At 46.1% G+C, this 121,896-nt stretch overlaps 1 protein-coding gene across 9 annotated transcripts; it reads left to right on the top strand.

Annotated features, from left to right (window-relative positions):
• Positions 1-7,343: 7,343 nt before the first annotated feature.
• Positions 7,344-116,816, top strand: SGPP2 (sphingosine-1-phosphate phosphatase 2). 9 transcript variants are annotated; one of them, XM_042995446.1, is made up of 7 exons: positions 7,559-7,590; positions 15,854-15,993; positions 53,954-54,112; positions 88,999-89,178; positions 92,293-92,382; positions 112,019-112,262; positions 116,171-116,816. In XM_042995446.1, exons 4-7 carry the CDS (start codon positions 89,005-89,007, stop codon positions 116,776-116,778), a joined length of 1,116 nt encoding a protein of 371 aa, XP_042851380.1. In that variant the 5' UTR covers positions 7,559-7,590; positions 15,854-15,993; positions 53,954-54,112; positions 88,999-89,004; the 3' UTR covers positions 116,779-116,816. The 9 variants fall into 9 exon arrangements, with proteins under 9 accessions (XP_042851372.1, XP_042851376.1, XP_042851380.1 ...); XM_042995440.1 differs by lacking the exons at positions 7,559-7,590; positions 112,019-112,262 and adding exons at positions 7,732-7,846; positions 107,027-107,078; XM_042995437.1 differs by lacking the exon at positions 7,559-7,590 and adding an exon at positions 7,732-7,846.
• Positions 116,817-121,896: the final 5,080 nt, after the last annotated feature.

The raw sequence follows: 121,896 nt of genomic DNA on the forward strand, positions 1-121,896 counted from the left end.
ACTACGTATTTACTTGATAGTTATTGGCTGTGTCCCCCCCCTAAAATATAAGTTCCATGATCCAAGGGCACTGGGGTGTTTTCGAACTTCTGTGACCCCAAGCCTAGAACAGTACCTGATATTAGTAAATGGACATACTGTCACACAGGGAGAGCCCCATGTGACAACAGAGGAAGAAGAGACTGGAGTGACACTCCTACAAGCCAAGGGCCATGGAGGAAAACCTCCTTTACTGAGAGGATTTTCTACCGCTCTGAGAACACCTCCCCCCCCCCCCCCCCGACCCTGCCCCAGTTCACCTTGGTTCACCTTGGGTTGGATGGGTTTTCCAGACTGGGTTTGGTCTCTTTACCTACCTCCAAGGTAGTCCTGTGGCTTCCAAAGGTACTCTAGGACCAGAATCAGCTGCCTGACACCTTGAACCCTGGACCAGAGCTGCCTGAACATAACATTCAAATCAGGAATAGCATTGTTTGGAAGCACCCCAAATGTTCTGCAGTAGATGACCGGTAAGATAAATTGTAGTGTCTCTTCCAATGATACGGAACACTCTCCAATTATATCATAAGTGAGAAAAGCAAGACAGAGAACATTATGTAAAGAATGTTACCATTTGTATATAAAAAAAAAACCCAAACAATAGATTCACCTTTGCTTGTCTATGCAATTAAGTAAAATTCCACTTGAAAAAGTCTTTAAAAATGAGTATTATTGGGGCGCCTGGGTGGCTCAGTCATGACTTGGGCTCAGGTCATGATCTCACGGGTCGTGAGTTCGAGCCCCACGTTGGGCTCACTGCTATCAGCACAGAGCCTGCTTCGGATTCTCTCTCTCTCTCTCTCTCTCTCTCTCTCTCTCTCTGCCCCTCCCCTGCTTGTGCTCTCTCAAAAAATAAACACTTTTTTAAAATCAGAATTATCGAAATGGCGCTGAAATGAATCTCCACATCCCTAGCTGCTTCTCCCTGCCTCCGCGTACCATTCATCCGATAGCCAGCCTCCCGAGTCATTGTCTGGAAACACTGCTTTCCTCAGGTTCCTCATTTGCTTTTCGGTGACTTCTCATTACCTCAAACATACACCACCAACTTTATAATCTGCCATTCAGGGCCCCCTGCGTACAGACTCAATTCATCTCTCCCGTGTGACTCCACCACACAATCCGGGGACTCTCCCTTCCACCCAAAACCAAGGGCTCACTGACCCCGGACACGGCAGCCATTTCTATGTGACTGAGGGGTTTTGACACGAATGAGTGCTGAATTTTGTCACGTGACTCTTCTGCATGTGTCGAAATGAGCCTAAGTTGGTTTCTCAGGGCTGCTGGGACAAAGTGCCCCAAACTGGGTGGCTTAAAGGCGTAGGCTTTGTTAATTCACGGTTGTGGAGGCTGGATGCCTGAGATCTGGGTGTCAGCAGGACCACGCCCCTCCTGAAACCCCTTTGGGGAGGCCTTCCTTGCCTCTCACTAGTTTCTGGTGGGTTGTCAGTGATCTTCCGTCTTCCTTCCAGCCGCGTAGCCCCAAGTTTCTGCTTTCATCAGCAATGGCGGTCTCCCTGTGTGTCTGTCAGCAGGCAGTGGTCTTCTCAGAAGCACACGAGTCCGATGGATCGGGACCCACCTACTCCAGTAGGACCTCGTCTTAACTAACTACACCTGCAGTGACTCTGTTTCCCAAATAAGGTCACATTCTGAGGTACGGGTGTTAGGACTTCAACATAGCTTTTGGGGGAGACACAATTCAACCCACATAAGAAATCACATGGCTTTTCTCCTTAGCGCTATTAATAGGATGGACAATACTGATGGATTTTTGTTGTTGTTGTTATTTAATTATACCTGTTAATGTTACAACCGGAACAAATGGCCCTTGGCCGCAATACATTCTATTTTAAATGGACTGCTAGATTTTAGCTGTTGACATCTTAAGGTTTTGAACCCTATTGGCAAGTGAGAATATTCTGTTGTTTTCCTTTTAATGCTCTTTCAGTTTTGAGATCAATATCATAATGGCTTTATAAAAGGAATATTGAAAACTTCTCTCTTCTGGAATAAGTAGTATTGAGATTATCCATTCTTGAAAGGTGGGGGTAGAATTTCCCTGTGAAGTTATCTAGGGTAAAGTGCTTTTTATGCGGGAGAATTTGAACCCCTTTATCTAGTTCTGTGATGATTGCTCTTTTAGACGTTGTTTACCGGGATCAATTTTTAGTGAGTTGTTTCTTTCTAAAAAAATTGTCTGTTTCAGGGGCGCCTGGGTGGCTCAGTCGGTTAAGTGTCTGACTTCGGCTCAGGTCATGATCTCACGGTTCGTGAGTTTGAGCCCTGCATTGGGTTCTGTGCTGACAGCTCAGAGCCTGGGGCCTGCTTTGGATTCTGTGTCTCCCTTTCTCTTTGCCCCTCCCCCACTCATGTTCTGTCTCTCTCTGTCAAAATAGATAAATAAAAACATCAAAAAATTGTCTATTTCGCCTACATTTTCAGATTTGTTTGCATTGGGCCATGTGAAGTACCTTCTAAGGACTTTCCAAATTTCCTCTGCTTTTAATGATTATTTTTCCTTAGCATTTCTAATTTTGAGCTTTCATGTTTTTTCCTTTTATTCTTTCTTTGTTATGCTAATGGTGTTTCAATTTTGTTGATTTTTTTCCAAAGATTCAATTTTTGGATTTATCAGTTTCATTGTTTTTCTGTTTTCTAACTTAATAATTTCTGCTTTCAATTGTCTTTTAAAAATTTTTTTTTACCATTTGTTTATTTCTGAGAGAGAGACAGAGAGCATAAGTGGGGGAGGGGCAGAGAGCGGGAGACACAGAATCCAAAGCAGGTTCCAGGCTCTGAGCTGTCAGCACAGAGCCCAACATGGGGCTCAAACCCACAAACCGTGAGATCATGACCCAAGCAGGTGTCAGATGCTTAACTGACTGAGCCACACAGGCGCTCCTCAGTTGTCTTTTTTTTTTTTTTTTATTGTTTTTGTTTGTTTACTTACTTAGAGAGAGAGTGAACAGGGCTGGGGCAGAGAATGGGAGAGAGAGAGAGAGAGAGTTCCCCCCACAATGTGGGGCTCGAACTCACAAACTATGAGATCATGACCTGAGCTGAAATCCAGAGTCAGATGCTTAACTGACTGAGCCACCCAGGCACCCCTCTGCTTTCAATTGTTTTAAGGCATCTGTAACTTTGGCACATTTGTGAGGTAATTCTAATCCCAGATTCGAGAATTACAGCTGTGGTATATGTAGTTTTTCACTAGTAATCGGTCTTCGGATAGCCTATGTTTTTCACTACACCAGTTTCCTATCATTGCACATTTTTTTGTGTATGTGTATCTTATTTCTGCAACAGATGGACGCCGTTTGAGGCCAAGGCTATGTATCATATTTGTTAGGGATGATAAAGACTGATATTGCAGGTATGAAGTTAGAAAATTAACGTAGATGTGAAGAACCTATAGTGGGAAGCTTCCAAAATGGAGGTCCTGGTAATCCCTACACCCTACCATTCACACTTTTGTCTTATCCTCTCTCTCCTTGAATGTGGGCTGGACCTAGTGACTTGCATCTAGTAAGTAGAATATGATAGAATATCGGTGTACGACCTCCAATATCTGATTATAGAAGATGGATACTTTGTCTTCTCTGAGTCTCTCAGAAGGAAGGAAGGGAGCTGGTGGGTGGGCTGTGAGCTGTCCCATGGAGAGACCCGTATGGCAAGGAAGAGAGGGTGGCCCCTGGCCAATAGCCCACAAAGAATGGAAATCTACCAGCCAGCACTTCAGTGATTTTGGAAGCTGATCTACCTTCGGTTGAGCCTTGAGGTGACTGCAACCTTGTGAGAAACCCTGAGCCAGAAGACCCAGTTAAGATGTTCCTTGGATTCCTGACCCACAGAAACTTCATGATAATAAATGTTGTTGTTTGAAGCCACTATTTGTGGGACAATTTGTTATGCAGCTGTGGATAACCAATACATAATCCCAACCCTGGCCACCTGTCTTGATCTAAGAAATACTGCCAAGTTGAAAAGTGAATGGTCTAGTTGCCATTTGGAAGTGACCTGCTCTGTAGAGAGAGAACTCTAAAAGAATTTAAAATGCAATAATGCAATCATTACTAAAGTTTTTCATTTAAAAGGCATTTTAACACCATGTTCTTCTAATTTTTTTTTTTTTAATGTTTATTATGTTTTAGAGCAAGAGAGAGACAGCAGGGAAGGGGCAGAGAGAGAGGGAGACACAGAATCTGAAACAGGCTCCAGGCTCTGAGCTGTCAGCACAGAGCCCGACGCGGGGCTCGAACTCACAGACCAAGAGATCATGACCTGAGCTGTAGTCGGACACTTAACCAACTGAGCCACCCAGGCGCCCCACTTGTTTTGATTCAATAAAGATATGACAGTTTTCTCTTCGAATTTACTTATTTTTAGTGCTTTCTTTTTTTAAAAAAAATTTGTTATCTGCCCATGCGTATTTAGAATGTGTCAAATCAAAGACAGACTGCCCAGATAAAATCGAGCAGGTCATGGGTTGAATTATAACATAGATTTATATTGCGCAACATTTAAATCAACATTGGTTCGATTTCCAACCACCAAACAAATCTGTCCTCTCCTCTTTCACAGAAATATAGTCTAAGCGGGATATAAGCTGCCCTCTAAAGATGACATTTCCAAGCCTGTCTTGGGCCATGTACCGATGTTCTTACTGATGCAACATAGACTGCTGTTTAGGACATTCACTGGATTTCAGACGTGCCCATAACCTAGCTGCAATCACGCAGAGGAGGACAGCGACCTTCGGCTTGGTCCCACGGGGTAGTGAAGCAATAAGATGAAAAGAACCTGAGTTACTGTGTAGCATCATGAAGCAGAACTTCCTACACCCAGACCTCTCACCTGGGAACTGTTACATGAAAGGGAAATCAAACAGCTGTGCTCTTTAAGCCACTGGATTTTGGGGTCTCTTTTTTACGGCAGTTTAACCTTCGCTCTAATGAATACATCCATCGTCGTTCCTTTACAATATGTCACTTGGCAATTATTATATACACAACGAAGCAAAGTACAAATACCTTGACTTCTGCCCTGGGCCAGGGGTGGGGCGGGGAGAAACAGCAAAATTTTTTCTCCCAGGCATGACTAGTGCTAAACTGTCCAAAAAGCTACAGGTTATTTTTCCTGCATCCAATTTATTTATTTATACGCATGACTTCAGGCTACCCTGTAACTTCTCCACTAGATGTTATGTTGGCACAGTCCTTCAGTTTACCGCTTCGCTTCTCGAAGACGGTGATTTTTGTTAGATTGGTTGGGAAATTTATTGTCAGGACATCAGCCTGTGCTTAGAAGACAGGATCTGGGGAAGCATACGGATCCCTGCCAGAGGGCACCAGCTTTTCAGTGTCACTCGAGACATGCGGGGCCAGATCCTCCTGAAGATTCCTGCCTAAATTGAATGTTTCTGGCACATGCAATGCTATGTCACCCGGTCGCCTTCTAAAGCTTTTTCACAATAGCCTTGTAAGACAGGAGGCGCGGGTTATTCTTCTATCACAGGAAAAGACTGAGGCACACGGTGACATCACAAGTCACTGGAAGGCAGAGTCAGCACATGGCCCTCCAAGGAGGTAAAGTAGACTGTGTGAACATACAATTCTTTGGCTTTATGTTACATGGGTTGAGCTTGCCTGGCTTCTTTTTAATACGTGAGAGGAAAGGAAAACTGAAGCATTAAATTGCAGAGATCCATCACTCCAGTGTCTTCATGGGAAAACCTGTTTCTTTAAACACATAAAAACAACAGGTCACGGACGACTCCAGCTTCAGCCTTTAAAACTAAACTATAGGCTTTGGGCCCGGTGGCTGTAAATGACAGCAACGTTGGGGAGAGGGGCCTTCTGCTTCCGGGACCGGACGTCTCCACCTGCTTGTGACAGCAGCCCTGTGCGCCTTCTGTAAGTTAAGTATCTCCCAAATTTCACTGCTTTCTCTGCCACCTTGATCTTGCTCTCCATCAGGATGGGGAAGGAGAGCAGAAACTAAGGCATGAGGGAGACCAAATCATCCTTGGACGCTACGTCCCAAAGGCTTCCTGATCTAAAAGGACAGTTGGAGGAATGGGAAAGTGGCAGGTGTTTGTTCATAGTCATTTGTGCAACTAAATACTCAGAAGCCTTTGCATGGCTACCAGGGGGCACGGGGCCTGAGGCTGTAAACGGAACGCAGGACTAGGATTGTAGTTTTGTTGCAGACTGAGCTGCTAGGCCTAACTGACCTCACTCCATGTGAGGAAGTGCAGAGGCCCGGGCCGCGGGGGTGGGGTAGGGGGGGAGAATCTCTGAGCTTCTAGGAGATTCTAGCAAGAGGAAGACTAACCAAGGCCACCTGCAGGACATTTCCTTTGCTTCTCTCCTGCTGGGATCCTTAAAGCAGGCCTGGCTTCAGCTGCAGGGAGATGTCAAATCCTCCTCCCAGCCCTACACCTTGATCCCCCAGGGTCTAAAGGTCACGAAAGATCTCCTTCCGTCTCTCCAGCGCCCTTGCCTAAAGTAATTAGAGGCAGAGCAGAAAAAAGTAGAAGGGAGAGGCAGCAGCATCTTTCTCAATGCAGAAAACCGAGAAAGAACAGCGTTTCCTCCACACCCCTCTGAAGGTGTTCATGAACCGACTGCCAAATCACAAGAGCAGGGGCAAGGACTCGGAGGATGATTCAGGGTGTGCTTTCAACTCCCTCCGTTCTTGAGCAAGGTCGAGGAGGTCGGGCTTCGGGGAGACGTTGCATCAGTTTGGGAAGAACTTGGGCACCTTCCCGAGGGGGCCCATTCTTGCGCGAAGCAGGCAAAGAAAGGCAGGAGTAGACGGCTGGGTGAGGGAGCTGGAAGGCAGTCCGACCTCACCTTGGGCTCAATAGTGAAAGTGGGGTCACTACGGGATCAGCCCGCGCATGGCAGGAAGGACCCGCTCAGGTCCGCGCTGTGCTCGGCCGCTCCCATTAGGTGGCACGTCTGCACCGGCCCAAAGGGATTGCGGGTGCGGGGGCGCGAAGAGGGGTGCGGTTGAGACACCTGTGCGCCTCCGCCCAGTAGCGACCGGGCCGGACGCCGGGGACTGCCCGAGCCCGCCCGAGCCCGCCGGGAGGGACAGGAGGGCGGGACGCGCCCCGCGCAAGGTGGAGGCAGCCACCTGGGCGCCCGCGCGCGGGGCGGCGCTAGGACCCGAGCGGCGCACCTGTTGGCCGGCGCCCCGGGCCCCGCCCGCCCTCCGCCCGGAGTGCCCGGCCCGGCTGGAGCGAGAGCGGCGGGGACAGTGCGAGCCGAGGGCATCGGCGTGGCGGCGGCGGCGGCGGCGGCGGCGCGCGGCCCCGGGCTCACCATGGCCGAGCTGCTGCGGAGCCTGCAGGATTCCCAGCTCGTCGCTCGCTTCCAGCGCCGCTGCGGGCTCTTCCCGGCGCCGGAGGAAGGCCCCCCGGAGAACGGCGCGGACCCCGCGGACGACGCGGCGCGGGCGCTGGGGCTCGGGCATCTGTCTGACGCCAACGGCAAGGGCGGCGGGGGGCCGGCCAACGGGCTGCGGAGAGTCTCGGCCCCGCAGGTAACCGCTGCCAGGTGTTCTCCGCGGTGGGGGAGGGGGCAGCCTGCGGACGTGCTGGGCCTGCAGACTCCGCGACGCGGGGACCCGCGAGCGCCATCCCAGGCGGCGACCCGGCTCCCGGCGCCGGGTATGGGGGGGGGAGGGGGGGCTCCGGTCACCAGGATGCCACCTCTGAGGCGGCCAGGTCGCAGCCAGGTCTGTTCCGACATCAGATGCACCAGGAGCTTTAGATGCGGTCTAAAGACTTTCTGCCTTCGTAAGTGAAATGTATGTTCGCGAATATCCTCCCAAACGTGTAAGAGTTACGTAATTGGAAAGAGGAGGGGAGATGTCCTTGACATTTTCACGAGAGGCTTCTCCGGAGAGAAATTCTGCGAACCCCCCAGCCCCCACCCCAGGGATTCATGAGTTTCCTCCCATCCCCCCTTCCCTGGTCCACACCCAAGGGGCTCCGTGTGCCCTTCACTGCCCTGCATTTCCAGCTCGAAGGACAGAAGTTCAGGTTTAAATACCGCTCCTGGAGAGGTCCACAACCCCCACCCCCTACCAACAGGGGGTCCGAGACGCCACCCCTGCCCTGCCGAGTGGGTCTCTTATTAACTGGCACCAGGGACTTTTGACAGATGCTGTCAAGAAAAAAAGGCTCCCCGCGCTCCCCTCCAGGCTTTCGGAGAGTGTGGTTATACAACCCACTGCGGCTTCGGGGAGCCAGCGCAGTGCACAGAGACTCCGGGCGGGAGGGACCACAGAAGCTGCAAATGCGGGGGCGGTGGGGGGCTCTCTGCTGCCGTGACCTGCCCTGGGCACCCACAGAAGCTGCCCTTTCCCTGGGAGAGGTACAAGGTGCCAAGGAAAGAAGCAATGTATTTACAATTGCAACTACTTTTGGGGGCGGGGAGCCGGTTTGGTGACCGGAAGGTGGCATTTATTTATGAGTAGATTTCTAGATCTAGTAACTGAAGAAGAACCTGGCTTCGATGTGGGATGGGATATTGTGAGCATCGAATTACAGAATTTATTGGAGAGGGTGGGGGTGTATTCCATTCTAGAAAAACCCTGTATAATTTTCTTTTTCTTTTTAATTGTTTCTTCTGGGTCCCACATGACATCTAGTAACTTTTAATTTTTTTTAAGCTTATTTGAGAGAGACAGAGACAGAGTGGAAGGGGGAACAGAGGGAGAGAGAAAGGATCCCAGGTAGGCTCTGTGCTGCCGGTACAGAGCCCAATGCAGGGCTAGAACTCACGACACCGTGAGATCATGACCTGAGCTGAAACCAAGAGTCAGACATTTAACCGACTGAGCCACCCAGGCGCCCCAACGTCTAGTAACTTTTAGATAAATTTGAGACCCACCCACCTTTCCTTTTGCCTTGTCTTAAAAACGGGACAGAGTCAGGAGAGAAGAACCGTCACGTACTGGAAATGTGGCACAGCTTTTTCTATTCACACACACACACGCTTGCACGCCATTTACACACACAGGTGGATGCACAGACTGCTTTTTGTTGCTCTCTCCCCACACGCTTCCCCTGTTTCTCCAATTCAGGAAGCTGAAGAAGTGTGCATTTTCCCACTAGTGCTTTTCAAACTGTTTGAAACATTACCTTTGGTGAGGAAACTAAATTCTGGACGAGGATCCCCTTGTGCTTTAAAAGCACTCAGATAAGCAGGGTGCCTGGGTGGCTCTGTCGGTTGAGGGTCCAATTTCAGCTCAGGTCATGATCTCACAGTTCATGAGTTCGAGCCCCACGTCGGGCTCTGTGCCGGCAGCTCAGAGCCTGGAGCCTGCTTCAGATTCTGTCTTCCTCTCTCTCTCTGCCCCTCCCCTGCTCAAGCTCTGTTCTGTCTCTCAAAGAATGAATACACGTTAAAAAAAAATTTTTTTTTAAGTGCAACAAGCAGATTTCTTACAGAGAATTGTCTTCTACCTGCTTAGAAAGCCGGGACACTCAGCCACATAGTAGGGGTGTCCCCCTTCCCGTCCAACACATGACTTCACTTACTATAGATCATGAAATACTAAGGGGAAGCTAAAAGTTCATGGTAAGAGGTCATTGCGTTGAGGGGAAAAATACCCCACAGGAGCATTTGATACATTTGAGCATTTGAGAAGTTAATGAACGTTTTTAAAGATGAGTCTGTTTCAGGTGACTTGGGAAGAGTAGTATTTTGCAAATCCAGGGAGAGTTCCCAAAGGAAAATGATTGACACCTGCCCTGGGCAATTAATAGGACCTTAAGGGGGTGGTTGGAAAACTTCTCTCCAGCAGCTCTCCCCCCTCCCCCCCCCCGGGGCTTTTGGCCTCGGCCCAGCCCGTGGTCTGCCTCAGCTGCCTGTCCTTTTTCCAAACAGTCCCACTCACCCCTCAGCTTCAAAGGTCAGTTCAAGAGACACCTTTGCTCACCTTCCAATCTCACTCCCCCTCTTATAGGCTCTCTTTGTTTCCTGTGATTCTTCATTATAGCATGTATCACATTGTGCAAACATGCCTTTGTGTGGCTGATTATTGCCAGTCTCCAGCGCATAAGCTCTCAGAATGCAGGAAACTTGCCTGGTGTGCTCATTATTTTCTTCACATGGGAGATCAGTGAATTTTGTGAATACGTGAGTGCAGACTGCAAAATTAAACCTGCCTTTTAAAAGCAAGATAAGCAGATTTCTTGCAAAGACCTCTCTTCTTGCTTCGGCGAACAGAATGGTAGGGGTTGTCCCCGTCCCATCCCAAACACGACTGCACTCACGATAGATGATGAAAAAGGAAGAGAGAGATAAAAATTCAAGATAAGATATGAAAGATTTTTTTAGTTGAAGACTAAATATTGAAAATCAGTTTTTTCCCCACCAAGCCTAGAAGGCAGGCAGCTCTTGGACGCCGATTTAGGTCCTTCAAACAGTAGAGAAGTGTTTTCATTTGGGTGACTTTAGAATGCAACAAATCGAATTTTTCTCACCTCCCACATTTGCTGAATTTATTTTAATTCTTAAAACAGGACAAATGTGGAAATGATTAAGGGCCTCCTTTACAAATTCTCCTGTAACACCATAGCACTGGTTAGTTAAAGATTAACTACATCTTTTACAAACCGGGGCTGGGCCGGGTTTGTACAAAGCTGTCATTGACTAAGTCAGAGTGGACCTTAGAGATTTCCTGGTAGTCATGACTTTCACAGGCAGGTTCCGACTCCTAGAAGGTTAAATGCTTTATGGAGGACTTCCCTGGTGTCCACACAGTGAGACCTTTTGACTCCCGAGTCTAAACTTCTCTCCACCATGCACCTTCCAGGGAAAAACTCCAGGGTTTCATTTTATCTGTCTCATTGAGCAGGTGTGAGGTGTTGGGGCTGGTTGGGAGCAGGGCGGAGGCTGGGTGGAAAGAGAACGCGTTGCTCTCAGTGTGCAAGGGTAACTGTAAGAGAACCTCCTTGGTAGTAGCCAAGATCAAGAGGCAGGGATCCTGGGACTGAGTAGAAGGGCAAACGCCTGGTTACAATTGTGGTGGTTTTTTGGTTTTGGGTTTTTGGTGGGTTTTTTTTTCCTGCGATAAAGCCAGCGTGGATATAACGGTATTTTGATTTTTTTTTTTTTTTTATCATCGCTGCTTACTCAACTCAGTTGCCTTCAGATAGACGGTGCAGTGCCGTTCCGCGTCACCCTGTTAGACCGGAGTGGTCTTTCCAAATTGTACCGTGCTCAATAAATACTTTTTGATAACTATTTGCGCAGACATCGTCTTACAGTTGGGTTGAGGCAGGGATCGAAGATCCGTTGTTTACGGAAGTCTTTGTACTCCTATTTCCTTCTTGAAACCTTCGGGGCCCTCCAGGTGCGTCAATCCACGAAAACCCACCCTTGATTTTACTGGCTTGCGAACGTGCAAAGAACCATCTTAGGAATCAGGACACCTAGATCTGGCTCCGCCTCTGTGATTCAGGGAACTTCCCTGGGCCGCATCTGCAAATGGGCACAATGGAACAGAACCGTGGGTTTCCACCTGTGGCTGGCCATTAGCGCCAATTAGAGGAGCTTTAAAAACAAGCAAAAAAAGCCCATGTCCGGGGGCCAGGTCAGAGGTGGAGGCTGAAGAAACTGGCAAACAGAGACGGGAGGCTCCAACTTCTCTCCTCCCGGGGCCCACCACCCTTAATGTGCTCAGGACGCGGATAGTGATGCTGGAGGCAGTGGTCGAAGTTGCTGCCGCCTTTTGGCTGGGTTAAAACTCAACTGGCCAACAGGTCGAACTTCACCTTTTGATGATCTTTGATGTTCCAGTTTGAAATGGTAAAAGCCCCTTTGAAAAGGAACCTTCGACCATTTTTTCCTAGTTACAGACATGGTTCAGATGAGAAACTTGGAAAAATACCAAGAAGTTAAATCCAAGCCCATTATACCACTGCCCGAAGATAATCACTCGGTAAATGTTCAACTTCATTTTTCGTTCTGTGTTACTCCATAGCATGGTCAAAGTATAATTTAGTTAGCCTGTTGCTGGGCTTTTAGGCTGTGTCTGGTTTTTGCATTAAAAATAACATCTTTGTACGAGTACCTTTCCACATACCTTGACTGTCTTTTTTATTTAATTTTATTTTTTTATTTTTAGAGAGCAAAGGAGGGAGAAGGGCAATGGGAGAGGAGAGAGAGAGAGAGAGAGAGATAGTGAGTTTGATCCCAAGACCCTGGGAACATGACCTGAGCCAAAATTAAGAGTCAGATGCTCAACCAATTGAGCTGCCCCAGTGCCTCTGTTTGATTGTCTTTTTAAATTGAGATGTCATTGACACATAATGTTATATTAGTTACAGGTGCGCAACAGAATGACTCAATATTTGTGAATATTGTGAAATGATCACAGTAGGTCTAGTTAATATCCATCATCACGCGTAATTGCAGTTTTTCTTCTTGTGATGAGAACTTTTAAGATCTACTCTCTTAGCAACTTTCAGATATACATTATTAACTATAGTCACCGAGCCATTACATCCCCATGATTTATTTATTTTGTGACTTCAAGTTTGTATTTTGTGACCACCTTCGCCCATTTCACCCACCCCACCCCCACTGCCTCTGGCAACCATCAATCTGTTCTCTTTTCTATAAATTCAAGTTTTTTGTTTCATATTTCATGTGTAAATGAGATCATATGGTGTTTGTTTTTCTCTGACTTATTTTACTAAGATGATGCCCTCAAATTCCATCCATATTCTCTAAAATGGCAAGATTTCCTTCTTTTTTATGGCCAAATATTTTAGTGTGTGTGTGTGGCACATTTTCTTTATCCATTCATCCATCAACGGACACTCAAGTTATTTCCAAATCTCAGCTGTTATAAATAATGCTGAAATCTTTTGGAGTTAGTGTTTTCTTTTTTTTTTTTAATTTCTTTAATGTTCATTTATTTTTGAGAAAGACAGCATGCGGCAGGGGATGAGCAGAGAGAGAGGGAGACACAGAATCTGCAGCAGGCTCCAGGCTCTGAGCTGTCAGCACAGAGCCTGACGTGGGGCTCGAACTCACAGACCGTGAGATCATGACCTGAGCCAAAGTTGGATGCTTAACTGACTGAGTCACCCGGGTGCCCCTGGAGTGAGTGTTTTTTTTTTTTCCTCAGATAAATACTTAGAAATAGAACTGCTAGATCATGTTGTATTTTGTTTTTAATTCTTTTTAAAGATTTTATTTTTAAGAGTCTCTACACCCAGCGAAGGGCTCCCGAACTCATAACCCTGAGATCAAGAGTTGTATGCTCTACTGACTGAGCCAGCCAGGCGCCCCTATTTTTAATTTTTTGAGGAACACCCGTGTTGCTTCTGTAGTGGCTGCCCCAGTTTACATTCCTACCAGCAGTGCTCAAGGGTTCCCTTTGCTCCACATCCCTTCCAATGCATTTCCAATGCAAAGTGTCTTTTCAGTACCCTTCGATAGCTCAGCTGCTACAGCAGAGGACTGTAGAGGAAGATCTTTCAGATCTTCTGCCCAGTATTTGAAAAACAATCGTTATTGAGTTGTATGAGGTCTTTGTATATTTTGGATATTAATTCCCCTTCTCAGATACGTGATTTGCAAATGTTTTCTCCCATTTGATAGGTTGCCTTTTCATTTTGTTAATGGTTTCCTTTGCTATGCAGAAGTTTTTTTTTAATTTTATTTTGTTTTTTTAGTTTATATATTTTGAGGGCAGGGGAGGGAGAGCAGGGTAGGGGAAGACAGAGAATCTCAAGCAGGCTCCACACTGGAGCATGGGGCCCAGTGCAGGGCTCGATCTCACAAACTTGAGATCATGACCTGAGCTGAAACCAAGAGTTAGACACTTAACCCACGAGCCACCCAGGCGCCCCTGTGCAGAAGCTTTTTAATTTGATGTAGTGCCACTAGTTTATTTTTGCTTTGGTTGCTTTTGTTTTTGGTGTCAAATCCAAAAACGAAAGAAACCAAAAAAACATCACTGCCAAGACTGAGTTCAGTCTTTGATTATTTCCTTAATTTAAATTTCTGCATGTGGAACTGCCGGGTGGAAATACATATATAATGCCTTTCAACACCAACTTGTCTCACAGAACAGGTGTTCTAAGATATGTAACGGTGAGTGTGGATTTTCTCACCCCCTCACCACTGTCAGGTATAAACACCCTCTTTAATCTTTGGAGAAAATAGGCCACCTTCTGCTTCTATCCCATCTTTTCTTCCTTTATTTCTTGAGCAGCTACTGTGTCTCTGGGGTGGTCCTCAGCCTTAAAGATACAAAGATAAATGAGATCTAGTTCCTGCCCTGGGAAAGCCACAAAGAAAACGGTGCGATGCAAAAAAAAAAAACAAAAAAAAAACAGAATAGAATATGTAGGCTAATAATAATAATTGGGTACAAGTTGATAATAATAATAATAATAGGCTGATGATAACATAATAATAGGATACATATGTGGCCAGGGAGACCCTAGCAGGAGTGGCTCACCATCCCTGGGGAGGCCCATGAAGTCTTGATAGGGGCTAAAAGTGCAGTAGGAATCAAACAGCTGAAAAGGTGAGAATTTCTTTTCTTCACCTGGAAATCTCAAATGATAAAACACTCAGACACGTTGTCATTCTTGGTGAAGAGCGACACGTTCAGCCTGGGTTCCCAGCAGGCAAGAGATTAAAGGGTGATTAAAACCCCAGGGGTGCCTGGGTGGCTCGGTCGGTTAAGCAGCCGACTTTGGCTCAGGTCATGATCTCATGGTCCGTGAGTTCGAGCCCCGCGTCGGGCTCTGTGCTGACTGCTCAGAGCCTGGAGCCTGTTTCCGATTCTGTGTCTCCCTCTCTCTCTGCCCCTCCCCTGTTCATGCTCTCTCTCTCTGTCTCAAAAATAAATAAATGTTAAAAAAAAAAAAAAGAAACCCTTAAAAATGGTTAAAATGGCAAATTTTATGTTATGTATATTTGACCTTAAAAAAAAGAAAACAGCCCACCACAAGTCCAACTTCACCTTCAAGGAGGAAAAACGTAACTTCCCTTAAGTGTGAGTTGCACAGGGTACAACGGGGGAAAAAGAAGGGGGGAAAGGAGTAATTTTCCAGAGTGGAAACCTGACAGACACCACGTGGGCCAGTAATCAGTGTTAACGTCAACAGCGGTCAAGTCCTGTTGACAGAATGTGGTTTTGATGCATGTAGGTAAATGAAACACTCTTGATACATGTCGGAAGCGGCACTCCACATGTGTGTTCTTCTTTCCGTGTAATCATGAGAAAGACACCAGGCAAACCCTAGCTGAGGGGCATTCTGCAAAATCGCTGGCCTGCACTCTTCGAAATTGCCAAGGTCGTAGATAACAAGGAAAGCGTGACCAATGTCCTAGCCAGGAGAACACATGAAAACTAAATGTAATTGTGGTATCCTGGATGGAACCCTGGAATAGAAACAAAGGATGTTAGGTAAAAACTAAGGAAGTCTGAATAGAGTATGGAATTTAGTTAATAAAAAGGCATCTGGGGCTCCTGGGTGGCTTCGTTGGTTAAGTGTCCACTTCGCCTCAGGTCATGATCTTGCGGTTTGTGGGTCCGAGCCCCGCAGTGGGGTCTGTGCTAACAGCTCAGAGCCTGGGGCCTGCTTTGGATTCTGTGTTTCCGTCTCTCTCTGCGCCTCCCTCACTCTCTCTCTCTCTCTCTCTCTCTCTCTCTCTCAAAAATAAGTAAACATTAAAAAAAATTTTTTTTAATGCATCAGTGAAACCTTCTGCAAATTGAAAACTGCTCTAAAAACTAAAGTCTATTTAAATTTTTTCAAAAACAGGGAAGGCAATTGAAGGGAGTTCAAAGACGGGATCATTTACAAAAGGTGTAGGCAGTGTGGGAAAAAACCGACAGGGGAGGACAGCATCTCGGAGCAAATGCCTTCAGCCTCAAAAAGCAAGAGGAGAAGACAAGGTCCTGGTAAGCTCAGACCCGGTGAGAGCTTAGCTGCCAGAGAGAGAGACTCCTGACAGGAGCCAAGACCGTTAGTAGAGAAACATAGCCACAGGCTGGCAGGAGGAGTGGGGGAGATCTGTTACCAACTCGCTCTCCATGTGCCCTCTCGTATGTTGCCAGTGTCTCCCTTGGACCAAATGCAGTCAGAAGCCGGGGAGATCGGGAGGCTGCCTGATGCAGTCGACCTAGGTCAGCCTCGCTGGAGAGAGGCGGAGAGCGGACCCGGAAAGACAGATGGAGAACGTCGAGCCCAGGTTGCATGAAGACATTGGTATGGTGTTTCGAGCTGGTGTCTGGGGCCAGAGCCAGAGTTTCAGGCTGAAGCCTGAGTGTGGCTTCCTGCAGAATGTGGTCTTCATCCTGTAGACGAGGGGGATGGGAAATCGATTTCATGCCATGTGCCCAATCAGAACTGGGGACTGGGACCTGGTGATAAGAAAGGCTCTTGGGGTGTCGCTGTGCCTAATGGGAAGGAGTGGGGGATTGAATGGTGATGTCTGTGGGGGTTATCGAGGGGGCCTGGTGCCGAAGCATTTAAAAAATGGGGAACAGCGGGGCACCTGGGTGGCTCAGTCGGTTAAGTGTCTGACTTCAGCTCAGGTCACGATCTCGCGGTTTGTGAGTTCGAGCCCCTGCCAGACAGCTCAGAGCCTGGAGCCTGCTTTGGACTCTGTGTCTCTCTCTCTTTCTGCCCTTCTCCCACTCACACTCCGTCTCTCTCACTCTTTCTCTCAAAAATACACATTAAAAAAATTTTTTTTTAAGTAAAAAAAATGGTAACGGGGGACATGGCACTAACATGAAATCAAGCCTTGGTATCTGTGTGGGGTTCTTCATGAAACTCGAGTATCACCTTCACCCACAACCTCCTCGGGAGGAAAGAGACCACTAATGGTTTCTTAAGACCTAGGTTGCTGTTGGGAACCTTAAAAATAAAACCGTCAGTCATTTTGTAACAAAAATGGGTTTATTCAGGATTAGCAAAGAATTGCAATTCAGGACAAGCAAACTACAGCAAAACCAAGGCAAGTCCTGGGAACAGAGGAGAGGAACGCTCTTTTGTAGAGGGAAGGGGGAAGTTGGGAGGGCTGTTACAAACAAAAAGTCCATTGGAATAAATGGGGGGTTTGTCGGATAATGGCTTTTCATTGGCTGAGTTGTGACAGCCTCTCACTGGCTGGGCTGTTGCTGGGCAAGGAGAAAACCTTTCTTCCTGTGCCTGGGGTAGACTTCTTTCTCTTCCTGTTGGGTCTGCGATTGGCTGAGGAGTGGTGGGGTGTGAGGGCTCCCCCTGCTGGCCGCTGGGTTTCTTTCCAAAGGAGGTTTCCTTTTACTAATTTTCATACCACAGTTTTAATCCTGGAACCCCATCATTATGGCCACAAACTGATTGGATCGGGGAGCAGCCCTCCAATCAGTGGCAGCTTTCTATAGGCTGGTCAGCATCTGATGACACGATCTGGTGCGAGAACCTCACCCAGTTGGGACACTGCACCCTGGAGAGTGACTGATGGGGCCAATCTCATTGCTCCCTGAGGGAGTCTGAATGCAAGACCCAGAGACAGGGACAGAAATGGTGGAGTGGTCCTGGACGTCAGAGAGAAAGAGGAGGCCATTGGCAGAAGGCTCGAGACAGAGAAAGCAGTGGAAAAGCAGAAGTTCAGGGTCGCAAGGAGGGCAGAAAGCCCACAGCAAGTGTTGAAGCAGAAGAGAAAACTCCAAGTGGAGCAGGAAGCTGAGGCTTGAGGGTGATGGGTGCCACTTCTGAGGGCAGGTGCTGGAGGGACTGTTGACCTTCAGGATGGCAGGGCTCAGGGGGGGCCTCAGGGACAGAGACTGGCTGTGTGGCTGCCAGAAGCCTTTCCTTCCTTCCTGAGGAATCACGTAACAAACTCCTCTCACTGGAGGGGGCCGGTGTGGGTCTTCCCTTGCAAGCAGAATGTGCTGGTCCCTACTGCTTTGCCAACTTGCCCATAACTGCGATTAGATCATTAGTTTTATCCTTTTTGTGTAGTTGGGTGTGGGGGGGTGGTGGCAAGGGGCAGATCCCTCTTTCTCCTGTGCACCCCCAGGGCCTCACATGGGCCTGGAACATGGCGGGTGCTTTCGTACTTCCTGTCGAACGAAGCACGTAGGTAAGGGTGTGCTACACTCAACCTCTTTCTCGGCAGAAACGAGGTAGCCTGCTCTCTCCTGTGACAACTGGGTTCGTTTTATCCCTGACTACCTGGCTGTGTCTTCTTTTAGCATAATGGGTTTTTTTGTTTGGTTTGGTTTTGTTTTGTTTTTTCAGTGCCAGGTCCTTCCTTTTTATCCAGGAAACTGATAAAGGGTTTTGATTAATGAACAACTTTTTAATTGGTCTACTTTCTTTGTTTGGACACCGCGAGGGGAGTTTAGGTATTGCGTGACGTTGGTTATGGTAAAAATACTTGTCAGCTTAAAAAACTGTGATTACATTACTATGTTTTGGAACGCTGTTGACAGCAGGCCTTGTCTAATTCTAATTTTCTTGACTTATAATGAAGATGTCAACATGTTTAAGTTTTTTAACAAAAGCACTGTCACTTCCGTTGTTCCAGTTTTTTGTCAATTATTAAACCCTCTGCTGTCCTGATAAGAATTCCGTCTTGAGCAAAGGCACTTTTGCATTTTATTTGGCACAGAATTTTCTTGGGAGAAAATACTGTCACAGTTTCCTGGCAACACAAGTAGAGTGCTTCTTTCTGTGTTAGGAATCTAGGAAAATGCTAAAATCGGGGGCCTCCGCTGGTCTTTATTATTCTCCTCGCCTGGTGGGATACATTCCACATAGGAAGAAAATGAGATACTGAAAAATCCAGTGACGACTATGAGACACATTCTCTTCTCACTCCTGCTTCGAACTCGGTATGGACTCCTCAGCAAAGTGTTTTAAGAATCGAAGAAAACAACTCCTCACGCGCAGGGCAGGATGGATGGATGGGGAAGGAAATAACCACCTGGGATCTTGAGAGGGGGCGGAAAAGGGAGTAACGGTTTCCTTGAACCATTTTGAATATTGCCCCAAAGTCCCCAGATGCTCACTGGCATTTTTACACTCATTCGTTTAATACAACAAAACTACCCGTCAGATTCATTCTTGCTTTTGTTAATGCCATCTATTTTGGTGATCGTGTCGGCAGGAGAAATAAATGCACTCTCTGTAATCTTCAGGTATGTTTTGATTTTTCCACGTGGCAAAAATCTTCGTTGCCATAGAATTGTATGGGAAACAGCCCACAAAGCAAGGACTCCTGTGGCTGAGAGGAAGACCGGGTTATGGTGAATAGAAGTCCCCCTGGGGTAGAACGTTGGGAACAGAGAGTCCAGGACCTCATTGGTGGAGAACACATTTCTTGGCAGTTAAAAAAAAAAAAAATCACCCTCTCTTACAAGGTGACTTAAAAGGTGGCCGTGAAATAGACATCAGAGATTTTGTTAAAATCATGACAAGTGAAAAGAGGCTTTGTTAGAAGTTGGGTTTTTTTTCCCCCCTTCTTTCTGAATTTTGATCTTTTGATGATTTTCGGCTAGGAAGATATCAAATATCTTGAAATTGATCTTTATAATTGTCAACTCTTAAAGCAATTCGCGTTTATGTTAGCAATAGCGGAAGATACCAAAAAGTAAAAAGAAGAAAACAAAAATCCTGCATGAATTTTGCAACCTGGGGAAAAAAATGTTAATGCCTTAGAATTTTGCTTCCTTTTATTTCTATGCAAATATAGAATGTGTAAGTTATGGATATGCATACGCATACGATTTTGGAATTAGCTTTTTTTACTACCATCATGAACATTTCCCCACATTACTGAACATACTTCAATTATGCGATTTTTCAGAGTTGTGTTATAATTCAATAGGTGATAGGAATTTAAATTTTTTTCCAGTGGTCAAAAAAATTCCTGACGTACATATCCGGATTGTTTCAGCGTTTGTCTTTGTACTTCACCTGGAGTCTAAATAGCGAATTGTTTCCTGAGAACCACAGAAGAAGCTGAATTCAGTTGTCACACTTACTGCCAAATGGCCTTCTGGAAAATGTATCTCAATGATCGCTCCAAACAGCAATCCAAACCAGTTAGCCCATGGTCAGCATTTAGTATTACCTTCCTTTTGTTTTTGTTTTCCTTGTTTTTTATTATAAGCTTGGGATAGTAAGTACACGGATCGTAAATGTGTGACTTGATGCGTCTGACTATGTGTCTCCCTCCCTGTGACTACTGCCCAGAGGAGGGTAGAGAACAATTCCAGAAAGTCAGAAGGCTCCCTCAGGCTCCCACCGAGCAATAACACCCTCTCCCAGGGAACCACTCTTTGGCCTCCATCAACCAGGACTTAGTTTCATCTGCTCTCGAACGTCACATAAATGGAATCATACAGGATGCGTACCAGTGGTGGTTACATTTTTTATGCCACAGAGCATCCGTTGCACAAACATACGACAATGGATCCTCGTTACAGACCGTTTATGGACATTTGGGTTTTTATGAAGCATCAAGTATTACTTTAAATATCTCTTACTCTTAACGTTTTGGTTTGATGTAATTTCAGATTTTTGAAAATTTGCAAAAATAGTACAGAAACATCCCTATGCGCCCTTGACCGCTGTTTTCCTAACGTTAGCATCATGCGTAACCACAGCGCAGTTATCAGGGTAACGGTATGCAAGCCGTGGAGCTGTTCAGTTTTCACGAATTGCTCTCCTAATGTAATTGGCTATCCAAGGATCTAATGCAGAAGCATAAACCGCACTTAGCTGATATGTCTCTTTAGTCCAACCAGTCCAATCCGGAAGTTCTTCAGTCTTTCTTCCTGAGCCGCAATCAAGAGTCAGGCGCTCAACTGACTGAGCCGCCCAGGTGCTCTGAGAACAGCTAATTTTAAATTAAAAAAAAAAAAAAAATGAACATTTATTCATTTTTGAGAGACAGAGACAGAGGGCCAGCAGGGGAGGCACAGAGAGAGAGGACGACACAGAATCCGAAGCAGGCTCCAGGCTCCGAGCCGTCAGCACAGAGCCCGACACGGGGCTCGAACCCACGAACCATGAGATCATGACCTGAGCCGAAGTCGGACGCTTCACTGCCTGAGCCACCCAGGTGCCCTGAGAACAGCTAATTTTAAATTAAAAACTGTAAAAGAGAATTCCCTACACGTTAAAAGTAAAGTAGCTTCCCCTTTCTTTCAACTGGACTGCCAATGACAATGGCTGAAGTTACGGCCAGGGAAGCTGCAGGAGGCACAAACTCAGAGTTGAATGGCGGCCTTTTCCGGTTTCAACGTCAACAATAACAGTTCCCCCGAATGGCAAACCCACTGCATCTGTTTAGTAGATGGATGCCCTTCTCCCACTGGTGGTTTTCGTCACCAGAAAGCGTTTATCAAATATCTCATTGTAAAAGGTTTCTTCAACTATATTCTACAAAGGGAGAAACTTAATCATGACATCCAAAGGAGATCTTGAAAGTAATTAAAATTCCATATACTTCCGGACATGGAAATACTCACCAAAAAAAAACCAATTTTAAAAATGAAAAATATCCATAATATAATCCAAATTTCAAAAACTACACAAGCATACATTGAATATATATTCTTCAAGGATCTGGAATGATGAACCAAATGCTGCCAGTGGTTCTTTCTGAATATCTTTAAATATTTCTTTATTTGTGCTTCTATTTTTTTTCACACTTTTATTTTCTGCATTTTTTTTATTTTTACAATAAAAGGGTAGTGGTTTTATGTTTAGAGAACATTAAGCCATTTTCATGTGACTGAACAAAATTTCCCCTGAGGATGTCTTATACTTTTGAGGAATATTAGTTACTAAGATTACTACACTCATGAGAATTCCTTAATGCACCGAGAAGAGTTTGCTCTCAAAAAGATCTCGCCTCTACTTGGCCAAAACTATTATTACAGAGTTCAGGAAAGTCTTAAGAAAAAAAGATGTTGGGTGTTATCACCCAACCCTTCGGTCGATTTTCGGCAAGTAGTGTTTGCTGTTTCTTTAAAGGTTGTTTTGGAAGATCTCTTCCCCGGCCCCCCTCCCCCACGGTAGACCCCTTCCTTTCTTTAGACATTTTCTTTTTTTTAAATAATATTTTTGAGTTTTGATTACAGTCTTACACATGTGATGCGAGATTTTCCCCCCCTAGGTATTTGATGTTTTTGACGCTATTGTAAAAATCATTCTTAATATAATTCTGTGCTCTTGGTTTTGGGGGTAGATGCCCATGATTCATCGCTTACATCCAAGGAAGATTTCTTTTTATTGCTGTAGATCCAAACAGTTGTGACCGGGTTTTAGTTCTTGGGTCACCTTCAGGCAGTATCTGTGCATGCTTTGTGTTGGAACTCAGTTTCGCCTAATGTGATGACAGTGTTGGAAGTAAAGGTACCCTGAAGGAGGATGCCGCGTACGGGCATCACAGCCACCTTTGTCTATTGTTTGGTGTGGTTCTTATTTGAATAATATAAGAATTGGTCCATTTTTATGGTAAGATAAAGCGTAATTACTAATTTCAAAGACCAAATGGATATTTTCTTTTAAAAACATGAATATTTCTTACTTCCCTAAAGAAATGTAAAATAATGTTTGCATATTATTCATTTTCACGCAATGTCAATTGGAGTTGTATTAAGTCTATGGGTTAATTTGGAGATAACTCACATCTTTATGATACAGAATCTTCTTATCCCCGAACATGTCAGGACTTGCCGTTTATTTAACTCTTTTTAAGTATCTTCCAGTAGAGTTTTATAGTTTTGTCCATAAAATCTTGCATCGCTTTTGCTAGATTGATTTCTTGACACCTTATGTTTTTGTTATTATTAAAACAATATTTTGAAATTGGTTTCCTGCTGGACTGTTGGCATGTAATTGAATTGTGTGTATTGATTTGGCCATCTTGCCAAACTTTGATTAATTCTAACAAACTGGCTCTCATTTCTTTGTGTTTGCTATGAAAAACAGTCAAAAAGAAGATTTTTGTTTTCCTTTTCAATTCCTTTACCTTTCATTTATTTATTTCTTTCTACCTCACTGCATAAATAGGGCCTCCAGTATCATATGGAGTAGAAGGAGGGATGGCCCGCTTTCTTGCCGTGTCCTCGATTGTAAAGGAATGGTTTTTACATTTCCCTCCCTTTTAAAGCTTGTTTTCCAAGAGATGTACTCATGAATTTCGGCTTAATTATATTGGCTATTTTTTCTGTATTTAGTGAAAGGACCATATGCGGGTTTTTTAAAAGCTCCTTTAATCTTATAGAAGGTGAGTTAAAAAAGATTTTCTTTGTTGAATCCACATTCCATTTATGGAATTTACTCAGTCTGTGTCATGATAGAGTCAATAGCAATGTTTACTCCTTATAGCAGACATGACAAAAATATTACTTAGTAGACTTTTTGGAGTAATATACTTTATTATATATATTTTTTTGATTTAATTTTAATTTTAATTTTTTTTATTTTTTATTTTTTTAAATGTTTATTTACTTTTTGACAGAGAGAGAGACAGACAGAGCATGAGCAGGGGAGGGGCAGAGAGAGAGGGAGACACAGAATCCTAAGCAGGCTCCAGGTTCTGAGCTGTCAGCACAGAGCCCGACGCGGGGCTCGAACTCACAGACTGTGAGATCATGACCTGAGCCGAAGTTGGATGCTCAACCAACTGAGCCACCCAGGCGCCCCTTATTTCTTTAATATTAGACAGAGAGAGCATGAGCAAGGGAGAGGGGCAGAAGGAGAGAGAGAGAGAGAGAGAGAGAGAGAGAGGCAGAGAGAATCTTAAGCAGGCTCCATCCTCAGCACAGAGCCTGAAGCGGGGCTCGATCCCACGGCCCTGGGATCATGACCTGAGCTGAAATCAAGAGTCAGACGCTCAACCAACCGAGCCACCCAGGCGTCCCTGAAGTAGTGTATTTTAGAAGTATCTTCCTCCAGCCCCTTCTCCCACCCTTCTTGGCTTTCTTAGGTGATGTGACCCATAAGCATTGGACAACATAACTGTGCAGGCCATCTTCATGGGTCTATGAATATTGCGTATGTATCGTAAAATTTGCTTAATTACATAAATATCCTTGAACGTGAAAAACAAGTTTCTCTTGGCTGAATATCCAGAATGTCTTTTTAAAAAGTGGTTTCTTAGGGCGCCTGGGTGGCTCAGTCGGCTCAGTCGGTTGAGCGTCCGACTTCGGCTCAGGTCATGATCTCGGGGTCTGTGAGTTCGAGCCCCACGTCGGGCCGAGTGCTGACAGCTCGGAGCCTGGAGCCTGTTTCGGATTCTGTGTCTCCCTCTCTCTCTGCCCCTCCCCCGCTCATGCTCTGTCTGTCTCTCTCTCTGTCAAAGATAAAATACACATTAAAAAATTTTTTTCTTTTTTAGATAAAAAGTGGTTTTTTTTTTGCAATGTGTTCCTGAACTTCTATTTGAACTCTGAAGTGTGTAGCACTTTATGGATCCACTATAATATAATAAGGTAGCATTGGAAAGGGTTGGCTCGGGGCCCTTAGCTTCCTCCAGAGCAGGACTGTTTTATGGGGCTCAGTACTGCAAAGACTCCACCCACAAGCACAGCAAGGTCAGTCAGAGTGGGGCTTGAGTGAACAAACCTGAACTCAGAGTAACCAAATATTCAATCACAGTATTACACCAAGGAACGCCTCAGAAGGAATCGGCACATTTGAGCGCGGTGACCTTTAGAAAACACCCACACTTCAAAAGAAAATGACATTGTCAGTGCCTTCTCCCCTAAAAATAGTCACAATATTAAAATTGACAATATATCATGCGAATGGTGACTGCGTCGTGAAGTCGAAGGTATCGCGTCCTGAAACCCAGGTATCCCCGGCTTTCCTCTGTGAATCTTTTCTTTAATTTCAGCTTATTACCGAAGGGAAGGATTTACGAGGGGCCAGCCTAGAGGGAGGGAAGGAGTGGTGCTTTTCTTCTTAAACTTCCGAACCACATCACCTTGGGCATATCACATGAGCTTGACTGCCTTGCTTTTCTCATCTGTGAAATGGGGGAAATGATCGTCTAAACCTCCCAGGGTTCTGAGATGTGAGTAAGATCACTGGGGGTGCCAATGAGTGCCATATCGTGTCTGGCATGAAGTGAGCCCTCAAACGCCGTCTACCCCACTGTCTCTGCTGTCCGCCCACCACCCTTGCTTTAGCTCCTACTGGTCCTAATGCCCCTACTGCAGATTTTTCCCAACAGGTCTTTCACCTCTTTATGGTGGGGCATGAGCGGTGGGGCAGGAGGAGTGTTGGACCATCCGGGTCGTACAGATCTTCCTGTAGCATTTCAGAATGGCTTCCACCCTAAAACTGGGGCCAAATACGTTTGAAATTGTATTGAAGTATATTCAGGTTTGTATTCCTTCCTTCTGATAGTTTGGAGTATCCAGTCACTTGCCATAAAAATGCTTGCCCAAGTCCTGCTTCCCCTCGTCTGAGCTTACTGAGTTATGGAACGTGTATTATAGAATGTTTTTTTGCTCTGAGATAATATTACCAATGGTCAGCCAAATATACGAAGCACCTAACAGTATGCCGGCTCCTGAATTACACTCTGAGTGCTCAGCAATGAATCTGCCCTGCTTACCATGCTGTTGAAGGCCTGTCAGTCCATCAGGGAGACAGGTAAACACAGATGAACATAACATAGTGGGGAGAAAGGACAGATTCTGAGAGATCATCAAGGTTCAGTTGAACGAGACCCTCCTTTCTCAGATCCTCCCTCATTCCCCGTAAGAAAACTCTAAGTGAACATTTTGGAAGAAGTTGCTTCTAAGATTTCTGATGGAGCCATTCAGAGGAGGTGAAACTTACCAAATATCCAGTTCAGACAGCTGACGTTCTCCGATTTTAGAAAACAAGGAATGTGATGTCATGTGGAAAAATATTCGTGGAGATTCTGTTTTATTATTGTAGATGACGTGTATATTTCATGCTTAAGACTAGAGTATTGTAAGTGAAGAGAATTCAAAAATGGGAAAAGACATTGTATGCATGAGGAAGACGATAATGCTTTGAGCATGTAGGTGCCAAGACCCCTGCCCTCCGACCCAGGAGAGCATTAACTATGCAGTGACTGGGAAAAGGGGCCCTTTATGTTTACCCTTTTCCTTTGACTGTGTGCAGAGTTTTGAGAATAAGGCCACACCTCCAGGTCCCCACATGGGTATGGTAATGGTCGTCCCATGTGGGGTGAAGGTGGTAACTAACTATCGCAGCCAGGAGGTAACCTTGCCTAGGGTGGTGTCTCCCTCTTAACCACAAAGCAGGGCCTTGGCAGTCCAAATGTTGGCCACATACGTGCTTTGTTCCCATGTGGTTTTACCTTTCTAGAGGTAGTGAGACCTTTCTAGAATTTGTGGCTTCCGTGGTTTTTTTTTAACTTTTATTTTATTTTGAGATAGAGGTAGGGGGGAGAGAGAGAGAGAGAGCGAGCGAGCAAGCAAGTGCAAGTCGGGGAGGGGGCAGGGAGAGAGAGAGAGAGAATCCCAAGTAGGCTCCGTGCTGTCAGCACAGAGCCCGACGCAGGGCTCGAACCCACGAATCACGAGATCATGACCTGAGCCAAAACCAAGAGTCTGAGACGAAATCAAGAGTGAGACACTCAACCAACTGAGCCGCTCAGGTGCCCTGATCCTTGTTCACTTTAAACAGGGCAACGGGATGAAGAATGCGGATGATGAGACGGTTAATTTGGGGACACAGTACAGTTGGGGTTGAAATGGTGAGAGACAGGAGGTGGGGGAATGGCCAGCGTCAGTGACCGAAGTGTTTTCCCTCGATTCTGGTATTGATGGGAGTAGGGAGACAGTGGGATGAATCAGAGGCACCAAAACCAAATGACAGAACTTTTTTTTTTTTTTTTAATTACATGAGCAGTAAGTATTTACTATAGGAGCTGTAAATAACCAAAAGTTTGAAATGAAATGCTCAGTCTCAGCACCCAGGTCATCCATAGATACTCCCTGTTACTATTTTGGGGTATAACTTTCTAGACACTTTTCCTGTGCATGTATTATATGCATCTTTAATAAAAATACTGTTTTCCAACCTGAGTTTCCAGTTGACCTACCTAGAGCTTTGTCCCACATCTACAAATATTTATTTACAGTATTTTAATGACTACATAATATCCCATTTTCTATCCATTGTTTTTTGCCAGTCAATTAAAATCATTTCCATTTTTCCTGATAGTGTAAACTCTACAATGGATGCCTGTGTGCGCGTCCTTATCGATTTGACTGAGGCATTTTGAATGGATTCGCAGGACTTAGAGATAGATCCCTTCTTGGCCTCTTGTATCCAAAGATAGCTCAGCATTCTGAGCCTGAAGAATTTGGAGTTATTGACAGAAATGAGAAAATATGGAAAGAGGAAGAATTACAATTATAAAGAAGGGCACAGTTGATCCGTTAAGGTTTTTTTGTTGTTGCTTTTGGTTTTGTTTTGTTTTTGTTTTTTTGCTATGGGTAACAGTAAGCCCTATTAAGAGTTGGCTTGAAATTTTTGTTTTTCTCATGTAACAAGTCTAGGGTTGGGGAATGCTGACATTTGTTCAGCCGCTTCACAATATCATCGAGGACTCACGGTGCTGCTTTTTGCTTCTCCATCCTTAGTTTGTTGGCTTGTTGTCTCGTGATGTGAAGATGGCTGCCGTTGCTCCTGGCATCATAGCCATGTTCAAGTTAGGAAGGAGGTGGGAGTAGTGACAGCTGTCTCTGTCCTTTTTACAAAGAAAACCGAAGCTTATCCGGAAGCTCCTCCCTACCTCCTTACTTCTCACTGTCTGGAGCGGGTGGGGTGACACGGCCGCCCCCCAACTGCAAGTACGTTAGAGAAAGGAGGCCGTACAATTGTCCAGATTGACTTGCCCCGTTGCCCGAGGCTCGACCTGAGTTTGGGCTCTGCTAACAAGCCAGAGGGGGCCGTGGGGCGGCATCTAGTAAGCGGTTCACGATGTCTCTGATCGCTATGCTTTGAAAAGCTGAGTTCCCGGGACATTTCGGAGGTATTGCTGGGGGCAGCAGGGAACCTGGAAGAGGAACGGAAGGGCCATCACATGCCCATAGAAGGAACCACGGTAGATAAGTCAGGCACACGGGACAAAGTTGAATGGCAGATTATTCAGTTTGACGGAGCAAACTGTGACAGGTGGGAAGAACAGTACATTTATGTATTTATTTCCCCCGCCCCTTTATTACACGGTATACCGGTGCTCTTATCTCCTCCTCCTAACGAGAACCTCTACTTCTCCAAATATTACCGAGGGTCTTTCCCTGTGCCGAGCTGGGCGCTGGGGATCCAGGGGTGAATCAGGCGCGCAGAAGCCCGTGCACTGTTGGGTTTACAGACCAGCGAACGTGGCAGAACAGCAACCGGAGAAGCAGCTGCCGTCGGGTGGCAATAGCGCCACGAGGACACACGCAGCTGGACAAAGGGGCGCGGCGTGCCTCTGCCACCCGCAGCAAGCCGGCTGCTGTCACCGCCTTACCGCTGAGGACACTGAGGCAGGCAGGCCGGTGTCCACGGCGGTCGGTATTCGGCAGCGCCTGGCCTCCGATCCAGATCGGGTTCCAGGGCACGTACTTGGGAACCTGCTTTTTGCCGTGACTTCTCGGCCGCCGCCGGCCAAGCACGGTGGTCGAAACCGCTGTCTTCCGTGCCGTGAGCTGCCTGGACCCACCGGGACCAGGTTTGGAAGAAGGATGAAGACACGGCTCAGAGATCCCGATCTGTGAACCCCCCCCTCCCCCCCGCTTGGGTTTGAACAAATACTGACAGGTGCATAAACTTGGGCAAGTTAGCCTCGGCGCAGCTGAATCGAGTGCCTGCCTAGGAAGAGCGTCCGAAGACAGTCCAGGTGATGGGAACACGGCAAGTGCTTCGTAAGCACTTAATAAGTGTGCATTGTTACCTTTGCTGGCTTTTAGAGGCTCTTGGCGTCCTTCGATGTTCTGCTCACAATGCAGAGCCAGTCTCGGGAAGACCTCATTTCTTTTTTTTTTTTTTTTCCTGTGCAGACGCCTCGCATTCACAAATGTATAAACTGCAGACAGCCTGGTGGCCCGGGGAGGGAGCGTGTTCTCCCGATGGCACATTTCTAAAGCACAGCATGCTCAAAATTTTATCCTCCCATTCGACATGCTTTTGCAGACAGCACAATATGGAACTGGTCAGACCCCTAATTATGACAGTGCTCCAGAGCCAGAATCCAATCATCCAGTTGACAAAGAACTTGGGACAGAGGAGGGTGGCCAGCTGTTCCCCATCTCCAGTGAGTAGAGAGTAGGAGGCAATGGCTTTAAGCTGCGTGAAGGATTTGGGTTATTTATGGCGGAATTTCCTGACGGCGAAGGTTGCCGAACATTAGGGCTGGATGAGAGAGCAGGGTTGTGGAATTCCCGTCTGTGGAGATTGTGCAGCACGTTCTTGTGTGTGTGATTCCTGCAGGTGGGGTCTTCCAGCCACACCCTCTGTCTCGTGTCTCCCTTTCTACCCATGTGGTGCTCGTGACCAAGTGACCCTTCTCGGAAAGGCTAGGGAGGCGGAGGCTGGTCGGCAGAGAAGGGAAGGAGCCATCTTGGTGAGGACACATGAGCACGAACTGGGTTAGTGATCCTTGCACCGACAAGCCCACCCAGGCCAGGTGAGAAGCAGAGATGGTCCAGTTGAGCGCTTGGCTGGACGCGGAGAACATAGGACAGCCCCGTAGGAGGATCCCGGATTCTCCTCACAAGGCCCGTGGGCACTGTTGCTGGCCTTCAGTCCTTAAAAGAAGGACAGAATCTAGGGAGTCTGAACATTCTGGCAACGAATGTTTCAAAAGCCAGTTACGTGTAGGCTAAAGTGAGTGGATCCCTCGGCCGTAATTCAGAGCACGGGGTGCTCTTCTGTGGCCCCTTCGATGCCAGGCCCTGTTGGCAAAGAGGAGGAAAATGAGCACGTCTCCAACTTCAAACAGGGCCTCAAGGCAGCAGGATCCCGCCTCCAAGTGAGAACCTCCGTAGTCATGGCTTAGGACCCTACGAACTGCTGTCTTGTAGCTCAAAACTTATCAAATGTTGTCAATCAAGAATCTCAGCCTCCCCTGAGACTAGAACATTCACCAACTGCTCCAGAGCCCCACGTTATTTCCTAGCGAACCATGCCTGGTGGACGAGGACAACATCAGCAGTCACGTGGTCAGCGTCCAAGTCCCATTAAGCCCGCCCTTCCCAAGACACTGTGGAAGCTCTCTTATCTGTCATAAAGGCATTTGTGGAAACTTCTCAGAGACCATCCTTCTCCTCTCTTCCCATCTTCCACATAGTTATAGGCTGCCATTTTCTACAAATACAGTTTATTATTTTTTTAAGTTTATTTATTTTTGAGAGATTGCGCGTGCAAATGAATGAGAGGCAGAGGGAGAGAGAGAGGGAGGGAGGGAGGGAGGGAGAGAGAGAGAGAGAGAGAGAGAGAGAGAGAGAGAGAGAGAGAATCCCATGCAGGCTCCACACTGGCAGCAAGGAGCCCCAAGCAGGGCTCGGGCTCACCCCGATGCGAGGCTCGAACTCCCAAACTGTGAGATCATGACCTGAGCCAAAGTCGGAGGCTGAACCCACTGAGCCACCCAGGCGCCCCACATACGATCCGTTTAAGACTAAAGGGACATCGCTGAGGATAGACCAATTGTTATCCACAGGCAGGCAGAGAGATTGCCTCTCCAAAGCAGAAAGAGTTCAGCTGTGGTCAGGATCCCAGATTCCACAAGGATTCTGGCGGAGATCATCTTGCTTACTGATGGGCCGGTTGCCTTAAAAGGTGTACTGGTGGGAGAGCGGCTGGCAGACCTCGTCACGGGACCCAGAAGGGGCCCACCTCCGACACCATGTCTCCCCTGAAGTCCCAGCTGGACTCCTGGAGGTGGGGACCATGTGTGTGGAGCCTTGGTCATGTGAGAGTAGAAAGAGAGACATGAGAACACCCTGCTTTTCTGTCTCCTGCCTTCCTGTGTGTCCTAAAACTCAAACTCAAACCAGTCCTCTGGGTAAATAGGGTAACAGATCCCCTCTTTTTTTTTTTTTTTAACCATTGAAGGTTTACCCTATCCTGAGTTATAAATATCAACCTCTTTGTGTATCTCCTTCATAGCATAAAAAACTGTATTCTGACCAAATGGATGACACTTTCTTGTTCTCATAATTAAATGGAATTCTCCCTCCCACCCCCGCCGTTTCTTCACTCCGAGTAAGAAACAGAAAATGAATAGAAACCATACTGAAGAGAAGAGAGGGAGGAAAAGCTGGAGTCAGAGACTTAAAAAAAACACAACTCCGCTCTAAACTTTCCAGAAGCAATTTTTCAGAGTGCCAATGAAATCAGTCATCTGGGGGACGTTTTGAAGGGAGAAAAGTGCTCTATAAAATGACTAGTGTATTTTCTTCGTGTGATCTAAAAAAAAAAAAAAAAGTATAATCCGTTTCTCACCCCATTGATGGCAAATACTTTGACAGTCATATTAATATTTAGAAGATACCTGTGACGAATGTATGGCATTCTCCAGCTGCCTCTTTATCTAGTCTAATACGTGTATAAAAAATTATTTTGATGTGCCAAGAGCCTAAATCCTCTGCATTATCCGTGGCTGGCTTGGAAAGTGTGGAACAGATGTCTGAGGGGCTGAAGTGCTCAGCCCTGAGCTGTTCTGGGAACCACAGCCACCTCCGATACAAATGCCCCTTCTCTTATCTGAGGGGAAAGAATTCAGGGCTTGCCATGGTTTCCCGTTGACTGTAGTCTCTTAGCAGCTCTGAGGTTCAGGTTTCAGACTGATAACGTGACAAAGGCACGAAAACCAAAAGAAGATAGATATCCAACGTCTTAAGTGAATGAAAGGAAGGAAGAGAAGGAAAAGAATAGTGATACGTTGATTTAAAACTGAGTCTTCATCCGGATGGCCAACAGGCACATGAAAAGATGCTCAACGTCGCTCCTTATCAGGGAAATACAAATCAAAACCACACTCAGATACCACCTCACGCCAGTCAGAGTGGCCAAAATGAAGAAATCAGGAGACTATAGATGCTGGAGAGGATGTGGAGAAACAGGAACCCTCTTGCACTGTTGGTGGGAATGCAAATTGGTGCAGCCGCTCTGGAAAGCAGTGTGGAGGTTCCTCAGAAAATTAAAAATAGACCTACCCCATGACCCAGCAATAGCACTGCTAGGAATTTACCCAAGGGATACAGGAGTACTGATGCATAGGGGCACCTGTACCCCAATGTTTATAGCGGCACTCTCAACAATAGCCAAATTATGGAAAGAGCCTAAATGTCCATCAACTGATGAATGGATAAAGAAATTGTGGTTTATATACACAATGGAGTACTACGTGGCAATGAGAAAGAATGAAATATGGCCTTTTGTAGCAACATGGATGGAACTGGAGAGTGTGATGCTAAGTGAAATAAGCCATACAGAGAAAGACAGATACCATATGGTTTCACTCTTATGTGGATCCTGAGAAACATAACAGAAACCCATGGGGGAGGGGAAGGAAAGAAAAAAAAAAAGAAAAAAAGAGGTTAGAGTGGGAGAGAGCCAAAGCATAAGAGACTGTTAAAAACTGAGAACAAACTGAGGGTTGATGGGGGGTGGGAGGGAGGGCAGGGTGGGTGATGGGTATTGAGGAGGGCACCTTTTGGGATGAGCACTGGGTGTTGTATGGAAACCAATTTGACAGTAAATTTCATATATTAAAAAAAAAATAAAAAAATAAATAAATAAAGTGTGAAGCATGGGAGGTGTTCTCCATGGCAGAGGCTGCAGAATCATGGTTGAGCTTGACCATTCAGATCAGGAATTATCTCTTCAGCAAATTCTGAATTCCAGGGAAATTGTCTTTACCTGTTTCATTAGCTTTTCTCCTTTTTTTTTTTTTTCTTTTGTAGTGTAACAGGGAGGAAATTGTTGATATCTGGTCTTTACTCCACCCTACATGTGACAATCCTGTTACATATTCTGCTCACAGTGACTAAATAATGATCTCAGAGGAATGTAACAGAAGCCAAATCAAAGCTCTCCTCCACATATACATGGAGCCCATTACAGTAAATTACAATTGGCTTTATCACTCCAGGAATTCCTCACAATATGTTAGTTTTTCACATCAATAAAAATTGCACCAACAATTCGAATATCATGTTTGATGAAGTTTCCAAAGGATATTTTCAAAAATTTGACAATGTTTACCTCCTGAATAATTGCGTTTTTCTGCCCACTTCGTCTCCATAAATGGCATTCTCTTTTCGTTCATTTGCTTTTAGTCCCTTCGAGTTGCTTTTGAGTTTTCTTTGTAAATTTCTCTTCCTACCAAGTGTTGAATTTATTGATACGCTACCTAAAATATTCTGTCTTACAAAATCTTTATAGTAGTGTAGTAATGCAAACCTCCATTTATTTAAAAAAAAAATAAAAAACAAAAAGACTCTTTCTCTATTGATTTGCAGTGGCACATCTGTTATGCATCAAATTACCGTACATACATAGGTTTATTTAGGGGCTCTTTTTTTCTCTTTCAGACATTTATTTATCTTTGCCTGTGACTAAACAAAAGTATTACTCATTTTGCTTTGTAGTAAATCTCTGTATCTGGTAGAGTAACTTCTTTCATAATGTTCTTTAGCCTTCAAGAATGTCTTGGCTCTTTCTTGGGTTTTCTCATAAATTTTAGCTTATCTGTTTCCATTAAAAAATTGTTGAAATTTTACTTAAAAAAAAAAACAAAAACAAAAACTGAGTCTTCGTGGGGGCACCTGGGTGGCTCGGTTGGTTGAGTGCGGGACTTTGGCTCAAGTCATGATCTCACTGTTTGGAAGTTCGAGCCCCGTGTCGGGCTCTATGCTGACAGCTCAGAGGCTGGAGCCTGCTTCGGATTCTGTGTCCCCTTCTCTCTCTCTACTCCTCCCCCACTTGTGTTGTCTCTCTGTCTCAAAAATAAACTTAAAAAAAAATGTATCCCCATAATCAGTGAGTGTGGTAGCAGGGTACATGGGAACCTATTGCCTAGTGGTGGTTGTTGGGTGCCTGGTGGGGTGATGGGTCATTACCACGGTCAACAGCTTCCGTTCACTCGGCACTTTCTATATGCCAGGCGCTGTTCTAAATACTTCATGCGCATTGATGCATTTAATTTTCACAGCTCTGGAAGGCTGACGCTTTCGTCAGGGAGCCAGGGCCACACAGCTAGTGGATGGCAGAGCGAGGATCGAAACCCAAGTGTTCAGCCAGGGGGCCGAACTGCCTCTTTTGATTAGGCTGCCAGAGGCCATCTGGTAAATTTCCAAGACAGTGCAGGCATTTTTGTGAACATTTTGACTCTATCACGTCACTTTCTTCTGTAAAGGTCCCTTTGGGACCTCCAGGAATGAGACCTCTTCTGCTTTGTGTCTTTTTTTTTTTTTGCCAATGCAAATCGGGGACTTTTCTCTTAAACCTGCCAATAGTCTGAAGGTAGAGGGAGGAGAAGCAGGGGCGTTTTTGTCTTTCTAACAGAGATAAGGGAAGATGTATCCCCACTGGCTCAGTGGATACTGTTCCTCTTGCCACGGTTCCGCGTTTTATATCCTTCTCTGGGCGTCAGACTCTGGAGAAAGGCAGCCAAGGTGAACTTGGCTACGGCTGTCTGCCACGGTGGAAGCCTTGATCCCGGAGAACCTCGGAGAGAAAGGAAGGAGTTCAGGGCTAATATGACTCTACTTTGTGATAAACTTTGAAGTGGCCTGTTATGCAAGGTCCTCACCTTGATGCAAATTACATTTCTCCTAACCATGAACCACAGAGGTTTCATAGGTAAGGGGGACCCAAAATACATGTGGATTTGTTCCTGGATAGTTGTGCTTCTTAGAGTCGATCCCTAGGCTTTTTTGCTTGATTAGCTAGAAACTCGGCCGAGTCTGAGCCTCAGTTAGCGCTTCTGAAAATAAGGCAATTGGACCAAACAGTGGAGCTTTAAAAAAAATAAATAAATAAACCAGTTTGGGCCCCGCTCCTGATCTGATAGATCAGACTGACTCTAGTGAGGTCAGGCATGTGTGTTTTCCACAACTCCCTGGGTGACCATTAAGAACTTCTAGGGGCACCTGGGCAGCTCAGTCGGTTAAGCGTCCAAATCTTGGTTTCCGCTCAGGTCATGATGTCGTGGTTCATAAGTGTGAGTTCCAAATCAGACTCTGTGCTGACAGTGTGGATCCTGCTTGAGATTCTCTCTCTCTCTCTCTCTCTCTCTCTCTCTCTCTCTGCCCCTCTCTGCCCCTCTCTGCCCCTCTCTGCCCCTTCCCCACTTATGCTCTCTCTTCTCTCTCTCCTTCTCAAAATAGATAAATAAACTTAAAAAAAAAAAGAACTTCTAGATCGTTCTAAGACCCCTTCTATCCAAACTGCATGCTGACAGCAGGCTCACCCTTTGTTGCTCTGTTTGTTCGTTCAACAAGTGTTTATCGGATGCCTGCTATGTGGGAGCAGAACAGCAGCCACTGTGCTGGATGCTGGGGATTCCACAGGAAGGCGTTGGTCAGGCTCACTGCCTTCAACGAGCTTGCTGCCCAGTGTAGACAAACAGGTAAAAGAGTGAGAAACTCCCAGGTGGGAGCCATGAAGAGAACCGTGAAGAGAATAGAATAGGGTTGTGCAGTGGGAGCCACTGAGAGGGTGGCCAGAAAAGGCATCTCCAAGGGGAGGCTTTGAGGGGCTGGTATCTCAGAATTGAGAAGGAGGAGCCAGCCAGTGAGGCGGGAACATGCTTAAGGAGCGAGTATTAAAAGAAGGCCAGAGGGACTGTTGTTCAACATAGTATTGGAAGGTCCTCGCCTCAGCCATCAGACAGCAGAAAGGAATAAAAGGCATCCAAATCGGCCAGGAGAAGGTCAAACTTTCACCCTTTACAGATGACATGATACTCTACATGGAAAACCCAAAAGATTCCACCAAAAAACTGCTGGAACTGATCCATGAGTTCAGCAAAGTCACAGGATGTAAAATCGATGCACAGAAATCAGTTGCATTCCTATACACCAATAACGAAGCAACAGAAAGAGAAATCAAGGAATCGATCCCATTTACAGTTGCACCAAAAACCATAAAATACCTAGGAATACACATAACCAAAGAGGTGAAAAATCTATACACTGAAAACTATAGAAAGCTTATCAAAGAAATTGAAGAAGACATAAAGAAAAAGGAAAAATATCCCATGCTCCTGGATAGGAAGAACAAACATTGTTAAAATGTCAATACGACCCAAAGCAATCTACATATTCAATGCAATCCCTACCAAAATAACACCAGCATTCTTCACAGAGCTTGAACAAACAGTCTTACAATTTGTATGGAACCAGAAGAGACCCCGAATAGCCAAAGCAATCTTGAAAAAGAAAATCGAAGCTGGAGGCATCACAATCCCAGACTGTAAGATGTATTACAAAGCTGTAATCATCAAGACAGTATGGTACTGGCACAAAAACAGACACTCAGGTCAATGGAACAGAACAGAAACCCCAGAAATGGACCCACAAACGTATGGCCAACTGATCTTTGACAAAGCAGGAAAGGATATCCAATAGAATAAAGACAGTCTCTTCAGTAAGTGGTGCTGGGGAAACTGGACAGCAACATGAAGAAAAATGAACTTTTCTTACACCAGACACAAAAATAAACTCAAAATTGATGAAAAACCTCAATGTAAGACAGGAAGCCATCAAAATCCTCGAGGAGAAAGCAGGCAAAAACCTCTTTGACCTTGGCCACAGAAATCTCGTACTCAACACGTCTCCAGAGGCAAGGGAAACAAAAGCAAAAATGAACTATTGGAACCTCATCAAAATAAAAAGCTTCTGCACAGTGAAGGAAACATTCAGCAAAACTAAAAGGTAATCGATGGGATGGGAAAAGATATTTGCAAACGACATATCAGATAAGTGTTAGTATCCAAAATCTATAAAGAACTTATCAAACTCAACACCCAAAAAACAAAGAATCCAGTGAAGAAATGGGCAAAAGACATGAATAGACAATTTTCCAAAGAAGACCTCCAGACGGTGAATAGATACATGAAAAAATGCTCAACCTCGCTCATCATCAGGGAAATACGAATCAAAAACACAATGAGCTACCACCTCACACCTGTCAGAATGGCTAACATTAACAACTCAGGCAACGACAGATGTTGGCGAGGATGTGGAGAAAGAGGATCTCTTTTGCACTGCTGGTGGGAAGGCAAACTGGTGCAGCCACTCTGGAAAACAGTATGGAGGTTCCTCAAAAAACTAAAAATAGAACTACCCCACGACCCAGCAATTGCACTACTAGGTATTTACCCTAGGGGTACAGGTGTGCTGTCTTGAAGGGGCACATGCACCCCAATGTTTATAGCAGCGCTATCGACAATAGCCAAAGTATGGAAAGAGCCCAAACGTCCATGGACAGATGAATGGATAAAGAAGATGTGGTACACATGTGATACACACACACACAATGGAGTATTACTCGGCAATCAAAAAGAATGAAATCTTGCCATTTGCAACTACATGTATGGAACGGGAGGGCATTATGCTAAGGGAAATTAGTCAGAGAAAGACAAGTATCATACGACTTCACTCATACGAGGAATTTAAGATAGTAAACAGATGAACATAAGGGAAGGGAAGCAAGAAGAATATGAAAACAGGGAGGGGGACAAAACATAAGAGACTCTTCAATTTAGAGAACAAACAGAGGGTTGCTGGAGGGGCTGTGGGAGGGGACATGGGCTAAATGGGGAAGGGACATTAAGGAATCTGCCCCTGGAATCATTGTTGCCCTATACGCTAACTAACTTGGATGTAAATTAAACAATAAATACATTTAAAACAAATAAAAGAAGGCCAGAGGGGTTGCAGCATAAAAAAGGAGGTGGGCCCCTAGAGAGAAAGGAAAGATGTGCAGTGGTCAGACCTCCAGCCCTGAACATGCATTTGGACTCCCAAGTGCAAGGGAGAGTCGTTCGTTGGAGGGTGGAGCCACTGTTTGTTTTGTTTGTTTTTAGAAATGAATTGGTTCTCTCTGCTTTACATTTTTTTAAATGTTTGTTTTTGAGAGAGAGAGAAAGAGTACAAGTGGGGGAGGGGCAGAGAGAGAGGGAGACACAGACTCTGAAGCAGGCTCCAGGCTCCGAGCTGTCAGCACTGAGCCCGATGGGGGTCAAACTCACCAACCATGAGATCATGACCTCAGCTGAAGTTGGACGCTTAGCCTACTGAGCCACCCAGACCCTCCTCTGCTTTACATTTGAATAAGGTCATTTTGGCTGCTCTATGATACTTGACGAGGAGGATTTATGAAATTACCACTTGATATTTGACCAGTTGGGCCTTTTTAAACCGAGAATAACTCACAAAGCACCCAATTCAGCCTTTTAGAATGTCTAACTCCGTGGTTTTTAGTACATTAGCCAAGCTGTGAAGTATCTGTGCAGCCATGTAGATAATGTATCACCACGCTCTACTTTTAGAATTTAAGAATAAATTGCGTTAAGTTGCAGAAATGTGACCGCATAAGAAATCATAGTAGCAACAACAGAGTTAAAGCAGGCTTGACTGGGACTATAGAAGAAAACATGAAAACTCTCTTCCCATTCAGCACATGCATTGGAACTTTCTGTGCTGTCCAAATTGGTAGCCATTAGTCACATGGGGCTGTTGAGCGCTGGAAATGTGACTAGTACAACTAACTGGATTTTTTAATCTAATTACATTTAAATGTAAATGGCCACATATGGCTACCATATTGGATGGAGCAGCCGTATGGCAACTTACGAATTCATTCTTATCTGAGATCATCTTTCCCATGTCCCCTAGCTCCCCGGTTTCCAAAATGATTGAAATTTCGAAACATGTGCTATACAAATTGTTGTATTTAAATTTAAGCCTCACTACAAAGAAAGAGCTACAGAGTTCCCACAAGGAATCCAGATGATGGGGTGGGGAGCGGGGGGGGGAGGCAGAAGGGATAGGGGAGCCTGTTCTGCAAATACATCTGAGTGGGAGGCAGTTTGCTTGGCATCAGGCATGGGTGACATCTGTACCCTCACGGGAGGGCAGAGGAAGGTTGTGAGCTTGGCCTTGGCTTCATAGCTCAGCAGGAAAGAAAGTAATTCCAGAACCAGAATAGTTTGGAGGGCGCAAAAGTGAGGTTACTTCTCCTGCTCAGATGTTGGGTTGTGTGTGCCAAGAACAAAATCGCCCCCTTCTAGAATCCTGTTACCAAACCATCAGTTACAAAGAATTGGACAGCCAGGAGAGACTGTCCAAACTCTCATGCTTAAACTCATTAAGTTTCTTCTTTCCCCCCAAAGTTCTAGTTAAGCTGTTTCTGTTATTCAAAAAAAAAAACAAAAAACAAACAAAAACAAAAACAAAAACAAAAAAACCAGTTTCCAGCGGCTTGCTTTTTTTCCCCAACGATGTCCTTTTCCATCTTTTAGAAGAAGAAAAGTAGCTCAGGAGTGCCTTTTCTCATTGCTTTTTAATTCCTGGGAGTTCCCCCAAAAAACAACCCCCTTTTGTTTTAATCACCTTTTGTTTTGCAAATATGAGGCAAACATGAAAACTAACACATTTAAGATGATTCTTATCCTAAAGCTTCCTGTACTGTTTTGGAGCAAAAATAAATCCTTGGTATTTATTATGTATGAAGTAATGAAAAGATAAGATGGCCTTTAATGAATAATTAACGTTTACCTATAAAATCTGACATACTGGGGAGATCAGAAATACTCACTGCTTGATAAACTTAGAAGAAAAAATGATCGACCTCTAAACCTGCAGGGTTTTAGGACAAGCGCACAACGGCACACAGAGATCCCATAGGTCAACGTATTTTAAAGTCGTTCATTTAGCTGACGGAGCATTAAGTATGACACGTTGTGACCTCCTACTTTGACATCTGTATCTTCCCGCGACCTGGTAAGCCGGGTTCGTGTTTAGAATTCTCAGGCTTCCAGAGTTCCACACTGGAACGTTGCAAAGACAGGGAGCCAGCCTGTCACCCACTCAGCCAGGACTGCATGATGGACTGGCCATGTGCCTGGGCTCTGTCTGCGTCCCCCACCAATGGCTAGCCCTCGGGTCTGGGGAGTGCACACTGGTGTTCGGGTCCAGACTAGGGAGGACAGACTTGTAGGGAGAGAAGGTGCAAGCCTTGTATGCAGGCTTAGGCATTTGAGCAAAGAATGCTGGGATCCCAAGAGCCTGGAGAACAATCTAGAAGACTGAACACCTTCCCTTGTTCTGTGAGAAAGGACGTGGTTCAAGGATGGTCAATGTGGGGCGCGAATCACAGAGTCCAGGGCATAGGTCCTGGTAGCCTGGCTCTAAGGGCAGCACTGAATCCTGTAAGAGCCAGTGGACCATTTCAATGCCTCTGCGTTGAAAGAAACTCCCCTCCCTAACTGACCCCTTCAGCCTCAGCCAACTGGGACCGCCTGTTAGCTGAGCTTCCCTTCAAGATCCGGTTCCCCACGTGGTCTCTGTTACAGAAATCGGAAGTTTTCAGTTTGGGATTCCCAAGCTTCTCCAGGGCTTTTTATGTCTACTTTGAAGCTTTGTTGAGGTACAATTCACATACCGTGCAGTTCGCCGCTTGCTTTGGTTTTCAGTCCACTCCCAGAGTTAGGCGGCCGTCACCGCGATCAGTTTGCAAGCATCTCCATCGTCCTAAAAAGAAATCCCTCCCCATTAGCGGTCTCTCCCCGCGGTGCCGACCCTCGGCGACCCCCAGTCTACTTTCCGTTGCAACGCACTTGCTTGTGCTTCCCGGAATGATTTCGTACCTTTCCAGTCGTTTCCCCTTGCGTGCTGTGCAGGCCTGGGGAGAACTGTATGGTTTCAGTACGTTCACACACGGTGTTTGTCTTCTCAGTATAGACAAACTATAGATTGTCTATATAGATTTGCTAATATAGATTAGCGCTTCTCAAACATCAATATTCTCAACTTTTCATATGCATGCAAATCACCTAGGAGAGCTGCTTAAAATTCCCAGTGATCCTGCAGGTCTGAGATGAGACCTGAAATTCTGAATTTCAAACAAGTGGTCCCCATGCCGCCGGCGTGGGCGGCGAACAAGGACACACGTGACCCTGAAGTCATGATTTGCAGCAGAGCAGCCTCCATCTCAGACAGTGTGTCGAGGACTGTCTTAGCGGGGACGGTCGCCGTCGCGGCCTGGAGAGCTGCAGGAAGGGAGCCCGGGCGCATGTGCGCGAGCCAGTGGACAGGGCTTTGCATACATGGGCCTCCGTCCACCCTTCTGAAATTGGGGTGGGAGGACCCCCAACCCTTTTCTTTTTCTCTCCTCCGCCTGCCCATCCGCGCCCTCCCTGATTCACCCTTGTCCCTCTCAGCAGCAGAATGCCGCCGCCTGTTGAACTTGGTCTGGTTCCCTTGCTCATCGAGGCTGCAACCCCACGTTTCTCTGACCATCTCTGACGCGTCAGGGTCATCGGTTCTAGTCACACGGCACTTTCTGGAAATCGTGTTTTGTGAAAAGAAATGAGAACCACATTTTCCGCACGTTGGTATTTCCAGTGACTTCTGTGTCCTTAGGTCTAGGAACTGTGGTCCCCTGTGTGGCATCTGAATGAAGCATGTGGCAGCCGGTGACAGAGCTGAGCTGACACCTGGAGCCTACGGGTTTGTTCAGGGTGGGTCGTCGCGTGGCCCTGTGGCGTTCAGTCACCGTCCGCGGAAGAACTCGCCTTCTCTGGGTTTCATCAACTTGTTTTTGTTTCTGTGGTTTCTTGCTAAATAACTGTATCATCAGATCCCACATGACTCGGCCGAGGCCAAAAACAGAAAGGAAGCTTTCTTCGTCTTCCAGCGTGGCCGGTGGAGACTCTCGGAGTCGCCCAGCTTTTATCTCGGGGGCGAAATGGGAGCGGAGAGAGGCTCGCGTTGGTTTGAGGGACTGTGGGCGGCAGGGGCCGACTGGCTGTCACACCCTCCATGAGCACAGTGTGGGAAGCGGTTGGGGGCACCTGTGGTAGCTTGTCTGTGCCCAGCCCTTGGACGCTCTGCATCTGAAAGACGTGGGAGCTCACTGAGAAAGGACAGACTGGGAGCACGGTGGCCATTTAGAGCACATCTCTGACCAGGTCATTCCTGGCTCACACTCAGTGCCCACCCCCCCCCCCCCACCATCACCCACGGTTCTCAGTACTCCTCTGTCTGCCTCCGGTCCCCTTCCGGCCCTGCCACCAGCAGACCTCCTTGTAAATACCTTACACTCTAGCTTACAGGACGTGGCCCAAGTCCGGGACACCGGCTTGCTGCCTCCGTGGCTCCGCACTCACTGTCCCTTCGGCTGAATGCCCCCCCCTGCCCTTTGCCTTCTGTCACAGTTCCCCAGCCTCCTTGCCTCCTCTATGATGTCTTTGTTTTTCAAATCCTCTGACTCCTTTCCCTCTTCGTGTTCCACTATAAGTGGCTACTTCTGATGTTTTCTTATTATTTAGACTATTAATAAAAACAATGCAAATACAACTACTATTTATTGAGCCACATACCGAGTGTCTGATGTGGCACAATGTGGTTCACATACGTGACTTCATTTCCTCTTCCACGCATCCTTGCCAGGGAGCTGGTGTTATACCCACTGTGTGCGTGAAGATACACATATGCGCTTCACAAATGAGAAAGTTCAGGGCACCTGGGTGGCTCAGTCTCTTAAGCACCTGACTCTTGATTTCAGCTCAGGTGGTGATCTCACAGTTCGTGGGTTCGGGTCCCGCATCAGACTCTGTGCTGACAGCTCAGAGCCTGGAGCCTGCTTTGGATTCTCTGTCTCCCTCTCTCTCTGCCCCTACCCTGCTGTCGCTCTGTCTCTCTCTCTCTCTCTCTCAAAAATAAATAAACACTAAAAGAAAAAAAAAACAGAACAAAACAAAAAACGGCATTCACAAGGCACAAAGAAACCAGAGTGTGCCAGGGACAGGCTGGGTGGGGAGGACCATTGTTCTGACCCAGCATGGTTTCCTTCTTAGTGCCCTTTCATGTGTATACACACTATTTCAAAGCTTTTCCTACATCTATTTTTGTGATGAGTGGCTTTAAACTTGCTCAGAGAGAGCCTTGCGGAGGGAACTGCAGTTTGAGAACATGATGGAAATTGGTGGAACCTCCCCAGCTTTTTTCATGTGGACGAGGTTTAAGGGGATTGCAGAGGGGGTGAGGGTCTTGGGAAACAGCCCCTCCCTTCCGTCCGTCCATCCACCTGTCCTTCCCGGATCTCTCCCATCTGATGCCCTTCGATGCCCACTGCCGTTGAGTGACAGCGCCCCAGGGCGTGGGGGTGGATCGAGAAAGAAAAATGGTTCCAAAGTACTATGTTTACCATCTTGGATTCCCAGAGAGCTCAGAGAAGTAGAAGGCTGGATTCAAGAAACGGGCACAGGTAGCACGGAGAAGGTTTATTTGCTTTTCTCCCTCTCCATCCGTGTCCACACACACCCACTAACACGCTCGCCTTCAGCAAAGAAAACTCCAAGTTTTGGGTCTTGTATGGAAACCAATTTGACAATAAATTTCATATTAAAACAACAACAGCAAACTCCAAGTTAAAAATTCTGTGTCTCTTTTGCCCAGAGGAACAAGAAAGAAGCAGGAAAGCCTCTGGATAAAAATCCCCTTGACTTCGGGCGCAAAGCTGTCCGACTTCCATTTCGTTTTTGTAGCACTTAAATGTTTGTTTTTAAATCTGTGTATGCGAATGCTCACCAAGAAGAAAACCTTGTATGTGCCCAGATAACTTTCTAACATTCCGGTGGTGCCTCTTCATGCTGTAGAAAATGTCTTCTGAAGGGAATTAGGAATTGGGTAAGTTCCCGCCACGCTTTTAAAACAGAACGGAATCAGCCCTTCCAAGTTCTGGATGCGGAGTGTGTGCGTTGGGGCGGGAGGGGTGGGTGAAATTCCTGGGTTAAAACCAATGAGCTCCAAGCTTATGAGACTCCTTCTTGAACATATAGCTCTTCCAAATGTCATTTTGATAAGTTAATATAAACGAATCAGAAACATCTGCACCAAAAATCCCCCTGAATACGCAAGGGCTTAACAATTAGGGGGAAGAATGTTTCGTACAATGTGTTTCAGGTTTTAGCAGATCCAAAATGTTTTTGAAAAACAGTTAAGTTCTTAACACATTTTGAGAATTTAAAGGGCGGCTGGTTGTCCCATGCCTCCCCACCCCCCTTTAAAAACGGGAATGGTTATTCCTGTTCTTTGTGTTGACTCCTGCCCTGTTCTTATTGCCTGGGGAGGAAATTCTCCCAGCAGAGGCCCCATCTTTAGTCTCTGCAAAGGGCTGTCCTACTCTCTCTCTCTCTCTCTCTCTCTCTCTCTCATTCCTAGATTTGCTTCGTAAGCAAATAATTGTGTGTGTCAGGCACCGGGTTCTGAAAGCAATGATGAGACCGTGTTCTGTCGAGTTGGAGGACTCGTTTCTAGATTCAGGTGGGGGCATGGTTGCCGCCGTGGGTCACTGTCACAGTCTCACCATCTTTGACACCTACTGGTCCATCCTTTCTGCCGGTGCCCAATCTGAGAGCCAGCTCTTGAGGAAAAGAAACACAAGATATCAGATGTGCAGAGGATGAGCTGAAAGGTGATGGGTTGGCAGGAGAACAAAACAAAAACAAAAAGCACCAAAAACAAAGCTCAAACTCCGCTAAACCCCCCGCTGTGAACAAGGGCCACCTTGTGTTCAGTCCTCTCAAGCTGCTCTTATTCTGGGACACAGACTGGGGGACCCTGACACATGCCAGCTGAGCAGATGGTTACGGCTCACACACAGTCTCCTTTTGAGCTCTTTCATTCAGAGAAGTTGTCCTTCCATTTTATTTCCATTTTATTGACTTCAGGTGTCACCATCCTGAAATTTTAATCACCGAACACCGACTAGCCATCCGTGAGATCACCCAACTTGTAATTCTATCTGGATGTCAGGACGAGAGAAGAAACCCTTGCTCATTCTTGTTTCTTCTGTTTCGCCTTCAAGGGACACGGCCAGTCTTTCTCAGGCTTCCTAAGTAATCGTCATGTAATTGTCTTTATAGGTTGGAAAGTCTTGATTCCTGAACTTAAAAAAAAATAGTAATAATAAGGGCAATTAATTAAAAGGGCTGGGAGCCTATTAGCAAAGAGATGTGATTCTAGGAAATCATGTGGCTACCTGACTGTGGGAGCAGCGTGACTCCACCCCAGTTTAAGTTCAGCGCTGCTAATTAATGGTATTTTCTCATGAAGTTTAAGAAATCAAAAAATGAAAGAATTAAAGCAGGGCTGCTTCTCACTGTTTCCGACCCAAGATTTGTTCTAGTCTTGTTGGAGTAGATCACATCAGGCTCTTATCTGAAACTGTTTCAGTGACTGTCGGGGCCTCCCTAAATCCCAAACCGTCATGTTCCAGTGCGCTTTGGGGTTTTTTACTAAGAGGTCTCTCTCTCTCTCTCTCTTTTTAAAAAATGTTTATTTATTTTTGAGAGAAAGAGAAACAGAGCATGAGCAGGGGAGGGGCAGAAAGAGAGGGAGACACGGGATCTGAAGCAGGCTCCAGGCTCTGAGCTCTCAGGACAGAGCCCGATGAGGGGCTCGAACTCATAGACCGCGAGATCATGACCTGAGCCAAAGGCAGCCGCTCAACGGACTGAGCCACCCAGGTGCCCCTAAGAGGTCTCTAACCCTCAGACCCTAATGGAACCGGCTCACCTCCCAAGGCGGGGTCCAGCTCAAAGGGGTGTTCCGTGAAGAGCAACCCCCAACACACACATGCCCCCTTTGTATTACATTATCCGGCTTTAATTTTATCATATTGCTAACTGAAATAATCTTATTGTTAACCTTCCATCACTGCAGTGCAAACAATGAACCAATGATCGACACAGACATGACCTCTGTTTAGAAAAGATTTGCCATTTTCAATTTCCCTTGATTTTATTTTTAAGTCATCTCTCTACCCAGCATGGGGCTCAAACTTACAACCTTGAGATCAAGAGTTGAATGTCCACCACCTGCAATAGGCTGGTGCCCCTTCAATTTTTTTAAAGGTTGGGCATTGCTTGGTTTGCACTTGGTGGATGAACATGATAGTGTCTCATAATAGCCTGGGGGCCTGGGTGGCTCAGTCGGTTGAGCATCCAACTTCAGCTCAGCTCATGATCTCGTGGCTTGTGAGTTCGAGCCCCGCGTCGGGCTCTGTGCCGACAGCTCGGAGCCTGGAACCTGCTTCGGATTCTGTGTCTCCCTCTCTCTCTGCCCCTCCCATGCTGGTGCTCTGTCTCTGTCTCTCAAAAATAAATAAACATTAGAAAAAATAAGTAGTTTGAGGGAGTGTTTATTTTATAAATATTCCTGCAGTGTGCAATGGCACGTCCACCAAAGCCTAGTCTTTCAGAGAGAAGTAGCAGGACCAAAACCTTGCAAATTACAGATTCTATTGAAAGAAGAGTCACCGGGGCGCCTGGGTGGCGGTTGAGCGGCTGACTACAGCTCAGGTCATGATCTCACGGTCTGTGAGTTCGAGCCCCGCGTCGGGCTCTGTCCTGAGAGCTCAGAGCCTGGAGCCTGCTTCTGATTCTGTGTCTCCCTCTCTCTCTGCCCCTTCCCTGCTTGCTCTCTGTCTCTCTCTCTCAAAAATAATAAACAATAAAAAATTAAAAAAAAAAAAAAAGAAAGAAGAGACACCAAGTTCTGGGAATTTGCCCTTCTCAATCTCTGGGCTCTAGATTAGAAATTCTGGCTGAATAGATACAAGGTTTTCATCCTGACTCTGTTGCCTTTTGGGACATTTGTCCCAACCACAGAAGGTACTTTTCCGGGGAGGCCCCGGTCTCCATAAATGGCTAATGATCTGGACACCATAGGCTGATAGCCCTCTTCTCCCACAATCCCAAGCACAAAAAGGTATCGCCTGTCTCGAAAAATGATCGTGGGCAAGCTTGTGCCCAATGTGGCAACCCTCAGAAATGGGTGAGGGTGAGTGTGCAGGTTGAACACGTGCACGCGAATGCAGACGTATCTCAAGGTGACAGAGAATTTCCCCAGTTGGGCTTAAAAAAAAAATCAGAACTTCCTCCCAAACCATCAGTCTTAACGGGATATGGCATACTTTCTTCTTAGTTTTTACCTTTCCTTAAGTTCATTCATAATGAAAGAAAGAAAGAAAGAAAGAAAGCAAGCAAGCAAGCAAGCAAGCTGGGGCGTCCGGGTGGCTCAGTCGGTTGGGGGTCGGACTCTTGATCTCAGCTCGGGTCAAGATCTCATGGTTTGTGAGTTCAAGCCCTGCGTCAGGCTCTGCGCTGACAGTGCGGAGCTGCTTGGGATTCTCTCTCCTCTCTCTCTCTCCGTTCCTATCCCTCTTTATCTCTCTCTCTCTCAAAACAAATAAAAATAAAAACCTTAAAAAAATAATAAAGCAAACTGCTGCCTCCCTATCAACAGAGAACATAAGGACAGACGCCCCTGCCTACGGAGGTCAGAGAACCTTGTTTTCGAGCCGGGATTCCGCAGGGAGCTAACAGTGGTACAAACATTCCCTTTAAGGAAATAAGGTTTGTCATCCAGGAATTTATGCAAACCCTTCTCGATAAAGGCAAGGAGCCCAAGATGGCTGCCTTCTTTCCGCATTATCAGGTGGTTATTTGATCCTGCTGCTACTTCGGTGGGGCGTCTCTTACACCTGTCTTCCCTTTAGTACTTCCTGCCATCGAGGTGCCTGTCTGGGCTCAGATCCTGTGTTCAGACCCTACTGGAGGGTCGTCCATGGACTTTGCTAACTGTCCCCTTCTGGTTTGCCACCAGCATTTTGACCTGTTGCTTTGATCACGCTATCCTATGCTCCTAAACTCCCATTGAGACTTCCTCTAACAGGGAGGATTAACTCTGAGAGCTTGACTTTTTTTTTTTTTTTAATGTTTATTTATTCTTGACAGCGAGAGCTCAAGCAGGGGAGGGACAGAGGGGGGAGGAGGGACTGAGGATCCTCAGAGGGCTCTGCGCTGACAGTTTAGAGCCCGACACGGGGCTCGATCTATGACCTGAGCCGAAGTCGGACGCTCAACCGACTGAGCCACCCAGGCGCCCCTTGACTTTTGGCTTTAAAAGCTCTTCTGGGGGCTGACCTTTCTACTCAAAGCGTGGTCCGAGGCTTGGCAACTTGGCTACATACGGATCACATGGGAGATCGGTGGCTCGCACAGCATTCCCCCCACCCCCCCAGGTGATCCTTCAAAAGCTGCACTTTAACAAGGTGCCCCAGGTGACCTGCATGTGTTTCTGAGAAATCTTGATGGCTACATCCTCATCCGTGGCTGGCAGCTCTTTTGTTTTCCCGCCCGGCTCTGCAAGGACTGCTTTGCACCCTCCATCAGCGCTACTGATTTATTTAATCTTGCCGGCGTCGCTGAGTGGTAAATACTGTTATTATTCCCATTTGCAGAAGGGGAAACTGAGGCCCTGGGAGATCGTGTCATTGGTGTGAGACTATTCAGGTAGCGTGTGGGGGAGCAGCTGGGATTCGCTGGGAGACCTTTGCCTCCGGAGCCCGTGTTCGTGACCCTCGGACATTGGGCCTTTCCCTCTCCCTGGCCTGTTGTCACAGGCCATCTGCTCTGCGTTCAGTGGCTTCTTCCTCCTCAGTCTGTAAAACTTCTCTAAATCAAGGCCATGGTGAAGGGAGTGCTGCTGTTCTGTGTGTTTTATAAAAGAGCTTTGGGTCTTAAACTTTTCTTTTTTACATTTATCTATTTATTTAATGTTTTTATTTTTGAAGGGGAGAGACAGAGCATGAGTGGGGGAGGGGCAGAGAGAGAGGGAGGCACCGAATCCGAAGCAGGTTCCAGGCTCGGAGCTGTCAGCACAGAGCCCAACGTGGGGCTCGAACTCCCAAACTGAGAGATCATGGCCTGAGCCAAAGTCGGACGCTTAATCGACTGAGCCACCCAGGTGCCCCTAGCTGTATTTATTTTTGACCGAGAGAGTGCAAGCATGAGCTAGGGAGGGGTAGAAAGAGAGGGAGACACAGAATCCGAAGCAGGCTCCAGGCTCTGAGCTGTCGGCACCCCAACGCAGGGTTCGAACTTACGAGCCGTGAGATCATGACGTGGGCTGAAGTCAGATGCTTGACAGACTGAGCCACGCAGGCGCCCCTGGGTCTTAAACTTGGTTTTTTTTTTTTTAAATTTTTTTTAACGTTTATTCATTTTTGAGAGACAGACAGAGCATGAGTGGGGGGGGCGGGCAGAGAGAGAGAGGGAGACACAGAATCTGAAACAGGCTCCAGGCTCTGAGCTGTCAGCACAGACAGGGGCTCGAACTCACAAACTGAGAGATCATGACCTGAGCCGAAGCCGGACGCTCAACCGACTGAGCCACCCAGGCGCCCCTTAAACTTATTTTTAAGGAAGGCCGTGCCATCCCCCACGTAGATTTGATCCCCCTTAGCCCTAGACGGTGAGTTTCCTATTGCTGCCATTTAAAGTGCACAGTTGAACACCATCGCCCCAGAGGGGAATTCCTGTGGGCTCTGTCTCAAACTTGACCTTTGGAAAACGCATTTACAGCTCAGGTCTGAAAAAAACCAACAGAGATAAGGAAAACGACCTTGCAAGGACATTGGTGCAGAGTTTATCAAATCCTTTCAAGACCTCGAGGTCGGAATACCTATCTAGCCCCCTGGTACTCAAGGCCCAAGGTTAATTACAGAAAGCTACGCGAGGTCTGACAGAAATTAAGGTCCGTGGTTTTCAAACTGACTTCTGACCTATTTCAAGGAGGCATTCCAGAAAAAGGCTTGGGGCTTCAGGGTGGGCTGGCCTGAAAATAGGGGTTCCCTAGACCTCCCCTCACTTTCAAACAGTTAGTACAGACTTTCTTATTTTATATAATAGGCGCTGGGATAACTTTCCCCATCTATTTGTGTGTGTGTGTGTGTGTGTGTGTGTGTGTATTAAAAAGCAGCTGAAATAATCAGACTCCATCCTTTTCAGCGGAGGCCCCTGAGGTGCAGAAAGGTGCACTGACTTCCCCAAGGTCACTTATTGTTTGGCTAAAAGCTATTCCTTGTATCCCTCCTCCTTTGAAAGCTCAAAAGCCGGGCCCTCTGCCAAGTCTGTTCAGTGTTCGCTCCTCTGCCCTCTGGGTCAGCCCTGATTCTATTCAGTGGTGCTGACCTGGCTATATTTCCTTGGCGTTCAGGGCTCCTCCGTGCGTGTTTGGAAAACAAAACACCGTTCAGGTGTTCCCGGGGCGGCGCTGAGTCCAGAAGTCATGTATCTGCTTGAACTTTCAGGACAATAAGGCCACAAATAAAACACACAGAGGAGACTGTCCATGACATTTTGCAGTTAGTAATAACGGGTATGTGGTCATTTCCATCTCACTGTTCCTGTTCACTAGAAACTTCTTCATCTGGCTTTGCGACAGATAGGCACCCTGAGAAGTATTTTATTTCTAAAAGTGGTTCTCCACCTGCCTAAGTGTTCAATGCCTTTATGATCTTTTGCCTAAAAAAACTTAGCTGCTAATCCCTGCTCCCTCGGTTCACGCCCCAGAGACACTGCCCACAGCCTGGCCTGTCGGCGCCCATGTGTGGCTGGTTCTACAGAAATATAGAAGCAGAGTTCTGGGACCTGGTTGCCTATCTCCCAGCTTTTACTCCTCTCTCTGCCCCTGGCTCTATACCATTTCTATTTCTAACCCCTGTTTCTTCTCCCTCTAATTGTTCCCGATGGGACCAACACTGGAATTCTTGTTATTTCCAAAGAGATACTGAAGTCATCTGCTCTGAGATCTCCTGCAAGGGAAACGTAGATTCTTGTTCTGAAAAGACAAGCACCCGATTGTTTTATTTAGGTACCTATAATTACCGAGAATTTGGATGAAGATATTGGCTCTCATGCTACTTAATTACATATTCAGAGATGTTATCTAAAAAATCCTTTGGGCGTCCTATATATACGCGGATATTTTTAGTTTCACTTTTGCTTCTTCTGTCCCTGAGAAGAGTTAGAGAATATCTAGCTCTCCTCCAAAGAAAGAGAATTCCCAAGAGCTTGTAAAAAGCAAGTCTGAAGATATTAATTAGTAATCTGCAACTCTAGAAAGTGGTTTGCTATCCTCCCTGACAGTCTTTCAATTATTTACTAGGATTAAGATCTTGAACTTGGTCTCAGGTAAATCTCTAGGGTAGGGAAATGGTTGTCGCCGCGTGTTTCTAATGTCCTATAACATTTGAGTACTGTGCAGTGACACGAGGGAGGAGTTTGACCCTTTTCAGAGTTTGGGAAATTTCTCCCTGTAAAGCCTCCAGCAGGACTCCTTGCTGGGTATACTGGTAGCTGGTGGGTTAACATAACTAATCTTTATGGACAAAGGGGCTTTTCACAGGCTTTGACTCAAGGGCGGGCCTGCAGGATGGATGTTTATAAAACAGAAGCTGCAGAGATTAATCCTCGCATCCGAGAGAAGTTTTGTCATTTGTCACTATTTTATTGGTCCTTGTCCTGCAAATCCAGCCATAATATCTCGGCAGAGAGGTGAAACTATGCTCTTCCTCATTTAATTCGTTTTGAGCATTGTCCTCTTTCCTACTTAGGACGGATCTATTTCCACTCTGACTTGAATTTACATTTAGAAGTAAAGCCTGTCCCTCAAGAGAGATGAATTTTGAGCTTACAACCTGTGCTTGCCCCTGACCGGTGACTTTCTCCAGGGCCACTGCAGGGTACTTTTTGGCTTGAGGCTGAATGCTTGAACTTCCCATGACTGGAGCTGAGAGCAGGTGTCAACTTCCCTCTGAGTCCTGTGCCTGGGGGCACGTAGAGGTGCTGGGATTAAATCAGGAACCTTTTAGGAGAGAGGAGTGTGTACTTGGCAGGCAGCCAACATTGTCAAGTCCAGTTAATATTCTCACAATTTCCAAGGTCATCTTTTTATTATTATTATCATTATTATTCCTAAAGTGTAAAAGTAATCTTGGCTTTTTGCAAGGCCTCAAACACAGTTTGGTCCTTTACAAATTCATTCCCCCGAACAGTACTCTTTGGCGCCCCCCACAGGAGCTCCTTGAAGCCAGGTACCACGCCTGGCTCTTCTAAATATTCTTGGCACTCAGCACAGGTTCTGGGTCCCTCGTAGGCACATTTCTTTGCAGAATAAACGTGTGCCACTTATTCTCCGAATTCTCCCAGGACTCGAGGACCCCAGACTTTGTGTAAAACAAAGCAAAGCCAAAGAAAGGGGCCACCTTCTCCCCCTTTCTCAGTGTTGGCATTTTGCTTTGATTTTATTTATATAAAGGCTATGCCAACTATAAATAGCATTAAAACTGATTTTTTTGGGGGGGGTTATTTAACAGGGTGACAATGTTTTTGTTAACTTGTTACTGATATTAATTTAAGGACATTCGTCATATTTTAAAATAGGTTGTCTGCCTATTCCTATTTTAACCTACCCTTAAGTCCTTTTTTTTTTCCACCTGCCTATTGAGGGGATAAGAGGAAGGGAAAGGGTGACCGAAAATAGAATTGCATGTTAGCAGCCCCTGCATGCACCTGATGTGTTTCTTAAACCATCCCCGTACTGCGTTGACTGTCCTAGTTCCATTTTAAAGATAACCTGGGGCACCTGGTTAAGTGTCCGACTTTGGCTCAGGTCATGACATCTCGGTGGTGAGTTCGAGCCCCACCTTGGGCTCAGTGCTGACAGCTCAGAGCCTGGAGCCTGCTTCCGATTCTGCGTTTAACCTCTTCTCTCTGCCGCCCCTCGCTTGTGCATTCGCTCTCTCGCTCACTCTCCCTCTCTGAAATAATAAATGAATAAACTTTAAAAAATAAAAATTAAAGGTAAACTAAAAAGACACACTGGCAAGTGATTTTTCCAAAGTCTCTGTATTGGTTATCCACGGCTGCTGCCACAAGTTACCCCAAGCTTAGTGGCTTAAAATAAAGTTATTCTCTTACAGCTGTGGAGGTCAGAAGTCCAAAATGCTTCTTATTCGGACGAAATCAAGGCGTCACAGGGGCTACATTGCTTCTGGAAGCTCAAGGGGAGAACCTGCTCCCTTATTTCTCCAGCTTCCAGAAGGTGCCCTGCGCTGACTCGTGGTCCCTCGCCCCATCTTCAGATGACACTCCCCTTGACTTCCTGCCTCCCCACTCCTATTTTGTAAGGATCCTTGTGACCACACTGAGCCCAACCAGATAATCTCTCCATCTCAACATCATTACTTATACCTGCAAGGTCCTTTTTTGCCGTGTAAAGCAGCAAATTCACAGATCCCTTGGGGTGTGGAAATCGTTGGGGACGTTATTCCAGCCCCCACAGTCCTAGCCCCAGAGCATATCCTAATATACAGAACTCCATACAGAGTTCACCTTCTGTGCACAGGAAACAGTTTTTGGCTCTTTCGTTGGCCCTCTAATTGCTGAGCGATTACCTACAATTGCTGAGCAAAATACATACAATTCATAGTGGAAGCACCTTGGCAGTTGAATTCCTGGGGAGTTTTAGAGGTTTTTTTTTTTTTTTTTAATTTTTTTTTAACGTTTATTTATTTTTGAGACAGAGACAGAGCATGAATGGGGTGGGGCAGAGAGAGAGGGAGACACAGAATCGGAAGCAGGCTCCAGGCTCTGAGCCGTCAGCCCAGAGCCCGAAGCAGGGCTCGAACCCACGGACCGCAAGACCGTGACCTGAGCCGAAGTCGGACGCTCAACCGACTGAGCCACCCAGGCGCCCCTAGAGGTTTTTAAAACTGGCCTCGTGGTGACCTGTTGGATGAACTCAGAGCCTTCTCACTTTTGTCTTCTAGGCTTCTGTACAGAAGTACATTGTGAAGAATTATTTCTACTATTACCTATTCAGATTCTCAGCCGCTTTGGGTCAAGAAGTGTTCTACATCACCTTTCTTCCGTTCACTCACTGGAATATTGATCCTTATTTATCCAGAAGACTGGTCATCATATGGGTTGTAAGTATCCTTATTACCTTCTAACCACTGCTACTCCCACAACCGTGACCCACTTTGGCATTCAAGGACGTTGTGTATATGTTCTTTAAAAAAAAAAAAATCGCTTAGAGTTGAATTTTCAGGTGGTTTACTTTGGAAAAGTAACAGGACAAATTAAAAAGCTATGAACACAACTTGTTTTGTTTGCAAACAGCAAGCAAACCCCTGGTTCATGTACGTTGTCATACACCCCCGTTTGGGCGAATAAAACGGGAAGAGAGAGATGATGTGATGTGCAGAGAAGAAAGGACATTTCTGGGAGCCCTTGTAGGGGCAGGAAATGCAACCTCCCAAGAGGCCAATTTTAGTACAATTTGGCCCAAAACTGGAAACTAGAAGCTGTTCACTAATAATTGCAAGGGGTCTCAGGAGACCATCTAGTGCCCAGAACTAGGGGCCTGACACGTGGGCGGACTCTGTGAGTCACTACTTGAACATGGTGATGCTTAGCGACTAGTTCGTGAAGGGGAAGGAGTCTTAATGATCAATCAGTTGGAAGGTCAGGTGGTTTCACTGGAGGGAGGATCAGGGCAAGGTCACCAGCACGGCGGCTGTTTCCCCCGACTCAAGGTTCTGCACTGAAAACAGAGGTTCAGAAGCACTTGGCTCTGTGAACGGAGTCTGGGTTCTTGTGCGGCTCTGCTCCGAGAAACTGTGTGATCTTAAGCAAGTGACTGCACCACGCTGGGCTTTATTTTTCTCCTCTGTAGACCAAGTGAGAATGGCCTCGGTCAGAAGCCATAATCTCACATATCCTTTAAGGCAGGGAAAGGGAAGTGAAACAGTGATACCCCGAATGGGGAGAGTGGGGAGGGTGGTGTGGGTGTCAGTGAGGGTCACGAGGGACACAGGGCAGCACCGCCCGTAGGGCCACCTGTGGCTGCCATGAGGCAAAAGGGGCTGGAGTTGCCAGATTTGTTTTTCATGGGAAGCCTCCCATTTTCTTAAATGTAGGCTTACATCTTTAAAACAATGTATGTCCGCTGAACAAAGAATCCTTGATGTCCACGCGTACGGGGCTTGGTTTGAAGCCTCTAGCCTAAGGAACCACTGAGGTCTCCAGGGCTATGGTTATGATTATTTGGCCCCAAATTCCTCCTGACTTTTTTTTTCCCCCTCCTTTACAGTCGAAAACACAAGCCACTGGTTCCTTTCCCCATCCCTGTCTCCCAACCAGCTGAGTCTGAAATCTAGCTCCTCTATGAGAATCTGATCTGAGAATCTGCAAAGGCATGTATGCATCTTGCAAAAGGGGAACGTTAGCGGAACGGTGCATCTCCCTTTCTGCCTCTCCCTTCCCTACCTGCAGAGCCCTTTCTGCCTCTCCCTTCCCTACCTGCAGAGCAGTGCGACCCTGGGGCAACTGGGAGGCGGGGAGAGCTGATGGGGGCAGGGAGAATTCCCGAAATGCACGAAAGGTGCATGGTGCATTTATTTTCTGGATATGATTATCAGTGTTCCAACATTCATAGTGGTTGAGTGAAGCAAATGATGCCAAATCACTTCTAATAATTTTTCAAGTGTACTGGACTGATTGTACTCCGGGCCAGCTGCGTCCCCCACTGAGGGTAGACCACTTTTCCTGAAGGGCCGGGAGGATCTTGACACCTGATGGTAGTTAGGGGACTCTCTGATTGTCGTTTTGGTTATTTTTCACTGTGGAGACCTCATTGCCAAGTGCTCAAAGGATTTCCTGTGTGAGATAGAATTACCAGCCTTTTGCTGGACAGAGAGCTGATAAAATCTTTGCTCCTTTGAGGAGCAGGTTGTCCTGGGCTTTGGCGACCTGTCACTTGCTTTTAGAAATGGGTGCATGGTCACATGCAAGGCACCCGTGCTCGGGGTTCCATATCTGGGTGGTCAGCTGGGTCCTCAAGGCAGCGTGCGAGGTCCTAGCTCCTGGTGCGCACAGTGGAGCCCATCCCAGGAGAGATAGGTGGAGACAGAGAGATGGAAGGGGAAGGGCAGAAACTGGGGGCAGGGGAGGAGGGAAAGGGGGTGGAGAGGGAGGAGAGGAGGGGGAGAGAGACCCAGGGAGGAGAAGAGGTCCAGAGAGAGACCAAGAGACAGAGAGAGAGAGAGAGAGAGAGAGAATCCGAGAAAGACACAGAGAGAGAAACAGAGAGACAGAAGCCCTGAGAAAAACACAGATTGAGAGAGACTACAAGGTGGTAGGGGGAGCTCTGTGCTGGCTGCAGAGATAATAATGAGATGGTTTTGGCTCCAGTGGGGAAGGCTGGAAGGGAAGGGGAATACCCACAGTGGGGGGGGGGAGGGGGGGGTTGGGAGGGAAGGGTGGAGCACAGTGAGGTGCTCCTGGATAATGAGCTTCCACCGAGGGGGCCTCTCCTGCATAGGGATGTCCTAAATCAGGGGCCGGGTCTCAGGGAGCCTGGAGGAAGTGAGGTTAATTACCTAGGGGCGGAGCTTGGAGCCTCCTAGCTTTAAACATCTGATCTCGCCCCAAAGCCTTTGGAAGGCAGCTGCGTTCAGGAGGGCCAAACCGGTTGTCAGGTTTTTCCACTCTGTCGACAGTTGTCATGGGATGGAGTCTCAACAGGTTTTATTGCATTTAAAAATCATTTGTTATAGTGGGAGTGACTCATACTGTCAGAGGTAGCCGAGCAGGATGTGTGGTTAGATGACATGCTTCCTCGTCACAATTATAACTGTGCCCTCCCCCACACACACACATTGTACATCCTTTATTGCTTTTATTGGCATCCGTGTTTATTATCTTATTTGATTTCATAACAATGGGTTAGTATCAGTTGCATCATTTTATAGGCTGGGATAATAATACTTCCGATAACAATTAGCCCTAGCCTATGCTGAACCCTCAGCGTACGTGGCCACTCACTGGGATATTGCTTTACATATTTTTATCTCATTCAATCCTGCCGGCGATCCTGAGATGTGGTTACTGCCAGCCCATTTTACAGATCTGGAACTGATGTCTACAAAGGTTAAATCGCTCACCCAGGATCGTGTGGGGTTAAGTGGGTTTGATCCAGGCTCCCAGGGCCTCCTCCTGTGCTGGAGGCAGACACTGCTGTCGCTTCTTAGAACACGCTCCTTTTTTTTTTTTTTTTTTAAGAAATGTTAAAGCTGAGGCTTTAAGCATGAAAACACCTTGCCCAGTTACCTTCGATTGCACATTTGCTAGGATTGTGCTTCATGTGTGCCCATATGGCATTTACTAACTATATTCTATTTAAGTGTCTTTGATAGAACTTTCTTGACAAGCGCAAGGTCTTTTATCCCAGAAAATGCAGACGAGCCTTTGCACTTAGCTGAAAAAATATCAATCCCGTCATCCTTTCCCTCTTCTAGTGACTTATCAAGGTGTTTGACCTGGCATTGGATTTCAATGAACAGAGAAGCCTGTGAATGGATTATCTAAGATGTGCTAGATCGTGCTTTACAAAGAGTCACCATCCAGAGTGATCATCCTGTCTCGACTTCCATTTTGGTGTGGGGCAGTCCCATCAAAAAATAAAAACCTTACAATAGTATTACAGGGGCGCCTGGGAGGCTCACTCTGTTAGGTGTCTGACTTCGGCTCAGGTCATGATCTCACGGTTCATGAGTTTGAGCCCCGCACCAGGCTCTGTGCTGACAGCTCGGAGCCTGGAGCCTGCTTCGGAGTCTGTGTCTCCCTCTCTCTGCGTCCCCCCCCACCCCCCACTCATGCTCTGTTTCTCTGTCTCTCAAAAATAAGTAAACATTAAAAAAAAATAATATTGCTGCATCTTTAAAAGGTTGGAAGCCGTGATATGGCATGGTGGTCGGCTTTGTAATAGGAGACAAAATTTCACTTCTTTGCAAAAGCAAGTTTTTCTCCATTTAGTGAATAGCATTGCAAATATTGTTACCACAGTTGATCCTTGGAAAGCTTTTTTTTTCTCGTTCTTAGGATATTTTACTTACTTATATATCTCTTTTCACAGCTATTTCATGGCAATTCAGAATGAGCTGCAAGAAAAAAATAGGAAAAGCAAAATTAGGGGGAAATACAGATAGAATAGGAGATTAAGGCCTCGTCTGAAGTTCAATGTAGCCTGTTGATTCAAAGTTGAGCCACAGATTGGCCTTTGAACTTTGTCGTGACCAAACCAAAATGAAATGAAATTACATCCACTAGGAAATCAGCTTATTCCTAAGGGAGCAAATCTTTTCCTGACACATAGAATCATTAAGCTTAGGGATGCCTGTGGCTAAATTATTTTCCTAGAAATATTGTTTCGTATCAGTACCCCCTAACACCTGTGTGAGTACCCATTTTGACTCTTCCTCATAAACTTTGTGTGTTCTCACTTTTTAATCACTGGTAATTTCACCAATGAAAAATGGCCTCTCATTTAGTTTTCATATATTTTTAGTGAAGATGAAAGCATTTTTCAAATTTCTGTCGGCCATTTGCATGAACTCTTCTGTGACTTGTTAGGGTGCCTCTTGAGTATTTTTTAAGTGGGCTTTGATTTTTTTTATTGATTTTTTTTTTTCACCAGTTATAAAATGATACTGAACCATTGATTTTCCATGGATCAGAGGTGGTGTGTCTTTATAAGATTTTTAGAAGTTTGGGACTTTGAGAAATGATGTTGAACTCTATGGTATCATTAATAGTGACTTAAAGTCCTTTAAAATTGAATTTCCGTGCTTTTGTGCTGGGTGTGCAGTTGGGGCACAGACTTTAGCACTCCCTCTTGTCTTACCCTTTGTGACCACCCTGTGGCCCCTTTCAGGTATTTGAATTTGAGATTCCGATTTTCAGGCACCTAATCTTTCTGGCCTATGGTTTCTCTGGCCATAAACAGCTTACTCTTTGGGCAACCAGTCCCTAGAAAACCTGGCTGTGCTGCCTGAATCCAATGAAGTGAAAATTTGTCTTGAGTTCTTCCTTGTGTTTTTTTTCTCATCGGTAAACATTTGCCTTTTCTACCTAACATCAAAAGATCACATCTAAAAGATTCTTACCTAACCGTGATTTTTTTTTTAAGTTTATTTATTTAGGTAGAGAGAGCACACACACAAGTGGGGAGAGGGGCAGAGAGAGAATCCCAAGCAGGCTCCCTGCTGTCAGTGCAGAGCCCAACGTGGGGCTCGATCCCAGGAACTGTGAGATCATGACCTGAGCTGAAATCAAGGGTCGGATGCTTAACCGGCTGAGCTGCCCCAGCATCCCTAAGTGTGATTATTTTAAAGTTTTTGTTATCGTATCCAAACTGTTCTTACAGCTTTTCTGGTTGTTGCTTCTGAGTGTTGTCAGGCACAGTTAATCTCTCTTCTAATAATTCGTGGCTTTTGTTTTTTGGGCTGGGGATAGACGGTTAATTGGGGCACAGAGCCATGGGCCAGGTTGGAATATCAAAGCTTGGGTGTCATCCAAGCAGTGATACCTACTCAAGGCACCTCATGATTTTGGCCTGCAGCATCCCAGCTCTAACAAGAAAGGACTCAGCTAGAAGATCCCTAGAGGCTTGAAATGTGGTCACGAGTCTTCTTTGTATGTTCCCTGTATGACACTTAGAAGAGGTTCGTCTGTGGCATGGAGTCAGAAAGAAAGGAACCAAAGTTGGGCCAGATTACATTAAGACACACACACACAAAAGGCACGCCCTCTCTTTTGCAGACTGAATGCTAATGTCCTTTACTAATTTCGCCTTGTGTGGCGAATCCCCTCAATATTAGACAGTACAACTGAAATCCATATCCAATCCACTGCTAAATAATTGATAGATCGCCTGCCATTTGTGTTCGATGTGATTGAAGAAACACTTTAAAGGAAAATGCTTAATTGCCTGGTGACTATAATTGCCAGGCCCTTCTGTTCCTACTCTCCCAAGTCCGATGAACTCACGTTGGGGAGTTCAAGTTTAAAATGATGGATTACCCCTGGCTTACGTTCTGATTGTTGAAATCTAACTAGCTGATATCTACAGTACACAGCAGACCCCAAATTTACACTTAAACTGTGCCTGTGACCTAGACAGTGTCCAATGGCTGTAGAATCTAGAGTATTATTTTATAAAACTGACCCGTAAATTGGCTAAGAGGCAAACTTCGTGATAAGCTACCTGTCAGAATGGGGTGCTGTCTCTGGATGTGGGCAGGCGGCTGTCTGGCTGTCCCACAGGGGAGTCAGAAGGAGAAGGGAAAAGCCTTCCCAGTCCCTGTAATTTACCCCCCAAGTCTGGGGTCAATTTTAGTGCCACAAGATGACTTTAAATGTGATTAGCTCCTAATCCTCTGTTTAAACTACTACCACGATTCACTTCAAAAGACTGCCCTGCTCGTTAAATTGGTTCTTGCCCGAGATTAATGAGTCTTGAAAAGTATCCAACACAGGCCGGATTGCAACCCGCGCTCACTTGCACTGAATGAAGTAGAATTAGGCGGCAGAGTTTGTGCCCCCGATTCTCTGAAGTAGAATCTTGTAATTGAGTCTTAGTTAAATATTAAGTAAATGTCTCTAGGGGGTTGTTATGCAAACTGTATTGGTTTGGTTTTGAAAGACAAGAAGGATGTATTTTGGTTTTAGTCTGGGCTCAAAAAAAAAAAAAAAAAAAAAAAAGCCTTGAACTGGACTCCTAGGGTCGAAAAGATAGACTTCAGTCTCTCCCATGTGTCACCACCATTACCTGAAAGATGGTCCTCCCCTTCTCTTGTATGATGACGACTGGAAAATGTGCCCACGACCCTCTCTGTCCGGCCACCCCACCCCCAGTACTGTCCCTGCTCCCAGCCCCCCCCTAAAGGCTGCAGTGCTGGGTTTGGGTTTGGTTTGTTTTTGTTTGTGTCTTTGTTTAAGTTTATTTAGAGAGAGAGGGAGAGAGAGAATGAGCAGGGGAGGGGCAGGGAGAGAGAGAGAATCCCAAACAGGCTTCCGCCCTGGAGCCCTGACTCAGGGCTCAAACCCCCAACCCTTGAGATCACGAACTGAGCCGAAACCAATTCAGATGCTTAACCGACTGAGCCACCCAGGCGCCCCAGGTTTGCTTTGGTTTTGCTTGAGCAGAATTGTATCCTCCCAAAGAGCAGGCGCCACTCCCAAGTATCACTTCTAAATGCATCACTTAACTCCTCATGGTTGTGCAATTGGTTTACAGCTTTGCGAGCTATGAAGTTGTTTGAAAGCCCAGGGGCCTGCAGGGGGGATACCTTTTTGGAACTTCTAAAATGATGCAAAATATTAAAGATTTCATAGAGTTTGGGGTGCAGTCAGTCCTTGTCTTCTCCCTTTGGTTTTATGGTAGCCTTTTAAGTCTCATGGTAAAAAAAAAACAGGTAACATTTGTGAAGTCCTATCCAGACCAGGAAACAGGCAGCAGCCAGGCAGGGAGGAGGGTAAGGCATTCAGTTTCTCTGAATCCACTGTGGGGGATGGCGGCTGTGGTGGCCCACTGTCCCCCACTGTCCGCAGCCATCAGAGGGAGGGCAGTTGGGGGGTTGGGAGGGGCTGGGGCGCTCAGTCCCTGTGGGTCTTTACAAACCACCCTTCTGGACTGGACTTTGTCCCAGATTCCCTCCCATTCACTTGTAAAACAAAAGAGAATGAGCTTATCAATAGACCATGGGGGTGGGAGGGGGGGGTCTTTTAGATAAAATTTTCAAATAATATCTTCACAAGTCTAGTGTTTTTTTCCTACCAATCGATTCCATTTGCAAAGCTGCATGCTTGAATGGGTCTGCTTTGCTAAGCCTCCCTTCCATGCCAAATGCTTTACATTCGAGAACCCCATTTCACAGGGGGCAAAAGTGAGGCCCAAGCGTTAAGGGACTTACCCAGGGGGACGGCAACCAGCGAGTAGCATAGGGAGTGATCACACCTGATTCTGTTGCCCAGCGCTCATGGGTCCTTCTCATCTAGCTTAAAATGGCTGCACTTTACCCCCCCCCCCCCCCCCCCCCCCCCCCCCCCCCCCCGCCATCTAATTCCTCAGAAATGTGCGTGGCCTGTGAAGTTGGAATGTTTCATTCCAACTCATTGGAATGAGTTGTCTCATTCCAATTCTCGTTCTTGTTGTGCAAGAGCCCTCTATGCACAACAGCTACCTCATGGATTTCCTAAACATTTGTCCCTCACTTCTCTGTGCTGTGGTCCCTGTGAGTAACCCTCACTCGTCAAGCTGTGTGCCCCAGACTTGTTACACGTGCCCAGGGGGGCAGGAGCCTGGGACAGTGGAGAAGGGCTTTGGTACCTTTGTCTCAGGGCTGGATGCCTGAAGATGGCCGCCTGCTAACCCTGCCATGCCTAGGCCCACGCTCCACTCCACCTCCTTCTATTTGGCAAAGCAGCCTAGTAGAAAAGGAGGAGCGAGGAAAAGAGGAGGCCTTTGTGTCATTAGGAGGTGGGGATTTGACCTGAAGGGGACTGTCCTTGCCTGAGGAGATGGAACCTCCCGGGAAGGCATTTTTCTAGTCTCTGGGCCTTTGCTTCCCAGGCTTCTGGTCGCTGGGAGCCCACATCCGCCCTGCATCCCCGCCCACCCGGCCCTGCCGCAGGAGGACGAAGAGCCTGACTCCCTCAGTAGGTCTCTTGTAGCTTTTGAGGATCCGGAAGTGTCCCCTGTGCTGGGAATGGAGAAGGAAAGGCCTTGAGCAGTTAAGTGCTCTGCCAGTTCACAGCTCGAGAGGTCCTTTATTTAGGCCTCTGGAATTTTCTGGAAGCTTGAGAGCTCCTAGACAAACCCAGTCTTACTAACCTAATGGCTGTCATCTGTCCTCCTCCCTGTCCTTTTACCAGTGCAGCACAGGGGTGGGGGAGGGGCGGCTTCCCCAGAGAAGCCTTTTGTGGCCTCTTCTCCCCAGGGCAGACAGCAGGGGAGGCCCCGCTGCCACCGACACTAGTCAAGCCTTTTGCTCTGGTGGCCTCAGTGGGCACGCACGGTAGCCGGGAGGCACTAGGCCTGCTTGGAGTTGGGCCTCGGTCATCTAAGGGCTAATCTGGGAAACTGAGGCTTGCTGGCTCGACCGACTCCCGGGGTACCAGCCCCCGGGTCCAGTCCACCTGCTGCTGTCCGAGCCCCAGCTCCAGCACTGCCCTTGCCGGGCTGGGTCCAGCTCACGTGCTCTTATTTCCTCCGTGAGGCCAGTGAATACACCACTTTCAAGGAGCCACAGTGTAACTGCTTAAGAGCAAACAACATCCTAGAATTCAAAAGTGCAAGGCCACGTGTGGCTACGCGGGCACAGCCTGAGGATTCTTCAGGTGAGCGTGGCCTCCGTGCCAGCTTTCAAGACAATGATAACTGTAAGGGCGGCCATAGCCATCATTTATGGAGTCCTGACTCCTAGACAGGAAGCAGTGGACTTTACAAACATCACTGAGTGCAGTGTAGGCACTATTATTATTCTCATCTCAAGGGCAAGGAAGCAGCTTGAGAAGGTCAGCCAAGCTGACGTAGGCAATAGGAAACACAGGATTTCAACCTAGGACTGTCTGATCCCAGAATCCTGGCCATGAACCACTGTTCATGAATTACGTTCAATGTACTCCTGCTTTTTTGCATCTTAAATGTGCTCGATTAATTTTATTTTTCACTTTATGAGTAGTGAACCACATCAATACAAAAACCAAGAAAATAAGAAAAAGTTCCCTAAATTCTACCTCATTTATTGAATTGAGGGTAGTTCGCCTTTTCCATCTATTTCCTGGCCTGTCTGCACAACATTGGATCACCGTATACAGTTTTTATGCTGCCTTGTGATAAATGGTGTGGTAGGAGATTAAACAGGACTCCCAAGTTCATGCGTGAATGCGTAAGAAAGAGAGAGAAGTAGGGTCAAGATGACTCATGAAACTTTTAGCCTAAAAGGAATAACTGAATCAAAGAACCAAAGTGTTTGGGGCGCGTCGGTCACTCAGTTGGTTAAGCATCCAACTTTGGCTCAGGTCATGATATTGCAGTTCGTGGGTTCGAGCCCCACATCGGGCTCTGTGCTCACAGCTCAGAGCCCGGAGCCTGCTTCTGATTCTGTGTCTCCCTCTCTTTCTGCCCTTCCCTTGCTCAGGCTCTGTCTCTCTCTCTCTCTCTCTCAAAAATAAACATTTAAAAAAAAGGGGGGGAAGGGAACCTTAAGAGTTAGGAGACTTGAATTTTAATTCAAGTCTACTTTGTTCCCTCTCTATTTAACACAGTGTATGTTTCAGTGGTAGGAGTGGAAGCCTTCCTAGGGGGCATGGCAAGGCCAGAATGGACTCAGAGATGTGCAACCAATCATAGTCCAGAGCTTACTAATAACTACCCAAATGACATTTCTTTCGGGTCCTCAGTTTGACCATCTATGAAATACGGAGTTGAACCAATTGACCATAGGACCCGTCTTATTTTAAGAGTTTTACAACTATAAAAATATTGATGGTGATGTCTTTGAGGATATGCAGTCTTTAATCATATGTTCTGACTTCAACAATGCATCTGGCCCTATAAAATTTCCCTGGAATGACCCAACCCCCGCCCCACCGCCCCATACCTTGACTGGGTTGGCTCATGTCACTTTTTCTTGGTGTCCACCATAAAGAGCAACAGTGGTTCCCTATGAAAAGTGTCCTTAAGGAGATAGCTGGACCCTCCCCAAGTCTGAGTTGCTAGGAATCATTTGGCCTTGCAAATTCAAGCCAGGGGGGCAGATGGAAGCACTGAGGATTCAGCACTCCTCCTAGTTCGGGCCCAAGTGCAATGGCAAACATCAAGCCCATGAGTCTTCCTCTGAGCTTCCGTGTGTGTGTGTGTGTGTGTGTGTGTGTGTGTGTGTACACATATAAATTCATTGTATTGCATATGCTCAGATTTAACTAGAAAAAGATGTTCGTTTTTTGTTTCTTTCAAAATTAAATTTCTTCTGGCATTCACAGGCACTGAAATCAGAAGGGAAAAATGTTTTGTTCAACTTGAAAATGTTTTTCAAATACATAGCAGTTTGACTTTAGAGGCTGGGAAATGACATCCTGGAGGTTTTTCCAAAAACTAACTCGGAAATTAGCAAGTTATGAGAAGCAGTAAACTCGCTTCTTTTTAAACGAACACTGCTACACAAATAAAAGCTAAATGAGGGAAATAAGGGAGCTGATTTCTTTTATGAGGCCATAACAGAAGGTTCAGTCAAAGGAGAAAATGAAACTCTGGGTTTAATACGAACACTACAATTGATATTACACACCGGTATCTGGGTTGCCGGTGGGAAGTGAGCCCAGCCCAGCCTGACCACGCCCCCATCAGGGCTTCTTAAATGACGGCTTCCTGAAATAAATCAAGGCTGAGCAATTTTCAGTGTCTGTCTACATAATTGGGGAAAACATTTAGCTAGAAAGAATGGACACAAGGGGACAGACGGAAAGTCTCCATTTTTCTCTAGCCAACAAGGATCACAGTGTGGATGTTTAATTAGAATTCATTAAAAAAAAAAAAAAAAAGATGGGGCTCATTCACTTGGGTAAGCATTCCAAAGAAGCTAAATGTTCTTTGAGGCTCTTGCCTAGTGGGGGCTGGATTCAGAAATGAAAACCTAAATTTGTACTGTAGAAAGCAACGTAGAAGACTGGATTTTATGTTTAAAAAAAAAAAAACTAATCTACAAAGAATGTTTGACTGTTTTCCCTGGGGACAACTAAAAGGGTATGTTTAACACTGAATGGACTAAAGAACTAAACCTCTGTCAAAAGCCTGAGTTTCGGGAAATCAGGTGCTTGTCTTTATTTAAAACCATCTCAGTAACCTCAAAGGGTGTTTAAGGTGTGCTAATCTGTTATCTAGCTCTCCTATGGATATTTTGTATAATTTTATACCTTCATAAAGAATAGTTTAAGGAAAATCTATAAAAGAGTATAAAACCACCTAGAGCCTTTTTAGGGTGTCCCCTTTAAGATTAAAATATGAAGAGCCATTCACAAGCTGGATCCTGGTTCAGAAAATATCCTTGGAAAACGGCACGGAAATCTTGGTGATTGAGATTATCCTGGAAAAGCCAAGGTGAATGGATACCCAAATCAAAACCCAATGGCAAATACTCTTTGGGCGACACTTTGGACATTTCCCAGCCTTGGTGATGCGAGACGCTGAGGTCATGTGCATTTAAACACCAGACGTTGATACGAAGTGGAAGACAAGAATGGTAATGTTTTGAAGGCCTCTCTGAAAGCATCTGAATCTTGTGTTCTTGCGGACACATCAGGCCGAAGTCTCTACCTGTAGTTTTTGGTTTGGGGATCTTGCAACCTTAAACACAATGCGTTAGCTATTGCTACCAACACCTCGTTCATAAACTACTCCGAGGTGCGCCCCTGCAGAGCCTGGGGGGAAGAAAGTAAAAGATGATGAAAATGTGTGCGCCTCTGAAGAACCAGGAGATAGATGGTTCTCCAGTGTAATTGGTCTCATGCCAGCATTTCACAGCTGCCATGAAAACAGCTGGACGTAAGCAGACACGGTAACATTTCTGTGTCTAAAACATGATGGCAGATGGGGGTGGGGGTGGACCCTGCTTAAGGTTCTCTTTCCCTCTGCTCCTCCTCTGCTCGCGTGCGCTCTCTAAAAGGAATAGATAAAAATTACAAATAAACATAAATAAAATATGTCAGAAGCATGTTATAGGTTCCACACATAAGTTCCATGAGTCCTTCATTGTTTCTAAAAATAATATTAAAAATAAAGAAGGCTGCAACTCCACAGGTGGCATAGCACATCCAGATAGAATTCCTTTTCCCCCACCCCGGAAAATGTATTCCTATCTTAATCTAACATCATTTTGGTAAGATATTTAATACCTGTATTTGCTATGACAAAACTAAGGATGTGACGTTACTAATCCTTCTCAATCCGGCTGCTTGCTTAGGCCGTCATACTGTGTCCAGCCTAAAATAAAGGGCCTCTAGGGAGGAAAGGGAGAGTCTTTGGAATGCACCCGGCAGGTTAGGCTGTAGGTGGTCGACGTAGAATATTTGTGGATGGGCAAATGCAGCCCTTTAGGAAAGTTCCAAGAAGAACAGTCATAGAATGAGTCACTATAACATATACTGGATAAACGTAAGCAGGCTTTAGATTTACAGACATTTAAATGTTTGGTAAAGACTGGGTCATTTTTTTTTTCTTTTAAAGGAAAGTTTGCACCTGTTTGCACAGTGACCCGAATTCTGATTTCGCCTAGCGTCAGCTTCTCAGAAAGCTTCTGGCAGTTTTCTTCGGCTTGCACTTAACCTAAGATGGTGGTTTGAGGGCCTTGAAGCATTTTGGCAATGTCAGAGCTGATCTCGTGGTACTTTCACCAAAGCACTTTCTCCTACAAATCAAAACCTGGTTAGATAAAGTGCCCAAGTTCTTCTTCCCTTTCTTTGACTTCTAAGCCAAGAGTATGGCCAGACTCAACCTTCCAATTCCCATTTTTGTCTTGTAGATTCTTTGAACTCTGTCTCCCCTGGCCAATCTGCACAATACCTGGCTTGACCAAGCTTGAAACTTCTCTCCATCCCCAGGCCCTTGAACTTTGACCCACATTTACCCCAAACAACCCCCCCCCCAAAAGGGCCCTCCTGAGAATAAACTGAGCTCAGGGTCAACATCTCTGATCCACTGTCCTGTCCACCTCCCCATACCCAGGGAACATTTTCATTCCTCCCTATCGCAGAAAAGCCCTTCTCTGGCTAGTCTTAGAACACTTGCAGAACTCTGGACCAGAGGGGTTACCCTATTGCTAGAGGCCTTTCCCCTCTTGCAAATAATTCTTTCGAATAAAGCTTATCCTTTCCTATATCCAGATTTGGGATTTGTTTGATAGAGACAATAGCGAATTCCCCCCTAGAATACCTTTATGTGACTACCCTATCATTCCCTTTCAAATATCATTTTGTGGCAAATTTTAGTTTGTGTTTACTCCCCCTTATGCAACATACAATCTTCTGTATCGCAGAAGACCTTCCAGGAAGGCGTTTGAATTTTTCCTTTAACCAAGACAACAAATAAATAACAAGAACAACAACAACAAAAAATGAGGAGGGGGAGTCATTTTGTTTAAGGGTTAGTATTTAGCCTACACTTGGGACTAGATGAGGAAACCAGGTAGAGATCTAAAGACTGCTGCTGGAACACGAAGTGGGTCCCTGACTTTATTTTTATAGCGTCAAATCACAAGCATTAGATATAACTGATGAGCTTATAATAGAGACAGTTGACTCTTGAACAACATGGGTTTGAACCATGCACGTTCACTTATTTGTGGATTTTTTTTTTTTGATAAATACAGCACAACACTGTAAATGTATTTTCTCTTAGGATTTTCGTAGTGTTATCTTTTCTCTAGCTCAACTTAAAGGTAAGGATACAGTATATAATACACATAACGTACCAAATATGTGTTACTTGACTGTTTATGTTATCGGTAAGGGTTGTAGTCAACAGTGGGCTCTTAGTAGTTAAGTTTAGGGGCAGTTCAAAGTTACCCATGAGGGGCACCTTGCTGGCTCCATCAGTAAAGCATGTGACTCTTGATCTCAGGGTCGCGAGTTTGAGCCCCATGTGAGTTAAGAGTTTACTTAAAAAAAAATTTTTTTTTTTAAGTTGCACATTTTCCACTGGGCCCCAACCTCCACGCTGCTCAAGGATCAACTCTCTATGTAAATGTAACTACAAAAGCATCTTCCACAACCAAATATTATGCTATTTGTGTATATTCTCCTCTTTTATATATTTTAGAGCTGGCTTTCCCAGCATTCATGAGAACCATTGAGAACCTGCTATTTAGTACCTCCTTCTCAGGGGGGTGGGGGGGGCACAGATAGCCTATTACCTTGTCTTATTACTGTTTCTAATTGAATAAATAGTTCACAAAGAACATGGATTTTAAAAAGTGCTGTATCACTTTAAAATAATATATGGAAAAACTATTCGTTCTATTAGGACACGTAGGCCATTGATTAACGACATCAACTGTGTGTTTTACTTTATATACTGGTTAATTCAGGGACCTTGATCTCACCAGATGCATGCTCAGGTCGGTAGTAATCAGTCATACAATTTCTTTTTAATTTTTTTTCATGCTTATCCATTTTTTTGAGAGAGCGAGAGAGAGAGTGCGAGTGGCAGAGGGGCAGAGAGAGAGGGAGACACAGAATCTGAAGCAGGCTCCAGGCTCTGAGTTGTCAGCACAGAGCCCAACACAGGGCTCGAACTTACTAGTTGTGAGATCGTGACCTGAGCTGAAGTTGGACGGTTAACCGACTGAGCCACGCAGGTGCCCCAGTCATACAATCTTTTGTTCACTCCAGTAATTGATCCTAGAAGTTACATAGTATTGAAGAAGACATTACCTAGTATGTTACATAAGATTCTCAATTACCTCCTAGAGTACTGATACAAGCTATAAACCCTAAATTATTTACCAATGTAAGTGACTTATTGACTTATTTTTTCACGAGGTTGCTAGATCCGAAAAGCAGGACTTTTTTTTTTTTTTTTTTTTTTTAATATTTATTTACCTTTGAGAGAGAGGGAAAGAGAGAGGGTGAGAGACAGAAGCCAGGCAGGCTCTGTACTCTCAGCATGGAGCCCAGCATGGCGGGGCTCAAACTCACGAACGTGAGATCATGACCTGAGCCGAAACCAAGAGTTGGACACTTAACCGACTGAGCCACTTAGGTGCCCCTAAAAAGCAGGACTTCTAAATCAAAACATCTAAATGATCTCCCTTAACATAGGGAGCTGTGAAACAGAAAAGCTACAAAAATAAACACAAGCATCTTAAAACAGTTCATGTCCACTAGGTTTTCACTTCTCAGATTGATACATTTTCTATTTCTTTCAGTGTGTGTTTTTGAGAGAAAGAGACGGCGTGTGAATGGGGGAGGGGCAGAGAGAGACACACACAGAGGATCTAAGCGGGCTCTGAGCTGTCGGCACAGAGCTGGATGCGGGGCTCCAACCCACGAACTGTGAGATCATAACTTGAGCCGAAGTTGGACGCTTAACCCCCCTGAGCCACCCAGGTGTCCCTGAGATTTTGATACATTTTCTAAAGCAGTGGGCACAGCCATTCTCCTGAGAGCCACGGATTATCCATTTATTCATCCAGTAGAGATTTTTATTCTATACCCTGCACTTGTAACTTCCTGTTTCCCACATCTCTGGCAACACTCCCTCAGTTTGAGCCTGCGTCGTCTTTATCTGGCACTATCACATTAACCTTCTAATTAATCTCCTTACAGCTATTCTTAGGACCCTCAAATGCGTCCTGCCCACAGTGTTTGGGTGACCTATCTCATGCAGTAGGATAGCACACTACTCTTTAAAGCATGCTAACATCCAAGCACCGTAAAACTACCCGTAAGGTCTTTTACAACTGGATTTCTGCCTCAGTCTCGACCCTTAGCCCTTCCTCCTGCCCATTCTCTGGAATCACAGAACTCCTGATGACCCACACTCCCACCCCTGGCTATGCATTTGAGGCGTATCGTGCTCTGTTTTCTCCTTTTTTTCCTCTTATTGCCACTGCCCGTCATGATGCCACCTCCCCTGCCTCCTCTGAGACTCAACACTGGCATTGTCTAAAAACAAACACAAAAACGACAGCCTAGACCTTGTATCTTCATTCCCTACCAGATGGTTCCTTATAGCCACTCAAATCTTTGGGTGAAATGAATAAAGGCTGTTTCTACAAAGATGATTTAAGGGCTGGCCCCCTACAGGGGACAGTCCTGTAAAGAAGTAATTAACTGTTCAGGGTGCTCCAGATATGCTAGAAAAATCCACAAAGTACTAAGATAGCACCCTTGAGATCTTTTTAAAATGGAATTTCCCCCCATCTGCAATGGCTCCTCAGTGTCCCTGATGGAGAGTCAGGGCGCGAATTTGGTCGAGAGTCCGTCCAGGTTTTTTCGGTGTGAAAGTAACAATTCCGTTTGTTTCTGAACTGATAAATATTTGAGCCCGAAACCAGATTTTTATTTGCTTTCTAATGAGAGTGTCAGATCTCCTTTCTTACCTTGTCATTGCTGAGCAACAGCTTAAAATTTAGTCATTCATTTAACCAACATCTGATGATACTTATATGCTAAGTGCTGGGGAATAAGCAATGAACAAGACCGACCCCAGCCTGCTTTCCTGGGATTTAGGAGTAGGCAAAACAGACAGTATTAAGTAAAACGATGCAGTAATTGAAGACTGTTGGTATCGTTTGGGCCACAACCACGGTGAAAGCAGAGACCTACTTGAAAGAAGGTGGTCAAGAAAGAGTGCTTTGGGCTGTTTCATTTAAGTTAAGGCTTGAAGACTGAGGAGGCAGAGGGAGAAGCTGGCAGAGACTTTTAGGCTGACACGGGTGGCGAGGGCAAAGATTCCAAACTACACCAGGCACTGTTCCAGACTCTGGGTCGCAAACAGAGTAGGGCATCCGTTCCAGGTGAGGATAGGGCCAATAAAACAGAAATACATAGTCTAAATGCAGGCAGCGTGAAATTCTACGGAGAAAAAGGAAAGGTGTGTGGAGAGGTAACTGTGTTAGGGAAGGAGGTCAGGGAAGGCCTTTCTCAGAAGGTGGCATTTGGGCACAGGGCGGACTTGATGGACAGTTCACTTGCAACTCACGTGTAAATGGGTTCATGGCAAATCTAGAATGTTGCAACCTTAGCGGTCTTTCTGATTGATTTCTGTATTCGTTTGGAAACCGGTGTTCCCAAGCAGCCTGAATGGCCCATCAGGCAAGGCCCTCAGATTTTTAAGAGCATGAATCCACCTTCGAATTGGCCTTTTCCATCTTCGAAACAAAACTTGTGCTGCGATTCAAATCCGTAAGACATTTTGTTGAACGGTAGTTTTGTACAAAGACAGGCTTTGCTCACCACCGTACGGGCCTCCGCCTTCCTGCATGTGGCAGTAAGAGAAAAGGGTTCAGGGATGTGCCTGTTGGCCCAGAAAGCAGACACCGGCAAGGCTCAAGTCAAGCCTCTCTCATTACAAAGGGTCACGGGGAGGTTATAGCCCTGGTCACAGGCCCATTTGGGGGCTGCTGACTGCGTGATCAACAGCCCTCCTAATAGAGTTAATCACTCACTGGCCAACTGGACAATCAGTGGCGCCCTGCTCTCCTCTCTCCATGTCGCCTATATTCCTCCAGACTCCTTCCTTTGCCTCCTGCAGAGAGCAGGCGTCAGGCAGGGGACCCTCTGGGATTCCTGGCCCTTCCTACTCAAAGACTGGCCCTTCAGGAGAGTCCTCTAACTCCAGGGGAGGAGAGCCCATTCTTCTCCGCCTGGGAGAAAACTTGCAATGAAACCCTTCTGCCAGAGATGTAGAGGAAAACAGCAGAGATGGGGCGTCAGAGGAAAAGCAGACCGTGTTTTCAGAAGAAAGACATCACTGTAGCCAAAATGAAGAGGAAACTTGCTTTTCAGAGATGATGGGCTAGAGAATATTTACACGTCTACACCCCCTTGTCAAATGCAGTATCATGTTAGTTTTTAGACTATGTTCATTTCGGGAAGTGGTGAGTTGCAGGTTTTTTGGTTTTTTTTGGTTGAGCTCTAAAAGTTGGTGTTATTATATTTAAGCCAAGCAAGCCCTTCCATAGAGCTTACTAGAACCAGAAGTCTCTTGGCAGAGAGGCTGAAGGATCAGGAATTCCGGTGCCCCAGGTTAGAACTTAGAATGTTAAGGTCTCACGCTGGGCTGGCTCAGAGTATGTCTGAACCCTTTGGTTGGCAGAAAGGAACTGAACCAGTCTGGCTGACTGGCTTCACGCCTTTGGTATGAGAGCCTCTACCTGAACGTCAGAGCTTGGGTACTCTCTCCTGTACAGAAGACTGTCCAACGTTTAGACATTTCCCAGGAGAGAGGTTAAATCTTAGACCAGGGCCCATTACATTTACAAATGGATGTGTAGTTGCTGTTTCCAGGGCTGGTGATGGTGGGGGAGGGGAGCAGTAGAAAAATGACCGTGTGGGTCCTAATTTTCATGAGAATGCCTCTTTTCAGTTTGGAGGGAAGAGAAGTATAACCAGAAAAGTGGGGGGAGGTGAGGAGTATATAAGGGTATCGATAAACACATAGCCGATTGAGGGTATTATGGAGATTGGATGCTTGGGTCTGTAGACCCCAAACTGACTTGGCACACGGAGCTGGCTATCATGTTGATAGTTGTTCAAAAACGAGTATGAAATCGGCCTTGGCCAGTGTTGATTAGCACGGCCAGGGATGTCAAACTGAAAATTGGAAATAGATGTTTGGCTACTCCCCCGATACATTGAGTAGATAGATACGTAGCCAGGGCGCCCTCACCAAAAACTGACGTCATCTGCATTGTCGTAAGTGAATTTTCTTCCTTACATCCTATGATTATGGCTTCCATAATTTTGTTAGCTTGCATATTGAATTTTTATTCGTATGCATTTCCTTAGCCCTCCATTTCCTTCCCAGCCTTTTAACTGGTAATTTTGTTTGCTCAGGGACCATAGCACAAGAAAGCACCTCATAATGAAACAGTGCTTCTCCCATGAATGCGCAGTCGTTTGAGCATGAGGCAATGTGGCCCGCACTACAGAGAACAGCCAGGCCTGAAGGTCTGGGACTACCGTCCACCGTTCCTATCACCAGTTAGCTCAGTGTTAAATTTCTTGCCAAGTAAGAGAAAGGGGAAGATTTGGACATATGCGACGGGAACCAAATCCAGGCAAGCAGAAGGCCCCTAACCCTTGTATTCCCTCCAACAAGGACCATTGGCACAAATCCTTCCTTAAGACCGCTTTCCTGATTAAAGATGGTTGTAATCCCTTGGAGTTACCGTGGCATTACATGTGCCTACACCAGAAGCCATATTTCTTTCTGTGCGGTGCGGTCAACTGGTCCTGTGAGAGGCAAGCCACTGAGATGCGGTTGACTGTACTCAGAATTTGGATGGATGAGGTTGTGTGGCTTGACTCCTTGGAGTCTTTAATCCTTCCAGAAAGAAAATCTTTTGTGTTTCCCTTGAGTGACCACCATTCCGATCTTTTCTGAGTTGTGTAAGAATGTAGACTGACAGACTCCCTGGGTGACCCGCTCTCCTGAACCTGCAAGAGCCATCTCTTTACAGGAAGCCAACATAAAATGACCCAATTCCGATCAACTGTGGAAGGAGAGCCTGTGGTGTCCTGAAAGACCAGGTGTCCAGGGTCGGTCCCTTAGCCTAAAATCAGGCTCAGGGTCTGTCAGGTCAGCGTGATGGCCTCCCCGACCTTACCACCTCCAGAGACTTCCTCCTCCACAGATACTGCCGTAGAAGGACAGGCAAGGGCAGTGTGATCACATTCTCTTAGAGTAGTTCAAGGCTACACTCTCCGGAGCTAGAGAGATTTCCAGATCTACTGAGCCTGAATCCCATTTTAATCCCAATCAAATCCCATTTTAATTGCTTTTTCCAATTGAATATTTTTCCTTCAGGAAATTGACACACATCACAGAAACACAAGTACATTCGTCTACGTGGCTCTTTTTGTTCTAGTAAATGTTTGGGGTTTGGTGGAGCTGAAAGGGGACACGTAAGAACATTTGTTTTGATGACCAACAGTTTTTAAGACAGATGCTTTATGGTGAAACACAAGTTACCTAGGTGGCCAATGACCAGGGTTTTAAGAAGGGTCTGGGCAGATATTCATTGTGTCCCTCTCCTAAGTTTTCCCATTTGCTGGGCCCACTCCTAGAATACGAGTGATCGAATTGTGGGAACGTTTGTAAAACACGGATGAAACACAGAAATTGGCCTAGGTGAAGTGAATTCAGTTTTGAAAAAATCACCGGGAATTAGGGTAGGTACACAAAAACATCTTGGGAAAATTGAAAGATCAAAAACTGGTCACTAAATATAACCTACTGGTGTCCCCTTCTTATATTTATGGAGAAAAATAAGAGAGTGATTTGCCAGTGTCCTTTGAAGGTAGAAACTACTGTTCTCCCGAATTACGGCCAGAGCGTATCCCTTATTTGCTTTATCATAGGCACCATATATAGGCTGCTGTTAGCAATGTTGATTTTTAACATCTAAATGGCTCCCAAGCCGACGTAGATCTAAGCAAGCGAGGATTTAGGTAAAGCCAGCAGAAGCTTATTATTAATGCACTATGCTGAAAAGCTCTAGCTTGCTGTTGCTAAAGACGAGAGCCCTGGGGAAAATGATAGCTCATTTTGGAAGCTAATGTTAGAAATGGTACCACTCCCGAGGCCAGGCTAGTGAGCTGCTCATTCAGCTCAGGGATGACCTTGCACGCAGCCTTGGCAGGACTAGAGATTCAGGAAAAAGGGCCATGGACGTTACACCACAGCTTGCCATTCTCATCCGTGACCACCACGGAACCATCATGATCCGTGAACAGTGATGGCATGGACCATGGTCTTAGGTTCCTCCACATTGCCAAGGTCATCATGGAGAACCTTAGCCAGGAGGGCCAACCCCTCAGTCTGTAGATGGCATTGCTGGCAATCTTAAAGGAGTTGTCATTGCCACAGCTCTCTCCCTTACTGAGCATTGTGACATCAGCACAAGGGCTCAAGATGATAACCCTTTGTCTTTACCCTTCGAGTGAGCACCGGCCTTGTCTAAGATGGTGAAGATATCAGTGGGCTCTGTGAGGTATTGAGCACATCACCCCATCTGCTGTTGGTGGGATCTTGCTTCCAGAAAGTGGGGATGGAATTTCCATTGGCTGTCAGCTTTCCATTCTCAGCCTTGATGGTTCCCTGAACACACTAAGGGTAGAATCACTTCTTAACATGTAGTCTGTGTTATCTAGGTCAAGGAAGGAATCCCAGCGTCCACTTTGGAAGCAGGCTGGTGACTAGACCCCTAATACAGGCGTATCCCCTTAGCTCTTACCAACTTTTACCAACATGACGAGGATATGGCTGGTGCCCCATAAAAACGTGAGCTCACTTCTGTTGAGGGGGAACCGAGAGAGCGGCATGAGTTGTGAACATGAAAAAGTAATACATTTTAGGCCACGTCCAGGTAGCAAGGTTGAACAACAACGGTTATGATTGTTTCAATCTGTTTGGTTCCTGAGTTCCAGGTGGCAGGTGACATGAGGTTTAATGGCAAGAAATTCATCCAAACATTTACCTAAATGTCTTCAGCTTCCGATTTCAGAACACAAGAATTTGGATAGTGAGGGATACGTGCATGCTTACTGCCTGTTTGCATCATACCGCATGTATGCATTCATTTAGGACCCAGGCTTTTTGCTGCAGCAGAGGATAAAACAAGCATATAGCCCAGATTAGAAGTAATCGTATGAAAATGAGTGGAGATCGATAGCCGCTTAATTGTATAACTGTGATTTCCAGAGTGCTTGGTAGGTGGGGTGAGTTTCTATTTTTTAAATATGTACAACTTGGTTTTAATTAGGTTGTAAAATATAGCCACGAATCAGGTCATGATTTCACAAATGTTTTACTAGAAGGGAGTAAGCCCACTTGAAGACCAGTATTAAAGAGATAATCGCATGGGTCATCCATGGGTATGGAAGAATCCAGACAGAGGTTTGTGACTGACCGTAGTTTGCAAAGTGTTAACGAGAGCTGGGCAGACTGATCTGGGAGCATGAAGGGGACCCCAAGCCCAGCTGGGTACGAGAGCCACAGACAGGGTCCCTCCAGAGGTCCAGACATGTTCTGGTTAAAGCCATGCTAATCTTGAAAGTACTAAAAAGCCAGTCATGTAGGCTGTTGTTGCCCCATAAAGACCAAGGATGATGCTTGGCTGATTGGTGAAGCTCATTGGCAAAGAATCAGCTCTTGGGCTCTTGGCTCAGATTGCTTGGGGTGATTTTCCTGAATGTGTTGGGTTTCTAACCCGTGAAAAAGTCCCGTTGCAGATTTTACTGTTTTCTATGCAGGCAAAAACAGAAGAGTCTTAGGTTAATAGTCAGCCAAGACTAGAGATGGACTTTCCTTCCAGCTTAAATTCTGAGACTTTTTTTTTTTTTTTTTTTTTTTTTTGCTGTAGCCTAGCCTGGCTGGCTGTGTTACACAGCTTTTTAGCACATACTTGGAGATGGGAACAGTCTGTGGCTTGAATCAGATAAGAAAGTTGAACTTAGTGAGTGACTAACATTTACTGCCTTTTTGCTTTTGGGGGGGGGGGGTCTATAAAAATAATGGTTTTGATCTTTCGGTATTATTTTACCATTTATTTTCCTGTGGTCAGCAGGACTAACAATGAAAACACTTAAAAATGTGAGAGAGAAGGGTCATGAAAAGGAATGTTCTTTGCAATGGTTACACTCTTCTCTGAAGTAAATTGTTGTTGTCGTTGTTTAGAGAGGGAATAGGAACAGGGGAGAGGGGCAGAGTGGGGATGGAGAGAGAGAGAATCTCAAGCAGGCTCCATACTCAGCACGGAGCCCTGATGCGAGGCTTGATCTCATGACTCTAGGATCATGACCTGAGCCAAAATCAAGCGTTGGATGCTCAACCAACTCAGCCACCCAGGCACCCCTTGTTTGTTTTTGTGTGAAAAACTCAAACAGTACACACAGTAGCCACCCCAGACCTTAGTTCTACCCCCTAGTGATTCTATCATCCACGATTTCCCATGTGCCTACATGCATTTATATGTAAATACATTTTTTAAAAATACAAATGGGGTCGATATATACTCTTGCAGCCTGTGGCTTTTTTTTTTTTAATTTAACAGTATATTTCATAAGACTTTTTGAACTGTTGCATAATTTATTTTAACTGGTAGTCTGTCATGGCTATTGAGAGTTGTTTCCAGATTTTCGTGGTTGGTTGATTGGTTGAAGGAGGGTAGGCTTATGCATGATTTTAACTTTTGTACATGCTCTGTAATTATTTAGTATTGAAGACACCCATTCCCGCAGTGGGTACCATTTTGGATGTGACATCTGTCCAGTGGCGAGTAAAGGACACTGGTCTCAGCCTTCTGCTGCACAGTTCATTGGTGAAATGGTAGAGATAAGCATTTGGAAATTTTCTCAGCAGCGGTGACATCTTATTCCCTCAGTCTGAAGGGCAGTCAAGTGACCTCTATTGAGTGCTACATGGATGCAATGGGTTAGGATCATGGACTTTGGGTTCCTTAAGGAAAGATACTGTTTGAACATGTTATTCGTCAGATGCTAGCTGTTGGAGCATGGTGGAAAGACCATAGGATTTGCAATCAGAAAACAAAATTCGAGCCCAGTTCCGCTGCACTGATGGTGTTAACTTTAGCGAGACACTCACCTTCTCTAAACCTCAGTTTCCTCATCCGTAAAATCAGAATGATACGAACATTAAATAATGTCTATGAAAATATACTCCAAAGAATTCCCTACACGAATATTAGGTTATCATTTTACCCAACTCCTTTCTAATAACGAAAAGGAGGCTTAGTTGGTTTGGAGTGACTTTCCCAAAGATGTTCATACATCTGTGACTTAATTACTAATCTCTGTACCCTTAGTGTTTGCCTTCAGAAAGGTCAGAAACAGCTCTGAGCTTGCAAAAATGGAACATTAGAACGGCAAATGTAACTTATTTTACTTTTCTCACCTGTCGTTTGTGCTTTAGCTATTATATCTGCATTTCTACGGGACTTTGAATATGCAAAGACCAGTTTTCTGACAGTCTTCTGTGATTTATGGTGTTTGCTCTGTAATTTCTTTGTTTTGGTGCTTCAGGCATGGAATGAAATCTTATTAGTTTGAAATTACAGTTGCTTCTCTGAGTGACTCACCACCACCCCACCCACACAAACACACACAAGTACACGACACACACTGGAATGGGCTCAGAATTTTAAAAAGTAAAGAAAATAAAGTAATGCCATAAGCATGAGAAAACATTCACCAACTGAAAACAACTTTTCACACTGGCTGTTAGGCAGTGGCCTCTAGAATGTTCTGAAGTAACCATAACAAAGGACTGCTTTTAATTCACTCCCTGATGCCACAGAGCCCTGTCTTCCAGGGAGAAGAGAGGACCGTGTACCAAGTAAACAAGAACATAGCCCCATCTCTTTGTAAAAGTGTTGATCTGAACAGTCTCCACAGCTAAAAATTGCTCTAGCATGAGTCCCCTGGTCCCGGTTTGGAGTAGGTGGATTTTCAGCAGCTTTCTCTGTGCCATGGGCTGTCCCCCACTCAGTGCCCTGCAGAACCGGATGGGGGCAGAGCTGGGCGGAGCTCCTGAAGCAAAGACTATTTGTAGCCCCCATAGCTGCTTATCTGGAATCAATACTGGAAGGTGTTGTCAATAACACTTTGCAACAAAGGACTTCAGGGACACAAGGAAGAGGTGTTTGGGGACCTATTTCGATGTCTAGTGTCTCTCTCTCTCTTTAAACTGTGATGACAGTCACATATCATAATAGTCGCCTTTTTGAAGAGTGTGATTCAATGGTTTTTCATGTCTTCATGTATTCATTACCACCATCTAAATTCAGCCCGTAAGAAACCTCCTATCCCCATTCCCCTCCCCTCCAGCCCCAGACAACCACTGATCTACTCTCTGTCTCTATGGATTTGCCTGTTCTGCACATTTCATATAAATGGAATCATACAATATTTGTCCTTATCTGGCTACGCAGCATACTGTTTTTGGGGTTCATCCCTGTATACAGTCTGTATCTGTCTCTCATTATTTTTTTATGGACGAATAATATTCTATCGTACTGATCTACATTTTGTTTATCCATTCAGCAGTGGATGGACGTCTGGGTTGTTTAAACTTCTTGGCTATTGTGAAGGATGACCCTAAGACCATTCACGTGCAAGTTTCTGTGAGGACCTGTGTTTTCAGTTCTCGTGGGTACATGATAGGAGTAGAACGGTTGGGTATCTGGTCTGTCTTTATCCAAATCATCACATCAGTAACCTGAGAAGAAGGGGAACACGCTTCCTTTGGTTGGACTAAGAAACAAGATGGGTATGTACTGGTGGAGCAGCTATGGTCTTTGGATTACATCTTAGTGTTCTAATCTCCAGCAGTTAAGGAATGATATAACTAATTCCTGACTTTTTAAAAAATAAACCCATGGGTAGGCTATAAATCCCAATGACTCGAAATGTTTCCATTTTGAGACCTGAGGGACACACTTTTGTTAGTGTCATTCCCCCATGGTAGAGGATAGCTGGAAGACAGACGTTAACATTTATCAAAATACGTGTGTGGATGGAGGACAGGGGGTTGGGGGGTTGGGGGTGTAATTTGAAAACAGACTCTTGTTGCTCCCTGTGTCATACAGAGGACTTAGCTTTTATTATAACAACAGTGGAGCCTTTATGCCATGAGAATGGGGATGCTTTGGGTCGGAGCGGGGAGGACAAGTGGGGGGGGGCACCAGGCGATCTCAGTGTATAAAAAAGAACGAGTAGCTGCTTGACTAGTAATAATGTTCTTTCAAGGATCCTCTATTTTCAAAACTATCCAGGTTTCATTTATACTAACGTGAAGAGTAAAGTATTGTTAATCTGAGATGTGTTAAGACACAGTGAAGGTGGCCGTTGGGATTGTAATAGCTAGACAGGGCTACCGCACTAAGAGAACACGCACTGTTTTCTGTGACTGCGCCTGATGGGCCCAGATGTTAAGAACAGACCCCAACTTAGAAGTCCTTCCATGCCGGTAAGACATGTTTTGTGTTGACAGAATTGATTTACTAGAAAAGCCTTTTGTCCTCTTGGGATCGACAGTAGACTATCCAGAGAAGTGGATTTTTTTTCCCCCACCTGTATATTTCCTTTATCTTGTAATCAGGGCAGAAGTAAGCAAATAGGCTAATTCCTCATCACAAAATGCTACAGGGCCCCAGCACCGTGCAAGGGACCCAGACAGTTTGCTAAAGCGTTAATGATCTATAATTGCTTCCTGCCTTGCCTCCTCTCATGGATTTTTCCTTTACACATAGGCCTTTGGGGCCTCAGTCCAAAGGAATGTGATGGATGATGGAACTTAATTTGGTCCCTTTAGGTAGGAGGGCCCTTCAACAATACAGAGTGAAGCCCTCCATTTAGGGCAAGCCATGTCAAGTTAATCATTATACTCTTTAACTGCAAACTAAATGGAGAAATGGTTCTCTTCTGCCATAGTACTCTTTTTAATAGACTTTATTTTTTAGAGCGGTTTTAGGCTCATAGCAAAACCAAAGGAAAAGTATGGAGACTTCCCATATACTCCCTTGCCCTCAACCAAGCACAGCCTCCCCATTATGAACATCCCACACTAGAGCGGTACATTCGTGAAAACTGATGACCCTAACTGACACATGATAATCACCCAAAGCCCACAGTTTACAGTTCACTGTTGGTGTCGTACATTCAATGGGTTTGGACAAATGTGTAATGACACGTATCCACCATTATGGTATCATACGCAGTAGTTTTCCAGTGTTCCACCTATCCTTCCTCCCCTCCAATGTCTGGCAACCTTTGATTTTTTACTTCTTCACAGTTTTACCTTTTCCAGAATATTCTATAGATGGAAGCATCTAGCATGTTACCTTTTCAGATTTTTTTTTTTCACTTAGTAGTAGGGATTTAAGGTTCTTCCACGTCTTCTCATGGCTTGAAAGCTCCCTTCTCTTAGCGCTGAGCAACACGCCTTTGTCTGGATGTACCACAGTTCATTTACCCGTTCACCTGCTGAAGGACATCTTGGTCACATCTGAGTTTGGGCACTTAGGAATAAAGCTGCTATAAACACTTGTGTACGGGTTCAATGCACCCAATTCATTTGGGTTAAATACCAAGGAGCACGAGTGCTGAATCTTAGGGTCAGAGAATGTTCTGTTTTGTCAGAAACCACCAAACTGACTCCCAAAGTGGCCGCGCCATCTGGCGTTGTCATCAGTGATGGATGAGAGTTCCTGTTGCCCCACATCCTCACCAGCATTTAGTGTTGTCAGCGTTTTAGATTTAGGCCATTCTGGCCAACAGGCATATGAAAAGATGCTCAACGTTGCTCCTCATCAGGGAAATACAAATCAAAACCGCACTCAGATACCACCTCACGCCGGTCAGAGTGGCTAAAATTAACAAACCAGGAGACTATAGATGCTGGAGAGGATGTGGAGGAACGGGAACCCTCTTGCACTGTTGGTGGGAATGCAAACTGGTGCAGCCGCTGTGGAAAACAGTGTGAAGGTTCCTCCAAAAGTTAAAAATAGATCTACCCTATGACCCAGCAATAGCACTGCTAGGAATTTACCCAAGGGATACAGGAGTGCTGATGCCTAGGGGCACTTGTACCCCAATGTCTATAGCAACACTTTCAACAATAGCCAAATTGTGGAAAGAACCTAAATGTCCATCAACTGATGAATGGATAAAGAAATTGTGGTTTATATACACAATAGAGTACTACTTGGCAATGAGAAAGAATGGAATCTGGCCCTTTATAGCAACGTGGATGGAACTGGAGAGTGTGATGCTAAGTGAAATAAGTCATACAGAGAAAGACAGATACCATATGCTTTCACTCTTATGTGGATCCTGAGAAACTTAACAGGAACCTATGGGGGAGGGGAAGGGAAAAAAAAAAAAAAAGAGGTCAGAGAGGGAGAGAGCCAAAGCATAAGAGACTCTTAAAAACTGAGAACAAACTGAGGGTTGACGGGGGGTGGGAGGGCGGGGAGGGTGGGTGATGGGCATTGAGGAGGGCACCTGTTGGAATGAGCACAGGGTGTTGTATGAAAACCAGTTTGACAATAAATTTCGTATTTAAAAAAATAGATTTGGGCCATTCTGATAAATATGTAATGATATCTCATTGTTTTATTTCATAATTCCCTAATGACATGTGATGCTCATATCTACAGTAATGTTTTTAATATTTTAGACTTTTTGATTCTATAAGATCTAGTGCACCTTTTTTTTTGTTGTTGTTGCATGATGATGTTGTTTTATTGAACCAATAAAGTGCAAAGAAGCTAGGCATACTTTTTGCTAATGTTTCCATTCATATGCTCCATGAGGACAAAGATCTTATCTGCGTTGTTCTCTCTGGTCATCCTGAAACCAGAGCAATGCGTGGTCATTCACTTGCACTCACTATTTGCTGAATAGAGTGGATTAGATGGTCATCGTCAGAAAGACACATCTACATCCTAATACGCGGGACCTGTGGACACTATCTTTTTTAGAAAAAGAAGGATGGCAGATGAATTCAGTTAAGGATCTTGAGATGAGGAGATCCTCCTGGATGTCTGAGTGGGCCTTCAATCCAGTGGCCAGTACCCTCGTAAGAGAAAGGCAGAGGGAGAGTTGAGATGGGCAGAAGGGCAGGAGACAGAGGGAAGAGGAAGAGGCAAGTGACCACGGGGGCAGAGATTGCAGGGATGTGGCCACAAGCCTAGGAGGGCCTCCAGCCACCAGAAACGGGAAGAGGCAAAAAAGGGCTCTGCCCCAGAACCCTGTAGGAATGCGGTCCCCTGACACCTCGATTGTAGACATCTGGCCTCCAAGCCCTAGGCAATCACTAATCTATTGTCCGACTTTATGGATCTGCCTGTTCTGGATATTTCATACAAATGGAACCAGGCAATATGTGGTCTTTTGTGTCTGGCTTCCTAAACTTAGCATGGTAGCACCTCCTTTTATATTCTAAATGTTTTATAGTGCCCGCTTTGCTTTCTTTCAAAGCATATTATTCATAGATAATTTGACCTACTTACATAATTTCTAAAACTCTGCCTTGTAATAAGGTGACTTTTAAAATAAGCAAATGCTGGGGCACCTGGGTGGCTCAGTTGGTTAACTGTCCGACTTCAGCTCAGGTCATGGTCCCACGGTTCGTATGTTCGAGCTCCGCACGGGGCTCCACGCTGACCGTGCGGACCCTGTTTGGGATTCCCTCTCTCTCCTCTCTCTGCTCCTCTCCCACTTGTGCTTTTTCTCTCTCTCAAAATAAATAAACTTTAAAAATAAAAAATAGGGGTGCCTGGGTGGCTCAGTCAGTTAAGCGTCCAACTTCGGCTCAGGTCATGATCTCGCGGTCTGTGAGTTCAAGCCCCGTGTTGGGCTCTGGGCTGACAGCTCAGAGCCTGGAGCCTGCTTCGGATTCTGTGTCTTCCTCTCTCTCTGACCCTCCCCCGTTCATGCTCTGTCTCTCTCTGTCTCAAAAATAAATAAACGTTTTTTAAAAATTTATAAAAATAAAAAATAAGCATGTGGTGTGCGAGCCTCTCACGCATCGAGCAGCCTTTCCATTGGTGACCCGACTGCCCCACGTGGTTAGCCATTCTAGATAAAGTTTCAAATCAACCGAAATTTCAGTCTTCCCTCCGTTTCCTTGGTAGTTCTCAGAAACTTCAGTGTGTGTTCAAACCTCGCAAGAAAATATTTGGTGGTTCCTTCTAGCAGAGAATTAGGCTCTCCCTTCAGAGGATTACAGATAGGTGTTCACCTACAAGGGTGTCGGCAGAGCCCTCAAGAATCATATTGGACACAAAGAACGATTTCCTAGGGTGACCATCTTGTGCGTTCAATGGCGTATCGTATCCCTGGCCTTCCCCCCTCTTAATGCTGCTGGTGCCCGTAATCATCGAGCTAATCAGGAATGTCTGCCAGGAGATAGCATGTCCCTTGTGAGGACCTGTAGTTCAGCTCTTCTGAACTGAAACACGTCTGTGTGCACAATCACCTCTGGGTCCCTAGTCCATCCATTTCTGGGGTTTTTTTCCTCTTTTATTTAAATAATTTCTACTTGCCATTCTTACATTTATAAACCTGTTTGAAATTCTTTTGTCTTAAAAAGCTTTTTTTAATGCTTCTTTTTATTTTAAATTTAATGTTGATTTTAGAGAGAGAGAGAGAGAGACACCGAGTGAGAGCGGGGAAGGAGGAGAGGGAGGGAGGGAGACACAGAATCCAAAGGAGGCTCCAGGCTCGGAGCTGTCAGCACAGAGCCTGACGCGGGGCTCAAACTCACAAACCGTGAGATCGTGACAGGAGCCAAAGTCGGACGTTTAACCGACTGAGCCACCCAGGCGCCCCAAAGCATTTAAAAATTCTGTCTGCTGCCCCACTTTTGCTGACCTTGATCCCACCTTTATCTCTCACCTGGATTTTGCAATATTCTCTTACCTGGCCTCCTTCCCTTTAGTCTTGATGTCTTTGCCCCCACTCTGCCCAGGACACCAGAGGACAGATCAGATCTGGCTATGCCTCTTCCCCGAACGTACTAGTAAGCTGAACATCCAGATGCCCTTCCATACAGTGTCTCATGGCCAGACCCACCGGCACATCTCCTCATACCTGAGAAGAACTTTTGGAATGTTAACATGCTGAAACCTAGTACTCAATGGGATGGTATTAGGAGGTAGGGCCTTTGGGAAGTGCTTTGGTCATGAGGGTGGACCTTCATGAATAGGCTGAGTGCTCATGTAAAGGGCACCCCAGAGAGCTCCCTCACTCCTTCCGCCATGTGAGGACCCAGCGACAAGATGGCTGTCTGTGAGCCAGGAAGCAGGTCCCCACCAGATACCAGATCTGCTGGCATCTTGATCTTGGACTTTCCATCCTCTAGAATATAAGAAACAAGTTTCCCTTGTTTATAAGCCACCAGCCTGTGTTTAGTTGCTATGGCAACCCAAGCTAAGGCAACCACTTGTTGAGATGTGATTGACCTACAATAAACACGTCTTTAACAGCTTTATTGAGGTATAATTCACACACTGTACAACCCACCCATCGAAAATGTCCAATTCTATAATTAGTGTGTTTGCAAACTTTCCACATACTTAAACTGTACAGGTTGGAGTATTTTGGCCTAGGTGCATATCCCATTTGTAATTTCTTTACCGCCTTCCTGGCAACCATTGGTCTGCTTTCTGTGCTATAAAGTTAACATTTCAAGAATTTTATAAAAACAAGATCATACAGTATGTACTTCTTTTTTCTTTGTTTTTGTTCTGGCTCCTTCATTCTGTCTCTACATATATACGTCTCCATAGGATTCTTTGGATAATTTTTTTCAAAGCGTGTTGGCATTACGATGAGACCTGTTTGTGTCACAGGGACCTCATACAGGGCTCGGCTCATTGTAGCTTCCCTGTAATGAATGCGAGGGCAGAGACAGGACTCCCCGGCCCACAAGAGGTATTCCTTCCCTAGGACTTGAAAAATAGGGCTCTATTTTCTGTTTAAGGAGAGCTGTCACTACAGTAATTGGTATTTGAAATTTATGGGTCAGAAACAATATGCGGCGGTAATATTTTTTTAAATGAAACGAACAACTGTCCTCATTCTTAAAAACATCCTTCAAACGTAGCAGGCAAAATAGGAGCGGAGTCAGAGGGACTTGTGAACTCCAAGGAAATTTAAAAATTTGTCTGCAGGGCCCCTGGCTGTCTTCACTTAATGATTTCAAGGGTTCCTGTCTGCGGATTTTAAGTACTCTTAAGCAAACTAGAATTACCGTGCCTGCAATATTTTGTTTTCGTTGGTGAGTGGGGAAGGGCCAGTGTTGAGAAATGGATCTCAAGCGGCTTCTGAGACATTCCTGGTCGTCGGTGATGGCTGCAAGTTTTCCGTCCCCACACATAATTGTCAGTCTGATGCGGTTTTTACAGGTTCACAGGAGGGAGGCGGAAACATAAAAGAGCGAGCCGGTTTCCAGGACAGTAGTTCCTGGTAATAAGGGGACGGTAAAGAGGTTGAATTTCAAAGTCCGATTAGAAATCGCAGCTATGGAATTCAGTGATTGTCACTGAGGCTTTAAAGCCTGTGGATTTGGCCTGCTGTGCACAGACAGTGGTTCTTGGTTTTTTAACCCAGAGCAAAATGGCAGTGGGGCACAAAACATAAGCAGTGCCTTCTGGGGGACGTGACTACGCTGGAATAATGCTCAGAATTAAGCGAGCTAAAAGAAAGCACCAGAATGTGGCCAGGCCCTAAAGCATTCATGGCCGGTCTCGTCCCAAAAAGCAAGGTGACTCCACCCATCACGAGCTGAACAGAGGCCTAGTAAAATCAATACGGTCATGGTAAGATGAGGAGGTTTATGATTAAAGCCCGGGACAAAGGGACCCGTGCGAGAATACAGTGCCACGTGGGGCTTCTCCAATTCTCATGTGCACACGAGCCACCTGAGAGTCTTGTGAAAGCCGGGCTCTCATTCCGTAGGTCCGGGCTGGGGCCTGAGGTGCTGCATTCGAGACCGGGGCCCAGGGTGGGGCACACACGGCCCGTCTTCAGGCCACACTTCGCATGGCAGATGCAGGCTTGAGTAGAGGGGCTGCTCTTCCGGCTTTGTGCCTGATCCTGAAAGTGTCCTCGAGAGCTCTCTGCCAAAGGAAGTCTGTGGTTGATAGTCCTCCCTGTTCGTCCCTGAAGGGTAACGGAAGTCGAATTCTGGTTTGTATCTTGTGCTTTAAGAGAAAGAAGGGAGGGGAGCCGTTTCTTCATTAATGTCATCGTGAACAATCACTTGAGAAAACTCTAGGTCGAGTTGTCTGTATTTGAGGGTTGGAAATGCTCCTGCCGTGTATCTTACTGATGCTCCTGATTACTGAAAGAAATTAAATTATATCCAGTGTGTTGCCTACGTGCATTTAGAGTAACAGTGTAAGATTCAAAAATAGAGTAACATTCGAAAAAATTTTTGTTTATTTATTTTTGAGAGAGAGAGAGAGAGTGAGTGAGCACAAGTGGGGGAGGGGCAGAGAGCGAGGGAGACACAGAATCGGAAGCAGGTTCCAGGCTCTGAGCTGTCAGCACAGAGCCTGACATGGGGCTCGAACTCACAGACCGTGAGATCATGACCTGAGCTGAAGTTGGACGCTTAACCGACTGAGCCACCCAGGTGCCCCCCCAAAAATTCTTAAGCAGAAGCTCTGTAACAATCACTATTCTTTTCTTTTCTTTTTTAATGTTTATTTTTGAGAGAGAGAGAAAGAGAGACAGAGCACACATGGGGGAGGGGCAGAGAGAGAGGGAGACACAGAATCTGAACCAGGCTCCAGGCTCTGAGCTGTCAGCACAGAACCCGACATGGGGCTCGAACTCACAGACCGTGAGATCATGACCTGAGCTGAAGTTGGACGCTTAACCGACTGAGCCACCCAGGTGCCCCCCCAAAAATTCTTAAGCAGAAGCTCTGTAACAATCACTTTTCTTTTCTTTTCTTTTTCTTTTCTTTTCTTTTCTTTTCTTTTCTTTTCTTTTCTTTTCTTTTCTTTTCTTTTCTTTTCTTTTCTTTTTTAATGTTTATTTTTGAGACAGAGAGAAAGAGAGACAGAGCACATATGGGGGAGGGGCAGAGAGAGAGGGAGACACAGAATCTGAACCAGGCTCCAGGCTCTGAGCTGTCAGCACAGAGCCCGATATGGGTCTCAAGCCCACGAACGCAAGATCGTGACCCGAGCTGAAGTTGGATGCTCAACCAACTGAGCCACCCAGGTGCCCCAGAACAGTCACTTTTCTGGTTAAAACTTGAGAACAAAGACTGTCTGATTTGAGAACTGTCCCGGTTTTGAGGTATTATCATGGTGACATAAGCCACAGATTTTGAAGCAAAACTCCTTGGATTCGAATCTTGTTCTCTACCTGCGTTCCGTAGGTGTCACTGGATTAAGTGAATTAACATCTGTAAAGCTCTTAGAACAGTACCTGGCACACATAGGAACTATGGAAATGCTTTTTGAGTATATCATTCAAATTAAGGTATGCGTTAATGTCCTATCTTAGGGGCCCAGTGGTCTTCTGGAGTTCAGACGGCCTGTTTCTCTTTTTATGGACTAAGACGCATCCTACAAGACTTTCCCAGGAGGTAGCTGGGTCAGAGAGGAAGGGGATTTCCGCCAACAGACTGGGATCCCCCAAATAAATTCACACAACCGAGGGATTTCACTTACTCGGTTAGACTCACCCCCGTCCTTTGGTTTTGCAGTTGGTGATGTATATTGGCCAGATGGCCAAGGACATCCTGAAGTGGCCCCGCCCCTTCTCCCCTCCCGTCGTGAAACTGGAGAAGAGAGTGATTGCTGAGTATGGAATGCCATCTACCCACGCCATGGCGGCCACCACCATTTCCTTCACCCTCCTCATCTCTACGATGGACAGATACCAGGTGAGGCCGCCACCCATGCCGTGAGGTGGCAAAGAGAGGTTTTGCTTCAGAGTTGTCTTTTCTGAGGGGCTTTGAGGTTTATGAAATCGAGACTCGGGGGGACTGAAATGTATTGAGCCATCAGTGACAGTTTCTTCGTAGAGAAAGGGACATATGGGTTAGCATCCAAGTCAGGCTGTGCCTCAGAGTGAAAGGCACACCCCCCGGTAATAACACCCCCTCCCCCCCCCCAACGAGCATGACATGGACTGCCCCGGGATCCAGGGTGTGGCATCTGCCCTCCAGAGCACCGTCACCAGAGCTCCCGACCAGACAGTACGTGATCGGTTTTCTCATCTTCTGTTTGCGGCAGACGTGAGGAGCTTATGATCCTCGTACATGGTCCTCCAGGGCTGAGATGACTCCACCCGATAAATCCTCTTGCTAGACTCCCCGGGGCCCAGGGCAGGGAAGAGTCTGTGCCCCCCCGTTGGCTCCCAAGGATGCCTCTGCCCCTGGTTGGGGCTCAACCACTAGAAATAATGGCTCCATGTTTTCTAGATTCCTCTCTAAATGACAAGAGATTAATAACTGTTGAAAACGGAAGAATTTCACTTCATTAATATCTGCTTAGATGCCGATTACAGTCAGACCTTTCAAAAGTTACGTCAGTACCGCGGTCAAGTTTTGCTTTGCCTACCTGAGGAGTTTGGCTCCACGTTTGCATTGAATTTAATAATTTTTCCCTTTTACTCTCTGGAAAATTTAGATTTCGTTAAACCTAGCAGTCATGTATGTAAACGACAGTGTCGTTTCGCCTTGTCCCTGCACCCTCGAAGCCCGTTCTGTGTTCTACGTTGTGCAGAACTGGGGGGGGGGGGGGGGTCAGCCTGATGTAGTTGGACAAGGACAGGATTAGCGCTGGATCCTGGCTCTCTGCCTCTGGAGTCTTCTACCTGGTCACCTGGAGTCAGACCTGAGTTTCCCGGATGGGAAAGGGACGGGTCCCAGGAATATATCCAACCAGGTATAATCTTCTGCCGTAACTTAGACGTCACGCCAGGGTCAGAATGTCTGAGCTGTCCAGTACTGCCTGTCTGAATTAACTTAACGCAGACTTCTGAGCTCCCTGATACGCAGGACACCTGCCCCGGCAGGACACGGTGGGCCCAGGGCTGGTCCTCATCATCCAGAGAGGCCTGTGAGCGTGCTGACATTGCACAGGAAAAAAGCCTCAAGTAGCAGTGGACTGCAAGAAAACAGCAACAAGAACCATTTATATACTCGTTTCAAGGCCACTTGGTCCTTCTTTAAAAATGCTTTTCAGCTCCCATGATGTAGCAGTTTTCAGCCTGAGTTGTTGCAGACTACTTTCCTACTCAATTTTTTTTTTAGTTAAAAAATTCTTTCAATGTTTGTTTATTTTTGAGAGAGAGAGGGACAAAGCACAGGTGGGAGAGGGGCAGAGAGAGAGAGGGAGACACAGAATGTGAAGCAGGTTCCAGGCTCCAGGCTGTCAGCACAGAGCCCGATGTGGGGCTCGAACTCACGAACCGTGAGATCATGACCTGAGCCGAAGTTGGAGGCTTAACCAACTGAGCCACGCAGGTGCCCCTTCCTAGTCAATTTTTAATGATAAATATGTGTAGCTATTTGGGTTCTTTGCTGTAACATTTCTAAATCTGGTTTCTTTATATATGTTCAGGCTAATGCCCAAACTCTAACTTCTGAATGCATTAACTCATTACTTAACACTTTTTCTTAAAATCTGAGACCCGGTTAATGATAAATGTTAAGAAAAGACGTACGACCATGTGTGATTGTATTCACATCTTAAATCAGAAAGAATGTGTTGGGGGGGACACCTGGGTGGCCCAGCTGGTTAAGCATCTGACTTAGGCTTAGGTCATGATCTCCCGGTTCATGAGTTCGAGCCCTCCATCAGGCTTTGTGCTGATAGCATAAAGCCTGCTTCGGATTCTCTGTCTCCCTCTCTCTCTGCCTCTCCCCCGATAGCACTCTCTCTCTCTCTCAAAAATAAATAAACATTAAAAAAGAACAAAAAAGAATGCGTTGGGCTTGGAGATGGAAATTGTGGCTTCCGGTTCTGACTCTTACCCTTTACCGGCTGTGCGACCTTGGGCACGGTCTGCCTCTCTGAGCCCAGCTCCTATTGTGAGGGTCAAATGGGATGATTAATGGGAAGGCATCTTTGTGCCAAAGTTCAATAGCGATGTAAGGGTTATCGAGTTTAAGGCTGTCTTCATTTGTGGAATGGACCTAATGATAGAACCCACTTTGCAGAGTTGTGTGACGATTGGCGGAGCAGGTGACTGTACAGAGCCTCCCGTAATATCGACAGCTCTCTGTCATCTTTACCCTTCTCACCGTGAAACCCCACAGGCGTCACTGCTTGAAGCACATGGATTTTATCTCTACGTCTCTGTTTATGAGCAGAATATCTGCATGTTCCTTATATGACTCCGCACGAGCCGGATTCTTCCGCTCATGTTACCCGCCAGCGAATGTTGAGATTCATTGTTGAGATTCAATGAGATTCCTCATTGGCTTCATTGTTACCCGCCAGCGAATGTTGAGATTTAGCGAAGTCTGGATTTTTGCCTTAACATCCGTATGTAAAGGTGCCCATTCTTCGCTTGGGCCCACTGCCCCTGGGCTTCCTTAGGGAGCCAGCTGTTGCCAAACTTGACCACACAGCACTCGGCGGGGACGGAGCTGGTTGGGCTTCCAGGTGGTGGTACGGCCCATCCGCCTTGCCCCTCGCTCAGCACTGTATACTTCATACATGTTACTCTATGGAGAAGAATAGGTCGAAATAAAAAAAACGATTTACTCCACTAAAACTGGCTTAAGGCCGAGTTCTAACGAAGTCTCGTTGGTAGGTTTATAGCTTATATGTTGTGAAACTTCCTCCCAGCGCTACGGTCCTGGGCGCCCTCCCCTTTCCTTTGCTCCATTTTCCCCACTTTTCAAATGGTTTTAGACCATCAGACTGCTGGTCTAGGGAAATGGAGATTGACTCCGGTGGCTATTAAGCCAGGATGCTCTCCTTCCACAGCATCAAACTACGTGAGCATGGTCTAATCGCCTTGTTTTCTCTTCTCCCCCCGACAGTATCCCTTTGTTCTGGGGTTGCTGATGGCTGTGGTGTTTTCCACCTTGGTGTGTCTCAGCAGAGTCTACACTGGGATGCACACGGTCCTGGTAAGTCCCTGTGGGCAGGTCTTGGGGTGACTGTCCAAATAACACCGCGGCCAGTGTGTCGGTGTGTTTTTTACGCTGTATACTTCTACAGCTATTTGCATACGTGCTTATACTTCCCATCAGGCCAGTGAGGTAAGTAATTATGATGTTGTGACTCTTGCGTAATAATAATAACGAATCGCTAAGATAATATCCAGGGAGGGGCGCCTGGATGGTTCAGTCGATTAAGCATCGACTTTGGGTCAGGTCACGATCTCTCGGTTTGTGAGTTCGAGCCCCGTGTCAAACTCTGTGCTGGCAGCTCGGAGCCTGGAGCCTGCTTCGGATTCTGTATCTCCCTCTCTCTCTGCACCTCTCCGACTCTTCATTCTGTCTCTCTCTCTCTCAAAAGTAAAAACATTAAAAAAAATTTTAATAGAAAAATTAAAAAAGAAAGATAATATCGAGGAGGCTGAGCTGGGCTAGGCTCTCCTGACTCGAAAGATTGGCTAGAATGACAACAGAGGCTCAGCTGATTTCTTTTCATGCTGGTTTACCCGTGGTGCAGGAGCAACGCTCAGGGTCAAGTATGGGAGCTTGTGGATACGGCTTCCCACTTAGGTCCTCACAGAGATGGGCCTGGATTGTAAGGATCTCAGCTGCCCCCTCCAGGGAAAGGGTCCCGTCGGGTCAAAAGAGCCCAGAAGTATAGGCCTTGCTTCCTTTCCAGACCGCTCTGGGCTGGCGGTTGTGGTGACACAGAGAGACGTGTCTGCATTTAAAGGTTCGCCTACCCTTTTACCGAATTGCGTATGTTTCCCGGGCTGCGGCGGTTCGCGCGGTTACAATGACCTCAGAGCTCTGTTTCCGGGTGTGTCAGCCAGCTGCCTTGGAGTTCCAGAGCACGAGGCTGGCCATGGCTAACCACAGGGCACTATTTATCATCGTAATTGGCACAAGAAAGATTTCTCTAGAACGGAATGGGCCCTTGCTAATTGTGTTACTCTCTGTGTCAGGCTCAAAAATTGTGTTAGCAGAAAATGGCTCTGAGGGAAAGGCCACCCTCCTGCCTGTCCTCCTGGTGTCTGGCGTTGGTCATCGCAAGAAGGGTGGCAGGGAGCGGGGGTGGGGGGTGGGGAGGGCGGGGGGCAGAAGCAGCAGAGGTGAACAGATGGATTGAGAGAGCTTGTGAGAATGAGCAGAGGCAGAGGCTGGGAGGATGTAAACCCAGAGAAAGGGGGCTTATGGCCGCACGGGATGCGGTGAGAGACCCTCGTGCTTTCCCCTTAAAGCACGGGCTAACTCAGAAAAGCAAGGAAGAGCCAAAAGCCACTGGAGTCAGGGCTGGGCCTCGGGGGAGGCAGGCCAGCTGCCACATGGAGGGAGCGCCAGACAAGTCCGCGACCAAGATAAATGATTTTAATGGAACACTTAGAAAAAAAGCAAAATTAATGCAAAAAATGTCCATGATAAACAAAATGTCCACGTTTTTCTTTTAAAGTTTATTTATTTATTTTGAGAGAGAGGGAGACGCAGAATCGGAAGCAGGCTCCAGGCTCCACGAGCCATCAGCACAGAGCCCGATGCAGGGCTCGAACCCATGAACCGTCAGATCATGATCTGAGCCTAAGTCGGATGCTTAACCGACTGAGCCACCCAGGCGCCCCCAGGATATCCATATTTTAAATAAAGGCCAGCTCTGACCCTGAATTTGCACGACCCGGCAGCTTCCGCCCCATCCTCATTCTGGCCCGACCAGACCTTGAAGACGCTAGAGGAGCAGTTAGGGGACCAGGTGCTTCATCTCCCTCCCGAGACTCCTCCTTGCGGTCCCCGTCCCGTCACACACACAGCATATCTGGCCTCTGAGCCGACAGGGGACGGGAGAGGGGAGCATTCTCAATTTGCCACACTGCTGCTTCGCATTAGGAGGAGGGTCCCTCCAAGTACGGCCGTGGACCTCAATGTGGAACCAGCCAGCGCTCTCGCGGGTGTTTGGCATTCCTTTCATCTGGAGCTACTTTTTAATTTCCGCAGGCTTTCCTAAAAAGTGATCGCGAGAATTCAGGTTGAAATGCAAACCAGCATCTGCACGAGAATGTGGAACCGCGGACATGAGTAAAGGGCACAGAAAACCCACCTCAAGAAAGACACAGCTCGGTGCCTGTCTTTGCTTTTTAAAGTGGGTTATGGGGATGGGGCAGCAGCTATTTGCTGGGAAGACTTGAAGCCTCTCATTCAGCTGCAAGGAACAGGCCCAGCTGCTCTCTTTGGGGCATCCGTCCCAGAAGAAACTGGAGCAAAGCTGTAGAAACTTCGTCCCCACCCTCACCCCCACCCCGTGGCGCCATCGCCACCCCCCCCCCCCCGCCCTGGGACTTCTCCCACACGTGGAATTTTATTTCATAAAGATCTTAGAGCCGGACGCAGGCCCAGGCCAGGGTGTGACGGTACGTAATTCCTAGTAGCAGGAGGGAACAGTTCCTTTTAATCGCAGGATCGAGTTAAATTACGGATTGGCAAGTCTTTGTCACTCAGCAGCAGCTGCATAGTTGACTGCAGGTGCCGGGCTGGGAGCCAGATCTGCGAGATACACACGGAAACAAACCCTACCTCGCCCTCCCGAGTCTCTGCGTGTTGATGGTGACAGATGTGCGAGCTGCTGACGCCTTGGTGTGACAAGTACTGTACTTCGTGTGGAGCAGCTGGGCCGGGCCTCCCTCCTGGACCCCTTGCAGCCACCGGGGACTGCCTCGCACTAATGGTTCTCAGTGACTGCATAGTCACATCCCGGGGAAAGCTTTTTTAAAATCTCCCCCGGGGGGTATTTGGATACCCACATGCATAGCAGCGGCGTTATCCACAATACCTAAAGAATGGAGACAACGCACACACACACACACACACACACACACACACACACACACACATAGATCCTAAGCATTGGTATTTTTTCAGAGCTCCTCAGTTGATTTTAATGTGCAGCCAGGGTTGAGAGCCATTGATTAGACTAACTGTCCTGCAGAACTGGCTGTGAGCACGGAAGGAGCTGGAAGGTGGAAGGCAGGTGGAGAGAGAGCCTGTGCAAGCACCCACCACATCCACGTCGTGAACTGCTCTCATCGCCCGCGACCGGGACGTGCCCAGCTCGTAAGTCAGGCAAGTAGCTGATGGCTTGATGCAAATGGCTGTCTGCACACGAAGGGAAAGCAATTCAAGCAGCGCGGAAAAGTACTTAACTCGCCCCTGAAGGAACCACTGCGTGTCAGGGGGTGAGTGGTTTGCTCTCTGATGTCAAGGCTTCGGGGACAGGCTCCGGCTGACTCCTGGGCAGGCCTGAGTGAACCTACGCGTGGTGTCACCATCCTGCCAAACCAGCTCTGGTCCCACCTCAGAGATGGGTGTCTCATCTGCCAAGATGTCTCAGTGAGAAAGTTGGGCACCGCCCTGGCTCCTGCCTTCCCACGCTCCTCGGGTGGTCACCAAGCTGAATGAATTCTGACTCACACCACTGCTAGAATCTTATTTCCGTATCTGATTATGCAGTCCCGTGCACGGGGAAGTGTCTCCATCTCCTGCTGGATGGGGATAATGCCACAGGTGGCCGCAGCTGTAAGCTGAAGCCATCTGTGAGCTCTAGGGAATCGACCTCGGAGAGAAGTCGGTACTGTTCGTGGCAAAACACGGGGGTAGAACACGGTGGCCTTGATGACATCCTTGAGCCGCTGATGAACCGCCGCTGGGGCCACACTACCTCTCGGCTTGGTCAAGGTAAAAAGTTCATCGTTGCTCCAGCTGATTTTTATTGAAGTCTTACATTTCCCATAGGGAAAGGTGTCCTAACCAGCGATTTACGGAAACGTGTGTGTGTGTGTGTGTGTGTGTGTGTGTGTGTGTGTGTGTGTGTGTGATCTCACGTTCTCTTGGTTTGAAGAGTAAACCAATTGTAGCCAGCTGCAGAGGGAAATAAAGGAAGAGAGGGCAGAATGCATTGGAAGGACTGGGACAGCTCATGGAACTCAGCTCATGGAACTCAGGGTTGAGCATCTAAGCCTCCAGGAGGATAGAACCAGGGCGTCTGAGAGCGCCTTCCTCCCCCACTAGAGTGCCACTGTTCAAAGAACCCCACAACCTCTCTCTCACGTCAGAAATCTTAATTTCCAGAGATGAAAGCTTGATTGCCCTGGGTGCTACCCTTGGGCCAGTGAGCCTCAGTGAGGGGAATGGGACCCAGAGTAGAAACCAGACCCCAGAAGCCACCCCTGTGGGCTAACAAAGGCAGTGCCCTGAAAACAGGGGCTAGAAAGTTCTCACTCCTGAGAATGCCCAAACCCAAGTGGTTACCATCTGCGCGAGTCAGGACTCCTTGAGGGCAAAGAATAGACACTAACTCAAACTCACTTAAGCTTAAAGGAAAAGTCGTTGTTGTTTCCTTTTAAGTTTATTTATTTATTTTGGGAGAGAGAGCAAGGGAGAGAGAGGGAGAGAGTGTGAGCAGGGAAGGGGAAGAGAGAGAGAAGGAGAGAGAGAATCCCAAGCAGGCTCCATTGCCAGTGCAGAGCCTGATGCAGGGCTCGATCTCACGACTGTGAGATCATGGCCTGAACCAAAACCAAGAGACAGACAATTAACCACCTGAGCCACCCAGGCATCCTTGAAAATGTATTGGCTTTTATAAACACACTGTAGGAAGGGTAGAGGTACAGGTAGCCCTTGGGAGGATGGGACCTGAGGTCTAGATCTTTGTCGGAAGTCTCCCTATGCTTTCCTAAGCTTCTCTGCACATCTCTTCACATGGTGGGTTCATATTCTTGGGCTGTCTTCTCTCTGAGGCTAGACCCAAGGAGCTCTGGGCTTAACTTCTTTGTTTTATTCCTGAAAGGATTGCAGTGGGGAGAATTTCCGGAAAGTGTCTAATGGCCTGGCCCGGACAATGAGCCCATTGCTGCGTTAAATGTTTTTGGAGGGTGCCAGAGATGGTGGTTGGTCCAGCTGGGTGGGGAGCCAGCGTGTGTGAGCAAGGGCTGTGATAGACGGTGATGGTCAGGGTTAGGATTAGGGTTGGCCTGTAGGAGGGGCACTTCTCCAAAATGAAATGGATCTGTCCTCAGAAGAGGTACCCAGGGGTACCCTTTCTACAGTGACACCATTGCATCTTCCTGCTCTTTCAAGGACTCAAAACTGGACATTATTACTTGTTTATGTGGGGAAAGGAGGATGAGAGCAAATTAAGAAGGTCGATCATACTCCGTTTTCGATGCCTGAAATTAATCAACTTGTACAGAATTGATTTTAAGTCTTTTGACTGATAAGGCGATCATCCCCAATACGTTAACAGTAAAATTAGCCACAAGGTTTGTTGTTGTTGTGAGATTCGTGAATGGTTGTTCCGTTATTTTGAACTTGAATGAGCTGAAGTGCTCTTCTATTTTATTGTCCCTGAATTATTTGATGTGTGGATAATTATATAGATATTGGGTTTTATTTGCTTACTCATTTCTTTCGTTCCTCTAAGTACTGCTTTAGTTTTGGTTGCAGTTGGAGAAGGTTGAAAAGGCTTCTCAAATATTAAATTATCTGCAGCGCATACAAAACTGTATCCTGGCTTTGGACTAGAGCATTTTTGGTGGTTTTTTTTTTTTCTTCAAGTTCTTTGAAACTACTTTAAAAAAAAAAACGTACTTCAAACTGCCTTTCTTAATATGGAAAAGAAAGCTAATTATAATATAAATTATACCCAACCAAGCCTTACTTTCTGTTGTAGGATAAGTTCGTTACTGAGATAAAAAGGGAATTTCGTTGTGTTTTGGAGCACTATGTTATTATGCATATTGTTGTTTTCTTTACCTTGAAGAGACGTACTTTTACCCTTTTATGAAAATAGAGAATTGTTTCTGGTTTCAAAAGTAATAAGTACTCATGGTAAAGCATTCATCCTCTCTTGTTTTTAAAGCTGTTGTGGGTTTTGTAAAGACTAAATCGTTATTAGTTAACCACTATAGAAGTCCACACAGCCATTTGTTAGGGTGATATAATGGGAAACTGAAGACATTGTTATGTTTTTGTATTAATCAAACTAAAATTAGGGCATTTCCAGTAAGAACTGCTTGTGGTAGGTATTCCTAGCCATCAGCACAGGCAAATTAATTTTTTATTTCCTTTCTTCACCCTGTCCAAAAAGCCACAGTCGGGGCCCGGTTTTCCATCTGTTCTGCAAGTGTGAGTTGAGGGGGCCCACAGGAGGGCTCTGGATCCCAGAGGGGAGCCAGACTGAGCCTCTAACGCAGCCCGCAGAAGCTAGGCAAAGGCAGAAGTTGGTCAAAGCACTAGCATCACCCAGAGGCCAGCGGTCCCTGCAGGGCAGGACCCCAAAATTTAAAGGACTGAAGCAGACACAGACCGGTACTGGGCCGGTTCGCCTCCGACCAGAAGCCACTTGTATCCTTCCTGCGGCGGTAGAAACCGGTTGGCCTACGAAACTGTTCTAGTCTGGTGTGTGGTCAGACCTGAGGGAATGTGACCATTAAGTGGCAATTAGCCTGCCTGGGGAGGAAGGCCAGGGAACTATTTGAGGCTAATGGCCGGGCAGCCGAGCCCAAGTGGACGAGGCCAGCAGCTACAGAGACGGTCCCTCACTGTGGAGTCAGATGGGCAAGGTGGCCAGAGGGAAGCAGGTAGTCTACCTCAGTGAGAACGTCCCCAGAGTGCCCTTATCTCTCAGACTGTGGGAGAGGGAACTCGGGCAAATGCTCGAAGTCTAGAATTGTATTGACAATGCATTCACTTTTGCTTACGTGAATAAAAACAGCCACGTCCAGGGACAGAGCACAGCTTTGAGATCCAGCACTACTGGGTTGCATCTGTGTTTTAGGTGAGTTCCAGTTACTAGTAACATAAGAATAAGAGATTGGATTGAACCTTCCATGGAAGCCCAGTGTCCAGAGGTTTCTTTCTTTCATTAGGTTCTTGCTTTTTGGAGTATACAGCGTGTTACGGTTTCACTGAAGGGTGATGTTTTTCTCTAAGCTTATAATTGTACGCCTCTCTTAACAGAAAATGCACTGGCTTCAAAATCTGTCCGATCAACTTTTGGAAAAGGAATCAGACCTTCCCATGTATTTACACATTTTTAAAAGAGCTTCTTTGGCCCCTTGGGAAAAAAAAAAAAAAAAATATATATATATATATATATATATATATATATATATATATATATATATATATATATATATGCAAACTTCGACCATGATGCTCACTGCAGCTGTGAAAATATTCCACAAAATATTGGCATTCCAGAAAATATTGGCATGAACTTGCACCTTATCCCCCTTGCAACTTTGTAAATTGTAACTAGTTTGTCCCAGGGCGGAGAGGTGGAGTGATTTGCTGTGATTCTCAACTAACCACTGAAACCCGAGAATGGAGCCATTTCTGAATCAAATTCAATCATAAGGAGCATTCGGTTTTGTTCAGTAAACTTATACACTATTCACCTTCTCCAGAAGGCAGATGTACCCTCTTAGAAAAGAAGAATCCTACACATTTAACATCGGTACCCCCAGGCCCGCTACACCACACCTCCCTCAAGGTACCCACACCCCAGTTCTCTGACACCATCCCTTAGCGGAACACCCGATAAATGGAATTCTGTGTTATGTACGCTTCTGCCTTGGGCCTCTTTTACTCACCATTTTCTTTGTGATATTCACCCATGTTGTCATATAGAGCTTTAGTCCGTTCATGTTTACTGACGTAGAGTATTAGAATGTATGCCCATATCACACTCTATCCCTCCTATTAAGGATGGATATTTTCGATTGTTTCCAGTTGGAGGTTATTGTAAATGATGCTACTCTGAACTCCCTTTTACGCGGCTTTTAGAGCAAATACGTACATTTTCACATTGGGTGCGAACGCACAAGTAAAATTGCTAGGTCATAAGGAGTGTTCAGCTTTAGGATATACTGTTGTGTCTCCTGAAGAATTATACCAATTTCCACCCCCTACTGGTGGTATATGAGATTTCCAGTTCTCCACATCTCTGCCCACCCACCTGATGTCGACCATTTTCATTGTAGTTATGCCCGTGGGTATCTAACAGTAGCCCATTGTGCTTTTATTTTGATTTCTCTGATGAATAATCACACTCAGTCCCTTTTCATATGTTTATTGGCCATTTATATATCCTCTTTAGTGGAGTGCCTGTTTTTCTTTTGACCTCTGTTGTTGTTGTTGTTGTTTTTACTGGGTTGCTTGTCTCTATTGGTGACCAACTGGTCAGATAATCTGTACAGTATGGCAAATTTCTTTTCCCATCTGATGGCTTGCCTTTTTACTCTATTGGTGTCTTTAGGGAAAGAGAGGTTCTTAATTTTAACCTAGTCCAATTGTCACACTTATGTTTGTAATTTTCTGTGTCCTGCTTAAGATATTTTTGCCTACCGTAAGGTCATGAAGATACTCTCTTATGTTTGAGAAGATTTAGTATTTGGCTTTTCTAATTTAGATCTACAGTCTGCTTGGAATTGATTTGGATTCATCTTTGCTCTGTAGGGATACCAGATATGCTCGGCACCGTTTATAGGGATTATCCTTTTTCCATTCGCTGAAGCATCAACTTGGTCATAAATCAAGTGACTGTGATACTCTCTATGTATATACTCTCCACTCTCTTGCCTATTTGTCTTGATGCTAATACCACCCCCTTATTTACTTTAGCTTTGTAATAAGTCTTGAAGTCAGGTGGTAAAAGTCCTCCGATGTTCAAGTATTTTAACTCTCCTATTTTTGATCCTCTATTAGCTTGTTAGAAAGTCTTTCCGGGGCGCCTGGGTGGCTCAGTCGGTTAAAGGTCCGACTTCAGCTCAGGTCATGATTTCCCCACGTCGGGCTCTGTGCTGACAGCTCAGAGCCTGGAACCTGCTTCAGATTCTGTGTCTCCCTCTGTCTCTGCCCCTCCCCTGCTCGTTCTTTCTCTCTCTCTCTCTCTCAAAAATAAATATTTTTAAAAGAAGTTTTAAAAAAAAGAGTCATGGGACACCTGGGTGGCTCAGTCGGTTAAACATCCAGCTTCAGCTTAGGTGGTGATTTCGTGGTTCGTGAGTTCGAGCCCTACTTCAGGCTCTGTGCTGACAGCTCAGAGCCTGGAGCCCTCTTCAGATTCTGTGTCTTCTTCTCTCTCTGCCCCATCCCCTGCTCATGTTCTTTCTTTTTCTCAAAATAAACATTAAAAAAAAAACTGTTTAATAAAAAAAAGCCTTTACAGATCATTTAGTGTTTACCCAAGAGATTATAACATGCAGCCTTGATTTGTGAGTCAAATGCAAATTAGTACCTTTACCATTCCCTGGGAATAGTGAGTCATTAAATGAAATTCAATTCTACATATATTTAAAGCCCACAATAACTTATTTTTATTGTTTTATAATTAACATACATTTAGGCTTATCCACATGTTTATCTTTTCCGTTCTTCATTCCTTCCTGCAGTTCTATTCTTCCATCTGGCATCTCAATTCTTTCTGCCTAAATTAGTCTATTCAGTGTTTCTTTTAGCATGGTTATGCTGGCAGTGAATTCTCTTGGTTTTGGGTTTTGTTTTCTTTTTTTTTTGGAGGCGGGAGGTGGAGGGTGGGGAGAATGGCTTTATTTCACTTTTGCTTTTGGAGGATATTTTTGCTAGGTATAGAATTCTTTGTGTCCTTTCCTTCAGTATCCCTGACCTGGATTTTTGCCATTTCTACCTGCCCACAGTGTGTACTAAGTCAGTGTAACCAGCTTGATCAAATAACAGTGAGTTTCCAGATTTCATATTTGTCAAGCCAGGATGACTATTTTTTAAGATATGGATAATCCATTGGTATAGGCTTTTGGAGGGCATTTTGCAGAATATATGGCTGTCTAAAGTGCACATTCTTAGTATTCTGGGCTTCTATCCCAATTTTAGTTTACTCTAAAGCATATAATCGCACACGTGTAAAAGTGAAAATAGTGATAATAATAGAAAACATTTATAAAGCTCTTATGATCTGCTGGGCACCATTCTAAGTGCTTTGCATATATTAACTATCTCATAGCAACCCTACAAGGTGGGGGGGTGCTATTGTTTTCCCAGGCTTACAGAGGAAGCAAGAGAGGTCAAATAACCTGACCAAGGCCCTGTAGTTGATAAGAGATTGGATTGAGATTGAAAACCAGGCAGTCCAACTTCAAAACTGTGCGTTTAATTACCACTCTGTCCTAACCCTCCAGGATGTTTATTAATGCATTTAATAGCACACAACAAGAACATGCTAAATGTTCATCAATCAGATCTAGTTAAGTATAGTATTTCCATAGAGTGGAATGTTCTATAGCCATTAAAGTAATGCAGTTCTGTAATCATGAAAAGATCTGGATGGCATATTGTCGATGAAAAATGCAGGTTACAGAACAGCTTATAGTCTATGGTGCCATTAGTTATGAAATTGTGCGTGTCAGGGGGTGGTTATGGATAGAGTCCCCTGCAATGCATTTTTAATAATGAGCCTGACTTGTTTTTGAGAAAAACAATAAAGCTATTTCTGTTTAATGGACAGAGACTGTATCTTACTCTTCCTCTATCCTCATATATTGCTTGGTATGTAATAGTCAGTTGAAAATAAAAGCACATGATGGCTGCTGAATCATGATGGATGAATTACTAAATATTTGAGCTCTATTATTATTTACATGAAGATTGAGGATTTCCCAGAAGGAAGACTTTAGACTTTATTGTCATGAATGTTAACTCTTCTTTGGGAATTTGCATGTCTTAGTGTTTCTTTCTTGCACTGTCTGCCCCCCACCTTTTTTTTTTTTTTAAAGAAACAACACTTAATTTTGGCAATAAAACCAATACATGAGTTTCAAAGGGCTTACTTCCTGCGTCCTTTTATTGTTTGGGCCTCAATTAAATTGGCAAACCGTTGACTAGAAAAATTCCCCTTAGTTGGTATAATCCCACCTCCCAAATCTGACTGAAAAAGGGAACTGAGTTCTCAGCAGAATTCATATCCATCCATCCCTTCTCTGTGGTGCTGTTTCAGAAGATGAAACTCACCTCAAAGAGTTTAGAGCTGTGCTGGCTCAGGTTGCCCTTAGAGAAGAATAGCGCTTATTTCACTGGCCGCAAAGGGACTGTTTATCCATTGCAGCTGTCAAACTGCCTGAGAACTGGTCTTATTAACAAAGTATGTCCTTCTGGGACATGAACGTGAACAGGGCCACAGCAGACAGATGCACAGGAGTAAAGGGGCTGCCTTGAATCCTATGCTCTGAAAGTCAACATAAGGTCCAGAATTTAATTTTAATCTCAAAATGCTATTGAGGTCTGTGTTTATGTATGTCCGTGGGAATGTTCCTTAAAACATGCTCAATTCAGAAAGGAAGTGAATACTTCATGTATCCTATTTCTTTTTTTTTTTTTTTTTAACGTTTATTCATTTTTGAGAGATAGAGTGCAAGCTGGAGAGGGGCAAAGAGAGAGGGAGACACAGAATCCGAAGCAGGCTCCCGGCTCTGAGCTGTTAGCACAGAGCCCGATGCGCGACTTGAACCCGTGAACTGTGGGATCATGACCTGAGTTGAAGTCAGATGTTTAACCGACAGAGCCACCTGGGTGCCCCTCATGTATCATATTCATAAATGCACACAAGGCTTCCTGTAAGTGCTGCAATTTATTTGATTCTTTAAAAAAAAAAAAACCCAAAGCCTCCACAAAATTATTTCATACGCATTGATTGATGGCACAATTTGGTTTCCATGCCATACCTCTGAGCTCTCGCCACGGCTTGTGCAAAGGATCACCCGTGTACCGCAATCTTATGCCTCATTGTATCCTGGATCTCACTTCTCCATTTAATAAAGCTACATAGTTTCGCCTTCTCACTTGGCATACACTTAGTGGCAAGGAAGCGATAATCCTGTAATTGAGATTGTCCAGCCTCATCAAGGACACCACATGACTGTATTTGACATCACTAGGATGGTCTGCAAAGCAAGACCGATATTTTTCAAGTCTCTCGTAATCTCCAGTTCCTACTGGGATGCAAAGGCCACAGACCGTGCCCTCCAGAAGTTCTATTTTGCACAGGGAGCCAGGACTCAAGGGTTCAGGCCAGCATTTCCTAAGGTCAGTGACAAAGGACTGGCACAGATTTACTTTTCCTCTAAATATGAGCACTAGGTCAACAAAGAATCTTCAGATCTTTCTCTTGTATCTGGTTCTACACACAAGAGTTTCTACATCAGACTATCACCTTAGGACTTTCAAAAGCTATAGTCTCACCTTTGTGTGGTACTCCCATGATTCCGAAATCGTACTCTTCTGCATATTTCAAAAAAGCACTCCAGAAGCTCTGACCTGCTACATTCACCATGAAAAGCCCATGCTGGCTTCAGGGATTTTTAGCAGGGTGAGATGGTATTGGGCATTCATATTGTAGTCCCCTGACCAGCAGCCTCAGCATCACCTGGGAGCTTGTTAGAAACGCAGACTCTCGGGGTGCCTGGGTGGCTCAGTCAGTTAGGCACCTGACTCTTGATTTTGACTCAGGTCATGATCTCATGGTTCATGAGTTCGAGCCCCGCATCAGGCTTGCTGCTGTCAGCACAGAGCCCGCTCTGGATCCTCTGTCCCCCTCTCTCTGCCCCTCCTCTCTCTCTGCCCCTCCCCTCTCTCTGCCCCTCCCCCTGCTTGTTCGTTCTCTCTGTCTCTCTCAAATAAACTAGAGAGAAAGAAAGAAAGAGAAAGAAAAAGAAAGCAAAAGAAAGAAAGAAAGAAAAAGAAAGGAAGGAAGGAAAGAAAGAAATGCAGACTCTCCAGCCCCACCTGGACCCACTGAATCAGAACCTGACTTTTAGGAAGCTTCCCAGCAGGTTCTAATGCAAGATACGATTTGAAAAGCACCGAAACACCCTACACACAATCTCCCAGCAAATATGGGGACAACGCCAATTAAATTTCAACCTGCACGGGCCTGTTCAATTCTATTGCATTGAACATGACTTTCTTCTGTTCTCTTCTTGCTCAGAGGCCCCTCTGCCCACCCAGATTGGAGAAAAATCACTTAAATGTTTGACAGTGCCTTTTGTGTCTTGAAGCAGACGGTCCTTCCCTATAGTTTCATTCTTACAAGCTGCTTAGCAGTTGTCAAAGATGATGTTATAACCTGTCTCGAAGCTTGTTTGATCTAATGTCATAATCCTGTTGACCCGCCTAGCCTTGTGATTCATCATAGTTAGAGCTGTTCATATTAATGCGAATTATGGGTGGGGAAATTCTGTCTGTTTCACGAAGGTCTACTGTTGGGACTTGTTCGATTCTGTGAAGCCAAGACAAGCAGATGATTATTTCCTAACTCATGCTGTATATGGACTAAAGTTTAGACACATATACCTAAATATATTTCTAGTTAATATTGATATTGTAAAAAGCATGAAGTAGTATCTTATAGTGTCATCACATTAAGAAACATTAACACCTGGGGCGCCTGGGTGGCTCGGTTGGTTAAGGGTCTTACTTCGGCTCAGGTCATGATCTCACGTGAGATCTCACGTGAGATCCGTGAGTTCGAGCCCCGCGTCGGGCTCTGTGCTGACCGCTCAGAGCCTGGAGCCTGTTTCAGATTCTGTGTCTCCCTCTCTCTCTGCCCCTCCCCTGTTCATGCTCTGTCTCTCTCTGTCCCAAAAATAAATAAACGTTAAAAAAAAAAAAAATTAACACCTGCCCTGTTCGCTTGTTTAGCGAAGCAGTGAATATACAACGTAAAACAAGAAAACCATTGTTGTTTGTTGTTATATGGAATGTACATATTCAATCATCCAAGATAATTAGTCACAGGAATAACCATTGAAATAATTACTTGCTAGACGATAATTTTTAAATGGGAAAATCATAAGTCTTGCCCACATATAAACTGAGTCAAAGATTTTATTCAACTGATTAATTAATGATGGAGCCAGCAAGGTATAAGGAACTAAGTACTTACAATTTAGTAAGTATTACTTGGAGACTGCTGGGTTATGTACAAAACTGGTTACTATCCTACAGAGTAACAAACTGTAACCTTTGGGGTTATCATTTCCGCTGGACGGAAATCTTTTGCATCTCTGCCAAATGAAAATCTGTCAACTCGCCTGTCACTCCGTGAAGTCTGAGACCTCTAATCAGTAGTGAACGGGGCACTGTTCTTCTGTAATCCTTGGATGGCCTTTTCCCCCATATGACATTGAAGTGAGTTTATTTTTGGCAGCCTGGGTGGCTCAGTCATTAAGCATCTGACTTCGGCTCAGGTCATGATCTCACAGTTCTTGAGTTCAAGTCCCGCTTTGGGTGAACATGAGCCCTGCTTCAGGTTAAAAAACAAAAACAAAAACAAACACGAGCCCTGGGTAAGCCCCACTTCTCTCTCTCTCTGCCCCCTGTGGGATTCTCCCTCTCTCTCTGCCCTTCGCTCTCTTGTGCTCACTCTCTCTCTCTCTCTCTCTGAAAAAAGGTTATTTTTTTTTGCCTCATGTCCAAGTTTTATGTAACTTTTCTTAACACACTTACAGAAAACCATTTTCTGTTAAAAATGTCAACATAATTTCTAATGGAGGTTTAGATGTGCTCACTTGGAAAGTGAGCATTTATTTTTAAATTGCAGAAGGCGAAAGCTGGCATACTTTCTTCTCCCTCATCAGTGACTCCTGAGCTTAGTGAGTATTCAAAAAGTCCTCCTGGGGGCCCCCCGGGTGGCTCAGTGGGTGGAGCATCTGACTCTTGATTTCGGCTCAGGTCTTGATCTCACGATTCGTGAGTTCAAGCCCTGTCGTTGGGCTCTGTGCTGCTTGGGATTCCCTCTCTCTCTGCCCTCACCCCACTTCCGTGCCCTCTCTCTCTTTCTCAAATAAATAAACTTTTAAAACGAACTGAGAAAAAACTTAAGACGTCTTTTTCCGGGCTTTCTCTTTATGGCCATAGATTTCCATGCCTCATGATCCTTAGTCCTAGATTTGTGCTTGGGTATCGGGTGGTGCAGACAACAGTCATGACACGGCAGGGAGGGGCATCAGTGACGGAGTCCCCCCCCCCCCCAATTCAAAGAGCCGTGAATTTCAGGACATTCTACTGCTTCTGCTCACACCGTGTGGCAAGGTAAATCTGCTTTTGCTTGGTCCCTGTGAACAGTGGTGGGTTTCAGTAGGAAATTAATATTTTTCAACTTACGCATTCCTTCTTTCTCCTCTATACGTATGCTAATCACATAACATGCAGGTTTCTCTCTGTAATCATATTCATATCCATGAACAGTGTTGCCTCCCTCTTTCCATTTGGCTTTTACTGAATCTCATCGACATTATTCTCAGAAATTGAATTAACTGTGGGCTAGCGGGGCAACGAGCGAGTATTCCGAGGGCGTTAACTAGGAAACCTTGATCTGTCACTGGAAGTTATTTGCTAGAAGATTTGTAGGAGCTTGGGATTTTTTTTTTTTTTTTTCTAGTTTGTTTTTCATGTCAGGGTCTGCTCGCATTGAGAGCATTCACTGCACGTACAAAGAAATAGGTCTTGGCTTTTACTCTGCGCCTGGCTTCAGCTCGCTCTGTGAAGGCGGCCAAGGGCAGAGAGGGCCCTTCACATTCTCTGCGGGGGACGTGGCGGAGGGGAAGATGCCAGAATCCCGGACCCCTCGGCATAAATGGTTCCAAGATCTGAATGCATTCTTTCCTAACAATTGAATGAATGGGTTTGTTCTCCCCACTTCTTTCTAGTTAGCTAACCTTGTGTTGTGTTGGTCTGCTCAATAGCATTCTTCAGCGAAGATGTTTGGAGATAGAACGTGAATTTGGCCCAGTGAGCTGCCTATGGGAATGACATGTAGGGTCCGAATTCACAAACGCTGGCAGTTCTCAGGGTTGGGGCCTGTGGCTGAAATATCTAGAGATGTTCACCAGGAGGCGTGTTTCCCTTTGGCTAAGAATAAAAACGCGATTTTTATGTGTTTTCTATAAGCACTCACTGAAGTTCGCCCCGATGCTTGGGCTAGCTTGATTAGCATCCTTTCCTGAACATTCCAGATTGCCTGTCTTTATCATCGTTTTCTGTAATGAGACACAATAAAGCTCAAGCTTTTATCTAAATACTCAGTTTTATAAGTGAAAATGAGAATAGGGACAAAAATCATCTTTCTGCATTGTAACTTTGGAAAATGGTAGTCCCCTGTAATTTTTTTTTTCCCAAGTAATTTGAAAGGTTTTGCTTAAACCCAGGATGGTAAATTAAAGATTTATTATATCTTCAAACAATGTGCTCGGATTCAAACAATCCTGGCCATGGAGCTTATGTGCCTTTATTTTAAATGTTACTTACGTCGTGGGGGAATGATACGTTGAGCGTCCTATAGATGCGTGGGGGGTTTCATTTTTTTGGCGTGATGTGAAAATTTATAAGCATCAGTTAAGTATTTTTTCTTTTCAGCTGTGTTGACACATTCTCATTTTAACATCCTGATTTCTTCACCTGGATTACTTTTTCACTATATTAAAATGATAGGTGTTGACTAGAAAATTTACAAAATACCACAAAGCGTGGAGAAGATAATCATCATCTGTGACATGCAAATAGGAAAAAAAAAAACTACTTTTAACATTTTAGTTGATCCCTTCTGACATTTTATCCATCCATGCAAGTATATATTTATATAAATCTAGGACATCCTTTATGGAAAGTTTGTATCCTGCTTGATATTATCTCACTTACGGGTGCTTTGAAACCATAAAAAATACGGCTCCTAAGTGTATCTTCTCAAATGTAAAATGTTCATGCTAGGTTATTAAATAAGAAAGCAGTACATGTTTTTGTCTTAATACAGCATGCTTGATTTGCCTCTTTCCCAATTCTTTATTGTTACAATGTATGCCCCAGTCCTTGTGCTATGTTTGCTTATTTCTATTTTCGGATTGTTCTCCGGTGGGGCATGTGTTACTTAGTTGACTTGATTGGTTGTGAATTGAACCGATCCAATGAGAATCATCCCTATACGTGGATCTTTGTGAACGGCTTTATTATTTTCTTTGGATTTTTTTTAGAATAACTTCCTAGGAGTGGAATAATTGGGGCAAGGCAGTGAATTGTGTATTTGTTGTGCAGTTTCTAGTCTAATTATATATGTTCTATGGAAAGACGTTTGGTGGGGATTTTTTTTTTTTTTTTTTTTTTTGGAAAGTAAGGAATGTCTATTCTGCCATTTTTGCCCTCATGTCCTTCCCTCCCATGCTTTGTCACCAGCTCTTTTCCTGATCTCCCGTGGCAGTCACATCTCCCTGTAAGTCACCTGCGCCCTTCCCTCTCTTCTCTCTACCCTGCCTGTCAGATCCACCTGCTCAGGACAGCTTTGTCCCAGAGCTGGCTCCTGGCTCCCCACCTCTGCCCTTGTGCCCTCGGCACTGACCCCTGCCCACAGCCCGTCTTCGCCTTTCCAGAGACCTGGGAACTGTTTTCTCTCTAGCCCCATGTGCTGTGCCAAACAGCAGAGGTTCCAAAGAAATCACCTGCTCGTTTAGAATTTTCCAGAATCAAAACAGCAGATCCAATTCTGAAATGGAGATTTTTGTCAGTTTCTATAGTTTCTGCGAACTGAGTAGCTCGGAAAAATTAACACAAAAAGTTGTTCCTGAATTTTCAAGCGTTACAGTCCTTATTTTTAGAAGCTGTTTAGGATAATTTTATTACTAGAGACTTAGAGCCCCGAATTAGAAAGCTCATAAGCGATGGTTCAAGTATTTTCCTTATAAAAATAACAAACCGTCGTTATTACAACATCACCTTTTATGGCAGAAAATCCAACTGTGTTGGCTAGCAGGGAGAAACCTCTATGCCAGCAGCCACGTTGGCTGAGATTACCGTTGCCTCAAACGCTAGGGCTGTGAACCAAGAGAGTCCACTCTTCCTGAAGCATTGGAGACGAACAGAATTCATTTGTGAAGAATATTCCAACCAGATGTCTGGGAATTTGGTAACTGCAGTTACAGAAAAAGACAGAAGGCAGGCAGGCGGGCACGTTTTCTTTTATGTGTTGCAACAGTGGGTATTAACGATTTTGGACATTCAGGAGAAGAGAAGGGCCCGCATGTGCTATAGGCCAGGCTCTATGCTCGAAGTCTGGAGACCTAAGAGAAGCTTGCTGATCGGCGTCTTTTAATCAACTCAGGGGAAGAGTGTGCAGACATATGGCCGCAGCAAAGACAATATTAAGGAAGGGCTTCGGGAGTGATTTGAAGCAAGGGCCTTCACATTCAATTCAGGGAGGGTTATTTCCAACGGTGGTGACACACGAAGATATTTGGGAAAGGAAGTGGCTTTTGAGCCGAGCCTTAGATGAACTGACATGGTCTGCAGAGACGTGGTTCAAGTGTGCTGTAGATAAAGGGAATGCAAAAAGCTAGAGGGAATAGATTGCACTGGGCGTGTTTGGCGAAAGCGAGCAGCCGCCTCTGACCGTAATGGAGAGTTCAAATGGGAAAGCAGTGAGGGAACCCCCGAGAATGGTAGACCGATCAAACCCATGGCACATAGACTCTGGCGCTCAGTCCGAAGGCTAGTATTTCTCCAAGTTTTTACCTCAGCATTGTGTCGGGTGTTAAATGCAGGCTCCTGGGCCACACTTGCATCCCCTGCATTTGATAAAATCTGCATTAAAAATTTTTTTTTAATGTTTATTTCTGGGAGGGGGGCGGCGGGGGAAGGAGCAGAGGGAGAGGGAGACAGAGGCTCCGAAGCAGCCTCCATACTTTCAGTGCAATGCCCAATCCGGGGCTCGAACTCACGAACCATGAGATCGTGCCCGGAGCTGAAGTCTGGCCCTCGACCAACTGAGCCACCCAGGTGCTCCTGACGTCTGTATTGTAATAGTCTTCCTCAGGGATTCCAAAGTGTTCATGTTCCACAAGAACATTGGAGAACATTTGCTATTGAAACAGCCATCAGGGGGCGCCTGGGTGGCTCAGTCGGTTAAGCATCCGAATTCAGCTCAGGTCACTATCTCGCAGTCCGTGAGTTCGAGCCCCGCATCGAGCTCTGGGCTGATGGCTCAGAGCCTGGAGCCTGCTTCCGATTCTGTGTCTCCCTCTCTCTCTGCCCCTCCCCCGTTCATGCTCTGTCTCTCTCTGTCTCAAAAATAAATAAGCGTTTAAAAAAAATTAAAAAAAAAAAAGAAACAGCCATCAGGAAGGCGGTCGGGAGAGTGGGAGGCAGGAGGTGACGTGAAGGTTTGACCTCGGGGTGGTGACAGCCGGAGCAGGGATTTGTGCCGGGGGAGGACTCCGCGGAACACGGCAATGGGAGCTTATGGGCAGCGAGGGGAGGGAGCGTTCAGTGTGGCCAGCAGGACCCTGAGCTTCTGGGGCCAGGGAGACTGGGGCGAATCTCCCTGAACACCCACAAGATCACTCCAAACCTCTAACACCCTGCACACCTGTGTATGTCCCCACCCCGAACAGAAATATCCCCACAAAATATTTCTGGGGTTTCAGAGGGAGTCTCCCCGGGGCGCTCCAACCAGTCTGAGCCCCCCTAGCGCCTCCTTGGGGTGAGACAGTATGGTGTCCCTTGCTCCCCGCCTGGGTCAGCAGGTTGGTCCTGCCTCCTTGCCTTCCAGGCTCAGCAGCTCGCAGGTACCGGCGGTCACTGCCCCGTAGCTCGTCTAGGAGATGCTGTGGCTGCTGAGTCCTGCCCCACCAGGCCCCTCCCCCACTGGTCTGCCTGTCACCAGCGTCTCTTCAGCTGCCCTTCCAGGCTCCGCAGGTCTACACCCAAGATGGATCCAAGGGCCAGAGTGAATGAGGCGGGCCCTCTGCCTTCGTCCTGCCAGGTGGTCTCACCAAGGGCACTGTGGCCAACAGGTACGAGGAGGAATGGGTTCTTCCCATTGGAGCGCCCTCCGCCAGAGGGACCTCAAAACAGCCTTCTTCAGCTCTGTGTTTTATACACTGAGGCAGAATGACTCTCTTCATTCTCTCCGACTCCTTCAGAACGCAGATGGGACTTTGGTGGGGCTGGCCGGGACATCATTTGAGTGGTAGAATCTTCTCTTCCCCACTGAGAGTAAAGGCTTGTTTGGGGTGTTTGAGTTCATTGGACCTGGGTCTCCTCCTTGCCTCAGAACTGTGTGTTCCTTTAAGACTCGCAGACGAGATGCTCTCAGTCCTAAGGTGACATCTTAGCAGGCCATCTCCCCCTCCCCCCCCCCCCCCCCCCCCCGCCACCGTTTACCACGTATGCCCAAATCCCCATGGAGGACACAGCTGGGCTCACCTGGGATCCCCACTCCATCTGGGAATTGAAAGGCAGATCCTGTTTGGAAGAGGAGACGCTGAATTATTTCACTTGAATTTTTTTAAGGAGGCAGCACGTTTACATGATAATAAAATTCAGAAGGCACACGAGGGTGTCCTGTGAAAAGTCTCCTTGCCCACCGTGTCCCCCGCCATTTAAGTGGACCTGTTTGCGTATTCTGGGAAGAACTTAGCTGTATATTCTCCCATCTTTTTAAAAATGAAAATGGCAGCATGTTAGGCACACTGGCCTGCCCTGTGCTTTTAAAAATTCCGCGTCAGAGGGGCTCCTGGGTGGCTCAGCCAGTCAAGCGTCTGCCTCTAGATTTCGGCTCAGGTCGTGATCTCAAGGTTCGTGAGTTCGAGCCCCACGTCGGGCTCTGTGCTGATGGTGCGGAGCCTGCTTGGGATTCTTTTTCTCTCCCCTTCTCTCCACCCCGCCCCGGCTCAAGCTCACGCTCTCTCTCAAAATAAATAAACTTAAAAAAAAAAGTTGCATGTCAGAACCTCCTCACCCATTTCATAGAGACAGAGTATTCTGTCGTGTGGCTCGACCGTGGTTCGATCTAACCGGTCCCTATAGGTGGAACTTGGCATTTTTCCAGCCTCCTGTTATCGCCAACACTACCACACTGGACAACTTGAAAATACACACCTCTTGGGGCACCTGGGTGGCTCAGCCGGCTAAGCACCTGACTCCAGCCCAGGTCACGATCCTGCGCTTTGTAGGTTCGAGCCCTGCGTCGGGCTCTGGGCGGACAGCTCAGAGCCCGTTTTGGATTCTGTGTCTCCCTCTCTCGCTGTCCCTCCCCCGCTGGCACTCTGTCTCTCTGTCTCCCCAAAATAAGTAAACATTAAAAAAAATGTTTAAAAAAAAAAAATACACACCTCTTTGCAGCTAGAGGCAGATGGATCCCTATGGCCAAGTCCCAGAATGAGACTGCGGGTCAGAGAGGTGAAATTAAAACTTTCTTCCCCCACAAGGGTTGTGCCATTTTGCACTCCTACAGTCGCACGGACAGGAGTCCCCTTTCCTTTCTACTGCTTCCTCAGCAGAACGTTTTCAAACTTCTGGGGTGAGGGGAGCATTCCCAGCACAGGTTGGGTGGGGGTGGGGGGAGGAGGGAGGGACAAGCCGGGAACCTGTAAGAGTCCAGACGTTGCTTTCCACACAGCCACAGACGCCCCACTGTGTTATTTAGTGAAAGCAACGGGGGGGGGGGGGGGGGGGGGGGGGGGAAACCCACCACCTTTTAATTTTTGGCTTGAAATGTGATTTGTAGTAACAGTAAAGTTGCCTTCGTTTTGGGTATGTGGCTGTATGGATTTTAACACCTGTACAGATTGGAGTTGGCCATGCACACAAAACGGAACGGTTTCTTTATCCCCCCAAACACCCTCCCCCGACCCCTCCACCCTGGCAGCCGCTGATCTGTTCTCTGTCACTAGGGTTGTATCTTTTAGAGGATGTCACGTAAATAGAACCGTGCGGCATGTGACCCTTGGAGAGCGGCTTTTCCCCAATCGGAATTCCCTGGAGATTTGCTTCCAAGCTGTTGCACGCATCAGGAGTGTGTTACTTTTTATCGCGCGGAAGCATCCTGGCCAATGAATGTAGCACGCGTTCACCCGGTGAATGGCTTTGAGGTTGTTTGCAGTTTTGGGGGTGGGGGGAGGATTATAAACAGAACCGCTATAAACATTCACGTGGTGACTGTTCGGTGAACATAAGTTTTAATGTCTCCTCTGCCCAGTTTAATTTCCACGTACTCATAGGTTCAGGTATGTTTTTGTGTGCTTAAGAGGTGCTATTTCCTTTTCTGTAAACTCATTTCCTTTGCTCCTGTCTCTTTTTGCTTGTTGGTCGTTTCTATTTTAGCCCAGTTGGTGTGCGGGGCTGTCCATCTGGGTGAAAATGTCCAGCATTGGGCCAAGAGAAGCAGGACTCACGTTGGAGAGAGACCCCTGAAACCCCAGATCTGAGATCCCCACGGAGAGGCTGGAGGGGGGAAGCCAGTGTGTTATAGTCCCCGAGGGAGGAGACACATCAGGCTGGAAGACGGAGTCTGGAAATGCCCGTGTCTCGGATGCGGAAGGAGGAGGATGTGGAGAAAAGAGACTTCTTGGGGGTCGCAGAAGAGCCAGCGTGATGCAGGGTAACATTCAGAAAAGCTGAACATTAACGAGCCGCTGAATAAACACAGGGTACCGCCTTCAGAAGAAGAAAGAACGTCTCTTCCCGAGAACTCGAAGTCAAAATGAATCCTAGACAGCGGCAGGCCACACGCCCCGTACATAGACAGGGTTGACTCTAGGTGATGGAAACAGGGATCTTTTGTTCTTCTGCTTTTCAGCAGCTTTCAGATTTCCGGTAATGCCTCTGTAGTACTTTCTGGTGCCTTCCAGATTTTCCGATGCCTTGGGGAAAAATTTTGAGTTTTCAACTGTAAACTTCCAAAAAAAAAAAAAAAAAAAAATCCTCGTGAAACGTTGTCGCAAAACCTCGGCAAGTTCTTCACTCTCTGAGTTGATGTGAGCCTCTGTTAATTCCAGTAAGACTTCGCCTTCTGGTGAATTTTGCAATGAGAACGAGAAGGGAAGGAGACGATGGGTGACATTGAGGGGTTAAAGTATTTAACTTTTTTTTTTTTATGTTTTTATTTCACTTTTGAGAGAAAGAGAGAGAGAGGCATGAGCAGAGTCGAACTCACAGACAGCAAGATCGTGACCTAAGCTGAAGTTGGACGCATAACCGACTGAGCCACCCAGGCGCCCCTTAAAGTATTTTAAATAAGCATTTAAGGAGGGAAGGAAAGGAGGGACCGAGAGAGGGGGAAAAAAATAATAATAAGGAAGGGGAAAGAGAGGAACAGAAGAAAGAAAGAAGACCACAGTCTAATATGTCCCAAAAGGAAGGATTGGTTAAGAGCAGCATGGAACGTCCACTGGCTGAGGTTGTCTGCACGCTGTTGGAAATTCCGTCTCAGAAGACAGAGCACGTCCAAAGTCTCTTCTCGAACCACCCCCCGTAAATGTACCTTAGAGGTGACAAAGGGCAGCTTGCTGTGTGCAGGGGCCTCCCCAGCACCTGACTTCCTCCTCCAGCCGCAGCCCCAGCCCCAGGCTGCCAGGAAAGGAGGACGCCCCCCTCTGTGAGGTTAAAGGCAATACTTGTGATAGAATATTAAATGCAAATAATAGAAGATCTAGGAAAAAAGCGGTCCGGGCTGTTCGTTAAGAAAACACGTAGCATTTTTTCCAAAGGACAGAAAAACTGGCAAATACATAACGTGAATAGTGCCATGGTTTTTCCTGTGGTCAAATTTGTACAACTTCCCATTTTTTACCACAGTGTAAGGGAAAGCAATGTGCAAATTGTCCTTTCGGCGTCAAAAGGACCCGATTGGACTCAAGTGATACCTGTCCACAGGGAAGCACTCGCTGGCTTACACCCTTCTTTTCTCTCCTCCCCACAGGATGTGCTGGGTGGCATCCTGGTCACCGCGGTCCTCATTGTCCTCACCTACCCCGCCTGGACCCTTATCGATCGCCTGGACTCGGCCAGCCCCCTCTTCCCCGTCTGTGTCATCGTGGTGCCATTCTTCCTGTGTTACAACTACCCCGTGTCCGACTGCTACAGCCCAACCCGAGCGGACACCACAACCATTCTGGCCGCGGGGGCGGGCGTGACCTTAGGGTTCTGGATCAACCACTTCTTCCAGCTCGTGTCCGCGCCCGCCGAGTCCCTCCCTGTCATTCAGAACATCCCGCCGCTCACCACCGACATGGTAGTTTTGGGTCTGACCAAATTCGTCGTGGGAATCGTGCTGATCCTTCTGGTCCGCCAGCTTGTACAGAATCTCTCGCTGCAAGTGCTATACTCGTGGTTCAAGGTGGTCACCAGGAACAAGGAGGCCAGGCGGAGACTAGAGATCGAAGTGCCTTACAAGTTCGTCACCTACACATCTGTGGGCATCTGCGCCACAACCTTTGTGCCAATGCTGCACAGGTTTTTGGGATTGCTCTGAACCTCAAATGGTTGGGAAGTAGCCCACTGGGCAGGAGAGCCAAAACAGGAAAGTAGCTGGGTGGGCAAGTTTCGACCATACGTTTTTCTTAAAAAAAAAAAAAAAAAAAAAAAAAAAAAAAAAATCCCGAGTCCCATGTTTCTTTTGCTGACGTCTGCGATAAATATTGCTGCTGTGCGAAGGGAAATCCAGTCTCCTGGGGGCCAGTGGTCTGTAAGCATCATGCTGCGGGTGAAGCCAGGCTAAACCCATGGTCCGTTCTTTAAGGGTCCCCCCACCCCAGGGACCCTGGACCTAGTCGTGGGCTGGCAGGAATCGTGGCCTGGCTTGGGAGATCCGAAAGAGACAGGCGTGATCGGAGAGGCTGGAGGTCAGGCGTCTCTCTTCAGTTACGACCTTGCCCATCACTGAGTCTCGGGTCCAAACTTGGTTGGTCCAGAGAAGGGGTGTCACCGTGTAGGACTGCATTCCTGGGACAGGGTGACTTTGCTGTTGTGATCACGCTAGACTGTGCCCGCTTGGGTGGCAAGGGCGCTGCGGACCTCCCCGTGGAGCGATAAAGAGGCGGGGGCAACGCTGGGAGATGGTGGGCGAGAGCCTGTGTTCCTCCTGAGTCCCGCTCTCTGTGGGTGCACGTATTCAAACAGCATCGCTCCTCCTCGTCCGTGCGTTTTGCAGAATTCCAGGTAGCATTTCTACACTCTTCGGATCCAGGAAACCTGGATCCCACCTCACTTCATCTGGGCTTCTCAGAGTGTCCCGCTCTCTCCTGCTTCCCAGGGACTTGGGACCAGCACTCTGCCCATCTGTAGGTGGTTTTTTTTTTGGCTTCCTTACCAACTGGGGAGGCCCTGTCAGCTGCCTGTGAAAGTGGATCACTAGAACAGATGAACTTAATCCCTCCCTGGGGCCTGACAAGGGGGGACTGGGCCTCCGGGGACATCACTCCTCCATTTCTCATCTACTTTGCGTAAACCTATTTTCTCACCTACTAAGTAGAATCGGGGCTCCCTCTCCATCTTCCCACCTCTTGTCTCTCGGCAGTTTTTAAGGGTAGTTAAGGCAAGAACAGGGTCGGCCTCTCTTGGGAAAACAAACATGACCGAACGCAACACACCCTTTAAGCCTGTGTGTGTCCTCATTAGACTTAGGCGGGGATCTTATGCAAACACCGGCAGCTTCTCTCTGCAGGCTCCTCTTCGGTTCTTAGGAATAAGCAGGGGTGCCTGGTGGCTCAGTTGGTTAAGCGTCCGACTTCGGCTCAGGTCACGATCTCGTGGTTCGTGAGTTCGAGCCCTGTGTCGGGCTCTGTGCTCACAGCCTGGAGCCTGCCTCGGATTCTGTGTCTCCCTCCTTCCCTGACCCTTTCCCAGCTCACACCCTGTCTCTCTCTGTCTCAAAAAGGAAATCGACGTTAAAAAAATTTTTTTTTAAAGAATAAGGAACAAGCATGCACAATTTCCTGAAAAGTTAGCATAGATGCATAGCTAAGGAAGTATCTTTCTCACTGTGGTACCCAAACCACTGAAATCAATGACTTGTGATCCCAACATGCCATCTCCATACACCTTCTTTGGGGGACAGTTAGCCTGCCTTGAACATTAGGCTCTTAACCTCTGCCCCCAGTGCGAAAACCTCAAGCCCCATTTGTCCCGATTGCAAACATCTCCCCTGGCCTTTCTGTTGGGATGACCTTTGCTGTCTGGCTTAGCGCTCCTGTCTATTAAGAAGGACTTTTTTTAGGAAAACGTTTTGCTTCTCTTTGAAATTCTCCTGACATTTTCCATAGTTAGAAGGCGGGGTTCGAAATGGCCTGCCGTTTGTTCTTACAGCAAACTCCGACCAGTATTTGTGGTACCATGATGGGGGGGAAATGGGAAAGGAAAGGGGAGGCCCCAACTTACGGGCCAGCCCCACCAGTGCAGTGGAGGAGGCAAGTCCCTGCAGCCCTGGATAATACTTATGCCAAGTGATTTTAGTTGATTGTTCTGGAGCTGGTCAGCAAAAGGATCAGGTCTTTCCACTTGTATCTTTTGAAAGGAGAGGCCATAATTGTTGTCGAGGCAGTGGGTGCTGACACTTCACTCAAGTGTGTACGTGTAATTTTTAATGCTGTCCTTTTAAGTCCCAACAATAGGACAGCAATCCGCCGTATTAATGCATTTGAGGCTGTATTTACACAATTGGATTGAGGATGGATACGGTAGCTGTAGCCCATTAAATAATGACCCAAGGGCTTGTCACGGTTGGTCCCTTTTTGAAGTATCTTGTTTTGCAGCTGGAGAATAAAACGTATGCTGGGGCACCTGGGTGGCTCAGTCGGTTGGGCCTCCGACTTCGGCTCAGGTCATGATCTCGCGGGCTGTGAGTTCAAGCCCCACGTCGGGCTCTGTGCTGACAGCTCGGAGCCTGGAGCCTGCTTCCGATTCTGTCTCCCTCTCTCTCTGCCTCTCCCCTGCTCATGGTCTGTCTCTCTCTGTCTCTCAAAAATAAAAACATTGAATAAAAAAATTTTTTTAAAAAGTATGTATATTGGTGAAGACAATTTTAGTTTTTGAGTTCTTCTGCTCTGTGGCCTGGAATCCGGCAGAAACGGATTGGAAAAGTCACTACCTGCTTCCTCCTCTTGCTGGCCTTCGACACTCATCTGACATCCTCCCAGGCAGCTGTCGCACACACCCCACGCGTGCCCCTTCAAAGAGCAGGCCCTATGGCTCCTTGGAGACATTTGGATTTTCTCTCTGGGGAAAGACTGCCCCCTGCTGGAATCGCCTCAGCGGTGGCCCAGAGCACCTCTCCTTCAGGCGACTTGGGGATTAAGAATTTAAAAGTCAAGCTCATCGTGATGTATCCAACATAGGCTTAGGACCTGTGGTCGGGCCAACCCTGCCTTTGGAAACCGTGACGCCAGAGTCCTCAGGACTCCTGGCACCTCTGGGAGGCAAGCAGAACATGTCTCCTTTCTAACCGTCCTCAGCCTGCCCCCGACCCACTACCATTCCGGGCCGGGACCTCCAACCTGTACCGTCATCCTAAACAGCTGTCACTCCATGCTGATTTTGCTCAGACCTGCCCCACAGCATTATGCAGAAGGAAACACAGAAGGGACCTTGAATTCAAAACCCACGAATGGCCGTGGCCGAAATCACTCTACAACAGGCCTGATGGTCGCACTGGTAACATGGGATTTTCTAGTCCTCGTCGGCAACTTGGGCTTCTTGAGTGTAATCAAAGCATGTGGTGTTTCGGGGCCATATGCTCCGGGTTTCTATTTTGGAAGGTTTCAGATGTCTTGCTCATGTAGTGTATGTAAATTTATTCTTTTTAAAATAAAATCATTTTTGGTTTGCTTATGACTTCTTGTTACATGTTTCAAAAGCTAGGGTTGTGCTCCCTTGGATTTTTTTTTTCCTGCTAGACCTTTCAGGGTTCATTGGACCGGAGTTGAAAAGAGGTGACAAAAATAAATGGCAGGCTCTAGAATTCTCTGTCGCTGTCGTAGTTCAATCATGTGCAGATGTTGGGGAGTGTCACGGCGGCCGTAGATGTGATTAGCAGGAAGTGGTAGGCACACAAGCTCACAAGGAGTCCCTCCTCTGACTCCTTGATACTAAAAAGAATCTTCGGGGTGCCTGGGTGGCTCAGTCGGTTGAGAGACCGACTTCGGCTCAGGTCATGATCTCACGGTTTGTGAGTTCGAGCCCCGCGTCGGGCTCTGTGCTGACGGCTCGGAGCCTGGAGCCTGCTTCGGATTCTGGGTCTCCCTCTCTCTCTCTGCCCCTCCCCCGCTCATGCTGTCTCTCTGTGTCTCTCAAAAATAAATTAAACATTAAAAAAAATTTTTTTTTGGAAAAGAATCTTACCATATTTGGAGACCAATGCCACTGTGAGTTGAAAGGTAAATGCTATCGGTGCTGCTAGTTAAGGTAACTACACGGTTTTCACGAATAAGTACCCTGCAGAGCCAAATGAATACGACCCTGTTTCATATCCACATCGTTGCGATGATAGGCTGTGTCTTCACGCATCCCAAATACGCTATTTGAAATGGTGCAGAAAACTGCCACTCCTATTGGCAAGGCCAAGGCTAGGCGCCCGTTTGTACTTTCAATACCTAATACGCCGGGCACCATGGATGGGCCTGCGGAGCCGGATGGACGTAATCCTGCCCCGTGGAGCTCTCGCAGGAGACAGGAGCCTCTGGCTCAGGGAATTGGAGGGTAGGGGCATAGGAGCCCGAGAGGAGGGGGAGACGAGTTCCTGCTTGGGGGCTGCAGCAAGTCGAGGGGGGCTCCCGGGAGAGGCAGCACACGAGCCAGGCTTACAGAACAGATGATGTGATGGGAAGCAGATACCAGATGATACTCCATGGCGAGGGCGGAGCTTGCCAGAGACGCGTCCCCCAAACACCTGCGGCTCTCCCGAGGCGAAGCCACACCAAAGCCGGGGTTGACGACCGTGTGTAGGAAGAGCGGTGGTGGCCGTGGTAGAGCAAAGGACGAGCAGAACCAAATCACGAGAACGGGAAGGAAGGGTGAGGGAGCCCCTTAGTCCATCTCCTTACATCCATGTGGGGCCATTCCAGAGAAGATGACATCCGAGGTGGCTTCCCAGTCTCCCCCATCGTTCCTCCTTTGAACATTTAACAGGCCGCAGTGGGCACCTTCCCCTTCCACCGTCTTGGACCTGACCTCGCCTGCACAGTTTCATGCCCATTCTCGTTCAGCTTTCAGCAGAGGTGACAGTTGCGAGGGCCTCCGTCCGTTTCCCTCTTTTCTCTGTTCGGTTCCCTGACCTAGGCCCGCGGAACTTGATGTAAAAGTATTTTACCTTGGTCTGGCTCTTTGAGAGACCTGTAAATGTGCTCGCTCACCCTCCCTCCCTCCCTCCCTCCCTGAATCCCTGGTTGTCTAGTAAGAGGCTAACAAGAACCAAGTGGTGTAGATGTATCCAGTTTTAGAGAATAGATGTTTTCCTGAAGGCTGTCTTGATTTTTTTTTAACTTGAATTTTAAGTGCACCAAGGGGTTCGCTGTTTATAAATGGCATTTTTAATCATATGGCAGTTCTTCATTTCTGTAAACATAAGGCTCTTTAATGGATTACTTTGGATACACCATGTGTCCACTGTTTTCTTAAAGTGGGGCACACCTGTAGTACAGACTTGCCTATTTA

Source organism: Panthera tigris, chromosome C1 (assembly GCF_018350195.1).
Source record: "Panthera tigris isolate Pti1 chromosome C1, P.tigris_Pti1_mat1.1, whole genome shotgun sequence".
Lineage (NCBI taxonomy): Eukaryota > Metazoa > Chordata > Mammalia > Carnivora > Felidae > Panthera > Panthera tigris.

Bases quoted from the DNA above. Each gene is read 5' to 3' on its own strand.
- SGPP2 (XM_042995437.1), top strand. From the start codon at position 7,753: ATGCCACCTCTGAGGCGGCCAGGTCGCAGCCAGGTCTGTTCCGACATC. The intron at 89,179-92,292 runs GTGAGGCCGCCA...TCCCCCCGACAG, and splicing joins CTACGATGGACAGATACCAG to TATCCCTTTGTTCTGGGGTT. The intron at 92,383-112,018 runs GTAAGTCCCTGT...CTTGCCTTCCAG, and splicing joins CTGGGATGCACACGGTCCTG to GCTCAGCAGCTCGCAGGTAC.